The 144,179-nt window shown below is 40.9% G+C and overlaps 3 protein-coding genes across 6 annotated transcripts in view; all 3 read right to left on the bottom strand.

Annotated features, from left to right (window-relative positions):
* septin15 (septin 15) overlaps positions 1-47,296 on the bottom strand; it is a 54,830-nt gene extending 7,534 nt beyond the window's left edge. Inside the window, exons 1-10 of one of the 4 annotated variants that reach the window (XM_071489340.1) lie at positions 47,001-47,296; positions 41,747-41,846; positions 19,559-19,665; positions 12,688-12,788; positions 12,432-12,566; positions 9,169-9,286; positions 8,465-8,557; positions 7,536-7,632; positions 374-425; positions 1-52 (exon numbers count right to left, since the gene is read on the bottom strand). The exon at positions 1-52 is cut by the window's left edge and continues 74 nt beyond it. In XM_071489340.1, coding sequence (XP_071345441.1) covers positions 1-52; positions 374-425; positions 7,536-7,632; positions 8,465-8,557; positions 9,169-9,286; positions 12,432-12,566; positions 12,688-12,788; positions 19,559-19,665; positions 41,747-41,846; positions 47,001-47,039 — 894 coding nt within the window. In that variant the 5' untranslated portion in view covers positions 47,040-47,296. Of the gene's footprint in view, positions 53-373; positions 426-7,535; positions 7,633-8,464; positions 8,558-9,168; positions 9,287-12,431; positions 12,567-12,687; positions 12,789-19,558; positions 19,666-41,746; positions 41,847-42,471; positions 42,757-47,000 lie in introns of those variants that run through there. The other 3 variants (XM_071489348.1, XM_071489322.1, XM_071489332.1) reach the window with 3 other exon arrangements.
* A 9,448-nt stretch (positions 47,297-56,744) lies between these two features.
* LOC139628013 (monocyte chemotactic protein 1B-like) lies at positions 56,745-58,807 on the bottom strand. The gene is made up of 3 exons (XM_071489315.1): positions 58,463-58,807; positions 57,736-57,853; positions 56,745-57,646 (listed from the first exon to the last, which is right to left on the bottom strand). The coding sequence occupies exons 1-3, from the start codon at positions 58,527-58,529 to the stop codon at positions 57,538-57,540; spliced, it is 294 nt and encodes a 97-aa protein (XP_071345416.1). The 5' UTR covers positions 58,530-58,807; the 3' UTR covers positions 56,745-57,537.
* Positions 58,808-68,266: 9,459 nt separating this feature from the next.
* smpd3 (sphingomyelin phosphodiesterase 3) lies at positions 68,267-143,306 on the bottom strand. Its single transcript, XM_071489300.1, has 10 exons — positions 143,152-143,306; positions 104,867-105,567; positions 101,639-101,890; positions 100,538-101,495; positions 86,285-86,360; positions 78,362-78,523; positions 77,436-77,525; positions 73,599-73,662; positions 71,651-71,819; positions 68,267-69,176 (listed from the first exon to the last, which is right to left on the bottom strand). The coding sequence occupies exons 2-10, from the start codon at positions 105,166-105,168 to the stop codon at positions 69,075-69,077; spliced, it is 2,175 nt and encodes a 724-aa protein (XP_071345401.1). The 5' UTR covers positions 105,169-105,567; positions 143,152-143,306; the 3' UTR covers positions 68,267-69,074.
* Positions 143,307-144,179: the final 873 nt, after the last annotated feature.

Genomic DNA, 144,179 nt, shown 5'->3' with positions numbered 1-144,179 from the left:
ATTCTCGTAGTGGACATTGTTGGTGACATCCTTCAGATCCTGCATGTGGGTCCTATGGAAGGGATGGAAAAGAAGAAACGAATCAGGGATATTAAACCAGAAGGAGGCTCATCTATAACCAAACAAGCTTAACCTTCTACTGAATTAACCAAGATCAAACTGTGACTAGTGCTACAATAGCACCAGAGATGGTATATTTAATTTAATGTAAACTAATGAGGCCGATAGAAGAAACTTATTAACCCCAAGTGGAATCTCAGGGTTAGGTCTGACAGGAACTAATAAAACTGTTTCGGTCATCAAAGGATTACAAATCAAAATGCATCTATGAGTTTAAGTTTGTAAAATCAAGGCAAGAGAAACACTGTCTCACCTGATCAACATGTTGCGGAGCACAGTGAAGTCACAGTGTTCCCCATTCTCCACTGAAACACACAGGGAGGGAGAAGAAAACAGAGAGGGGGGAGGAGAGACACACAGATTTCAAATTATTACAATCAACACTTTTCATTGAAATCATAATCCTAACAATCATCACCTGGTCTCAAGGGTAACTGAGGTAGAAATGAATTGCAAGCATTAATACCTAAGCTTCTACAGGTACATAACTGCACAGGTGATAATTAACTGAAATGCACTCTGGGTAAATGGCTATCAATTGCTGTGGCTTATCTCTGGCTATCTGTTCATATACAAAAAGCTGTCCCAGCAAAGACACGCTACTGTGTTTGTGGTGAGTAAAATCAATACATCGGTAGTATGTGTTATTTACATGGTGGAATGTACAATGGTCAAACTGACAAAAAAAACAAAACATGAGCAAGACACCAAAACACCACCAAGTTAAAAATAATGTTACTAATCTCAGTGGAGGCCTCATGGTTCAAACACACACACAAATCATTGTATGTTAAGTTCATTCAGTCATCAGTTGTAAAAGGAGGGGGATGCAGAGAGCAAGGTGTTTTCAGGTGTAGCCAGGGTTTAAAGTGACAATACAGAAGGCACATTGTCAGTTGTAGTAGCACATTAACAGAAACAAGCAGCGCAGGGAAAAGAGACGTCAGGCCATGATCACATAGGAAACCCCAAATTTACCCTGACTTGTTTAACATATCAACTTAATTTCTCCAAAACATCAGGTGTAAAGTTTCAGTGCTCATAGTAAAACCACCCTATCCCTTCAACAACAAACTGCACTGCCAACTTCTGTTGATATTTGTTAACTGAACATGTTTGTGAGCTGTAGTCAAACTTCCTGAACAGGCTGCGACGCCACTGAACTCATAAGTAATAAAACACACCGTTGCTCACTTCCGTACACTCTGGGAGTTTTCTGCTACAGGTTTGACCAGTAGCTTGTGGCTATTACCTGTGTTAGTCAACAGATATTGTTGTGTAATTATGGAAGTAATCGGCTGACTGTAGTTTGTGCTAAAACCATTTCAACGTTAATCTAAAATGTTGATTTTAAATGTTCCGTAGCACAAGTAAAAACAATTAAAATGCCACCAATCTAACACTATAATGTGAGTCACACAACATTTAGCTAACATTTGCTAATTTTAACCATTTGATACCACACCGAGTAAAGCTTTAGCAGTAAAACCAGAATGTACTGAAACAGGCAGGGAATGTTTTATTGCTTAGGAACTCAAAATTTAGTTTGTAAGAGGAAGACTATTCTCAGAAGTTCAGCAGTCGCACTTAAAATCTGCTTGAACATGCATCAGCTCAGAAAGCATCAGTGGTGAACATCTGCAGAGGAGAGGGCACATGCTGTAGTGCAGGGGTCTGCAAGTAAGTTTGGCTTCGGGGCTTTTTTTAACTAACATATGTGGGGCCAGAACATAATCAAAGGCTAATTTTAAGAAACTGATTGAAATTTACTTTATTTTGTGGCCACAGTCACATATATATGTTTGACTGACCATTGAACTGGCATTATTTTTTCATATCACATCATATCTCTGCTATTTCAGAGGTCTATCAAGTATGTAACAGAACCTTTGGAACTTCCTGTCAGAATTTTTCATAGTAAAAGCTAAAAACTGAACATTTTTGGTGCGCGGGCTGCCAGTTGCTGACCTCTGCTCTAGTGCATGAAGTCTATTTAAGCTGTGATAGGCTGAGAGTATATATGTGACATGTTTGCAAACTGTTGCCTGTTTCCATATTACAACATTAACAATAAATGAAGTTGTATCTCAATTCACACGATGAATCCAACATTAACTTTCCTTTTAGTTCTGTTTTGCTTTCCATTACTTGTGGAGAAAACTTTCGATGCTTCACTGTGTTTACCAGCTAACTTTATCTGTCAGCTACTATTGAAAACAATATTAATCAGACTGAACTGTAAAGTTGTGGACATAAAACCAAAACAATGACCTGAAAGAGGTAAAAATGCCTCATAGAGCTGAGAGGAACAAGCCATGTTCGGTGATAATTCTCTGGGGGTTAATTCCAAGAATTACACAGACACATTTGACCCACTTTCAAATGAAAAACACAGATTTCATAAGAACAAAAAACAGCTGTTGAGCAGCACTATAGAGTCTTGTGGAAAGAAAGACTTCACTTTACTTCAGTGGTTGATTTGCTGTAGCCAACAGGACCTACATTTTAGTTCACCTTTACAAGTGAGAATATTTACCCACGCTGCTTCCCACCTTACAGCTATGAGAGCAATACGCAGTGAGAATGATGTTCGGATCACTCTTTCTCTGACCTCCTGTCCTGTGTTACTGATGAGGCTCACAGCTGAGTTTGTGTGTTTGAGCAGAAGAAAAATGGCCTCCTATCTGATCACAGCCCGTAACTGTTGGACCCACAGACGGCACATAGTCAGAACACACAGGAGTTCTTGGTCAGACAACAGTAAACAGAAGCAGTCTTCTTTCAACATAGTACAGTTAGATGATTGTGAGTCTTCATCTCAAAAACAAAGACATGATTAGATGATCAAATGGGATTCTGGAAAAGGACTGCAAAACTCCTGTTAAGGGTGTGTGTGGTGGTTCTGCAGCCTCGTCTTCATCAAATACGCAGCTCCTTATTGGTTAGCCTTCCCCCGTCAATCATCATCAGGGGAGCGTATAAGGAGGACACCTTACCATTGATGAAACTTAAGCAGTCCCGCCCCTTGGCATCCCAAGCCAGCCATTGACCTCCTGTCTCTTCTAGAGGAGGGAGCTCTGACGGAGGGGAGGGGTATGGTTTTTCAGTTACTGTCTGTGCCCAGTGGGGGCTAAATCTGGGTCTGGGGCAGCTGGGTATATTATGGCTCAGATTTGGCCCACTTTGGACCCAGAACCAGCCCATGTTTGGCCCAGATTCAGCCCAGATTTGGCCCAGATCAACACCATAGCCTGCATGTGTCCAGCTAACTGGCTAAAGAGGCTTGTAGAGGGATGTGGTTATTAGAAGGGGGAGTTATGTGAGGATCTATGCATGACCAGCCGTGGACAGTCGCAATAAGGGAACAAGTACAGGACCTAAGTGGGGTCAAGGGTCATAGGAAAAAAAATGGGTTGTAGCTAATAGTAAACAGATCATATTTATTGATGAATGGCTGAAAATACCTGATGCATACTTCAGTTTGTTTGTTTAATCCACGTCACTTCAGTTTGTGTGTGTCAATCAGTGCGACATGGACATTTGGAAAGTGATCTCCATCCATCAGGTGTTTTGAGCCTAAGCGCCTTATCTACCAGCAGAGTTTATTCAGGCCATGATGATGAACTGCACTGGTTTGATGAGTCGAGCACACTGTTGTTTATTTGAAACATGCTCATGGTGTGTATGTGTATGCAGGATTTATTTTTGCAAACAACATGTTTCTACATTAAAAGTCTTACACTGAAGTTCCAAGTACGCCAATGAGTGAGAATTCATGACCATGTTATCTTGATGAGACTTAAATAAGCTGCTACATGCCCTTCTGCAAAACACTAACTCACCATTAACTGCTCATGGACCTATAAGCAATGTGTTAGAATGGTGGCTCCCAGTCCTTGGTCCAGCGATACATTGAGGCTTGCACCTTTCTCACCCTGCACCAACACAACTGATTCAACTCAAACAAAAGATGGTGAGCTGAATCGTGTGGTAAAGCACAGCTGAGGTCAAATGACACGGCTACATGTCATACCACAGGAGCAAAGAAGGGAACCACAGCATTAGAGTGATGTTTCTGTCGCAGCTGGAGCTTCAGCACCAAACAGCCTCTAGTTTTCTCCATGACTATTCACAGCATCAGACCTGGGACAAAACAACCAAGCGTTGGAAAGCTTTACCCTCCTGAGAACACCAGACTGATAGGAAATTTTGAGATGCATGTCCGATAAAAGTCATCAAATGCACCTTGCAGGAGAACTCAAATTTATTACAATTTATTTTTGCAATTTTAGTCATTCTACTTATTAGTAATAATAACATCATAGTCTCAGTTTTAATTGCTGAGATCTGGGAAGACAGCAACATTATGAAAATGTCTGATGGAGCAAGAAACACGAGCAGTCAGACGACCGTACAGGTCTGAAGCAAACCTCCTGGTTAGCAATACGGTTTTTCCCACTCTGCTTGCCGTAGTTGTGTACACACAGCTTACCTGTTTAGCAAGGGATTATTAGCAACATTTCAGGTGTGCTCCCTTTCAGTTTACTTCCAGAGAGTGTAGATGTCTGTCAAGGCCAATCTCAAACAACATACAGCAAAAACTAACTAACTCACTCACAGTAAATGATCCAGATGTGCCCGTAATTTAACGGGTTCTTCCCTGGCCCATGCTCCATCCCTCCACCACGCTTGGTGCAAATAGGTTCAGTACTTGACATGTGAAAACATGCTAAAAATGGTTTCAATAATCTTAGTAAACTGTTGGTTTGTTTACAACCTGTTTGATGACCTCACTGCTCATGTTTCTTACCCTGTCAAACTTCATGGTGACGAGTGAAGAGAACAAAGACAATAATCATTCATGTGTCCCCCTGCTAGATCACGTGACACACACTGTGATGACTGACAATAAGGAGAACAGAGGCTGTAAATATTGTTTTAATATTCTTATTTCAAAAATCACTTATGAAGTGAGATGGCAATGCAAGTTGGATTTTGCTCTGGTGTAGCTTTTTCATCTTTTCCTTGGGTGTATGTGGATTTTTTATGTTATGTTTTTATTTTTATTGTCTTGCAACCAACAGTATCTCAAAAGAAGAACTATTAGAATAACTACAACTGAAGAATTATTGCAAATCTGCCAATATTTACTTTTTAACAATGAACAAAATTTTGTGTTTAGAACTGAATGGATTTGTCATTAAAATAAATCTAGGCCACTGGAACACATGTGGTGTGTACACCCAGGTACTAACCCACTCAAGAGTAAACTCCACAGCATATTTCATCTGTAAAATATAAGAATCTAAATGATGCACGATATTAGTGACTGCAAGAAGGTGAGGTCTTCTTACTTTGGACAATGCTACATATCTTTAGAGGCTCATTCAGCATTGGCAAAAGTCCTAAGTGTTAGCAAAAAGCATGTAGGCCTACATTCAGTTGGGAACACATAAATGATTTTGGTCTATGTTCTTTGGGATTTCAAAATATAACTTGCTCACATTTTAATATATCCATGTTCTTCTATGTTTTCAAATGTTTCCAGAATATGGTGAATTCTCATGTTCGGGAAAGTTTCACTAAGTTTTCAGTCCAAGTCTGATTAGAGCATTGGTTTGACCATCAGCCTAATCATAAGAAAGCACAGCAACAGAAAAGTGGAGGGAAAGGAGGGATGGAGAGTTTAGGGGACACTCTGAGAGGGAGGAGTGGGGGGGGGAAATTAGGTTGAAATAAATTGAAAGATGGTTCTGTTTACCAAAAATGCCCTCTGTCAGTCATGGAAAAGAATAGACAAAGAAATAAGGAAAAAAAAGAGAGAAAAGAAAGAATGAAAAGTGAAAGACTGATAAACGGTCAACCACAGAGAAACAAAGGTATATTACTTTATATAAAGATAGATACAGCATATCATCTTTCAGGGGACTTCAACAAAAAATGAAAACACCAGCAGGAGCAACAACAGTTCATTGTGGCTAATGGTGAAAATGTGACAGTCTGATGTCAGCTGGGTCAGTCAGTGCTTGCTGCAATACTGATACAACATATCCCATAATACAACATATCTGCCCTTCTTTTTCAGGATCCCCATCAGGGTCAAAACCAACACTGTCAAACAGACAGTGTGTGTGTGTGTGTGTGTGTGTGTGTGTGTGTGTTTGTGTGTGTGTGTTTGTGTTGAGGGGAAGAAGGCTGGGTGTTATCAGGTAACAATGTAATAACTGCCAGATAATGTCATACTTGTCAAACTGTAGTGATACAATGGGCAAGGGACCATTGTCCCTCGCCCTCGTATCCTGTCTCTCTACTATCTCTATCTTACAAAGCCAAGCGATGAAAACCACATAAAATGTCCCAAAATATCATTAAAAAAAATTAACATCCAAATTAACATCCATTTTGTCTGTCTGACCGTCCTTGGCCTGTGTAGGGTTTAGACAGCCAGGCACTTCCTCCAGCGAACTTCATCCCGATACTGTAATGTGCGGGGAGTTTGCATCCTGACCCCTCTATCAACCAGCAGGTGTCGCTCATGATTCTTTCTCACCAGCTTCCCAGCTCTGAGTGCTGCTACTTGTGTTTGACGGGGAAAAGCTGGAAGCACAGTGGTGTGAACCCGGTCCATGAGGAGGTGGTGGTGGTGGTGATGATGCCCCCCCCCCGCAGTAAATCAAGAAAGACGCATCTTGACGATGGTTGGATGACACAGACTGAAATAACACTGACTGGCACAGAAAATGATATCGAACAGACAAAACAACCTGCAGCATAAAGAGCTGCTGTGGGTGGATAAACCAGCAACAAGACATTGGTGGTGTGGAGATAATGGAGCTCGACCCCCGTCAGATGAAGACAGTCCCAGGGTTTGAATAACATTAAGTCTAACACCCTGTCTGATAGATGAGGTCACTGCAAACTCTGCCAAAACCAGTGCCAACAAAAACAAAAATACCACAAACTAATTTTATAGCCTGAGGCATCGCCATCTAATAGAGCATACAGACTCAAACTCCAGCAATTAGACCCAACCCTTTCAATCATCAGTAAGATTTAAATCTTATTATTATTATAATAAAATTATTTCCTAGTTTACATTTTGACAAGTCATTGTATTACCTGGTAGTTACGGGGGGGAGAACATGCACTGTGTCCCACACTCTCAGGAATATCATGCTTCATCCATTCCAACAAAGAAAGAACTGTGACAGCTGGACATTCGCAAAAATGTCAAACTCGCCAACACGCCTCGGCCTCTCACATACAGCATGTCGTATCAAAATAAGATAAACCTGAACGTTTTGCCTCATGAACCTTCAAAGTGTTCACATTTCTTTGATGCGTTCATCATCTGGGCTTTAGCAGCTTGGCCACAAACTGGAAGTCATGTTCTTCCTTTCTGGCATTGAGCCTACCTTCTGCCACGCCCCATGGGTACTGACGACCTCTGACCTTCTTGCCGTTCACCTCGATAACGACGTTGCTGCCGACTACTGCCAGGGGCATCTTCTCCTGTAGTAGGAAGACACACAACTTTCTTTTACCTCTGGACGGGTCACTGTTCACTGTTGGATGACTGCTCAGCTTCAGTTGATTGGTTGACTGTTACATTTGACTTAATTGTGTGAATGTTTGGGTTGGGATACTCATATAATGCATCAGTGTTTTTACATTAAAACTCCTGTCTTTAGTTGTTGTGTTAGCTAACACAGCTAACACACTATGCTAGCACTAGTTAGTCACAATTAGTATTTTGCTCTTAGGACTGTGCATTATTCCATCAAGAGTTACTAGGTAGCTAGCTTGTTAACTTACAGCAAGCTAGCTAGCTAGTAAAAAGACATAGCAGTTATAAAAATGAATGGTGAAATGTAGCCAATAAGCTACAATGGCTTCCTCCATTTTGGCATCATCTAGTTTACACAAACACACAAAAAAAATACTTTGGCTTTGCAAGTTAATCCACCGATACACTAATTCTACTGAATGAATTTGTTTAGCTGCAAATGTTTGCAGAAGTGCTGGTGTGACCGGGCTTTAATCCTGCACACACAGTCACTGATGACCCACATCATGAGAAGAAGAATGTATCAGCATGAGTGGTAGATACCGTACTTGACTCTTTCCAGAAGCAACAGTTACTGTGGCAGAGAGTTACATGGACAACAATCACCAGTGAAGGTCATTCAGTGCTAACGATCAGTTGGACTGTCAGGCAGGGGGGAAAAGGGGCAGAGGCAGCTCCAGGGGTTGGATGCTGACCAGGGGACAGCCTGACCTTTGCCTGCTGAGATCAATCAGAAGCACTTCAACCGAGTTTTAAATTACTACCGAGGTCCATTACCTTTATCTTTCGGATGAGCTTGTTGTCCTCATCGTCCTCTGTGTCTGGGAATTCATAAATTTTGATTTTGTGCTCCTGTATCTCTTTCATTATCTGAGGAAGGGAGAAAACGATCCGATTAAAGGTTACATGCACATACAGTGTATACCTGCAAACACATGTAGCTTGAAAAATGATTTTAATTTATCTATTGGTTTATAATAATAAACATGTAAAAAAAATTGTTAAACATTTTATGCTATACTTTTTTTCTCAGATTAGCATGGCATGGCAAGGATGGAGGGCGGATGAAACAGCCAACTTTGCTCTGTCCAAAGTGCAAGAATCAAACACCTGTAAAGCTCATTAATTGACACACTGTGTCTAGTTTATTTAATCCATTAATCCATACACAAACATAATGACAGAGCTGGGCTACCTTTTTTAAACTGCATCCAGTATTTATGCTAAGCTAGGCTAAATTGCTTCATAGTTCTAGCTCCTTTCTTGACAAACCCACATGAGAGTACTACTGATCTTCATCTGACTCATGGAAAGAAAGCTAGTAAACATATTTCCAAACATGACTGTTATTGTTTGTAGTAAGTTAAATATGACTGACCACATATGCTACGCACTGTTTTAACTGTACACGCACTGTTTGGACTGTAACAACAGCCATGCCCATCCCATAATGTGATACATACAAACACAAATACAAATACCTGTTTTTTAAAAAGCTGGCACTCCTCAGGGGTGAGAGTGTCAGCTTTTGCAATGAGAGGGATGACATTGACTTTGTCATGGAGTCTCTTCATGAACTCAATGTCCAGCGGCTTCAGACTGATGGGGAGACAGAAAGAACTGTAAGAACTACAAGCGACTTATGCTCAAAACAATCAGCAACTCAATGGAAGTCCAATCATTTGCCATACAGTTGATACAGTTAATTCACAAGAATCATTCTAAAGAAAATGCCACACTCTACTTCCTCCATGCCTGGCTTTTACAAAATAAATGTAGCTCAGTGGGTCACCAGCAGAGGGCCAACCACAACCGTACATTAACATGTAGCCTAAAGCAAAGATACAATAAAGCCAACAGAGCATGACTGACTTCTTGTCCTATTTGCTCTTCTTCTGTGGGGACAACTCATGGTTATGTCATATTGAGTTTAGGAGGGATTATCTTTATAAAACATCCACAGGGCCTCCATCTCTGTCTGAATGACAAGAGGGACTCATCTTCAGTTGTGAGGCCAGAGACACACAGCTCTGACTGCTGGTGTGGGCAGTGAGTAGGAATATGAGTACGAGCTGCACAATGGGAGAATTATGTAAATATACAATAGTACATGGTTGAATTCTGGCCCAGTGTGACTATATGAATGCTATTATTTTATTACAGAAAGAGTGTGTGAAAGAACCACTTGGTAAAAACAGGGTCAGGTCAGTGTGTAATGCAGTGTAAGGAGCGCTGCAGTGATTGTGACCCCGTATAAAACAGAAGTCAGAGCGTCTGGTCTGAGGAGGGGGGGACATGAAGTCTGACTGTCCAGGCACTTCTATGATCTTAAAATGTTATTTCTTCCAGATAAATCGTCTCTACACACTGACAGAGATTTATCCAACCAGCAGTGAGAGAAAGCTGGACTCACTTTTCTGTCTTCTCCCTAGCCGAGCTTTGAAACATAAGGATGAAGTTTACTTCTAATGCAGTGGTTCAAATTTTACAGTCACATGTCAGAGACTTTTGGAGGCAGCAGTGACAAACTGTTATTCTGCAGCTCCGTCGAGTGAAGTAAACTTACTGTATTGTCCAAACATGAAGAACTGCACCTGTGCAATTTTATTAAACGGACATCATGGTTTGTTTGATTTGCATTCAGTTTTAAACCACTCTCAGACATGCACCTCTTTAGGCAAACGTGATGGCAGCTTTACACGTTCCCGTCTTTTCATGCGCCCCTTGACTTATATGTAAAAGACAGGACAGCAGTCAGGGTCGGAGCTCTAACGCCTCCTTCAAACTTCCAATAAGGAACAAGTCTGTCTGCACTTGCATTTATCTAAATACAAATATCAGCAGGCTAGCATGATCACTATGACGATGCTAACATGTAACTGTTGAGCAGGTTTAATGTTTCCATTCACTATCTCAATTTAGCATGCTAAGATGTGCTAATGGGCACTAATGCGTACAGTACAGCTGAGGCTGACGGTGATGTCATTAAAGAATTTTAACTTTTGACCTGATAATGGCAACAGATCACCTGAGTTATTATGCTTATCCTGAGGGGGGAACACAGCTCCACATTTTAACTCTTGGGCTGGTTCTGCAGCTACACTGAGAAACAGGGAAAAACCTCTAGTGATGCCAAGTAAACACACACACACACACACACACACACACACACACACACTATCTATCAGAGGACAGAGTGTGTTTGTCTGAGATGAGAGGTCTGCCTCTGTGAGCCTACGCTCTGACTGGGTGAATCTGTGATGGAGAGCAGAACTCTACTGAGCATGAGCAGAATAGGGTTATATAACCTTTGTGGGTCACAAACACTGGCTGGCAGCCTCCACGTCTATGGCACAGACACACACTCACTATACCCTTCTGCTCGGCAAAGGAGAAGGAGCTGGGTGGCACCGTGGACTTTTCCTTGGAGTAAACCAAACCAAAGATTCACAAAAAGCATATTCAGGCTAAAAGTAGCTCCTAACCTGTCGATTTAGGAGAAACTCCTAAAAAAGAAAGGGGCGTGTCAGTCCTAACTTTAGAACACCACTTAGCGCTAAAAGTAGCACCTAGGTTAGACGTAGTGGAGAGGACTCCTGACTCACTAAGACCGAATCACAAAGAATCATAAAAGGGCTTCAGTCACCTCACAGCGTGGCGCTATTTGACAAGAGGGAAAATGCAACTGTGCAATGCTGACAACTTGGGGATTTCCCAGCTGTGTGTAAGCCAATCTATTCACAAAAACAATAATTGTGCTCTGTGGACCTCACATCATAGGGCAATTCAGACAATTCCCTTTAGATGTTCGCCAAATACAGAGAAATAAAGCAGGTTCACGGCAACTGCGGGCCTACCCAGTGTGATCGCTGCCATGTGGAACACATGTCAAAAGTGATTTAAACCTGTGCAGAATAATGTTAGTTAACAGCATCCATGACCACAAACAGACAAAGGTGCTGCTCATCCTGACAAACAATGAATTATCACCTGACTCTCAGCTAATTGCTTTGGTTTTACAGCCTGTATCTTCATTATTTTCATTTACTGCCATTTGTTTGCCATCTGTACACTACCCTCCCAGCACCACATGGCAGACAGACATAGTTAAGAGGTGAACATAGTGGAGCATTTAGCAGCTTAAGAGACAGATATGATTTTCTTGGTACAGACCAAAACCAAGCTAAAGGGAGACATATTGGATTTATGTTTATGACCAGAAACATGCTATCGTTGCCCTGTGTCTGCTGGACATGTATATAAGTAACTGCTTGCTGACACAATCGTCATGACAATTTTATAAGGTGATAAAATTTAAAGCTGGTGCCACAGCGATGAGGCAAAGATGTCCATTGTTCTATCAACTTAAAGTGTGTCTCTCTCCTGACTAATAGCCCATTGGTTTGTACTTGAGATTTAACCCTCAACTGTTCTAACAGAAAATACATTATGAAAAGCACTGACACAATTCATGAACTGTATCATCACCTATTGAATTAATATTATAAATAAATATATTTTACTGCCAGTGTTTTGACATGTCATCATATCTGTGTTTGAGGCAGATGTGCATATCCCAGGTATTTCTAAGCTATTACAAGGAGTCAATGTTACTGTGACGAACACTGACAGCATTAATGCTATGCTTAGATCATTTTATCTGACTATTGTCTTATTTTGTCTCAGCTTAGTTCATGTTACATCTGCCTCATTTCATCACAGCTTCATCCCGTGCAGCACCTACCCGTGTCCAGAGGGCGCGATGAAGTACAGGCAGCAGTGGACTCTGTTGTCTGGCATGGATCTGCGGTTTACCCTCGACTCTGCATTCAGGAAGTCCTCACACTTACTGTCAATGTAGTTGATGACTGGCTGCCAACTGGGGAGGTGGAGGAAAGATATCAGGCAGAGAAAGATCAAGAAAACAGATCATTCTGCAAAATCTAATCACATATTTTTCTGGACAAAAAAAAAAAACTAATCCTGAGAGCACTCCTCACCAGTTGCTGTTGTCCACTGCATCTCCAAATCCTGGTGTATCAACAATGGTGAGTGTCAGCTGGACACCTCCCTCCTTGATCAGCACTTTAGACTGCTCCACCTGCAACACGCCAACATTCACACATTTTAGCGGAATGCTGATAAAACCTTTCCTGTTGATCACATGTGTTCATGTCTTAGCCTCGAACTTCTGAAATCTGAATGGAAACACGTGTCATACATGAATCCTGGTTGTTGCACCATTCTGGTAATCACTCTCAATCTGTGAGGATCAACACAAATACACTTCAGAGTACATTCTGGCAGCAAGAGTGGGCCCACACACGTTGGCCTACACTGCCCTCTCCCACTCAGGGCAGCAATGATACATCAACACACTGTAAGTGCGTATCTGTCAGTCGTGTGTGTGAGCGCTCAGACTCAGACTCTTTCCTTCCACTAAGCAGCAAATATTTAGAGCAGTGATATGTAAATAGCAGAGTGATGGATGAATAAACGAATAAACTCTAACTCCTGAATGAATTCATTCTGAGGCTGATATGAAGTGGCCAAGTTGAACGTCTTTAAGAATGACTGCACACTTCATTTTTTAAATTAGACAGGGCGGTAGAGAGAGACAGGAATGGGGCAGAGAGAGGGGGACTGACACGCGGGAAAGAGTCGGGCCGGTGACTCGCCTGCAGAGCATCTGCGGTACGTGCCCAAACCACTTGGCTATCGGGTCGCCCCCCAGCTGCACACTGAACTGTGTATGGAGGGAAAGCACTGCTGCAGCGACATCTAAGTTGAAAGCTGAAACTTTTTAGTCTGTTGCATTTTGCACGACATACGGCTCGATACCCAAAGCTGGTTTGGCTTTCTTGTTGATGGAGAGGGTCATAAAAATTACGTTATAATCTATTATAAAATATAAATGATTGTGCCTCCACAGAGAGCTGCATGATGCCTGATAAAGTAATGTCACTTCAGTCAGCATCAGTTGGGTTTAAAGACATTAAGTTCTTTTTCTTTTTTCTAAAAAGTGAGTGTAAGTTGCCTAAAATGTGCAACAACCTCTGTGTAGTCATGGAGGACTGCTACCGATGTATAACAGGCAGGTCAAACTGGCGCCTCGGGACATCACAAGAGCCAATACTTCGGTCGATGCCAATATTCTGAAAATTCTGCTGCTACTTATTTTTCTACAGAACCGAAGGAACCGAGGATGTTGTAGGCACTGGAGATGTGACTCTTCCGGGACCGATGAGGACATGTCCCTACGAGCAGGACATGAAACACTGAGAGAAGAAGAGGGGCTGACACGGTCAACTATAACAACAACAGCAGAACATTTTACATTTGATACAGATCATCAGCAGCTGTAGAATTTAACCCTGATTTTTTGAATGAATATTTTCACACCATGCATCTGTCACCTTGTTAGTTGAAACTACTGCTTGTGTACTGATGACATGGAGGTGTGCGCATGGTGCTAAAGTAATCCAGAATCCAACATACTGTTGTTAAAATAAACAGGCAAACAAAATCAGTCTCAGTCTCCAGTCACATTTATTCACGTTGAGTCCTACGCAGCTATCGTTTCCTACAGTTCGCCTGCTGTTCCTCAGCTTTGCTGCATAGTTTCACAAGGCCATCTAGTTATTTTAGGATCAGCCCTTTAACACAAACTACAGCCCTCTCGCTAACACAAACATTCTTCAGCTTCCACAAACCTTCAGATAATCTGTCTGACTTTACAGCTGAGGATATATATCATGCACCGCAGGCATCTGACATATCTCAGCTTGACTGTGCGTCCAAGCATGTGTGTGTGTGTGTGTTTGGACTGTAAGTGTGTAAGCGTGCATGACATCTCAGCCATCTCAAAAACCAAATCTGTTATTTCCACCGTTTCTGTGAAGAAAAACAGATCTGGGAGAAAGCCTCAAATATGCCGTCAGTCTCAGCACCATCATTTAAAAAGAAATCTGATCTGGGGGAATGTGAGCGAGCGACAAAACATGAGATTGTTCTGGAATAAAAATACTCTGACCCCGTCTCTCTTCCTCAGCCTCAGACCACAGCACCCATGGCAAATACGCTTACACACGCCATCTGTGACTTGCAGGAGGGCAGTTACGCCCACGTTGTGCTGGTGGGGTTCACATGAGGTTTGATGTGAGCGACGGACTGAAAAGGAGCTTAGAGCAGAAGAATCTCAATGTTTTCAGTCCTGCCAAAACAGAGTAAATTTAGCACTGTTGCAAAGACTGGAGCACAACAGAGCTGCAGTCATGTGCAGATGCAAAAGGTTTCCATTTTTGCCCATCGGACTACACTCAGTGATCTATAACACAGCGAAACCATGTTTTTAGACATTTTTAGTAAACTATTAACTGAAAAACTGAAATCACTCACTAACAACAGTATTTAGACCCTCCACACCTGGATTTGGGCAGTTTCTCCCTTTCTTCCTGGCAGCTCATCTCAAGCTCAGTCAGATTGGATGGGAAGTGTCTGAACTATCATCGTCAGGTCTCTCTACAGATGTTCTATAGGGTTTCCAGGAAAGTCAGAGACTTGTATGACAGCATATTAGGGCAATTATAGTAAAAAAATTTAGCAAGGGGGAGGTGGGTTATATTCTGAGAAAAAAAACTCAGAAATGTTGACATTACAGTCATAAATTCATTAGGAAAAAAATAGATTTAAGTCACAAATATCTGAGAAACAAACTTAGAAAAATAACTTTACTTTGTAAGGGTGGATCAACCTCATCACAGCAAGGCACCGCTGGTTGCTGTGTATTAGATCTGCAGTGGATGAACTAATCAAATCATACTTTGCAATTAGATTTAGTGAAAAGCAAATACTCGTGACACCACATTATCATGAGCATCTGGACTTTGAGGAGACAGTGAACTGGGCCTATTCAGAAGAAAGCAACTCATTACTAGTTAGGTTTGTGTGTGTGTCTGTGTGTGTGCGTGTGTCTGTAGGTTTTTCTCAGAATATGACCCCCTCCCCCAGCTCCATAATGAATATTTTTTTAACCTACAATGGCCTAATAGACTTGTCCCTGAGCCACCCCAGTGGTGTCTTGGCTGTATGCTGCTGGACACCGTGCTTAAAGGTGAACCGTCACCTCAGCCCCGTGCATGTGCACTCTGGAGCAGGTTCTCCTCTCTGTGTTTGGCTGCGTTCATCCTTCCCTCAGGTCTGACCAATCCCCCTCATACCACGATGCTGCCACCACCATGCTCCAGCGTTTGGAGCATGGTGGTGGCAGCAGTTTGGTCAGACAGTCAACTGCAGGAAGAGTCCTGGTGGCTCCAGGGGCCACTGTGATCCTGGGAACACTAACAGCTTTAGAAGTGGTTTTATACCAGCGCACTGATCTATGTTTCACCACAATTTTAGTGCAGAGGTTCCTTGGATTTCATGGTTTGTTTGTTTGTGGTCCAGTAGTGGGAATTGTTAGACCTTCTAAACACACAAGTGTCTGCCTTTCTAAACTATGTCCAATCAATTCAATGGTCTCTAATCAACTCCAATTAATTCTGATTAAATGAAACAAGGGGAATGTGACCACAATTTAGAGCTATGGCAGTTTTTGCTAAAATTTGCAATCAGTTCTGTTGAGTGTAAATTGATGGACAAAAATGACAATTCTATCCAAGTCTACAACACAAGTCTACAACACAATGAAGCATACAAAGCAAAGTCAAGCAAGTGTGGTTCATATGCAGACCCCTATCATAGTCAAGCCATGGTCCTACAGTCATGTTTCCTTTGGTACCAAAGAGGTGTTAAGGTTCAAATCTCAGCCCTAGTTCATGGAGGATGTTCAGGCCTGTGGCTGAGCTCTCTGCTCATATAAACATACCTAATGACGTCTCAGTATCTCACAGGGTGGAGATACAAAGTAACTGATGTGACAGAATGGCTAAACTGTCACAACTCCACATGCGACTGTGTTTGAGTCCATTCTAATCTGTTGTTTGCAGTATGATCATATCAAGTTGTCTGCATCCACAGCTTCCCAGCCAATCGTTGCTGACGTCCAGGAGAGCTGGGTGTTCAGCTTCAATACCAGTTTTTCTAAAAGCTTTTGATTTACATCAGAATTTTGAAAATTTCAGGCCCAATTTTCTTCAGGAAAACTTTCAGTACAGCTGCTTGTGTTTAGACACAGTCAGAGGATTCTCATCAACAAGCAAAAGTCATGGTCCCAGTCAGTGTCACTCACTAAGAAGGTGTTGTGTGTGTCCTTGAGAAGCATGTCGAGAAACACTCATACAACATCTGCAAAATGTTTACTAGCTCCATGTTTTCTATGTTTGTTTTGTATGTTTTATATATATTATATTATATTATATATAAACACAAGCAGCTGCACATAAAGTTTGCCTAAAGAAAATGGGTATTAAAATTTGATTTGTGTTTGATTTGTGTGTGTGGGGATGAGTAGTGGGTGTTGTGTTTCATGGGAACATTCTTGCCCTGATACTGACCCTCTCAGGCCCTGGGGGAACTACGGAGGCTCTCACCCAATTCCCTGTTTTTCTTTGTCTCTCCCCTGTCACCTCTCACTACCCCATCTCTCACTCAGTACAGACACACACACACACACACACACACGCACACACACGCACACACACAGACACACAGACACACACACACACACACACACACACAAACACACAAACACACACACACACGTCCCTCTTCTGTTACCTTTTCTCCCATCACATCACAGTAACGCTCTCCATCTTCTACTCTGCTCTGTTTTTCTCCTTCTCCCTTTTCCCAAACTGCCTCTCCACCCTCCTCCTGTCCTCTGCTCCAGAAGCATCTGGAGGATCTCTCCTCCTCCTCCTCACTTTGTCATGACCATAAAAGGACAAACCAGGCCCTGTGGCCTTGCTGTTTCCCTCTTTGTTCCTCCATTCCTCTCTCTCTCTCTCTCTCTCTCTCTCTCTCTCTCTCTCTCTCTCTTTTTCCATGATACTCCATCCATCTCTCTTCCTCCTGCTGTCTTCTCCTGTATTACACTAATCAGTGACAGTGTGACAACTAGGACTGGTTCAGGCCCTGTGGCTCTGAAGCTGGAAAATATTTTTGTGTTCAAGACAGGAATCAGAAATTAAATGTTCTAAAATATAACATGACACAAAATTTCATTACACACAAAAAAATTTTGTCTTACATCAAGCAAAGCAAAAAACTGACAAGTAGTTGGATTTCGGTGCTGGCTCTTTCACTTCAAGATCTACACAACACAGGTCCTGTCGAAACTGCTCCAACCTTACAAAAGCAAAACAACCCTGAGAGAGATGATTTTTACCTTCAGGCAGTGTTACTCTCCTCTTGTGCACTGCTGCTCTTATCTCATCTCAGCTCACGTTTAATATTGGATTCATTAGCGTCTGCACAACAAATGTGTGACTTAGAAATGCTGATGCATTCTTTAGACTTTGATCCCCATCTCGCCCTCAGTGTGTGTTACATCAGAATACATGACGTACAGCAGAATCAAACATGTAACATCAGTCAAGGCTCAACCAGGGTCTCCGCAGGCTTCAAGAGAAATGAAAGATTTTACACAACCTTTTCAATTCTGTATGCAATTTAATACCCGTTTCACCACCAGCTCATCAGTGAAAACCAATAAGGATGATAAGGCCTAACAAGCAGTATACAACTGATACAGCTATTGCATTTTTGTAATGTGTATTGATGTGATGTGATTGCTGGCTGTCATTTTTGTACGTATGGATTGTTTTTTCACACTGGCAAAAGACTCGTCTCACCGTTTGTGTGTATCTCACCCACTGAGGCCAGTTATCAGCTGAGCAGCATCACATGATCAGTGCCGCAGAGACTAGAAAAGCTGCAACGCTTCCAACAGAAACATTCTGTCAAGATGTACTAATTCTCAATAATTTATAGGTTATAGGTCCAGGTCCAGATCGGACAGCATCTGTGGTCCACCTATCGGTGACCTCGGCCAAGGGCTAGTGTTGCGCTGGTTACCAGAAATCAATTCTTCTTCACTGCTCTGTAACAGTAGTTCCAAGTGGCTGTACAGTGCAACTTCCTATGTTGGTCACTGTTTTAGAGCAGCAAAGAAGAACTGATGTTCAGGAAAACTGTAATTTTATCTGAAGTGAAACTATGAAGTCATCGGTTCCTGATCCGGTATTTCAGGCAGTACTGAAGTATCATCTCTAGTTATTGAGCCCCTCAGTTCAGCCTGTAACTCAAACAGGCTCCGGCATCCTTTAAAGCCCACTTTCTTCAACATAATTATTTGGAAGCAGCAACTTCTCAAAACCACAAGTTTGCACTTGACTCCGATCCAGAATATGAGTGGACAGCACAAACATCCACAGCAACAAAGATTAGGACGTCTCTGTGCTGCCTTTTTTTGCCTACATTCTAGCTAGGCAACCACTGAATCACCTCTCTTTAGCTTAACCATGATTTTGTTGTGAAGTTAACTCGCTGATCTGCCTTTCCTGTAGGCCTGTTGTTTCCTGTTCAAGTCATGGTTGGTAAAATCATATAATCCAGGTATCCAGCAACAGCCACCACTAGTTTCTCCTCCATGACGTTATTTCCACGGGAAGGCCCGCCTCTCAATTCACCGTACTGGACAATGGGGAAAAACCACCAATGATGTTGGGCGTTTTTCTGCTTTACTTTTTTCTATCTGGGGCACTTCTGTGTAAGCCTGAGGTGCTCCGAGCACCTACAAAAACGAGCCGTCCACAACACTTTCTGCAGACAGAAAACAAGTGGAAAAGATGCCTTTCACTGCAAAAACCGCATCCTGTCTGTTCAGGGTCTCGTGAAGCTACAACTGGGCTAAAGATGGAATAAGCTCACCTGCACAGTCTTCTTGATGCGCTGGGAGGGCCCAGGGTAATCCTTTGAGTACAGGTCAGTTAGGAACAGAGAGTTGATGAGTGTCGATTTCCCAAGACCAGATTCACCTGAGGACACAGACACGTTGAACAACATTAAACAGGTGTATGTACAGTGTGTGTGTGTGTGTTTGTGTGTGTTTTATATTTGTAAAAAGTGAAAAAAAAAAATCTGCATTAAGTATTTTATTTTGACAGAAAAACAGAAAGTAGATGGCAGCCTGCTGGTTATGCATCCATGCTTTCAGTGAGCTACATGCACATACAAGCACTAAAACCATACACTATATAGCATGTGCACACAGGGCCTGGAGGGACGGGGCTGATGGAGAGAAAATAAAGATGATTCATTGTCTGAGGGGGAAAAGGTCAGGAGCTCGTCTGCCGGCAAGAAAAGCTTTTAGATAGAGGGAATAAAACATTTCCTCTGCACCTCCTGCTCACTTTCTCCCTGACCAGCCCCATTCATTCATTCACTCCTCCTCCATCCCTCCCTCACATATAAATCTTCCCATTTCTCTCTTTACTGTTCCAACTTTCCAGTCCCTGCTCCCACACTGATGTTACGGCCACTTCAGCCACGCAAACACACAGTTAACATTTACTTGACAAAGAACACAGCCACTCCAAACATACACATTGCCTACGTGCTCTCTCTCTCTCTCACACACATACACACTCCAACACACTCACACACACACACACACACACTTGTACTTCTCTCTTTGTGAGGACACTCATTGACATAATGCATTCCCTAGCCCCTTACCCTAACCTTAACCATCACAACTGAGTGCCTAACCCTAACCCTGACCCTAACCTTAACCTAAACCTAATTCTAACCATAACTCTAAAACCAAGTCTTAACCCTCAACATGTGATTTGAAGGTGTCTCAAAAAGGGAGGACCGGCCAAAATGTCCTCACTCTGTTAGTAAAATACTTTTTTTGGTCCTTACTAAGTAGCAAGTACAAGTACAAGTACACACACACACACACACACTCACACTCACACACACACACACACACACACACAGCTATAATTAATGGCTGAGCATGTAGCTCGTTGGAGTAGTGTTTGGTTGGAGTGAAGGAGGGCTGCTTGTCCTAGCAAGACCTCTACACCACTCTGAGCCATGACCCTAACAATCTGTGACACAACACTAACCTAGGGAGGATACACAGTAGCCTGAGGGGGTTATAGTGCATTTTTTGAAGTTACCAAACATTTATAAGACAAATGTTAAAGTGGAAGTCCCATCAGATCGATCAGAAAAGAGGAAATCAGAGCTGAAAGTGCCTCTAGTGTTAGAGCACTGTTGCTTAGAAACATTCTGGTTTTTCAGTAAGTTGCAGTGACAACGGGGACAAAGATACACCAGTCTTGAGCACTGCTGTTATGTTCCAGGAATGATCCAAAACCCCAGCAGTCACTCTGACAAACAGCGGACAGACCTGCAGGGCTGCAGAGAGCCATAGAACTGTAGAACCTGGAGACATAGTGCGTCTTGACTGAGTGGAAGGTTAATCAGAAACTACTGAGTTATCATATAATCAATGTTTCAGTGGCTTCATTATAACAGCTAATGAGCTTTTTTTTTCAAAATAAAAGACAAAATTATTATTTTCTGGGTTTCTTTTGTTTCTCTTACAGTATTGAAAAATGTTGAACTCCCAAAATGCATCATGCATGCACCAAACTATTACACCTCTACAGACTGATCGGCTGATTCTCTTTGTTATTACTTATTAGTCTGTAAAGGCTAAAAATCAAATGTTATCTTCAGATTGTCCAACCCACAGTCCAAAGAGATTCACACTGTAGGATGTTGTAAATGGTAAATGAACTGCTTATATAGCTCTTCTCTAGTTTTATTGACCACTCAAATCTCTTCACAATGTGAGCCACATTCACCCATTCACACACAGCCATCAGAGGCAGTGCCTTGCCCAAGGACACTTCAACATGTGGGCTGGAGGAGCTGGGGATCGAACCACTGACCTTGTGATAAGTGGATGACCTGCTCTACCTCCTGAGCCACAGCCACCATATTTGTCTATATGACAGGCTACATATAGCTGTACATGACTTTCCTGACAATCAACAAACCTCTTCGGCACTAACCTGCTGGGACGGGGAACACACATCTCTTCTGTCAGTTGTTGACTCTGTTTACTCTTTGTTACAGTTAAGATATTTAATACTATTGTTTTGCTATGACACCTATGTCTTTAATGTAGAAATAACAGGAGAAAAGAAACTAACTTCACCTTGAAGTGTCAGTTCATATATGAAAGTATAACAAGTATATTTGTTGACTTGAATATCTGTGTCGCAAACAAGCAAAGACGTTGCTGCTACTCAAATAAATCAAGCTTCTCTCTAAAACTAAGAAAAGTTAAGTCCAATGTTGCTGAGCTGTGTTGCTCTCTCCATAACAGCATCTGTGTGCAGCCTGAAAGCTTAAAGCTGGAAGTTTTCCATTTCAGTCATTCTGAGCTCAACATCATCAGATGGTCCTCCACTTTCAAAATCTACAGAATAATTTAGCAGATGTCAGAAGAACAAAAAAACACTTAGACAAAGGTGGAGTCAGTTTTGCTGTAAGATGCTTTTCCTTGAAGCCTTTTTTTCCACAGCATTTGTTTCATGGATAGAAAAATCGATCCACTTTCTCTTCCCTTCAAAACAGCTGGTAGATTTCTGAGGTAGATTTCATTCATTCTTTTCACAAGACATGTGGACCGTGAGTTCCATCAGTCCATGGTGACGTGGTGTGATAGCCCAGTGGACTCCAGTCTCTCCTCCTGATGTGAAAAATGTAATATACCGTATTTTCCGGACTATAAGGCGCACTTAAAAGCCTTTAATTTTCTCAAAAAACGACAGTGCGCCTTATAATCCGGAGCGCCTTATATATGGATTAATTCTGGTTGTGCTTACTGACCTCGAAGTGATTTTGTGTGGTACACGGCGCTCACGGCGCTCTGTCAAAATGTTTTAGTTCGACTTTGGTAAACTACAAAGCCGCACCGCTTGCAGCATTACGGCTACCGTAGTCAGGAGCGTCGCGGAGTAATACATACTGTGCTTCACCATAATATTACAGTGTGTGTGTATAAGGACCTATAAGGAGTTATTGTGAATACGCTAACGTTTGATTTAGCGGTATCAGACTGTGTTTTTTTTACGTGTTACAACTGAACAAGGTTGAGAGTTATTGTGAACGCGTTTAATAAAGTGTGACTGAATTATCTGACTGTTTTGTTTCGCTTAATGCGCCTTATAGTCCGCTGCGCCTTATATATGAAAAAAGTTCGAAAATAGACCATTCATTGACAGTGCGCTTTATAATCCAGTGCGCCCTATAGTGCGGAAAATACGGCAATCCGGCCCACAAAATATTTTTTATACTTAATTACTTTTTCTAGTGGTTTCATACAAATTTAAATCCCTTCATATACAATTCAAAACAAAATTCTATTAAAAAAATTTTTTGCAAAATGTATTTTGTGTGGTGCCAAATAATGGCAAAGGGCAAAGGGCATGACCAGGTGGTTTTTGACCAGAAGAGAGTGGGTTTCAGGGATTTATTTGCTGTCTCACTGCAAACAACAACGATGTCTCTTTCCAAACTGAAAAGGAAAGTGGATGATGAACACAGACAGCTGTGCCTGACATTGCAAGGAAAAAGTTGCCATTCTAAAGGAATATAATCTGAAGCGTCATCACTCAACTAAACATGGAGAATGGTATGAGAAGTGCTTTTTTTGTATGATGACAATGTCTTAATAGTGCATATAAAGTAAGATTTCAGAAATATTTTTGCTTTCTTTCTCATACTTGAACTTTGAAGTGGCCCTTCTATGATCAGAATCAGAATCAGAATCAGAATCAGTTTTATTGCCAAGTATGTTTCCACATACAAGGAATTTGTTCTGGTGATTGGTGCAGTTGGAGGTTCTTGGAGGTTCTTGTAAACAACAGGTTCACACAGTTTTAGTTTCTGCCTGTATGTGGGAATCAGGTGGACCATGACACGGTCAGAGTGGCCCAGTGCAGCCCGGGGGACGGCGTGATAAGCACCACTGATTGTGGTGTAACAGTGGTCCAGAGTGTTCCCCTCTCTGGTCGGGCAGTTAACGAACTGTCTGTATTTGGGCAGTTCGTGGCTGAGGTTCCCTTTGTTAAAGTCACCAAGGACAATAACTACGGAGTCCGGGTTGGTCCGCTCCACACACAGTATCTGCTGTGGCCTGTGGTGGGATGTAAACACCGACCACAGATGTGACAATATCAGCAGTGGCCCCCAGCCAATGTGAGTTTGAGACCCCTGCTCTAGACAAAGTCTTGGGAAGGAGGGACGGTTATCTAAATGTGGGGGTGGGGGCTAAGTGTTGGGGTTTGTGTCTCTATCTAACTCCTGCTGGCTTTGTTATTTGGTGGGTAAGTGTTACTACTGATGCTAACTTGACAAAACAAACAGCAGGAAATGAAGTGAAACTAACCCAACGATGACCTCGCTCACACGTTGGCTGCAGCTTTACCTCCCACCTTCCACCTTCCGCCAGTCATAAAGCAATTAAACAGGTGTGATGGATTACTAGGAACAACCTTTGAACTGTTCCACATTTCAGCTGTGGCTATAGCTGAAATATCTGCAGTTATGCATAGAAGTGATTGCATTTAAAAAGAAACACTGCATTCTCTGTTTCAGCTAGTTCCAGGGTCCTGGGCACAAAGTCATGGCTTCCTGGAAAAACCATAGAACTCAGCCTTTGTTAATGAAATTTCTCACCTGTGCTTTCTCTGCAGTTACAGTGTACAAATGCATGCAAAAGGTCCATTGGTTCCTTTGTTGAGTGAGCATGTGAGCAGGCTAACTGTTTGTTCCAGAATCTGAGTTGATCTTAAAGAAAAAAAAAAGTGTAAAACCAACGTATTAACACCTTATAAAGTTGATATGACAACCCTGTTAGCAAATAGTTGCTTATTTATATATGAGGCGACATAGAGCCACATTAGTATTCATTGTGCTGTTATCAATATCCAATATCAAGCCAAAAGTGTTGTTGCATTGATGCACAGTTGAGGCTCTGCTGCGGTGAAAACATGTGCATGCATAGTAGAAGTTTAACTGGTGGAAAAAAGACATCTTTAACTTATTTTGTGGCAAAGTCATCAAACTTTATATTTTTTTAAAATCTGATTTGGCCTGAGATTGTATTATTGCAATCTTTATATCCTGCTGAACACTGACAGTTTAGTTATGGATCTGTCCCCATTCATTTCTGGACTTGTTAGCCTGAAATAGCAGCCGAGGGTGTTGCCAAGATGGCTGTCAAGTGGCGAGACTTGCTTGTAAGGACTTTGGCTATACACACTCAGTTTATTATGTAAACTTAGCTAAAACGAAAGCATTCCCTTAGTCTTCCCTGGTTGATATAGAACAGGAAGTATAATATAGAAAAAAAAATATTAGAAACATTTAACAGAACCTCAAACAGTGATTCATTAAATCGAATCAGTACATATCTAAAAACAGTGCCGCGCCAACAAAAACTGAATTTTCTAACACTAATGAGGCAGGATTCACTGCAGGACTGGTGCTGCTGAAACAGGCCAAAAATTACAATCAACTGCTCCTTCTAAAAATATATATATGTATAAAAAAAAAAAACAGGTTTGAACCATTCAGATCTCTATTTTTCACCCCACAAGAGGGCAAACCAATACATAGGTGTAAAAGGTGCTCATTTGGGTGCATATTTTTGAGATGTGCCCTCAGGTGTCTAGTGCTGCCAGACTATCGTGAAGTTCCACAGTTCTGCTGTCTACTGGCCAAAATCTGAAATATTTCCAAACGGGGCTTTACAGATTGCTTGCAATGCAAATCCCTCTGAACTCTCTGCCATCGTTACCACGCGGTGGTTAAATTATTTGCTCATTTCAGTTTAACGTACCTTTCCTTCAGTCAGTCAAAGTGATGCTGTTTGACTCCTGACCATCATGCAGTGCTTTTTGTTGTGTTGCTGCTGCTTTTTTTTCTCCAAACCAAATATTATTTTTCATGATTCACTTTTTTTCTTTTTCAATTTGATTATATAATGAAATTTACTATATTGACTGACAGCCCTAACTACAGTGCAGTAGTTTTAGCTTGATTGAGCTAATAAACTAGCGTGAGTGTATATTTATGGTAACATCTCGTTTTATTCCACACCATCTGTTTTAAACAAGGTACAGGTGGTCCACCTGGACAGTGCCGAATATCTCCTGACATTTCAATGAATGTTCTGTGTGAACCTCACGAGGTTACTTAACCTGTGTGAAAGTTGGGTCCCGCTGTGTTTTCAGGAAAGAAAGTCACGGGTCACAGGTTTCAGTTTCTGTTCCTGACAGACCCTGTCTGCGGTCTTGCTGAACCAGGCTTGCCCAGGCCTGTGTGTGGTGCAGATGTGACACTGAGATACATCCGTTTCTACTCACGTCTGAAACAGCCACGGGACCTTGGTACTGATCAAACATTGGACAGAGCATCCCTCTGACCAAACACCTCAGTGGACTCTCTCTGGCTTTTCTTACTAAACTAAACAGGTTTCACAAACACTGTAACCTCTGGCACAAACACAGCAGAGAGGAGCTGTAAGCTGATCTCTCTGTACTCCACCCCCCATATGACCCTTTAATGGTATTGGCTTTTAAGGCTAATTCCAATATGTTTCGATCACAGTTACCAATAGCTGATATCAATGGCACTTAAATTTGTTTGGAGAGAATGTCACACCTGTCTCCATTCCAAACGGTGGAAATTTATCATAGGTTATTAGTTGTTGTACAGCTGAAGTGGGGGAATTTAAGCTAAAATAACAGGTTAGAGGCCCACAGTGTGACGGATGTTTCAGTCAGTCACAGCAGTGGTTCTAAACCCCCCTGAGGACAGGTCCGTCCCAATTAGACTCCCTCGTTCAGCTTTAATGAAATATTGGTTCCACATGACGAGGGGAAGCGCAGGGCCAGCTCTCTGTAAATAGACTAATGACCTAAACATCAGTGATGGACGGCTGACCCTTCCAGCTCATCCCTGCTGTTGCTCTTCCTCTCACGCTCAGTGAGCCGTCACTCCATCTCTCTGTTGCTCCGTCTGTGTCAGTCAGCCTCCAACCACAATCCAGTTTGTCCTTTTTCTCTCTACTCTGCTTTTCCTGGTGTCACTTTTGTGGGTCAGCTCTTCATTGTTTAAGGACCAGTGTGTAGGGTTTAGAGGGATTTATTGGCAGAAATGGAATATAAGATTCATAATTATATTAGTGTAGAATAATCTAAAAGCTGAAACTAAGAATCCTTGTGTTTCTGTTTGCTCAGACTGAGCTTGATGAGATGAACAAAACTCAACACTCTCTCTTTTTCTGAAACATGGCCACAGTAGGATGACAAAAACATTTTATGGCAATGTTAAAACTGAAAATCTGATTGGTTTGTTGATGCCAGCTCATTGTTGTGAAGTAGCATATTATTGGATTAAAGAACATGTCAAAAGCCATGCATATTAAATATGAATATGCTGAAAGAGTTACAGCAAGCTGGACTGTGAGAGACAGAAAAACAAACACACAAACGGTCAAAGTGGGTTTCCCATAGGATTCCTCACATTCCTCACATTCCTCCCTCCCTCTCTCTCCTTCTCCTCTCTCTCTGCCCTGAGGCAGCAGCTGGCCCCCTCACATCCTGTCAGGCCTACTTACTAGCACCCAATACAAACAAACACACACACACACACACACACACACACACACACACACCTAACAGACATATGAGGCCTGAACCAGAAAGTGTGAAATGAGACATCTGGGGAACATACAGGAATAAATGAGAGAACAGCAGAGACTCACACACAGATGGTGGATGTGAGGGAAGTTGTGTTTACTGAACAAGAGACTGTTGGAAAAGACAATTCTCCATTGTCGGGGCTAAATAAAAACTGGCTTAAACAGGGGGCAAAGGTCAGTGTTTTGGGAAAGATAAGGATCTGCAAGTCCAGCAGAATCTATGGGAGAGTCAGAATCCAAGCTAAACTGTGTCAGCGCCCAGTTGATCCAGGGTGGACCACTTGGGCCGGTGACAGGAGCCTCGGAGGCACACAACCCACTTTCCTCTGGTTTTTTAAATTAGAGAGTGAGTGTTCTGCTGAGATCCAGCACGCCGGAGATTATATCTGACAGAATCAGCACGTGCTGGGTCACAGCAGACATGCATGTCTCAAAATAGAGTTGCAAAGAACGGGAGCAAAGCACAGAGGAAGACTGACGAAGGAGAGCGAAAGACTTGCCTGTAGTGGCTTGGCTGATCATGCACGAACATGTACGTGTGCACGACTCCATTTGTGCACACACATACACTCTGACAGAGAGGACACCAGCAAGTGGGGATTCTGGGTAGCATATGTGGAGCCACATGACTTTTCTCAGCACATGCTTCTGTTCTCTATGATGACAATCAAATGACTGAAATACAAGTGATAAAGATCCAAGAGGCTAATGGCCAAACAAGAATATATCCAGGGATAATAACAGCAGGAATGTTGCATCTTGTTCAATCTGAAATTATGTCACAACACCAACTGTTCAAGTCTGGGAATTTTGTTGCACTCAAGATGAAATCATTCTGCAAAAGACACAAGCACCAACTTGTCATTCTTGGATGTGACACTCCACAGCTGAGAAACTGTGTACAGCCTGTAAAGGGCAACCAGCCAGTGAAGTTTTTATGGCCATGAAGCACAGCTGTGTGCAGCCCAGTATGTATTATACAGGGTGTGGACACAATAAATGCAACACCTGTGCAATGTAGCCCGTCCATCCACTTTCCGGGTAGTTAGCCCACACATCAGTTTGTCCTCGGTTCACCTCCACACTGGACGTCCCAGAACACCTCTGAAGGGAAGGCCCCTGAAGGCTGAAACACGTCACCCAGCTCCTCTTGACCCGGAGAAGCAGTGGTTCTACTCTGAGCTCTGTTGTGATGTCTGCTGTCCTCACCTGCTCCTTTTCAGAGGAGTTAGTGTAGAAATGCTCAGAAATAAGAAAGAGGCAGATCCTGATGAGCCGGTCGCCGTCGGACACCGTAGGCCCAGCACTTTCTTTACCAAATCACGATGCCCCACATCACACAAATGTGTTCTTTGTTTAGATTATCAAGCAGACAATGAATCATAGTTGTTTCTGGCTGCGATAGCAACATGACTACTGATATCAGCCTGGCTATTGTCCAAAGCAAGAAACAACCCGACTGGAAGCCCTGATCTCAGAGCCACGATGAAGGCAAGATAAAATATTTGGTTTTGTTCTTTACTGATGTAGCAGAAATCCCAGGACAACTGGGCAAATTTATTTGAAGCGCACTCCATAGTCGCACTAGTCATTGGGATTACTGGGACAAATCCTGGTGGGCCAGTGGATCATAAATATCCATAGTTTTTAACCACCCTGTCAGTCTCTTTACCGGCCTCCCTTCCCTGTGGATGGTAGGGCTGCAGTATGGATTATTTTAGTAACAGATTATTCCATCAATTAATCAAGTTATCAGATAAGACCTACTTTTGTCTTATTAAAGAATAAGACATAAGAAAACAACAGAATATATAAAACATATAGAATATAGAAAATATAAAGAGAAACGAACACAGGTCTCTTAAAATGAACAACTAATTGTTTACCTTTAAGAAAAATCTTTTTTTTTTTATTAAATTGCTTCAATATTATCTGTTAAAATTAAACTTGAAAAATTGTGTGTCTGTGGTCATGTGATGACATCGCTCCGAATGGGAAGGTAAATTCGTCTGACAGCGTAAGAGGAGACAATCACCTTTTCTGGGGGGTTTACTAGTGTTTAAAAAAGCCACATTTACCCTCTAACTTTGGTGTGAAAAGGTATTAGGGGGCTGAAAAATTCCACAGGAGCTCTGTCACTGCCTTCCTCCATGTTTTCACTGACACGAAACATCAATGTTTGCTCCGCATACGTCTGGGAGACTGTTGCCGGTTGATGGTAATAAACTGTTATGCTGATAATTTAAATTTCAATGGTAACACTGTCTGAAAACAGGAACCGTCTCATCTCTGGCAGTGACCACTGAGCCATCATCCAGATTAAACAAAGCTCCGACGCAAAGAATTTGACTCAATTACTTTTATTAATCAAGTTAATCAAGTTTCTGGAGGAATCATTTCAGCCCTAAAATCTAGAGCTGAATTTCTGTCCCAGGCTGACCATGGCTCTCTCCATTGAGTAAATGTCTGTACCTGGTTCACTCCTTTTTTTTTTCCTTTTTATCCCGGTTTCTATCACTCTCCATCTTCACCTTCTTTTGCTCCTTTGACACCAGGGCTCCTTTTCTTTTACTCTTTCCACAGTTGCTACGGTTGTTCCACCCTCCACCATTTCAGACTTCTGGACCCCACTGAATATAATTAGTGGTCGACCATTATGGCTTTTTCAGTGGCTGATGCTACCAAATTGGTACCAAAACCTGGTATTAAACGGGCCCAGGGACCGTAGCATTGATAAGCTCCAACATGTCACTAAGGCTGCCTTCAGAGTGGCTTTTGGTTCTGCAGCCTCAATCATACAGCCTCATGCTCCTTGCTCCTGGTTCCTCCAGGGAATGTCGTCTGCACACGAGGTAGTCTCAGTCCAAACTGTTCTGGTCAGTGGTTCCCTGATGGTGGAACAAGCAACTGAATTCTACCAGAGCAGGGGCGTCCCACTCTATCTTCAAGAATCTCTTGAAAAGTCATCTCTTCTGAGAGCACCTCCTTCCATAAAACCTTCACGTCTAACTAGCACTTACTGTGGACTTCCTGTTACAGTCTCCTTGCTCTTATTAATGGATGTAGTGCTTAATACTGTCACCACAGTCTCCTGCTGCACTGAAGCTTTACTGATGTCCTTCACTTCTAAGTCGCTTTGAATTAAGTCTTCTGCATGTGAGGGCAGAAGCACCAGCGAGCTCTTCAAACATCTAGTAAAAGTCCATCACATACAGACACAGTGAAGCTCATAGTTCATCCGTCACTGTGCCAGGTGTGTTTTGTATGCTAGCAGCCTGCAGCCCACACACAGCTAAGTAAATTATATGAACAAGGGTTAGTCGTGAAAAGCACCCACTGGCCAACTGACTGTTCTGTGTTCTTAAACTCAAACTGAAATGGACGTTAAAATCTAAACGATACCCATCCCCGGTCTGTGCTGGTATTTAGAGAGCAAGTTGGCTGATACATCATGCTGATATGTTGTTGGTTTAATCTACACATTATAACATTACAAAATGTATAAGACACACTAGCCAGTGATGGTTTGAAATGAGATTTGCTGTCATTTAGGATTGGAGAAACGTGTTAACAGTCAGAAAAGATAATGGTGACTGAGGAAATTGAGGCAAACATTTTAGCAGAGTGCATGAGAATTACACTGGAAACTCACTGCTTCACCACCTTGCCAAAACTGTCCTGAAGCACATTTTTGTATGTGTAGACTCACTTGCAGCCAATCTAAATGATCATAAAAAAAGAATAGCTTTGTTCACTTGCATTGCATAGCCTGCTCACATCATCCACCAGGTGACTAGACAAAATGGTAATGAGATAGATTCAGTTCCACGAATCCACTACCAGGGACTGTAAGCAGTGAGGGCTGAAGTTCACTTGGCTGTGACGTGACATGTATGACGTAGATTCTATCGCGACACTTCTTACCGCTGCAGCTGAAGCGTCTACAACAGCAAACCAGTCGTTCTCTTTGCCCACTTAACTAGCTTATCCCCTTCTCCTGATGAGCCACGATCATGAATCAGAATCAGATTTCTCATTTAGAGAAAGTATGCTACATAACAGAAGCGTATTTCCTTCATTAGCGGTGCTCGTACACACCAACATGTCCATGCCAACAGAGTAGTTTTCGTTTAGTTAAGAAATATTCCAGACACTTGATCAGATTTCAGGAGGCTCCTGCGCAGGCGACACTGTGACTTGTCAAAGCAGGATAAGCACAGGTGTTAGTGATAACATTAATGATGGCTCTGTTCCGTGGAGGTATCCCAGTAAACCCAACACTGAGCCAGCAGGTCTGATACTACGGCTCTGGACATGATGCACTGGAATGGTATGCAGAAGCAGTGTTATTAATTGCACCTGTGTCTTTCCTGCAATGACGCACCAACACTCTTTACCTCACAGAGAGTCCGTCTGGTCTTGAAATGTTGTTCTTGTACAAATATATTCAAGAAGAAACTATTGATGTGGCAGATGAAATCCCTTCAGGGATCCGCTGGTATTAAAGACAAATTCTTTTTCCCAAAATGACATATTTCTGCAGGCACCTGCAAACCACATTCCTTGACGTTTAACCATCAGATGTCAAGTGTCAAGTGTCAAGTACAGCTCTGACCAGCAATATGCGGAGAGACACAAATGGGCATGTGTAGTTTCAGAGAACTGAAATTCTAAATGAGGAATTACAGTCAATCACCAAATTGCCTCATGCCAGTTAAGCTCTGACTGTGGTTGGTGTGTTTGGGAGCTTTATCAGCTTCTCTGTCATGTTTGTTCTCTGCTTTGTTACAGATCACTCTGAATAGTGGAACAGTGACAGTAGCTGGGTGAAGCAGAGATTCTTCATCCTGAGCCTTTGTGATAAGACTGTGAGATGAGAATAAGAGTGACTCAGTGGAAGGAAGGAAAAAAAGAGAGTGAGACAGTTTTCACACACGCATCTGGTTAAGTCAGTAGATTAGACCAAAGCCTTCCTTCACTCACTCCTTTCTGCAAGGTCAGTAGGCAAGGCGGTCAATCCTAAGCCTGTCAGAGCGTCTTATCTGGACACACACACACACGCACGCGCGCGCGCGCACACACACACATCAGAAGCTTAGAGGTGTGCAACAACTACAAGATAGAAAGCAGGACAGACGGTCTAACGATTACACACAGATCAGTGAGGCAGATAAACAGATAGTGACTTAGGAGGCAGACTACTACTGGAGAGTAAAAGAGATTCGAGCTCATCCAGCACATTACTGGCTGCTTCATTCAGCCTAACCCTAACCCTTACTTGTGAATGAAGGCCCTGTCATGCTTACTGACCCCGTAAACACCAACTTTAATAAAAAATAAAAAATGAACATGCATCAGAAAATAGACGTTTGCATACAATCTGTTGTACCCTGCTCTGTATGATTTGACATTATGAGCATGTTACATCATCGATGATGCCACAAATCAGTGACAACAAAGCATGTATTTATAATGGAGCTATGTGCATGTGACAAGAGCAACATGTCAAAGGCTTTTATAGGGAAGACTTTAGTCTGGTGGGAAATGATTTGTCAAATAACTAATAAGTTAGTGGAGCAACAGCATTTAAAAGATAGGTTCACAATTTTTCAAGTCTGCCTTAAAACAACAGTCAGGTGCTCATGAACACTGAAACAGGTTTTGCTTGCTGTGATCATCCTTACTGTTCATACTGGCCTTTAAAAACTCCATCCCTAATGGGTTTTCAATGTAAATAATGGAGGACAAGTGTTTTCCTGCTGAGCTGCTGATAACCAAGAAGACTTCTAGAATTTGGACGCCTTTGTAATTAGCATGGTGTTACGCAGCAGGTGAATGAACACTAGTAGCCTGTGTTTTAAATGGTTTCATTTTCTTACTCAGGTTGGACAAATGAGGCCACATTGGAAACATTCATTCTGAGGAGGTCAAGCTAAGCTAACAGGCTAGACTACGAAATTGTAGCTGAGCTAGCTTTTATTTCCAGCAGCTCTGTGGAAGCAGCACAAGTGAATGATAATTTTCATCTTGTCACTGTGGAGCTTGGAGGCCACCGCCAGCCACCGGCAACTTTTAAGGTGGAACGTTTTCCTGACTGTTACTTAATACATGTTTGAGAGAGACAAGGCCAAGAGTCTACAGCTGCTCTAGCTTCTCTGCGACTGTACTGTACAGAGGTGCTTTGAGCTAAATGCTAACGCACACAGACATGCTGTTGTTTAGGTTTACAACATTTAACATATTAGTTTAGCATATTAGAATATCAACATGTGCAAATAAGCACTGAACACAAAGTGCAGTTGAGGCTGATTTTGCAAAAAAAAAAAAAAAATCCAAGTTCAAGCATTGGAAAAATGTAGTTGTTGCCATGATGTCGATGAGTTATTAGAATTCATCCTGAGGGGAACATGAATGTGAGCACCAAACTACGTGTCAATCTATAAATATTGACAAATAGTCAATAGTTATAGTAGTTGACATGTCCCTAAAAAGCAAAAATGTCAACCTTGTGTTGGTGCGAGATGGAAAGTCAGTGGACTCCTCAAAGTCTCAAGGATTCGTCTGCACAAATGTCTATAGTTGCTGAGATATTTCAGGCTGGACTAAAGCCACCAGCCATTTAGCCACACTGCTGGCAGTGGCTAAAAATACCACACACTTGTTTGCTCCAGCTTCTCAGATGTGGGTGTGCTGTTGTTCTGTCTTTAATATCACTGAGCTATACTGTATGAACTGTCAACTGATTGGGCTAAACCCACTTACTGAAAGCCAAAGTCATTTTTAGCTGTAGGTGTAGTGGTAGTAAAGTTTGGTTTTTTTGATGTATGTTCATATGATACCTGTATCTTCTTACCGAAATTATACCTTTAAAGTAAACGGTGAGAAATATTGTTTCTCCAAAATACTTTTCAAAATTTAACCTGAGCAGCCAGAGAAGAAAAAAAACTTAAAATTAGTCAAATTTTGATCTAAATAAAGAACCTTCTGATCAAAGTAGAGACACATTGATCGCGATCAGCCATGACCTGCCGAGTCTCACATATATCCCATTCCACACTGTATTGCAATTTGCAATACCTGTAAGGCCAAAGTAAGCTGACAAAACAAAAAAAAAAACAAACTTGCAAACACATGTCCACACCATCAGCATTGTTGCTGTACCTTGGACAGTGGCATCAATAATAGTAACAGTTGTCCATCGTTGATGAGCAGTCTGAAATGTGCAGAGTTTTACAACTTGTCACAAGATTTGTGTGTAAGGATAAACATCCCTGATGGGCAGCAGATAATCAGATGATTGGTGGATCAATCAACAGGATTCTTAAAAGCAGGGATGCCCTGATCCGGTCATTTAGTGTGAGTGAGATTGGCTGATCCACAGCTGATACCGATCATTATTAGTGATTTGTTACAGCAGCTGGTTTAGGGGTGCTGCATGAGTGCTAAAAAAACTTCCACGGAGCAAACCCTTCACCTGACAAGAGAACCTGAAGATTACACTGTTGCACACTTCAAACAACACACGCACATTTTAAATCGCACATCCGCCATCTGAAGCTTTACCCTACTTGCTTTCCTTCATGCAAAGTCATCAAATCTGCCCAGCAACTGCATGTTTAATACTGATACTATACAGAGATGTCCCCTGCTCCAGTGGGGAGACCTGTGGCCAAACCACCCCCCGCATGAATTGGCGGCCGATCAATCCCTACCTAAAAGGTGAAACTTTGGAAGAACTTATCAGTTTAGCTTTAATGAAGTGTCCTACGTGCAACTCACAGCTCTGCCTGCAAGGTCTCCTGACGTGCTCTTCTATGGAGTTGCTTTAGGAGAACAGAGACAGCAGAGTTGTTAAGCTCTGGCCTTGCACCACATCAGAAGCAGCATGAAGCAGGCACTGCTTCCCCTCTCCTCCCAGCTCTTCAGCTCTGATCTGACTCTCAGCTCTGTTCAGGCCTCTGCACTGGCGCTGGATCTTGCTAATCTTTCCAGGAGTTTCTATTCAGTCTGCCAGCTGGACAAAGGGACAGGAAACAGCTTTTTCCCCAACAGAGAGAGGCGGACAAAAGGGAAAAGACAGAGTTGGACAGAGGGGAGGAGGAAAGACAGGGAGTTAGGAAGAAAAATAAAAACCCAGAGGAGCAGTTTCTGGTGCCGCTCTTTCTGAGCGAGTGTTGGACTGTCAGCAGAACAAGCAGAACTGCCTCCAGAGCTCCACATGGGCATGACAAGCACCTACAGCGCATTCAGAAAGTCTTCAGACACCTTCACTTTTTTTTACAATTTGTTGCCGCCTTTTGTTAAAATCTTTGAAATTAATTTTTCCCCCTCACCAATCTACATTAAATACCCCAAAATGACGAAGTGAAAACAGAAGTTTGCATGTTGATTTTTTTGCAAATTTATTAAAAAGGAAAAAGGAGGGAAGAGCTGCTGCAGAGCTTAGAGACAGGACTGTGTCGACGTACAGATCCAGGGGAGGATACAAAATCATTGCTGCTTGCATTCAAGGTTCCCAAGAGAACAGTGAGCTCCATCATTCTTACATGGATGAAGTTTGGAACAACCAGGACTCTACCAAGAGCTGGTCCCCCGGACAAACTGAGCATTCAGGTGAGAGGGGCCTTGGTAAGAGAGGTGACCAAGAACTTGATGATCACATTCTCACCATTCTGAGAAAACTAAAAGTCTGTTTCCAGGAGAACGTCACACCAACAATCAGGCCACGGTCAAAGCCACTGAGATCCCAGTTACCCCCAGTTTCTGCGGTTTGATCTGAACATTAACTGAAGCTTGTTGTATGTGCTGCACTGTGGCTACCTGATTGGACAATTGCATGAACAAGCAGGTGCACAGGTGACCGACTCTCCTCTGTAAATCTCGTATCATTTCCAAACACTAGCGCTCACTCAGTTGTCTGAGTTTAGCTTGAGAAGAAATGCTGTGACCAAGGATGATGTATTAATATCTCCTCAGCATTCCTGAGCATCCAGAGGAAGATTTAGACGGTGGACTGTAGACATTAATCCTGGAACTATCCCTTTGATAGCAACTCAAAAGACAGCACTTGATCAAGTTTTATTATTTTTGGATTTTATTATTTTTATCATTTATATGTCAGACATAGACAGAACATTACTGTGGTGCAACAGGTCAAATGGATAAATCGACCTGTAAAGATGAGACGGTGATGGAGAAAGACATATTCTGGCAGTGTTTAGCTCAGTTGGTAGAGCACCTGCCCGAATATCAATTCCCCCTCTCTCTGCCTCCCCATTTCCTGTCTCTCTCATCTGCCCTATCCAATAAAGGTATGAAAAAGCCAAAAAAAAAAAAAAAAAAAAAAAAAAAAAAAAAGACAGACATATTCTGGACTTGGGTGACAGTGGCTTCCTCTCCACAACAAACAGACCAGGTGATTAAAACCAGTACGACAGTGAAAAAAACCCTTTCACATTAAAAGTCAGTGATTTACTGACCCTATACAGTGAACATGAGACGTCAGGGAAGGGCCAGGAGCTGAGACTGTTGCTAAACTTTGTTTCCATTGTTTCTTTGATAACTTATGAACCAGATATTCTGATGCTGGATGTTGGTACCAGCAGCAGAATTATACACAGAGGTCTCTTCGTCTCTATAACAATATTTGCTCAGCTTTTTTCTCTCATAATTCAAGATCCAGATGTCCGAGGACTAAAATCCTTCATCTGGTCAAAATATGTAGCTGAAAACCACATATCTTAAAAATGTAGTTTAAAACTGGATAAAGGTCCATTTTGAGCTTCTGGCAGACAACCACAACACTGATGCAGGTACTCAGAGGATATGACATCATTGAAAGGCAACCAATGAAATAGAACTTTACCATGATTAAAATCAGAGTTCTCTGGTTTGAGAATTGCTGGAAACAAAATGTAAGCTGAATGTAGCTGTTCGACTGATAAAAGCACTGCTGACTATTCTGTTAACAGAATAAAGCACCTTAGTGCAAAAATCAGATGTATAAAATCAAATAAACAAAAGATGTCATGTTGTTGATCTCGCTCCAGCTCTGTGGCGCCCGGCTCCAAACTCTACAGCCACCTTGACCATCAGACAGAGATGTAACCTCCATGCACACTGCAGTGATCGCCGCCCAGCAACCCTCTGCAGGCCTGGCTCTGAGGCCCCAGTGCAGCTCGCTGCAGTCCAAAACACTATTACAGCTGGACACCATTACAATCTGTTCATCTGAAATGTTCTGCTATGAGACATCTCCCTCTCTCTCTGTCTCTCTTATTTTAACTTTTACTTTATTATCACAGGCCTTTGTTGCACCATTGCGCATAGGACAAGGATGCTGTTGGAGTACATCAATCCTGATGTGTTTCACAACATCACGGTTGTCTGCAACGACTCTTTCCAGGTAAGACACAGTACAGGATATGACAATAACAACACTTGCTCAACAATGTCTACTAGTTGACTGGTCACTCAAATTGAGGCCTTGACAAAAAGGGGGATGGTTCTTGCAACAGGTCTAAAAGTAGTCAAATCACACTATGATAGCAGTGCTGAAGTTAGCCTTCATTCTGCTGCACACTGTAGATCCAGGAGGAAAACAAACATTTCTTCATTTCAAATTAAAAGCCCTCTAGTGTTTCAGTAGACAGAAAGTCTTCATTTCTTGACGGGTCTTTTATTGTGGCACACCATATGCAACAACAGCTGGAAAGGATTAAATGACAACAAAGCGGAGTGGACCAGAATGAATGAATATAAATACTTGAGATGGGTCCTCCAGAACAATGAAGTGTTGAAGGTAGCCTCCACACCGAACTCTCCATCCACAGGAAACACCGACATGTTTTCAGTTTTTTTCAAATATTTTTCTTTTATCGAAAGTCGAGCTTTCAGAAAAACATCCAGAGTTGGGATGAACAATCTCCAGCTGAGAACCTTTCCTCTGATCCACATCTATAAACATACCCTGTGTTGGTATGCCCCTCACACTTGTTATGTGTGAAATTTGGATCAGCTGGGGTATGTGGGGCTGAGAGCCAAGAAAGCTGGGGGGACAGACAGAGGGGCTGGTTTGTGAGAAGGCTTGAAACAGGATCTGGTTCACTGTGGTTCTCTCTAGTGCTTTCCGAAGCCATCGCTCTGTCTTTGTCTCCCTCCTGCTACTCTTCTACAGTGGCTGTTTACTAAACAGGAAGCTAAAATCCCAGGCTGAGATAATAAATGCTGGATGCCTCTTTGTGTTATGTCTCCTCTCACTGAAGAGATTGGGGTCTCCACAAGATACACAGTTAGCTTTATGACCTTTTAAAGCAGTTTAAATGGAGTGGCTGGAACTGGGTTTAAGACCAGCAAAAAAAAAAACAAAAAAAAAAACAGTAGAGAACCTGCCAAACCCAGACCATTTCTGAAGGAGCAGACACAAAGACCAGTCCAACTATCCAACACTGAAAGGATGGTTTTTTTATTTTATGATGCCATTAATTTTCAAGCAAAGTTTTCATGTCACCTTAACTTTAGCCTCTTGAGATGATCCCACCTTGGACTTACGAGTATGCAATTACTGTAACAGACTAAGAGTTGCCCCAAGGCAGAAGTTGCGGTCAACTCCAGCTTGTGGCACATGTGTGAGGAAAAATAAAGAAGCTGTTGTTGCTGTTTGTCTCCAAGTGCCATTTATTGTTGTATTACTAAATACGCTCAGTTAGACAAAGCCAAGACGCTCAGTTATATTATTATCTAATAACCACAGGGACTAGCCATGTAAATCATGTCTGTTTGTGACTGACTGACAAACCTGCCACCAACCGACCAATCAGAACTTGGTCGACTAAGACTCTTCTCATCGAGTTCTGTTTGCTTGACTATTAAGATGAAGCCTTAGGTTTTAGTTTGACATTCCCCGGACAGTCTTCCCCTGCTGAGCTATGGTGGACAGATATCCACATAACACTGAAACTGATGTGGAAACAAATCTCTTAATGGCCAGTATGAATATGAATAAGTTTCTTAAGTCATATTCATATGACTAATGACTAATGTTGCAAAACCAGCTGCGATGTTCACATGGGCATCATAAAACCTGTGAACCTATCCTTTCAGGTCTGAATGTCTCTGCAGGGAACAGAAAAAGAAAACACTGCATAGAGAGCTTTTAACTGCCCAGTGCTGCCAGCAGCAGGGAGGTGTATGTGGCAGATGTGGCGCTCACACCCAGAGCCAACATCTGATTGAAATGGAAAATATGGTGCAATGTGAACATGTCACAATCAAATTTTAGAGTCCCAATCTAACATTTGAGTTTTTGTATCTAGTACAACTGAACAGTGCACTGCCAACATTTAATGTATACAGGAAGTGGAAAGAAGCCAATATCAATAATATAAGATATGTGTAACAGTTGAACAGCCACACAGGACTTTGCACAATCCATATCTGTTCATTACAGGCTCCAGAGCATGGTGCATTGCAACACTGATCTAATGTCTAAGAGTGTGTGTGTGTGTGTGTGTATGTATGTGTGGTGTGTGTACTTGTAGTTGCTACATAGTTAGGACCAAAAAAAGTATTTTACTAACAGAGTGAGGACATTTTGGGAAAGTGAGGACATTTTGGCCGGTCCTCACTTTTTGAGACACCTTCAAATCACATGTTGAGGGTTAAGACTTGGTTTTAGAGTTATGGTTAGAATTAGGTTTAGGTTAAAGTTAGGGTCAGGGTTAGGGTTAGGCACTCAGTTGTGATGGTTAAGGTTAGGGTAAGGGGCTAGGGAATGCATTATGTCAATGAGTGTCCTCACAAAGACAGAAGTACAAGTATGTGTGTGTGTGTGTGTGTGTCTATTGTATTGTGTATTTATTTATTTTCCAGAAAGGAAAGCCCCAAGAACCACCGTCAGCAGCTGCAGTCCAACACAGTGGACAAAGACAAACAGAGGAGGGAAAGCCGGAGCAAACAAACACTCCATATGAACAAAAAAAAAAAGTGTGATTGGTTGTGACACAATCTGTAAACAGAAGACAGCAGAGTAGCACATGTAAGAAACGCCAGAGAGAAAGTTAGAAGCTCTGTGTCAGCTGCTGTATGGACTGAGCGCAGAAAGAGGTGCGTCTCACGGGGCTCTACTGAGACTCTCTTTTAAGGAAAAGTTAGGGTTTGATCCAAAAGTCACTGCAAAAAATATAACAAAATAAAAATAAATAAATAAATAAAACTCCACTAAAAAGGTCTGGAAGGTCGCCAACTCTAGTGTCAAAGTTGTTAAGTTGACAACACTGGAAAGGCAAAGCTCCTATGAGCCCGTACAGGCAGCAGGAGCAGATCAATCCAATCGCTATCCAACCCAATCTGACTTTAGCCTGAGGCAGAACGTCACCTAATTAACATACAGACACTGAAATACATAAATAAATAAATGCTGAAATAAATACAAAAATGCACAAATAAATAAATGAATAACTATATAAAATAAATACATGTAGAAATACATAAATAAATATAAAAATACAGAAAAAACATTTTTTTCATGACCAATATTTTTATTTATTTATTTTGGATTTATTTATGTATTTAATTATTAGAGCTGTCAAAATAACGCCTTAATTTTGATTAATTATTCACAAAAAAAAAAACTGGTTAAAAAAATTAATGCAGATTAATCGCGTTCCAAAGAAGAAGAAGAAGAAGAAGAAAAAGAAGAAGAAGAAGAAGGTGATGATGATGATGATGATGATGGAGGCGAACGAGATGACCCTGCTTGGCCCCATTAACTGAACTTTTACATTTCAAAAACGGCCAAATAGTTCTGTTGATAGGAAAACCCTTCTCTGCAGTTACTGCTCGAAGGAATTTTCATCTCATCGGAGCACGTCAAGCCTGAAATATCACCTAAACGCAAAGCACTTAGCAGCAAACCCACAGGTCGGAGCTAGCCTCACCAAGCTACACTCCACCAAGCGTTCAGATGCAAACTGAGTGAGTGTGCCTGTGACTAACTAACTCCCTTGCTAAATGAATTGCAATGGACTGCAGGCCAGTTTCGGTGGTAGAGGACCAGGGGTTAGCAGAAGTTTTGCTTTCTGAGTTGTCAGGTCAGCACTGGGTGCCTCACATGCTTCACTGCCTTTCAAGCTGCGCTGATGACCCTCACACACACACACAAGAATGGAAACACACACTGAGGAGCGGGCAGAGACAGATGTACGGGTGTGCATACACAGGTTTGGCTTAGGAGCAAACCTGTGTACATTTGCACAAGAACAGAAGCAAATACACACACTCACGTCCTCAATCATGGGTCTGATGTACATCTTCCAACTTACCTACAACCATTAACGTAAACTCAAAACCTCTTTTGACCGACTTCCGATACACCTGGTTGGGGAGATTGGCGAAGCCCACATAGCCCTCCAGGTTCCGCTGCTGAATGAAAACACACACACACACACACACACACACACACACACACAGAGAGAGAGAGAGAGTTTTTCTTAATGCAGGAACAACAAAGCATGAACATACACTTAAAAAAAATGTAAACCTTTCACACAGAATATAGGCCTGTAACTGCTTAAACAGCCTTTTGGCAAAAGAGCCTTATCAACACACAGGTGCATGTAAACACACACAGAAACTCATATTTCTGTGAGTATTTTACATGTGTGTAAACAGTTACACAGCAGAAAAAATGTGGCTGCACACAGAAAGACACAGTCATGAAGTGACAAAAATCTTGTTTTTTGTGAACCTGCAATTAGCATTTCTGTGTCCTGCAGCGACAAAGCCCCTTTAAAGCAAAGTACAGCTGGGTTAAGTACAAGAGGGGAGAAGGGCTGTTGTAAGGGGAGGAAAGGTGGGGGCAGATTCACAGAGAGAAATAACAGGCTTTCCCTGAGGAGCATGGGAATAGGAAGTGGAGTCAATACTGCCAAAGTCCATTTAAACAAGTAAATGTAATGTAAGTCAGTGAATGAACCAGATCTAATCCTCAAAACAGAAATGCAGAAACATAAGTGGATGAAGACACAGACAAATCCAGTCTCCCTACATGTTGAATCATATCCATCGTGTCCCTCATGCAGGACAGGTCAGGCTGAAGGTAGTGAATCTCAGTCCAAATCACAGCCAGGCTTTCCTCCAGCTGCTCTTTACCACCAAGGTATCGCTCTCTCTCTTCCTCCCTTCCCCATCTCCTCCCTCTGCCTCTCTCGATCTCCCAGCCTGCTGTCAGATAACAACCACCCCCAGTCACAGCGCATTGTCCTGCACACTGCGTGACACAAACGTAATTGATTGCTGGCCTCTCAGGCTCTGTCATGCATGGCACCAATGGAGAGCTGCAACACTGTGATGAGAGGTCTGCTGATAGGACGAGTAGAAAACTACCTCCAGCTGAAATCAAGACCAATTCTAAATCCTGCATGAGGACAAGGAGTGAGCTTCTCTGTGAGCGAACATGGCCACAGAAGGTTGTGAAAAGATTCAAATGGAATTTAGAAAAGTCTAGTGCTGAAACTATTACCACATAGTTGCTCCACAGGATAAAAACAAAACAAAAAAAAAACCTTTGAAATTATTTAAATGATCTGTCGCAGTTTCTTTTCACATGTGAGGATTTGCTGCTTTTCTTTGTAATACAGTATTTATCTTTATACTATTTAATGGTGAAAAAAACTTTCATTCCAAACTCTGCTAACCAATAAATGAAGTGAGTGTAAATCTTCAGTCTGCTTTTACTTTCTCCCAAAAAACAGTTTTCTTGTGTATGTGTTGTCTTCACTGACAGTAACCGCTTCAGACTGGGGACCCCTGTGTATAGACAAGAATGTGAAGTCACCAGATGAGAGGAAGTTATCCACTGTGAGTTAATTGTGAACAACAACAAGTGGGACTGTTGAATGTTACGGACCTTTAAGGACACCAGTCTCACTGAGGGAGACCACATTCATACACAGATGCACAGGAAACAGGCCATTCAGCCAGTTTCAGTCCAAATCCATAATTTGGATTTGGACTGAAACTGGACGTGGGACTAATGTGCACTGCAACATCACGTCATGTCATGTCATTTAACAATTCAATTCTTCAGATGTTGAATCTTTTCAAGATGTGGAAAAACACAGAGCTTGTGATGACACGAAAACTTCACATTTTAAATGAATATTAACTTCACTGAGCTCGTGCACATTTTCTTGATTTCATTGAAATAATCTGCCTTGTTCCATGGACTCACTGAGGTCAAGTGCACAAAGATGTCAGGAGAAAGTACACTAAAGTATGTGGACACTGACATACTTCAGTGAGCTTTGGGACTTTTGGTCTGTTCTTTTTGGTTCTGGCCCCTTATTTCCAACAACAGCATCTATTAATGCTGCTGCATACAATAACACTTCAGACAGTCAAAGTGAAAATGCACTCCAGGATCTGGTGAGAAGCTTTCCCAGAGGAGTGGAGGCGATTAAATCTCTGATTAATGTCCATGGTTTTGGAATGTGATGTCCAACAGCCCCATATGGCTAATGTAATGTTTCCATGTCCACATACTTTTGGCCATGCTGTATGTCTTTTGCAAGTGTATGTGTCAGCACTGAGTCATCTTTCATAACAAAGGTTAGACTTATGTCTTTCACAATTACAAACACAGATCAAATATGGAAGCTGTTTCCTAGCGACACAAACTAATGTTGATTTTGGAGGTTGCTGAAGTGACCGGTTTTCTGTGTCTTCCAGGGTCACCTACAGGACCAGGACTGTTTCAGGATGTCAGGGCTGTGTCTCTGTAGCTGTAACTGATGAGCAACTTCTGTCACACCAGAAGTGGAAGACAGTAACTGCCAATATTGATATTTAGTAAATGTCAACTATGAGCCTAACACTACATTCTACTGTATGTTCCTCATTTCCCACTGTTGAGTGTGACATTCAGGAAGCAGTAGGTTACACAACAACCTCACCAGTGGATGTTATGGACACACAGCACCTCATCAATACTCTCTGATGCATGAAGCTTGACAGCAGGCGTAACTTCTCCAAACAAGCCTGAAGCACTTTCCACCATTTCCATGTTTGATCCACCCACACACAAGTTGTGTGTGTGTGTGTGTGTGTGTGTGTGTGTGTGTGTGTGTGTGTGTATGAGCGTGTTACATAAGGTTCCACCTCTGATGGTCTGTCTATTTCCTTTAAACTGCACTGTAGGCAGCACAGGGAACTGTAACACACTGGGTTGGTGATTTAGCTACGGGGAAAAAAATTATTAATGCAGGGTGTCTTGGCTCTCTAAGTGTGTGTGGGTTTGTGTGTGTGTGTGTGTAGATGTGTAGGTGTGCAAGTGTGTGAATGCATCAATATACAGTATGCATGTTCGTGAGAGTATGGATGAAGAAACACATTTATTTACTGGAATCTTGTGCCTGCTGTATTCTTGGGTCCATATTGAGTAATGTCACCATATTTGGCCTGGACTGAACCGAGATATTAAATTTCAGATATCGCCCAGGCCTCATCTGCAGCACACAACAGGGCAAACAATAAGCTTCAAAGGTCACATTTCCATTTGAGTACTTGTGTCCCTGTAATGTATGCTACGCTGCAACAGCACTTGCCTCTTTCGAAATGTATTTTAATGAACATGTTTTTTTCCACAAGAAGGTGACTAATGGAGAAACACAGGCAGGGGATTTAAAAGGGGAAGTAACGGAGGATGAGAGAAAGGAAGGCGAGCTAGTCCATACATTCATGTTAACCCCTCCCCCCGTCCACCCAGTGGTGATAGTAGCTGCCTTGTTCACTGACATCATCTATATTGCTAAGTCCACCACCCCCATGTATTCAGCAACTGATACTGGGGCCAAGTCAGTGCTTCACCAGCTGTTTTTAAAGTTTTATTTATTACATATTTTATATTAGTTCTGTAACAAATGTTGCATCACTTAAAGCTGCAGAGGGAGGACATAAATTGTTTGAAAACAGTGCTTGTGTAATTTTTCCTTGTGTTATTTTTAGCGGTGAGCACACTGTGCCCGCTGTGTCTTCACTATCTCTCCGTCTGAGCATAGTGTGTATGTCCAGCCCTTAGTGCAGGGGTCTGCAAGGCCATTTTTTAACTAACATATTACATGTGGGGCCAGAACATAATCAAAGCCTAATTTTAAGAAAGATAAAAATGTAACTTAAATTTACTTTATTTTGTGGCCACAGTCACATATATACGTTTGACTGACTCATTGAACTGATGTTATTTTTTTCATATCACATCATCTCTGCTATTTCAGAGGTCTATCAAGCAAGCGACAGAACCTTTGGAACTTCCTGTCAGAAATTTCCATAGTAAAAGCTAAAAACAAAAACGAACATTCCTGCGCTTTTATTTTGTAGACAAAATCGCTAAATAGGAAGTGATTGTGTGACAGGTCTATTGTAGAACCAGCTGTGCGCTGCTCCTGATGTGACAGGTTGTGCCTGTCACTCACTCTCAAGGTGGATAAAATTATAATGAGCGTCTTGAGGAGGAAGGAGATTCTCTATTTCGACATTAGCTACAGATTAATGTGAAACTGTCAGTTCCATATTATAAAATTTAAAAAGTCTGATTATCAAAATAATCTGGCGGGCCAGATATTATTGCTGGCGGGCCAGTTTTGGCCCGCGAGCCGCCAGTTGCCGACCAGTGCCTTAATGTAGTGTCAAGAAATCACCTCAGATTGGATCAGTAACAGATACAGTACAAACATGATCTCAGTTGTGTTGTGTGATTGGTGATCACTCATTGCTAACTGTGGTTCAGCCATTACTGTCACGTTTCAAATGCAGTGCAGCAAGCAGTGTTCCACTGTTTTCGTTATTAGTGTTGCTGGTGGTCTGAATTGCCAGGTTTTGTATGGAAACTTGGCACAGGAGATCTCATCTGGGCCCCAATACTCAAAGCATGAAGTCAGACGACCATAGCGGGCCGGGACCATTACCCGACTTCTGCTCGTTTATGTTCTTTCCCGGTAACACTGTTGGTGTGAAAACGCGCCCATCCCAACTGCAAAGAGCCGCAACTGAGTAATGCTGCTCTGTGTAACGTTCAGGGAACCCTCAATCCGGCCAGACATTTTCAAGACATTATAGTGACTCATCGTAAATTACGTCAATTAAGCGAACTCGCTCTCCGCCACACACAGTCTATTGCAACAGAATGTAAATGATGCTAAAATACGCTTGTGGCTGGCGAGGCTGTATCAGAATAAGGCTCCAGAGATGGAGGCGTCATACATGCTTGAACCGATGCTATCTACTGTGGGCTATTTCAGTCAGTGAAATACAGAACATTATGCAGAGATTATCAGTAGACTACATCAGTTTGTCAGACGGTGTGAGTGATGTTTCACCCAAGAATATTTCTTTGTGGACAAACAAAATATTCTAAAGCTAGCAGATTGTTAAAGGAGCTTAGTATGCAGTTCTCCCCATACATGAAGGGGGCTGAAACACACGGGTGAGGGTAAAGTGGATTTTCAGTGAATATCCCACTGAAAACAGCACTGATGTCAACGTTTGCACGCAGTCTGTCTGGGATGAAAGAGGACTTACAGCGACGCTGGGAACCGCAGTCTCTGGTCGCTCGATCATCGCGCCGTGCCGTCACCACCCAGCCTGCCACGGACAGCCACCACGGCACAACCCGAGAAGCGTCCAGGAGAATGGCGGCGCAGAGAGACGCGGAGCTCCTCGCCGTGAGAGAAAGCGCTCTGCTGTGCAGGGAAACGAGCGAAATGCGCCTGAAAAGGAATGAATGAGGTTAAATTACATATGGCCGCTGAGGGTACGACTACCAGATGCAGCACAGTGACGAAAACGCTCCGACTGTTTTCCTTTGGAGGCAAACAAAAACAATTTATACAATATTACATCCGGTTGAAAATTTCAGAATAAGACGAAATGTATCGCAACAATTTAGGGTATCTCTAATTTTTTACTGCAAAGTTATAATGGAATGAAAAGTGTACAATTCTGCTCTATTCTGAATAACATGTTAATATCTTCTTAATTCATAGGAGTCTTGAGGTGATAAGTTTAAAGACAATGTTACAAGAAAATAAATGTATAAAACTGTAGGTGGTGAGCTGTCTCCTGTGAGCAATTTCCAGATCTCACCAGAGATTCTGTGGCTCTCCTTTTGTTGATTTGGGCAACACAACTCTAGAGTTTCATGACAGAGTCACAGCAATGCTCAATCTCATTTTTAAATTCATGGTGTATCAGAAAACTTATTTGTGTATTATTTTTCATTCAGCTACTGAACCCATGGCAAGATCTTTCACTATTAAATCAGAGCGCTGGCAGTCTGCAGCTCACCCCACTGTGTGTCTGTGACATCAGAGCACACCTGACAGCCTGCAATTTATCTGTGCATTTTCACCTCACAAATGAGCAAACACTTAACCACTGAAATTGAAATATGATATCTACTCATGCGAAGTTTGTCCAGTGAAGACATTTCCATTCTTTGACATCTGAAACCTTTAAACTATAAGTAATCAGCATTTCAAAATCACCACCTCTCATAACCAACTCCACTACTACTACTGCTGGGCACAGATGTAGTTTGTTAAGGTTAAGTTAAGGTCTGCCAGATCGTACTCAGGTATCACCCTGGTTGGAAATGAAAATCGTGTTGACTTTCATTTCACTGGAGTTTGGTTACAATACAACTTAAAACCAAAACAATATGACCGTCAGCTGTCATCAGTATTGTACAGCCAATTGATGTTGGCATTACATGTTGTCCTGACATTGAATTTTGGTCACCCAACATCACAAACCACATTCAACCAAATATTAATGTCTAACGGTGTTGATGGTCAGCTGCCTGCCTACTGGGATCAGTCCAGAGCAATCAAAGAAATTAATTTATGGCAAAGCACTATGAAGCTTTTATATTGAAAGTAAATACACATAACTTCCGGTCTGCTACAGGCTGTATTTGGCCAGCTTGATGTACTTCTAGGGACCCTGGACCTGCCCTCCTATTGGTCAAACAGGAATGTGACCGGTATAGAGTCGGGGGTGAGAGGCTTTTGTGTGCTGGGGGCGAAAATTTGCTGCCTTCAAAGACTGTTATGAATAACGTTACTGAGCAGATATCAACAACTGACAATGTGGAAATTGCGACATACCATTGATTTAGCCACCTCCAGGAGTATCTAGTGAGGCAATGTGATGTAATTGCTTTAACAGCCACATAATAAAGAGAATAAACTTTGCTGTAGGACCTCGTTATAAATATAGGCTAATCAAAACTATATGGGGAGTATTTAGCACCAGCATTGGCTGAGAGGTGATAACTTTATGAAATAAAGAATTTATTGCATTTCCATAATAATGCCACAATAATATCATCCTTCTGGATAACCCATTATTTGTTGCTAGAACATTATCCGTACTGTTGCTTTGGTGGCAAATGTTATAAGATGCAAAAGTAATACTAATATTAAATAATAAAGCAAAGATAAAGTCAGACAATAATTAAGTAATAACATGTGAAATAAACTGATATTTATGATTTAATTTGCTTTTGCAAACTTTTGCAAACTTATTTGTCTATTTTATTTTTACATTGCTTTATGCATGTCTGTTTTGTTATGCAAATGAGGGGCTGTCATTCAAAGTTTGTCCTGGGATCCTGTTCACCTATTGATTGATCGACAACAGAGTGCAGTCTTAAAGTGCTTCTGCTTTTTAGTTATAATTGTATAAAATACATCCATGTCATTAGATAGATGGAATGAAAAGCAGTCTGTCTGTAACAGGTGACAAGCTATGATGTTTCTTAAATCAAAGGAAACCTGAATTTCTCTGGTAGCCCATGATTTTTTTTTTTTTCGAGACTTTTATGTCTTCATTATACCTGCAGTGAGAGAGAGAGAGACAAGAAAACTGGGGAGAGAAAGAAGGGATGACATGCAGCAAAGGGCCAAGGGTCAGATTCAAACCCCAGGCCACTGCGGTTATGACTCAGTCCCAATGGTATAAGCTCGAACAGATGAGCCACTGAGACACCCCAGCCCATGAATTCACTGCCACGTCTCTCTTTGGGTGTACCAACATGTCCTCACTGGAAATAGCATTAATGATACCATGTGTCTTATCAGTGGTATTTCTAAAGGGAACTGTTCTTGTCTAATTCGTATGCACCTATGATCAGGTCTTGGTTTGGATTTGACAATGAATGGTCCAGTTGCACACTCTAGTGGCAAAGAAAGCAACAGACATTCCGGCAAATTTCCCAAATTCCCAAGAAACCAAAGGAATGCAGACTTGCTCTGAAGTACAGTTACATCTACACTGCTCCTGTGCTGTAGTCCAAATGTGACTGTAGGTGACTTTGGAGAACGCTTTTCTTGCGGACAGTAACTATTTTGAAAGAAATTACACAATTTCATGTATTTAAAAACTGACTAAATTATATATATTAACATATATTTACCACATATTTTAAAACAGACTATATGTAATAATAAACATAAACATATATGTGTATATTTTTAATGTTAATTCCAAATATTCGAATAAACAACAGTTTGGGGTGATATATGCAGTATGTACAATATCAACAAGATGGGACCATAGCAAAACTATTGGGTCCTATGGTCTGTATTTGGTCATCCCACAAACCAATATTTTTGTGGCAATAACCAATATTTTTTTTAAAGTGAACTTCAAAGTGAGACTATGTAACCTTTGCTGTAAAAACAGCTACAGGTGGCAAGTTACAGAATAATATTAAGAGCTTAACTGTAGTGGAACAGTGGCACAAACAGAGAAGAGTCATAACATAATTTGTACGTCATTGTGTTCCAGGAAATTGTAAAAATATTTCCAAATATTCCAAAACCTATCAAGTTTGTTTTTAAGTGAAATATTTTATCTTTTCAAGTGAAAACTCATTCAGTTCAGCCTTCCAAAAACCAAATATTGTTCCAAAATCATCTGGGAAAATATCCAGAAGCCACAGTTTAGGATTGAGAAGCACGTCTTTACCAATAATCTGACTAATCAGATCCAGCACCTTTTTACAAAAGCTAATTATCTGTGGACACTCCCACATACAAAGGAACAGCGACACCCTCTGGTGGTTACATTTAATGCATGTGTCAGGAATATTAGGATTAAAATGATGCAACCTCTGTGAAATGACATATTACCTGCTGAGGCATTTATACTGGGGAATTAAATACTGACCAAAGTGGGTAATGTAATGTTTGATAATACTGCCTTATGAAGGACTTTTATTTTGAAATTCCCAGCAACTGAAACAAAGAGGCCTGTGTGCAGGTTATTAGCCTATAGCTATTAGAGAGTTTGGTGTGCTGTGTTTGGAGGCAGACAATAAAGTGGCAAAAGCCTATAACTTCTGCACAACAATGTGGACCCAGATTTATTAAATAGACTGACAGACACAACAGGTAACACACTACCAAAACATTTTGTGGAGAGATGCATTCACTGTGAGATGCAGGCCATCTTGGACAATACCAATCACCCTCTCAAAAACATTCTGGCATGCCAGAGAAGCAGCTCAGTCTCATCTTGCTACAGTTCAGGAAATCTTTTGTTGTAGTAACTTTCACAAAAGATGTATTAAGCATTATAATATGTAACCCAGCATCATCAAAATACACCCTGTAATGTGTTAGGTGATCCAACATTAATAAGATGTACTCTGTACTAAAAAATATATCAAATGTTGAAGTTATGCACTTAGTACATCAACTATGTTCATGATTGAAGAAAGAATTGCATGTTTAGAAGTTTTTGTTAACATGTAACCTGGTTTGAATAAAGTTTAAAAAAGGGTCTGAGGACTCCTGGAGATAAGGGTGTCAAGCAAGAAGGGAAAGTCTGGTACTCTTCCACTACCATTAGAACTGGTTTGACAGCAGTGGTGAGGGCCTATTCGCCATTTGGCAGCCTTTGGAGGCTTTCCTTGACACCCGTATTTCCAAGTCAATGATGTAGAAAAATGGGTGGCTCTTCCACCCAGAGGACTGGTATAAAAGGAGAGGCTTGGACATTATGTTTTCAGTTTGGCTTCATAGCCAGCTTGGGTTTATCTCTTATTTTAAGAATAAACTCTATTGCATTGAACTGTGACTGCCTCCAGTGGATTCTTTTGAACTTTTTGGGACTCCAGTAGATGTGCACTTGTGTCGGAAGTTAAGTGTTGGAGAAGAGGTGCAGACTTAGACTCTGGCCCACATCTGGACTTCTGCTAACCAACACATTTCTTCCCACTGCCATTAGACTGTTTAACACCTCAGCCAAAGGCAGTGGCTCATGGCATTAAATCTAAACTGCATACATTAGTGAGCTGCTGGACTACTGTCTGAATTTCCCCAAGGGATCAATACATTTTTTTTTATCTATCTATCTATCTATCTATCTATCAATCAATCTAACTATAGGAGAAGCCTCTGATAATTCCCATTTTTGATTACAAAAGGAGAGGCCAAAAACAAACAACACAAATATACAACATAAGGACAGTATGCCAGAGGTTACAGACAAAGAGCAAAAATATATAAATATAATATACTCGTTTACAACAAACACTGCACTCAGTAGACCACTGACAACTCACCATGCGCAATAATTAATACACAAACTGTGAAATATCCCTTATCAACTACTATTTTTGTTAACTGTTGTAAGAATCGCCACCTTAATGTGGTGAAGGGCTTTGTGTGTCCCAGTGACCCTAGGAACTGTCTTGTTCTGGCAAACCGTTCGCCAACTCAGGAGGGGAAGCAGGGCTTAACTCAGACTGTCAGGGAGGAGAACTGCTGACCCGGACTGGAGAAGTCATTGGGCAGTGGAAAGAATATTTTGAGGAACTCCTGAACCCGACTAACACGTCCTCCGTGGAGGCGGCAGAATCCACAGACTCGTGCCAAGTGTGGATGAGATATGCCTTGACATGCTGAAGACTTTTGACATTGTTGAGCTGTCATGGCTGATACGCCTCTTCAGTGTCGTGTGGAGGTTGGGGACAGTACCTGTGGAGTGGAATACTGGGATGGTGGTTCCCTTTTTCAAAAAAGGGAACCACCACTTTGGAGCACTTTACCCTTGCAAGAGTGCTGGGTGGGTCATGGGAATTTGACCCACCAGTCTACATGTGTTTTGTGGACTTGGAGAGGGTGTCACGGTGCTGCTATAAACGTAGTTCTCCTGTTCTCCCTGTATGTTCTCCCTTATGTCTCCTCCCCCTTCCCTGTGCATGTGTGTGTGTGTGTATGTGTGTGTGTGTGTGTGTGTGTGTGTGTGTGTATGTGTGTGTGTGTGTGTGTGTGTGTGAACTCTCTCTCCCACCAGAGGTGTGGCACAGCATTGATTACCTGGCAATCCTGCAACTCATTCATCATCAGCCTCAGTATTAGAATCCGGTCTTCCACTCACTCCTTGCCAGATTGTTCTGTCATACACCATGGGAACACTTCAGGTTAACTAAACCACTAGTGTTTTGAGTTACAATCACTTGCTTTTTTTCTCTGCTTGGATCGAAATTTCTCCTGTGTCTCCCCCCCAGTGTGCCAACTCCAGTGCTGCCACCTCTTCCTGTTGGGAAGCTCACCTGCCAACAATTCAGCCAATTCAATGCCAGTTCACCAGCAGCCAACCACCCCTCTCCGCCATAACCTACCACGCCACTCACTTGTGGACTCCACTTAGGTCACCTGCTGGCTTCCAGCCCTCCTGCATTCCCCAGAAACACTTGTGCACCTTTTTCCCTAAAGTCTCTGTCACCAATAAATTTTACCAACCTGCTGTGTCTGGCAATAACAAGTTTGTTATTAAAGAAAATTTCATTCAAACCACAGCTGTGTGTCTTGTGTCCGTCTTTGCTCTGGGGTCCAAAACAGAAATTAAACACTTTCTCTCTCTCTTTATCTCTCTCTCTTTCCCTTGTTGACCTTCTCATTAGTTCCCCGTCACATTCTGCCTGTTCCATTTACAACTAGAAAAAGCAAGCAGGCAAAATAAGTGATGTGTTCTGTCTATTTTTCTATCGATCTCCCTCAGCAGGGCATCTAACATGCAATGAATATTGCTTTCCATGGTTTCAAAAAACAGCAAAGCGATTGTCAATGGGAAATAAGAGAATGACAGTAAAGATAATACATATCCTTTGGAAGCTGCTGTGTACAATTTGGTGCAGGGGGGTTGTCGCCAAGCAATGGAGATTTGCAGAGGGAGTTTGGATTCCCAAAGAGGAGAATTCCACAGGCATTGAGCAGTTTAGATCCATCTTGCTGATCAGTGTCGAAGGCAAGATCTTCTTCAGCATCTTGTCCCACCGCATGACTGACTTCCTGCTCAAGAATAAATATATTGACACCTCAGTGCAGAAGGGAGGAACTCCAGGGATGCCAGGCTGCCTCAAACACACAGGTGTAGTCACCCAGCTCATTAGGGAGGCTCGTGAGGGGAAAGGATATATCTGGTTGTATTGTTGCTGGACTTGACCAGTGCATATGGATCAATATCACACAAGCTGGTAGAAACTGCACTAAATCAGCACCATATTCCCAGCAAGATCAAGGTCTTCATCCTGGACTATTATAACAACTTCAGATTGAGAGTCACTTCTGGGTCAATTACATCAACTTGGCACTAACTAGAGAAGGGCATCATCACTGGGTGCACAATATCTGTCATCCTCTTTGCCCTTACCATGAAAATGGTAGTAAAAGCTGCAGAGGTGGAGTGCAGAGGCCCATCAACCAAGTCTGGTGTGTGACAACCTCCCATCAGAGCCTACATGGACAATCTCACAGTCACCACATCCTCTGTACCAGGGAGCAGATGGATACTCCAAGGGCTGGAGAGGCTCATTAAATGGGCAAGGATGAGTTTCAAGCCTGCCAAATTCAGGTCACTTGTGTTGAAGAAAGGCAGAGTCTCAGACAAGTTCCACTTTTTCCTGGATTCCATCCATCAATGAGAAGCCTGTCAAGAGTTTGGGAAAACTTTTTGACCACAGCCTCAGAGATGGAGCAGCCATCAAAACATCAATCAAGGAGTGGGAGTCTTGGCTCAACAGAGTGGACGAGTCTGGTCTACCCAGGAAATTCAAGTCCTGGATATACCAACATGGCACCCTACCTCAGATCCTCTGACCACTGCTGGTCTGTGATGCGCCCATCAAGTCAGCGGAGATGATGGAGAGGAGGATCAGTGGATACCTCTGGAGATGGCTGGGCTTACCACGCAGCTTGAGCAGTGCAGCTCTGTATGGGAAGAGCAACATTCTGCAACTTCCATTTAACAGCATCACGGAAGAGTTCAAGGTTGCTCGTACTAGAGAAGCACTGCAGTACAGAGACTCCAGTGATCCCAAAGTTTCAGCAGCTGGCATTGAGATCAGGAAGTGGAGTGTCTAGGGAGCTGGAGATGGCAGAAGTCAGACTGAGGCACAAGGCTGTTGTGGGAGCAGTGGCAACGGGAAGATCAGGCTTGGGCTGCTTTCCAATGCCTCAATAAATCAAGGCCCAGGGCAAGGAGAGGCGACTGCTTGTCCAGGATGAGGTGAGGGTAGCAGTAGATGAGGAGAGAAGAAGCAGGATGTCAGGCATGAGGCAGCAGGGAGCTTGGATGAGATGGGAAGGTGCGATGGAACGAAGGCTGACATGGACTGACATCTGGCAAGTAGAGCCTGAACGCATAAAGTTACTCATCCAAGTGGTATATGACACCTTACCGAGCCCTTCAAACCTCCAGCTGTGGGGCAAGTCTGACTCACTGTCCTGTCCACTCTTCTCTGGGAGAAAGAAACTTGAACATATCCTCAGCAGCTGTCCAAAGGCACTAGGGGATGGCCGCTACTGCTGGCACCGTGACCAGATGGAAGGCAGTTGCTAAGAGTGTCTCCTCAGCCATAACAGCAAGCAAGCTCCACTGACCCCCCAGGAAGCAGACTGCCTTCATCAAGGCAGGAGAGAAGCTGAAACAACAACCTAGAGCTGCTACAATCCTACTCTCCACTGCACAGGACTGGCAGCTGATGGTAGATCTGGGCAAGCAACACAAGTTTCCGGCACACATTGCAACAACATTTCTGCAACCAGAGATCGTCATTCTGTCAAAGGCTTCTAAACAGCTTGCCCTGATAGAACTGACGGTTCCCTGGGAAGACTGCATAGAGGAGGCATTTGAGAGGAAGTTGGTCAAGTACCAGGGTCTTTTGGAGGAGTGTTGGAGACAGGGTTGGCGAGCACAGTGCTACTCTGCAGAAGTAGGCCGCTGAGGCTTCACCGGCCGCTCTCTGTACAGAGCCTACACGCTGCTAGGCATAAGTGGGCCTCTCAGAACAGCCATCGGGACTGCAACAGAGGCAGCAGAGAAAGCTTCCAGGTGGCTGTGGATAAAAAAGGGGTTAACTGTTATTTCTGTGGCTATAACATATGTATTAAAGATCCTCTCTCTTCACATCCATGCCAACATAGGTCTGACATATTTGGATTCATTTTAATCAGCTCCTCAGGAACTATATAAATATTATAATTGTATAAATTCAATATAATTCCTCATCTGTATAAGTTTATATCTAACACACTTTGATAATTAATTAGTATGTTTCTTTACATTGCTCTAGATGTTTTCCCAAATCATGTTCCTAGATTTAACTTTGTCTGATTTAACTTTATCCATGCCACTACAGGAGGAGATAGATATAAGTCTGTAAAGTTTGATGCTGTATCTCTATTTGTTACAACCTCTTTTAATTAATGAACCATATCTTTACTTGAGGCCAGTATAGTACCTTGAGATATACATCAATTTTAAAATTGGCCCAAATGTCTAACATTATGGCTTTTGTACTCCTTTTTAATAAGAACCTGCCTTCCAGCAGTGAACAATGAGTTCTCCAAAATTGGACATGAAAGCGACACTAATCCATTAATTGGACATTTCTTTTGGATTATCTTTGATAAAACTAATAATTCGGTTCTTAATGTTTGTTTGAACCTTTGTTTTTTTGCTCTCTCATATCCAATTGCCAACCTCACACTTTAGGTCTCCTGACATGCCCCTTTATGCAGACCGGAACCCTCCCCCTTTTGCTCCCATACACATGACTTGCCATGAAGTACCTTGTTCTGCCACGTAAAATCTTTGTAGGAAGTGTCTGTGGCAGCTTAACAACAAGTAAGGGTGCATCAAAGGGTCAAAATAGTAGCAGCAAAAGATTCTAGAACCTAGAGCTCTAGAATCTTACCAGCAAATGTGGAAAATAGATGCCTGGCAAGAAGAAAGAGAATGACATAGTCAAAGTTTAAGTTTGTTTTGCTTTAATCCAACAGAATCAAACTTGTAGCATAAGCATACAGAAATAAATTACTTTTTGTCAAATGGGTTACTTCTTTGTAGAAGTAACTTGAGTTTAAAATAGAAAAAAAAAAACAACAAAAACGAACCAACAAACCAGCAAATAGATCACAATGGTTCAGTATACAAATAGTGGTATAGGCCATAGCTTATAATCTATTGATGACACTATGTGGAGCTAGGAGGCACTGGTCTTTTACAGTCAATGTAGTTTCTGTAACTAAGTTCACATAGCAACGCATCAGAAGTTCACAGTGCTTATGGTCAGACTTTGAGTGCAGTATGAAGCAAAAAACCTTTTGTTCCATATAAAAAAAATACAAGTTTCTTAACCAGAACTGTAAAAAATATAAATATATGCTATAAATGTCAATATTAAAAGAACATGCAGCCATGTTATACATTCAGTGGATTTTTTATGTATAGCTGCTCTTTTAACATAGCATATATGTAAATGCATCTCATCCCACAAGATTTATTCTATGTATATAAAATATTTCAAAATATTAGAATATTTTGTTCAAATTTTGTAAATAGTTTGTGTATAGAAAGGCAGAGAGCTGCAGTTTAGCTTATGATTGTCTCCCTGCAGATGTCATGGTGGGATACTAACATACTGTATTTGTGTAAAATACCTCTTAATTTCAGTTACATTGTGAAAAGGTGCAGCATCAAAGCACATTAACTGGCCAGATTGTATTCATGGAAGACCAATATGGTGGCTGTGGTGTTGCCACGGTTACAGGTTGGACACCTCTCCTGGTTTGGCATCCAGGTAGCTGATGAGGTCCTTCACCCAGGAGGCTGAAGGTTTGGCACACAGCTGACGACCTGCCACTGTCTTCAACCTGAACACACACACAAACAAGACAGTCAGGTTCAGTGCTGCCATGTGCAGGTGCAATAATGTTAGTGATATATTTTTCGTTCTACTTACAGGACGGCAGGTTGTGGGCACCGCTGGCTGGTCTTGATGTAGCTGAGCACTCTTTCTTTTTGCACCGGGCTCTCATGGAAACGAAAGCAGCATTTCTTTGGGCCAGTACCACGCAAACCTATAAACAAACAGCCGTGAACAAACAACTCAGCAGCCTACACCAGACTGAAAGATGTCGCCTGCTTGTGCCTTTCTTTGTTCCCTTTTTAATTTCCCGTTGGCCCGCATGACGTGATATCTGATGTTGATATCTGATGTTTTTTTTGGTTGAAGAGATTGTGTTGCTGCTCACTTGTTCCAATATGTTATGAAACTATTGACGTGTGTTACTCTGCTGTTGAGATCAAATACGGACTGTTTCAATCTAAGGAAGTAAATGGTTTAATATTCTAAAATTAACATTTTAATAACATGTCAAAGTGCTGTTAAGTCAGTGGCTTTGTCACTACCAGAGACCTCTTTCACAATACGTAGAGTAATTTGAGGCATTGTTTATAATAAATGTCAAAAGGAGAAATTCCTTTGTTTTTAAGCAGCTCTGGTAAGTTAACTTTTTCTACACATTGATCAATTCCACAAAATATAAATCAGACTGAATCATATCCATTATATCAAATGTATGACTAATTATAACATTTATAACACAATTATAACACAGATGAGATTACATTTTGTCACCTGTCTCACACACACTGACTGAAAGTGTTATTTTCATATTCCTTCTTACCTTCACTCAGAGTGATGAAAGCCAGCATCAGCACAAACACAGACAGAGTGAGACGAGGTGCAGCCATCCTGAAATGTGTGTGTGTTCTTTGCGTGGTGGAGCAACAGGTAACAGTCTCAGTTCAGCTGTATCAGTCTGCTCTCTCAGCTGTGTGGCCTCTGTGCTCCGACTGCTTCCATATTTATGTAGTTAAGCGGTATCTGTGGAAAAATCCCAGAACTCACGAAATATCGAAATGTGTCATCTTTGAAACTCCCACCACCCACACCACTGGGGTGTACCCCAGTGGTGTGGGTGGTGGTGTGGGTGTGTGCGCCTTTTCTCTGCATTTGTTTGTGCTTCTCTAAATGCTTACCCATGACATGACATGAGAAAGAAATTAGGGAACTACTTTTCAAATGTGCTTTCCCTTTCCCCTCTTACACATCACAGCACTGTCACATGTGATATTTTTAATTCTGACGTAACTGACCTTTTAAAGTGTTCTGCATAAGCAAATTACAGTGTAGATGACTCAGTAAACAATAGTGTGTCTGTGAAGACAGACTGAGTGGAATAGAATAAAATAAATCTTTGAGAGCAGGTGTCTCTGACCTGTACCCCTTTGAGGAAACCTTACTAAATACCGAAGCAACTGGTTTGACTTTATATGTTCCAGCGGTAAATACCAATGTTAGTAAAACGTCCTTTGGATATCAGCCCCAAACTGAAACTTGACAGGCTGATGGGGGTGTGACTGTTTTACGTGCCCGTTCAATGTAAAGATACATCTTACTTAAAATACTGTAAAACATTTTTTAGTTCCCAGATTAAGTCTTATAACACTTTTTTTCTAAACTGTATTGTTATGCACTGTACAGGTACCAATCAAAAAGTAAGTTGTAAATTTGGCTTAATTTGGCCTAATTATGCTGTAAGTTGTGAGCTATATGAGGCGTTACCAAATTCTCTTTTTAAGAGTAGTATAAGGTATAAAATAGGTGCTTTTAAAGAGAAGACACGCAGCAGCTGGATTCATCTTCAGTGTTCATAATTAAGGTTCTTAGTCATAATTGTCTTGCCATTTTTGAAACGGTCGTATGTGAAGACACCTTGCAGCAGGACGAGAAGCTGGATGTGACAGAAGAATGAACTTATCTACTCAGTACGATGAAATTAAATTATCTCATAAAATTTGTTTGGTTGTCTTTAGGGTTTTTGACCCAGCACCAAAACAAATGATAAGAGGGATGAATAAGTGTCAGCTTCCTAAAAGGTTGTGTAAGCTGTTGTCTTTCCCACTTGATGTCACAGTGGATTGCCAGCATCTCAGACCAAAACAAACGCTTTATCAACCACTCCTCTTTATTTGTTTGAGCTCCTTTTGGATGAAAGTGTGATTTCTTCAGTGGAGGAAATTCTGGAAGTTCGCTTTCACCTAAATGCTGATGCTAGCTGTTGGCTGCCCACAGAGAAGCCTTTAGTCCACACTGTGTTACTGCGGCGCAGCAACAGACAGGTGTGAGAGGTGTGAGGTGTGTAAAATGTATTTAGTTGGAAAAGAGTGAAATACGTTTTTTCCGGTCCCATCCCAGTCAAGTGATGTGAAATTGACCCCCATCCAGCGAGAATCCCACAGGAATCCCATGAACCACACCAGGCCCAAAAAAACTGTCAGCCTCTACTTGCACTGTGCCATCTCACTCACATCCACTAACATGCACACGTACAGGCACTAACATGCATGCCGTCCCGAACATAAAAACCAAGAACAGAGAAGTTCAGATTACAACATATAAATAGGGAGTGTAACTTAAAGTATGCCACTAAAGCTTTAGATTGCGAACAGTCGTTTGCTGTTATATTATTGGGTAAGTTCTTGTTTACCAATGGTTTACTTATCTCACTATATCAAGAGATTTGTTTCATTGTTGTTGGGATTTAAGATTTGGCGCTGAAGTAATTGAAGAGACAGATGAATGTTTTCATCAGTTTTCTTAAACATGGTAGAAAAAGGTAGTGAAGGAAATCACCATTAATTCACCAAATGTCTTGATTTTTTTTATTTGAATCTTTACACTTTATAACAACATTATTTGACTTGTCACATATGGGCAGTGGCTCAAGCTGCAAACACGTCACTGATCTATCGTATTATGTCAAACATGTTCAGAAACAGTTTCCACAGCAGTCGTGGATCATCATTATAGTTTGACGTTGTGGTCCTGTCCACTGCTGGTTTCATTAGCAGCCAAATGCTCCGTGACGTTCACCAGTCCCTTTGTTTTCCTTCAGTGGAGGAAGTGTTAAGTGGCTTTTAAAAGCTTTTTCAAACAGCCTGCTGCTGAAAATGAGGATGATGAGAGTGGTGAGACTCTGAACCAAATCAATAAAACAAAACCAGACACACAAAAGACGTTGCTGAGGTGGCCTGCAAAGCTCTCTGGATTTGTCACCATGAGTTCGAAATGGTAATAAAAGAACCAAGGGAATTCTGAAATACCTCAAAACTTGTTTCTTTAGCTATACTGGGTTTTTTTGGGGGAAATTATCAAAGCCCTTTGACATGTTTCTTGGTCTACTGATCATGTCTTTGGCTGATCTGACTTTAGTTTCAGTGTAAGGGTTTTTTCTGCTGTTGGCGCAGTACAGTATGTAAATTTTCAGTGCTAGACTTCTCCCCTTGTTCATGAAAAGCAGAAGGACACATCTTTCACTTCTTCATTTGCTCTTCTTTGGCCTTTAAGAGACACCAAAATTTTTTGACTGAGGGCCAGTGCTGTATCTACATAGTGGTCTCACTGAAGAACCTGGACCCAGAGACATTCTGACATATTTGATATTTTAGAAAAAGGAAATAAACTGATACACGACACACTCGATAATGCCTTTCCACTTGAGTGAAACTTGAGGTCTGCCAGTGCTTCCACTCACCACAGCCATTTGTATTTGTATTTGTATTAAAGTCACTGAGAAAGTCACTGTCTTTTTCCCCCTGTGTAACAACCCTACGTCCTTTCTGTCCATGACAGATGCTACAATCCTAATTCTTGCCTTTGTTTTATCAAGACTTGATTATTGTAATGTTTGGTCTAGCCACTCACTAGAATTCAAAGTCTTCAAATGGTTCAGATGGTGCAGCTAGAATTTTAACTAACTTAACCATATTACACCAATGTTAGCTTCCCTTCATTGGCTCTCTCTTGGTGCTTTTAATGAGGTACAAAGTTCTAAAAGGACTTACTCCTGCATACCTGTCTTATTTCCTTAAACCTTATTTTCCATGTCTTGCTCTCCATTCCTAATATTCCGGGCTCCTGTCTGTGTCCAGAGTTAAAAAGATGTCTGCTGGCTGCAGAGCCTTTTCCTATTGTGCCTGTTACCACCCTACCACTGGCAGGTCGACCGCAGTCTTAATGAATGAATTATTATTGTGAATTATTATAGAGATTATTATAAACTTTCTGAAAAACCGCTGCATCGTTCTGTTTGTTTATTCCCTCAACATATGAATGCCCAGGCTGTGTGCCCCTCCCTCCTCCTGCTCTCTGCAGATCTTTCTACCTCCAGAGCTGTGGAGTCTGGATCTGTGACTGAAAACCACCTTGAATTGCTGCTACAACTATGATCATTATCATTATCATTATCATTATTATTATCATTATTATTATCATTATTGCATTGTGGTCCTTTCCTTTTCCCACAATGAGTCTGGTTCTGTTTGAGGTTTCTGCCTCTTAAAAGGAAGTCCTTCCTCGCCACTGTCGCCAAGTGCTTGCTCATGGTGGTAATTTATGAGTCTCTGTAATCAATATTATAAAGAGTACTGGCCAGACCTGCCCTATATGAAAATTGCCTTGAGATAGATTTGGTGCTGTGAATATGGTCATTGTCCTTTGCAGACTGCCATGGCAACTTCATCTTCTTCAGTTCTTTCAACAATAACTCATTTCTTGAGTTCTGGCTAAGGGGCCTTTGGGTGATCTTGTTTTTTGCCCCCTGTGCTGTGCCTTCTGTCTGACTGACTGAAGTCACTGCTCCTAACTTAAACCCCTGGACACAAAAAGTGAGTCAGCTCTGGCCTTGAACCTTCTGGAAGCCCTAGTGCAATGATTTTTAGCACCACTCGCTAGAAATCAAAATGTGATTTCTTAATTCTGCCAGCTAATCTTTTCATGGTTTCATTTCTGAAGCAAACTTCAGTGAAAATGAGGCTAAAATTAGAATAACACAGAATAATAATTATTTAAAGAGATTAAAGATAACATTAAATGCTGATATTTTTGGCCGTCTCTGAAGGCCTAGAAGGCCCTGAAGTTCCCCCTCTGATTATTTCCACACAAGCTTGGACTGCAGTCGACTGAACGACCACTGAATGCCAAGAGTTCAAATAACCACACAGACACAGATAGAGGGAAAACTCATTTGTTTTTTAAAAAAGCAGAAGAAAATAAGCAGTTTGTTGAAGATGCTTAGAAAGAGAAAAGCTATTGATCCCCTACTCACGTTACAGAGACCAAGCTAAACGAGCCCATCAAGAAATACCCCCCCATCCATAGACAAAAATCAACTACAAAAACATGAAGAGACAAATCATAGAAAATCAAAACAGAAAAGGATAGCAAAGTGAGGCATCACTTCTAATCAGACTACAAGCATGAAGCATTATCACAGTACATGCAGCTACAAAAACTTCCAGCTCAACTGGGACCTGCTGTGCCCTGAACAACTGTGGAATAATTCTGTCCTGAACCTGATGGTGTTTGTTGAGCAGAAAACTTACAGAATACTACAAACATTTCAGGAAATAAAGCAGTTTTTCAGCAACAGGTCCCATTTGTTAGCTTACCTCAGAATTTAGACACCAAAATAATGCATGTGTCCCGTCTGATTATCATTTGAAATATATTGTAATCTTTCTTATTTGTAATAATTCCAGTGGAGTGAGATTTTCATGTAAACAGGTGTGACTGCTCTTGTTTGAGATACAGTATCTTTTCCCATGTTGGTCTCTATAATCTCTTTAATCCTCTTTATCAATCAGCACATTATTCCCTGGGGATACATAGATTATTTTGGTGTCTATGTTCTCGCATAATAACAAATCAGATGACCATCAGGACAATTTTGTTCTGTATGCCTTCTTCTTTGACAATAATTTGAGGGAAGGAGCCCTCTGTGGGGTGTTGTGTTCACTCCTGCTTGACTCAGCTCACACTGTGCTGTGTATGCCCATGGTGTTTACAGTGCAGAGTAAGTATGGTGAGTGTGTAGCTCCACAGAGGTAGATTAGATTTAATGCCTCGCCACTGGTTTCAGATTACCTCTCATCATGTTTTGTGTGGTCACCGTGACCTTGACCTTTGACCTTTCACCACCAAATTCTAATCAGTTCATCCTTGAGTCCTAGTGAATGTTTGTGCCAAATTTGAGGAAGTTCTTATTGAGGTATCATGTCCATGAGAACGGGACAGACAGATCGATATGCCTCCAGCCCTGGCTGGCATAGAAAATGACCCCCTCGTCTGTGAAAGAAGCTTATTATGACCCACAGTTTCATTTTCTTATGAGGCGACCTCTACAGCTGTAGTTTTTGTTATGGGAGCAAAGGAGAAGGTCAGGTGACGTAGTACAAAGAGCAACAAAACCTGCATCAGGAGGTGGAGGTTGGAGTGGACGGGTCGACAAAACTAATGACTTTGACACAGGAGACTGGTGTTTGTTTCCTGTGTGAACCCGATAATCAGTGTTGTTTCTTTTAAACATGATGTTTTTTAATGTAACCACGATGATGATAGTCCTCTAACCTTAAATAGTTATTTTAACCCAAACTATGACCTTTTCCACAACCTAACCAAATAGTCTAAAGGTAACGGTGACGGTTCCATGAGTTTAATTACATGCTTATTCCTATGGGTCCTATCAGATGGTTGTTCAAAAACCTGGATGATTCAAAGGCTATGAATGCTCAATTCTGGTTGCTTGATTGTCATTAGCAACAGTGTCATGAGACAGGGGAGATTTTGTGAGTTCTGTGAACTTTGCCATCTGTTATAATATGTACCACGGCCCTAAATGGCTCCATGACATTTCAGTCACTCTGGTTCACATAGAATTTGTTATGGGGGTTGGCAGTCTTCTCAGGACCTGCTAAAGTGGAAAATAAAGACACCAGGTGAGTGTAGAGTAACAAAAAAAAAAAAAAAGATTCATAAGGAATAAAGAATTATTTGACTCTGCAGTTCCCCTCGGCTCTACAGAGCATTTTAACATCTTTCATTGAATTGTTGTGGTTACGTCTGACTGCTATCATTGACTTTGTTTCAAGTATGCTACCTGCCCAGCACCAAACAGCTGACAGATAGATAGTCAGCTACTAGCCAGCAAACATAGTGGAGCATTTAGCAGCTAATGATTTTTTGTAAGACTATTTAGACCAAAACAGAGCTGCTCCCAAGTGGCAAAAAAAGTTAGTCAATGTAGCTTTAATGGAACAATCTCAATCGTGTTTATTCACTCTACACTCACCTTGAATATTTTTTTTTCATCCAAGAAATCACCAAGAAAATCCCCACCCCCCAAATACCCTGGACTGAACATTCAACACTCACACAAACCAGACCTTTGCCTTTACACCGCCACCTTTGACCTTTAAATCAACCAATCACTTCCTTTGCCATCACTTTCTTCAGTTTTTTTGTTTTTAAAAGTCAGCAAAAAAATATGCAGAAAATTTAGCAAAACAAAACAGACTGAAAAATTTTAAATGAATTACTTCAACATTCCAACTTTTAAGAATAACACAACAGTGTATTTGCATCATGAGGATGTTTCACTACACAATGCCTACTGTTTGAATGCTTGCTCTCCCAACAAGTCTGTCCATACTTAATGAAATGTTCAGCTGTATTCAGGTGTCGTGCAGAACACGACAGTTGAAAATGTTATTAAATAAACTTGTACATTTCCTACCACTGTACTTTCTCCAAACTATTACTTATTTAAGCTAAGACAACAATCTTAGATAAACCGTGGCACTGTCTGTAACTCAATGTTGACCTATAGTGTATTTACATGACTATTTACCAAGTAAACAACATATTCATGTCATGTTCATCCTAACCTGAAGAGTGATTCGCAAAGGAGTCTGACACAGACTCATCCTAAAAAAAAAAAGAATACACGGTGAAGCTTGCATTTAAAAAAAGGACAGATACAAACCGTAGTAATAAGAAGAATATATTAGTCATAATAATCGTAATAATGTGAGTCATAAAGAGACAGAGAGTGTGTCAGAGCAGCCAGGTGACCTGTGGACTCACACGCACTCACACAGGTGCACTGTATGATTCATACTCTATGTTATACTGTGTTACATTTCAGCACAGTGTGTTCAGAAAAACACCAGTTAGCACATTTGTATTGAAAAATGTAACATGATGAGCTGCCCAAACATTCACACACGTCTAATGCTTCTCTCTAGGTCTAGGAAACAGAAACTGTTCTAGATCAGGGCAACCGGATACCCGAGTGCTTGGAGCGCATATCACGTGCACAATTGCTCTGAGCAGCGAGTTCCACCAGTGACCAACCAGCTGGATGGTCTCTTTCTTGCATGTCGTTCCCCCTGCTCTCTTTCCCATTTCCTATCAGTCTATGCATCAAAAAAAAAAAAAAAAAAACTTACAAATGCCCCAAAAAATAACTTAAAACAAAAAAAAACTGTAAATGTTGTTCACCATGCAGACCATGGAGATCAAACTGTATCTGAAACCATAAACTGTCCATGTTTTGTTCAAGAAACAGGCTTCTATTGAGTTTTTACACACATCTTTAAAAGAAATATACAGCATGATTTTGGCAGTTGTCTCATGTTGACTGACCAGTGTGATCCCTGTGTTCCCTGGATCACTGATCTGGAGTTTCTTCGTGACACATTAGCATAAAACCAACGCATCTCTCAAAGCTACAATACTTACATATTCAAGAAACCTTTCTTTTACAAACTAAAAGCTGAATTCTGTAAAGTAATAAAACACACACTTACTTGTTTTAATTTACTCAAGGGGTTTAGCTGGTCTGGTATGACCAGTAGATTGTGGAGGCTAATTTTGCTTTTGCTTCATAGAGAACTTTACTGTGTGAGTCTGATGACTTGGTAATCTTCTTTCTAAACAGAACTCTGATCTGGCTGCATCTCACTTAGGCTCTTACTAATTATTTCAGTTTAGACCTGCATCCACATTCTTAGCCAACAAGTCTACAGGGGACACAAGAAAAGTTTTACAGTCATCACATCTCTTAACGATGAGACTAGTTGGATATCCATTACAGTTTTGCACAAAATAGAAGCGACTTTTTAGAAAAGCCTATGACACACAGTTGTGATTGGTCTATGTTTCCACTGAGTGATGTTGGTCAGAGTTCCATTTCAAATCTGCAAAATATTGCTTTGTTGAAAACTACCTCATGCAAGCATATACATTTTTTTGAGACATTTGAGAGTTTTATGGAAATTCATGTGTTCCCATTGCTCCTTTGCAAGTTTGCAATATCAATTTGAACTTGAAGCATAATCTCTGCGTTGGTGAGCATCCCTCTGTACAGTTTATTGTTGTCCAACCAGCAGCAGAGGCAGTGTGTCCGGTGAGAGGGGCATTATACTAAAGTGTGTGTAGACTCAACATGAGGTAAAATTTCACCTCAATGGGCAGTTTGTGTCAGACACAAACAGCCAATAGTTGTTGTTCAGTAGCAATGGATATACAACTTTTCTCAAGACTTCAACCCCAACTGTTTCTGTTATCTTCCCACAACCCTTCTCCTTCTCCCTCCTACCTCTGTTTGTTCATGGAGTCATGAAACTTGCAAACTTTTCACTTAAGTTGAAACATTTCTAACTCGGGCAGATGCATCTTGCCTCGTTTTCCTCAACCCAGAGTGAAACAACATTAACCCACATCTTTGCAAGTCATTAATGTGCACTAGCAATGTCGGTAAAGTTTTTCTTGCTTTCGGTCTGAACACACTTTAAGTTGTTTTGCATTGTTATTACACTGTTTCGTGTGTTTGTGTACTTGGCATGTGGATATTGTTCAGGGTGTGTGCAGCCTGTGGGTCTTCAGCATGTTTCTGTATTACGAGGTTTTGCAGTTGATGTCACTATATGGTGATCCAATGGATATCTGGCTGTACTCACACCAAAAACAACACAGTAATGGCTCACTAACCAGATGACGACACTGGTTTGTTAAGTAACAAGCTGATAACAGCTTCTCTCCTAGAGACAAGTTGTCATTTCTGGAGCCAACATACAGCCAACAGAGGGAATGTTACATCACCTGAAAGCTCTGTACATGATGTGTGTAGTTGTGTTTCTGCTTAAAGTAAATCCTCAGTATGTTTCTGTGCACGTCTTTGTATGTGTTAGGTTTCATTAGCAGAGTGGAGTCTCACATGCACACATGCCACACTGGCCTACAGCTACAGTGTGTTTCAGGGCAAAATGCTTCTTGAATCCTCAGGCATCCAGACTCAAGCAAACGGGTGTATGGAGTCGCTATATTAAAGTGGTAAACTGATACCAGTTCCATCATGCATCAGCAAAGCCTTGGTCCCACTATTCTACCATAAATGTCCTTTAGTCTTCATGGCTGAAAAACATGCTATACGCAGTTTCATCCCTTTATCAATAGCCTACCTCATTTTAGAAACATACAATATAGTATTAAACAGGCATTAAACTTCCTATAAAAAGTAAGGTGGTGACAATAGAAATTGTATCATATTATTTTTTTCCTTTTAGAAAGACGAGTTAGAATGTTCTTTTCTTTCTTTCTTTCTTTTTTCTTTTTTCTTCTCTTTCTTTTTTTTCTTTTTTCTTTTTTTTTTTTTTTAGAAAAAAAGACACTTGTTAAGGTTCCTGGGGCTGATGTGGGAGTAATAAGGTGACTGACTGACAGCTGAACTGACCAATAGCCTTTCAGAAAGGTGCACAACACAAGGACACAGACAGTCAGTGTAAAGGCTCGTCAGCAGCTGTACACTTCACTCTCATCACTTAATTCATTTGTTTTCCATTTGGACACAGTCGCTAAAGGATGAGCATCCAACTGTCCCTGAAGGTAGAGTCATAAAAAAAAAAAATCATACTTACACTACAGATTAAACAGATCAAATAAATGGAGTGTGTGGAAATTGGCTACATGAAACAATTCGCTGTAAATGAAAATCTCCAAACTGGGTTCAGGGAGTGTTGCAGGACAGGAGCAGAGAGGCCAGTCAAAAATGTTGATCACTTGTGTTTGTGTGTGTATGTATGTGGTTTACCCAGGAAGATGAATATCTCTCTGGCTTTCTGTACTGAATTCCCTGCTTATCTCTCCCCTCCACAGTCTCTCTCTGTCATATCACACTGCTGCTGCTCTCATCTACCTGTTTTATATCCATTCATCCACTGAGCACTCCTCCACTGGATTCATGCATCCATTTCTCTGTCCCTCAGTCCTCTATCAGACCTGCAGTGTCTCTGAAGCAGCTCCATGTCTGTAAACTCTTCATCTCTTCTCCCCCTGGTTGTCTGTCATTCCTCCATGGCAGTATTTTTTAGAAAAAGCTCAGGTGGTCAATCAACCTAAGGCTCCTCTTCCCCGGTGGACACAGCCAATCGCATGGCCACCGACAGGTGGTCGGTGAGGCTGGCCAACTGGGTGACGAAGCTGAACTCTTCGATTTCCTGTCGCGGGCAGAAATAAGAACCGTTATTCTCTAATCATCATGACCTCACTGGTCTCAGCTTTTATTCTGTAGAGCTGCAAACCACTTGGGGCAGCTGAACAAAACATGGCATTGACATATTATCACCTTGAAAAGTTCCTAACTTGGTAGTAGCAGTTACATGCTTACATATCGGGCAGACAATGAGCAACATTAGCATTCATTTGAAGTTGTGTTTCTGGGAATTTTTTGTCTTTATTTTGATAGCCTCAGTGAGGGAGAGTCAGGAAATTCACAGAGAGAGAGAGAGAGGATGACACAGGTCACAGAGGGTCACAGGTTGGAGTCAAACCCAGCCTTCAACGACTGGAATATTTCACATTACACATCATAAATCTCAAATATGGCAACACTTTACTTCAATGCCCCCTATTTGGCATTGTCAGTGTAACATTCAATAAATTATTTTTAAAAAACACAATAATGTTGCTGCAGAATGTTGACATATACATTAATAAGAATTAATTAATGTATTTGTCAGCAACTACAGTGTAACTCCAAGCAAGTAATAAAACTACATCGCAGTGTGTTTACATCATTTATTAAATAGAATGTGCCATCTCTTAAATGCTTAAGGGGAGGGGGGTTAAAGTAAAGTTCCCGACCTGGGAAAACCATTTCTGATGGGACTGACTTTGTGCTGGGGGATGCTGTCATGCTGAAACCAGACAGGACTTTCCCCCAGCAAGTACAAAAGTCACTGTGTGCTGCAGAGGTAACATTCCCCTTCACTGGAAGTAGGGGGACTTTTCCAAACCTTGATAATAGGTACTACGACAAACTTTTATTACTGCAACAACTGTTACTCTTGTTGTTTCCATAAATACCGCTAAATCACTACCACTTATTACTAGTGTTAGCATTATAATTAAAATACTTCAACAAAATCTTTCATCATTACCAGTTAGTGTATGCAGACATGTATTGGTCTATTCATTATAATTAAAAGATATATATAAAAGGTGTAGTATAGAGCAACTGAATAAACAGAAACAACATTATGCGGAAGCAAAACAACAATGTGATCTGTTTCACTTGGCAGTTAATACATTCTGGCACAAGGTGGCATCAAGTGAGTGTGGTCTGAGACACAGAGAGAGTCAGGCAGAGAGAGAAAGAGAGAGAGAGAGAGAGAGAGAGAGAGAGAGATGTTCTATGTAAATGTTGTGATTTGGTTTTCCAATCCTCTCCAATCCCTCCCACAGACACACAGCCATGACAGCACTGCCCTCATTCCTTTCCTTCCCGGTTTGTGTTGTTGTGTTTCATTGTTCCTCTCTCAAGCTTTTATGTCTTCATTTTTTAAAATCCTTTTCACAAGTTAAACATTCTCCTGTGGCTTCCTGTTATGTTTCACATGGCTCAGGAAAACAAGTGTTGACAGTGTCTTGTAGCTAGGAAACTATTGATGGCAGAATAAGGCAGATCACCTGCCTGCTGACAAGAAAACGTCACACAGTTTATCAGAGTTCTTTCACTTTCAAGTTTCTGTTAATGGAAACACAATAATCTCACTCTACAAGCACTGTTGCTCTGGGCTAGTTGCTGTGTTGATTTTATGTTCTAATATATTTATTTCTTTTATATTTATTCCCGCCCTTCATGACTGACAGCTGGCTGCTGCACAGAACTTCATGTGGGATTAGTATTAATAGTTGACATGTCTTCATGTCTCTGTATGTCCACATACTGTATGGACTGGAAGGTTTTGACTGATTGGAGTAGGCCTGCTGGAACATTTGTCATTTATCGTCAGTGGAAATGCAGTTTTCAGTCACAAAACAAGACTAACTGAATTAAACCTGTTATTGGTAGCAGGAAAACAATGAAATAAGTTAAATGTTAATGTTAAATGTAAAAAAAAACATATTTATTCTTGTGATAAACTGAATGATTTCACTTCTTTAAGAAAAAGCACTCTTTGCTAGAACTGATCATGACTAGACACTTTTATTTTAACAAGGCAAAAGCCAGAAAGGTTGTTTAGAACACATACGTCAGTTTCCAAAATGCTGTTCATTCTTTTATTCAGAGCAACATTTTCTGTTTTTATATGACTTTTCAACTCTGATTCAACTGAAATTGCCAAATTTAAACAATGTTTTTATACAGCTCCTTACCTTCACATCTGCTTCACAAAAAACCTTTGACATAGAGAAATTGTATTTTTCACATAACTTAAAGGATATGGCTGGTGTATCTATATATATTTGTTGTAGCACACGGTGCCTATGTTCATTGCAGCAGTGTGGCTCACTGACAGCTAACAGGAGCACAGAACAAGAAGATGTAACAGGCTTTGGATACACAGATCATTTTTGTTTGTGTCATTTCATTGTTGATTTCATTTCTTCTTTTGGCAATAAGAGAAGAACTGAATATTGACAGATTCATCCTTTGACACTTTTCCTGTTATCTTATACTGAACCATACCAGTTTCCAGTCCTGCTGCTGGCCCTCGTCGCTGTAGAGGATGTAGTCAATCCGGCGTCCATTGCCCTTCAGTGGGATCTTCCTCCCCTTCTGACTGCTGGCAGGACATTGGCTCTTACTGGGAGGAAACACCAGGTACTCCTTCCTCCCCTCCTCGTTTTCCATCACTCTGACAGATACACAGTGTAGGGACAGGATCAGAGGACTGAAATTTGTGCCAAGACACAGACAGAGGATGTAGCCCTGAACATATTTTACCATGGTCCAAATACAGGAAAAGTAAAGGGGAAAAACTAACAAGATAACAAGTAACAACAAGTAAAATCACAAGAGTGAGTGCACAGACTCACAAATCATGCAGTGCAGTGCTTAGGTCAAAGGTCAAAGGAATTACAAGATACTATAAATTAATGCTTTAACAAGTGCTGTTACCAATTTCATCTAAGCTGGTCAGAAAGCTGCTACTGACTGTGCTACTGCCTGTTTCTCCATTAGAGTGCACTGTTACATTCTAGTGGCTTCGACCATCATTCAGTTGTTCAGTTGCTGTTCAGTTCACTATTGCAATGCCTGTGTCATACACAGTTGAACGGACAAAAGCTCCTTCTGACTGACAAATAACGTAACGATAATAACGTTATATAAATATCTAATTAATGAATAACTTAATTAATCTAATTAAGTTAGAGATATTAAAGTAAAATAATAAAATGATTGAACAAAGACAAATAAGATTAAAACAAGCTGTTGTATCATTGTGAGGAGCACAGTTAGTTTTAGAAATTGAATGAAAACATTTCTGCAAAGTGAAGTTTGGGTAAGGCTGGGCCAGACCTGCAGCCAGGATACGGCACGTTTAATGAGCCTGTGCTCACAAGTATAGTATGAAAAATGTATTTGTGTCAATACTCACACTGTGGTGACTAATCTCGAATCAAAGAGTTACATTTGGGGGAAAAGCCCCTGTCCTGAGGTAAAGCACTTCATTTTAGGTCTAAGACTTATATTACTATACATTACATTTACTTATTGAGTGAACGCTTTTATCCAAAGCGACTTACAAGCGAGGGATTCCACAAAAGCTTCAGTGCAGTAGGAGACTGTACTACATCTATTCAATAAGTTTAATAAGTAAAGAAGTCAAGAAGTGCACTGAAAGTACATAATAAGTGCTAGTTAGGGTACGGGTTGGCTTTTAGCTTGTTGTGGTTGTAGTAAAGATTTGGTTAAATCTCTTGGGAATTAAAGTTAATGCAGTGTCCCCATATGTGACAAGAGAAGAGAAGAGAAGAAAACATGAACTGCATGTTTATGTAGTTTTATCCCAATTCCTTCGTTGCTGTCCTAGACTGCAAAGGCAGAACCAAAATGAGACAGCCTCGTCTATGGAAGATTTTCAGTTTGTGTCACCAGCTGTTCCCGCCCTTACCTTACCGGCTCCTGTCACCTAGCAACCTTTTTATTTCTTTCACAAAAACCTGGGGTTTTATGGCCCTTGCTTTTTTCAGTTTCTCAGTCAGTGCAGTTCAACAACTGAGGTGAAACCCAATACTTACATTTCAAATTGTAATCCTCAGGCCCTCTTTTGGTGTCGTTTGCTGCCATATTATTTTCATTACTGACATGCAATGAAGGATCCAACAGGTGGATCCTTCATGGTCCAGGAAAAGAAGACTGCATTTGAAGGAGCCTTTGAAAAGGGACAGCCTAATCCTGCTGCTGTGATGCAATTGGTTTTCAAATGCAGGCTTATCCGGCACCTGAATTGGGACACAGCTTGTTTGTGTGTGTGTGTCTATGAGTGTGTGTGTGTGTGTGTGTGAATGTGTGTGTGTGTGTGTGTGTGTGTGTGTGTGTGTGTGTGTGTCTGTGTGTGTGTGTGTGTGTGTGTGTGTGTGTGTCTGTGTGTGTGTGTGTGTGTGTGTGTGTGTGTGTGTGTGAGACTTACTTTTGTAAACTTTCAGGTGTGCTGACCTCGTCCTCATAAAGGCCACTGGGATCCAGGAGAGTACCTGTTGAATGACACATTAAAAAGCATCAGTGGGCAGACAGTCACACACAGTCACACACGTTTCTAATCATTCTGACTGACTAATCTGCTCTCCTCTTCATTACCGTCTCCTTAAAAACTCCCATAAGACAAGAATCACTCTTATGCATTCTAACATTTTTCTAATAACTTGTGGCTGAAGTACAAGATATATTCAACTATCCTGCAGTCTGGTGAGAACTTTCTTGAGTCCAATGGAGGGTCCACAAAGAAATAAATTGCAGTCTAAAAAATTAGGTCACATAAACTAATCTGCATTATCTGTATAGGATATTGTTGAAAAGCACTCTTGAATGTCATCTGAACAGTCCAGTACTGCAAAGCTTTCACCATGTGACTGGTGGCACACCTTTCTTTCTCTCAGTGCAATACTAAAGCTATCCATGATTTATCAGATCTATATGATGACAAAGGATGTTCAATGAAATCACGCAAAAGCGCTGGTTCCCAAACTATTCTCTTATCAAATTATTCTTTTTTTTTTCAAATCAACTTGTGGACTAATATAGCAGTCTTGGTTACCAATACAAATATTGATGGGAAAACTGTTTCGATTAACCTAAACAATACTTCTGGCTTCTGCTGTATCTGAATTGATGTTTCAAACCCATACATAGATTTTATTTCAATCCCAAAAAATGCTTTTTTATGAAACTTATTCCTCCTCACACTACAATTTTGTGTGAACGACCACATTAATATTTTTTCACATATGCACTGGGAGAGGCAGCATGGTGTTGCAGTGGTTAGCACTGTCGCTAAGTCCAAATTATGCTTTTTACAAACACAGTTAACCTAGCTGCATCTTCACTTTGAACTTCTGAAAAACACACACAACTTTTCACTGCAGAGTAATACTTGTGCCAATAGTTTGGAATTATTTAGCATACAAATATTAATCAGCTCGGATATAAAATTAGCTTTTACCACTCCACTGGCTACACACACCCCTCCTCTCTCTCACGCACTCCTCGTCACCTTCATATCTCTTGTTTCGAGTCTCTTCACCTGATTTGTCTGTAGTACATCTACTCCCAACAGAACATTCTCGTTCTACCACCATACTCTCATCTATCATAGCTGGTAGATCTTCTGAAGCTACCATGCTTGCTACAACCTCTGGCACTGCTGTAACACCGGTATGTATGTGGGATTCTATAGACTTTACATCTTCTTCTGGCTGTTCACAGATTTCCTCTGAATTTTCTGTAATCATGTCATCCAGGTAATTTCTGTTCTCTGACTCCAGGTCGGAAGAGTGCTGCTCTCCTTAGCTCTAATGAACCTGCACACTCTTATTCCTAGGAGGAATAGGCCTGATGTTGACCTCACTGCTCAATTGGACTGTTTGTCCAGGGTAAAAGATGTTTGTGGTGCATGATATAAGTGAGTCCTGAACCATTTGCAGGCTTAAGCCGATAGACTGAAAGATCAGACATTTGACTCTCAACCACATAAGGGGTTTTTATTTAGCCTTATTTTGTAGGTCCCTACACATATCGTCAGCCTCACTTTGAGTGAACATGGATTAGGTTTAGTTGTATGGGGCGGGGCCATGTGACTGGACACGAGGTAGTATTTTTTAATAGGACAGTTCTTTGGGGAAAGTATTAACCAAATTAACTGACATGAGCAAGATTAAGTGAGTGAGAGGTTCTAGATGCTACGTGAGTTATTGCGAAAAAGGTGTAGGGGTTTAGCAGATGTTCAGTTGAGGCATGAGACATTTGGAAGATTAACAGTTTAGTTGTATAGAGGTGTAATTTCTAGGAGGCAGAGTTGACTGTCAGCATATTGAATTCTGTAGTTGATGAGGTGAAATTACTTCTACAAAATGATTGAAATGCTTAAGTCAAAATAGGGGACAAAGTGTTAGGTGAGAGGACACACAGTATGTATGTGGATGTACTATACTGTCTTGCTGCACCATTGTGTAAGTTTAAAGGACGTAGTTAAAGCAATAAAAAAGTGCAATTTATTATTGATATTGTGAAAGTGGTGGGTTGGGGTCTGTGTCGCCAGCATTCACATACTTTCTGCAGCACCTGTTCAGGTGAGAAAAAATCTTCATCTCCAACTTTCTCATTTGCAGTAACAGATCTGAAAATGTTATTTTCTGTACCCTATTTACTGATCTAGTGTATGCTTTACAATCCTCACCCTCACCATGATGAAAAGCTTCATGCTTCACATATAGCTGCTCTTAAAGAACAACTTGGCCTTTTTAGATGTGGCAAAGGAAGCGTCGGCAGACTTTACACAGAGTATATCCCTGCCTTCATGGTCCTCAGACCACAATCCACTGTTTTAAACCAGTGAAATTTCATTATTGACAACCAGAGAGAGACGAGCACTCACAGACTCTTCTGACAATTAGGATGTGAAGCCAATGATAAAGCACTATGTGGAAAGAGCTGCACCTCAAAGTTACTCAAGTCAATTCACTCGTGTTGGGAGCCCTTATGAAAAGCAGGCATCTGATGTGCAGCCAGCACTTTTCACAAGTCTAAAAGCAGGTTTCAGAAAACAAAGATGGTGAAGTGTCAGGCAGGGACTTTCAGCTGCTGCTTGTCAGTTGTGCTGCCTCCAGCTCCTTCAGATATAGATACACATGAGATTCCCCCTTTTAAGTCCCTTTTTTCTCTGACATGACCAACTAGCTGTGATGTATGTGTGGGGAACTAAATAAATGTGCATTCACACCAATTTTGACCACAAGGCCTAAAATACATGGAGAGCCTCAGTTACTAAACTCTTTGGGGTTTCAGTTTGTGGTTGACATGTTTAATCTGCCAGCACATACGAACTTAAAAGACATATATTAAGCTTGGAGATGATGATCAATGGCATGAGGTTTGTTACCGAGTAATTTGAAAAGCTTCACTTCCATGTAACTGCTTTTTAACTATCAAACGGTCCCAGGCTTGCCATAATTCCCTGTGGTTTAAATGCAGCGCAGACTCTGTAGGTTGTCAGTGCATCTGTTTGGCAGGGTGGTGTCACTAGAAGATTCCTGGCGCTCTCAGGATTCAGCATATTTCATGAAATCTGTAAACACACTTGGTGCGTCTGAATAGCTGGCAGCCTGGCTCTCTGCCTGCTTGCTATTGTATTCATTTAGGCCTAATCTCCTTTGGATAAGATTTATGAAATGGGATAATCTTCCTTTCTTTTATTGACTCATTGATTTATTCTCCTCCTCTCGCCTCCCTCTTCCCCTCCTCTAATAGCGAGCAAACAGGATGTGCTCCCCTGGCTTGCCATGCAAAATGTCCCTGTACAAATAAATAAGCCCTTCTCTAAACAAGCCCTTTCACTCTGTCCTGCCCACACTGTCCCTAAAATACCACTGGCCTAAATAACACTTCATATCCAGACCAAAACCCTCCAGTCTTTACGTCACTAATGCCCATGTATCAGCACGCTGTACTGGGTGTATTTTAATTCACACTGTGGGTGCATCCTGATTTAGCCAGACAGAGCCAGATTATAGTCTGCTCTGCTGTGCATGCACTGTATAGATCACCAGATTTGCTGACATTATGTGTGTAGAGTAACATCTGTGTATCATAACACAGGATGGCATAGTTTTCTGAGGATCCGTTTGTGGTTGTTGATGTTTATTTCCTGAAAGTTTTCATCTGTCAGTGCTTGTATTTTATGTGCACTAAGGAACAACTGTGTATGTGGTGAGTCCCTAGAGGAATATGTGAATGTGCCTGTGTGTGTTTTTACCCAGAGCCCATGGTTTGTCCTCCCCTGGCCCCAGGCGACATGGGTCCTTGTATTGAGTAAAAAGTGCATGCTGCTGCTCCAGCTTGTCCTCTGGAAAAACACAAGAGCCCACACGCAGGCATGCACGCACACACGCACACATATACACACATACATACAAGGGTTACACAAACAGTAACAGTTTTAGTTTAGTCAAAAGAGTAACACATTACTGACATTTTTTTTAAAGATGATGACTTGTTTACTATGTCTGCTTCTTCAGTGTGATGTCTCATGTTATATGTAGTATATGATTGCAGAGTTTGTTTTGTTGTCTGGCTAAATGTGTTTTGTGTCTGTACATGGCACAATGTCTGTCTGTGATCCAAGACCAGTTTCAGTGAAATGAAATCAAACTTACAACTTCCTGGGAACACACAATAATTAGTAAGTGTAAATGACTAGGAAATCAAATAATTAGGAATCATCAGGATACGGGTGTGTCATATTTTTTTCAGTAAATTAACATCAATCACATTTTGATGAGGCAGAAAGAAAGATAATTGCTTATTATTTAGTAACTATGACATTAATTCTGATACAGAAATGTGCATCTAAGCAATAATCTTCCTATAATTTATTATGGATGAGTCACATGTTTCTATATTACACTTTACCTTTAAGCTTTTACCAGCAATGGTAAATATATCAATATTTTATTAGCTTCCACTGTAAAAACCCTGGCACCATGCAACTATCCTGTGGTAGAACTATAGGAGGTCTTACATATACTTTTATGAATTATACATTACAGATACACATTTATTGCTTCTTGGGGAGGAATTGTTGAAAGATGAAGCCTCCATCAGGTTGGTATGTGAACTGATTTTGCATAAAATAATATGTTTGGTTTAGAATATATTGATTTAGCCCTGACAACTGTATACCTGAAGAGCAGTTGTCAAAGTTGAGGTCTCCCAAGATGACATCAAAGGCCACCAGGTCTTCAAGCACCTTCTCTCCTTCAGGCGGTTGGGAGGAGGAATGACGAAACTCGGCCCCCCACCGAAGCAACAGGTCCAGCTGCTCACATCGCACTGAAGCATCACCTGATGGACAGTGCAGTGTGTAAAGAGGGAGAAAGAAAGAGAAGAAGCAGATTAATGCAAAGTGCTTGCCATAAAGTCATTGTTTTGATTCTGTGGCCTGCAACTTTACTTTCATGGTTTGCTCTCATCACTCTCAATAATCTTGTGTCCAGCAGCAGTAGACAGCTTTTTTAATGAAAAAGCCAATGAACCTCCCCAGAACCAAACAGCAGACAGACAAAGTAAGCAGTGACTGAACATGGTGTTAGATTCAACAACGAAACAAGCTGGAGTAAAGAGTGGGCTCCATTCACCAGGGGGCCAGAAACACAACTCAAAATGAACGCTAATGTTATTTCACCTTTCACAATATTCTGTTTCTCATCTTTTCACTGCAAACAGCTAATTACGGTATAGTCATGTGTTACAAGTACACACTGCACAGAACAGGTAGTGTCCCTGATTACTGACAGTGTTTCCTTTCCTTACTTAATAACATCTGTTTACTTAGTTATTAGATGTATTTGTTATGTTGCTGATTTTAGTGACATAATATTAAGTCACTTTTGGTGCTATTTTCCTTTGGCAACACTTTCCTCTGTCCACTCCTGCCAGTAAATCAGAGAATAGGAGTTCGAGAGAGAAGGGAGGAGGTGACTAGAGGGAGGTGGTGGGTGAGAGTGTGTAAGAGAGAAATAACAGCTGAATAGTGCAGAGTGTGAGAAACAAAGAGGTGTCAAGATACTGGGGGATGTGTAGGTGGCTTTGGCTTTGATTACTCTCAGCCCAAGCTCAAGTACATGTGAAATGCAATGTTTTCTTTTTCATTTTTGTGTTACTGGATCACTTGGAGATAGATAAAGCTGGAGGTTGTGGGGGTGTATTTGCGGTACAGTTACCTATGAATACACAAATATTGTGTGTGTCTGTGTGTGTGCACATTTGCTTGTTTCAGATTGGCTTTCTGTGTGTAAAACCTTGCGTGGAAGACTTGGATGATATCAATTAACATATCTGTAACTCAACAAAATCCTTATTCTAATAGCATGCCAAAGTAACAAGTATAATACAGTCCAACACCCCACAATCTTGATAAATATGGCAGAAAAACCATGTTCAAGGTTCCTACAAATACATCTGGGTGATGCAGCCTTCTCATGTCCAACTTGGGTGGATGGAACTTGTGTATCTTTTGCTCTGAGAATTTGAAAACTTCCAAAATGATGTGTTAAATCAGTATTTTCGAATTCCAGATTCTAAGTTGGGACTTTCCAAACTTACAACCAGTTGTTCTTGAGTGGTCAGCAAAGTGGAAAATACCAGTAGGAAATTTGCCCAATTTCAAATGCACTCTATTGTAGTCCATAGAAATTGTGATGCTTCACTTGAATGCAGGATGGGAAAGTTGCAACCAGTGTTTCAGGTCAGTGGTAAATAAGCCCATATAAATTCCCACTTCAGACTGCTTAAGTTCATACAACATGGCTTCCATCCACTGTACTCCTTTTGAGTCACATCATACAGACATGGGGTCTTTGTTTAATTTGTCACCATCTGACTATTTTGGTCTGTGACAGGTAAAGGATGAAATCTTGCAACGACACAGTGTTTAATCCTGTCTCATTTCAGAGACAAGGTACAGTTTCAATAGACCCACATCTCCCTTTGCAGACATTTAAGTTATCTTGATACTCTTTGGGTTTGGGGTAAAACACAGAAAATACACATTCTGAATAAATAAATTCGGTATTTCAAGTCTAAAAAACATAAAAACAGGAGTCAGTGTCATTGCTAAACCGAACTAATGACCCAGAACTTCCATAACTTTGACCAAGAATGGTCTCAGTAATATGCATTCCCATACACAATGCAGGAGAATTCCCATTTCCATTCTGCTACACTAATGATTCTTCAGCAGTTTTATTCTGTGTCCAGTCTTAATGGAGAATGATAACATTTATGTAATATCTTATATTGTGCACTTCCCCTTTACTTCCCTTGTTTATCAAATTGTGACAAGATATTCAACAATTTCCCCAAACCACAACTCTGACATTTTCAGCTTTTTAAGAGGGTCTGGAGCTGATACCTTGTGGAGACACATGAGGAAATAAATAAGACTTTCAAAGACCTTCATTCTGACTTATAATCATCTATGCATAAACCAAGCCAAGGAGATATTGACACGTTCCTAAGCAATATTTATTGACTGCATCTCACTTATGCAAATACACTTGAGAAACAGGATTTCACAAAGCACTTGAACTAATGCCTAACAATAAATCAGGGCCTGATAAGTAAGTTCTTTTGGAATATTCTACCCCTGTTTTCAAAGGATTAACAGCTGAGATAAAACAAAATCCAAACGTCCCACAGATATGAACACTTACACAATGAAATTAAATTAGACATTCAAGTGCAATGTCTTCTAATACATAGTCTAATACATATCTCACATAAACTCACCAAAACCCATAGTCTGTTTAGATGCAGAAAAGCTCTTTGATAAAGTGGGGATTTTTATTTTCTACACAAATTTTGGTTTTGGTGTATCATGTTGTACACATCACCAAAGGCCATGATCACCACCAAAGGACTAATATCACAATGCTTCAGTTTGCACTGGGGTACAAGGCCAGGATGCCCACTCTCCCCATTTTTATTCATCATTATCACTGACCTACTTGCATCACCCATCTGTAAAAATATAAAAATAACAGGAATCCAAACAGAAAATACACACCATAAAATCAGCCTTTATGCAGATAACATTCTATTTTTTCTGCAAAATCCTACTTCATTGCATTAAAACATCTGCCCTGTTAACTCCTCCAAAATCTCAAACTACATGATCAACTGGTCCAAATCCACATTTCTCCCACTCAGTGCTAGTAGGGATGTGGCAGCACCACCGCCTCTCCCTCTGTGCACTGTAACAATAAATACAGTTAGGCCCAGAAATATTTGGACAGTGACACAAGTTTTGTTATTTTAGCTGTTTACGAAAACATATTCAGGATACAATTATATAATCAATATGGTCTTAAAGTGCAGACTCTCAGCTGTAATTTGAGAGTGTTCACATCCAAATTGGAGCAAAGGTTTAGGAATTACAGCTCTTTAATACGTAGCCGCCTCTTTTTCAAGGGACCAAAAGTAATTGGACAATTGACTCAGAAGGCTGCAAAAAAAATATATATAACAAGGCTGCATGGGCTCTTCCCTGGTTAACCTGTCATCAATTAACCAGTTAAAAGGTCTGGAGTTGATTCCAGGTGTGGCGTTTGCATTTGGAAGCTGTTGCTGTGAACACACAACACGCAGTCAAAGGAGCTCTCAATGGAGGTGAAACAGACCATCCTGAGGCTGAAAAAAAGAAGAAATCCATCAGAGAGATAGCAGAAATGTTAGGAGTGGCCAAATCAACAGTTTGGTACATTCTGAGAAAAAAAGAGAGCACTGGTGAGCTTGGGAACTCAAAAAGGCCTGGACGTCCACGGAAGACAACAGTGGTGGATGACTGCAGAATCCTTTCCATGGTGAAGAAAAACCCCTTCACAACATCCACTCAAGTGAAGAACACTTTCCAGGAAGTAGGTGTATCAGTATCTAAGTCTACCATAAAGAGAAGACTTCATGAGAGTAAATGCAAAGGATTCACCACAAGGTGCAAACCATTAATCAGCCTCAAAAATAGAAAGGCCAGAATTGACTTTGCCAAAAAACACCTGAAGAAGCCAGCCCAGTTCTGGAACAGCATTCTTTGGACAGATGAGACGAAGATCAACCTCCACCAGAATGATGGGAAGAAGAAAGTTTGGAGAAGAATTGGAACAGCTCATGATCCAAAGCACACCACATCTTCTGTAAAACATGGTGGAGGCAGTGTGATGGCATGGGCATGCATGGCTTCCAATGGCACTGGGTCACTTGTGTTTATTGATGATATGACAAAAGACAGAAGCAGCCGGATGAATTCTGAAGTGTATAGGGATATACTTTCTGCTCAGATTCAGCCAAATGCAGCAAAGTTGATTGGACAGCGCTTCACAGTACAGATGGACAATGATCCAAAACATACTGCAAAAGCAACCCAGGAGTTTTTTAAAGCAAAGAAGTGGAATATTCTGCAATGGCCGAGTCAATCACCAGATCTCAAGCCAATCGAACATGCATTTCACTTGCTCAAGACAAAACTTAAGGCAGAAAGACCCACAAACAAGCAACAACTGAAGACAGCTGCAGTAAAGGCCTGGCAAAGCATCACAAAGGAGGAAACCCAGCGTTTGGTGATGTCCATGGGTTCCAGACTTCAGGCAGTGATTGCCTGCAAAGGATTCTCAACAAAATATTGAAAAGTAACATTTTACTTAGGGTTATGTTTATTTGTCCAAGTACTTCTGAGCCCCTGAAATGAGGAGTGTTTGTATAAAAATAGCTACAATTCCTACATGTTTAATCATATATTTTTGTTCAACCCCTTTAATCAAACCTTAAAGTCTGCACTTCAATTCCGTTGTAGTTGTTTCATTTCAAATCCAATGTGGTGGCATGCTGAGCCCAAATCATGAAGATTGTGCCACTGTCCAAATATTTCTGGGCCTAACTGTATTATGTATCTAGGAGCTAATATTTCCCCATGGCTGTCAGAGCTGGTCAATCTGAAGGTCAACCCACTTCTCAAAACAGTAGAGGGCAACCTTCAACAATGGATTTGGATCCCTGGACTCCATCATCTATGAATTTTACTTGAAAATCAGGGTATCTCAAATCAAACTAGCTACTAGTGCCCAAGGAGGTCTCGCAGCTTGGACAGACACAGAACAAACATTATGTAAAAAAAAATCCTTATTTCAGACTTTCATTCATGACAAGTTCACAGGGTGTGTGGAGGCTGCAGTTGTAATGTAAGATCTACTTCTTACTTTCTTAATTCACAGATATTCCTGTGTAATGTGTCTTTGCTCATATTTGGAAAATACATTAACTGTGCGTCATTCATGGAAGTTGTTTTTGCTGGTTTTTGTGAGTTTCGGGCAGCAGGGGAGTGTGTGAACAAGCTCATGCCCCCAACCAATCCTTTTGTGCTGCTAATTCAGAGGGCGTACTCAGGTACCCAGATGCTTTCAGTCAAACCTGATGTGTAAACAGCTGTGTTCAATCAACATCATACTATTTGAGTAACAAACTGTTGCTGAAGCATCAGCGGAAGCGTCAGCCCTCGTGTGAAGACGTCCTTGGGTAAAGTCTAGCAAGTCTACCTGCACAAGTCCACCAAGCAAGGCCACAAGCTGATCTGTCTTACACTCTTTGAGGTCTCTACTACTTAGCACCCCATCTATGTGTCTCACCCACATTCCTGTGGTCTCCGGTTTACGTAAAAAGCATCATTAGGTAAGATGGCAAAGGAATCTGGCTAATCTCTGACCACTTCAACAAACTTCTCATACATGTGTCTCCTTTTCTGTTGGCCTGTGGAACTGCCAGTCTGCAGTCAACAAAACAGATTTCATTTCTGGCTATGCTAATCAGCTATCCCTTGAGCTTCTTGTGCTCACCGAGACCTGGATCAAACCTGAAAACACTGCTACCCCAGCTGCAATTTCTAATAACTACACATTTTCCCATACCTTTCGGCTGTCCGGCCAAGGAAGCGGGAGTGGTCTCCTCATTTCCAACAAGTGGGGCTCAGCTGCTCCAAACAAGTACTCCTCATTTGAGTACCATGCTTTTATGGTGACTTTGCCGGTGAAAGTCTCTGTGGTTGTCATCTACTATCCACCAGGACAACTAGGTGATTTTGCGGATGAGCTAAACACACTGTTGTCCCTGTACTGTTAGTCTTGTGTTCCATAACAATACTCTGATCTCATTCTAACATTTGATTCAGAAGGGTAGCATTGGGGAGAAACTTATCTCCAGATTAAAAACTCTATTCAAACCAAAACCAACATTAATCATCTAATAGCTCTTCCACCACGATGACCACAACTGTTCAACATCACTAACAAGAAGAAACTCCACAGTTGACTTAACAATGTCTATCCATTCAAAACAATGGGAACAAAACTCACAGTTCAAAAAGTATAGTCCTAATCTACCAACACAATCATCCAACTCATGCTCATATGCCGTCTTTTGGGCTTGGGCACAGATCAAAGCAAAATCTCCCTCAAACTTAAAACTAGAATTAAAAGAAACTAGAATTACTGCCTTGAGGTTGTATACCTCCTCCAACAAGCCAAGTTGCAGGAAATATGGTCACAATCTCCCTTGCTAGACTTACAGCACTGAAAAATAACTTAAGTGTTTTTGTAGAACATTATGATGTCACAGCAAAGTTGACTATTTGTCGATCTGGATATAAAAAAGTCATCAATTCATTTTTCCTGATAGACATGTTGTGTGGCCAAAAATATGTTTTGTGAGGTCACAGTGACCTTGTCCTTTGACCACTACCACTACTCAGTTCATCTTTGAGTCAAAATGAATGTTAGTTCCAAATTTGAAGAAGTTTCCTTAAGGCGATACTGAAATGTTGCGGTCATGAGAATGGGATGGATGGACAACCTCAAAACATAATGCCTCCGGCCCTGGATGTCACTGGCACAGATCCGTAAAAAAGAAATATATATGTATACAGCCGACAGTATATATATGTATTATGGGAATTTCCAGAAGGACAACCAATTCTAAGCATCATGTCTAATTTTCTCCAGACTGTTTTGTATTGTTTCTCACAGTGTAAGAATCCTTTAGGTGCTTTTTTTCAAACATTCACTGAGGAGAGGCTTCAGTCTGACCACTCTGCCACAAAAACCCAGATCAGTGGAGTGCACCTGTCCTTCTGGAAGTGCCTCCCATCTCCACACAGCTGGAGTCACCATCATGTTCATGGTCTTCTGTCTTACCAAGGCCTGTCTCCTTTTGATACATTTAGCCAGGTGGCCAAAGAGTCCTGGTTGTGCCAATGTGCTCTAAGGAACCCTCAATACAGCAGAATTTTCCCTAGACCTGAGCCTCGACACAATCCTGTCTCTGAGCTCTGCGGGCAGCTCCCTCCTCCTCATGTTTTTTCCCTGATATGCATTATCTGCTGTGAGACCTGTAGAAAAGCCTGTGATGATGTTTTAGCATACTGCTGTAACATAACAAAATGTGAAAAATTGAATGGAATTGCACTTTATGTTACTTTTTACATCAATTAGGTTGTGTATTTTAAAAAGCATAGGCACAACCCCCACATCCCCGCCCAGAGCTTTATCTTTGATGTATTTTTAGAGGCAGCCCTGGCACTGCTATATTTAGGCCTGTGAGAAGCGTAGGAGGAGCTCAGAATAGCAGGTGAAGGGGGGAGACGTGTCTTCTGTAAAAAATGAGGGAGGCATCGACCAGAGGCTTTAAATAGGGCTGTGACGCCTTAAACAGCTTGAGCTAGTCGCCATAGGAACAGCAGGAGGAGGCATGCAGGGTTTTGATGCGCCCATTTATCTAGCGATCTGGACATGCATACACACACACATACAGAGCTGTGTGTGGAGCTAGATGGTCGGCGCTATCTGGCTGCTATAGCGAGGGACAATTACAAAAACACACACTCATAGAGCAAAGATGTTCTCCACTCTTAGTACAAAACAGCCTGAAAAAGTGAAAGGCAATGTCATGAAAATCCCATTGCATTACATCCATCTGTGTATGTGCATTTACATGAGTGTATGTGGGTGTTTGAGAGACAGTAGGAAAGTGAGTTTGGACAGACAAATTCAGAGCATGTTACTATACCTTCTATGGCGTGGAGGTGTGTACACGTGAGATATCCCACAACCCTTTGCTCCTGATGTGAAGTGCCCACGTGAACCTGCAGGGGACCAGAAAGAAAATTAATCAAAAATATGTACCACAGGAAAACATATGGAGGCACATTGCATTCACCTATGAAAAAATAAAATGAGAAATAACTATGTCATACAATTATGATGTCTGTATATTTATATTGTTAGAATTTCAAAGTATTGTGTTACCTTATAATTAAGATGACATAAGGATATTGTATTGTATTGATTTGCTTAATTACAAGTTGTTTTTTTTAAATCCTTAAAAATTGAGCAATAACTATATGTTATGATAAGAATTTTGGGATTCTGAGAGCCATATCCCATAATAACATATCTTATAAATGCTTTCAGATCATTTTCTTGTAATTATGAGATCTCTTTAAAACTGATTGTGTTCTGTTAGCTGATCTGATTGCAGACTGTTACAGCTGAAGGTTTAGCAGGTATTTCACCACAGTGCACTGATGTTGCTACAAAAAAAAGGCAAATGTGACAAACACTGCTAGAAACCTAATGTCTGATATGATCTGTGTTCCTTCCACTGATCAGTATCCAACATCCAGATACATGATTATGCCTCCACTTTAAGTCATCGATACTGTATTTTTTTCTGTCCTGTCCTTTAAAAAGATTACCTGTCAATCAATGAGAGTATCCAGTATGGGCATTTAATTCGGATTTCCCGTTGACTACAATGTTGTCCCACACTGAAAATACTAATTCCCCACTTCTTTTCCTGTGGATGAACTATAAAACACATCACTTTCTATTCATATTAGGGCCATTGCTCCAGGGGTGGCAATGTTGGTCTGTTGGTCAGTCCACCATGGGTGATGATAGGCTATCATTTAAAATGAATGATCACATAATCTCAATAAAATGGATTTTAATTAAATTTTACACAGACAGTCATAGCTCCCAGAGAGTGAGTCTTGCAGACTTTGTTGATCCTCACTTATCCTTTACTGTCATCATAAGGTTGATATTTTTGGTTTTGAGTAAAATATCCCAATAACTACAGTATTGGGTAGATTACAATGAAATTCAGTACACAAATTCAGCTTATCCTCAGGGTGAATTGTAATATTTTGTAGCTGACAGGATGAGATTACAGGTGTCACAGGAATGTGTAGGGGTAGACACACCCACTTCCGGTTGTAAATTGACCATGACAACTTATATACTAGGTGAACGTGCAGTTCTCTCCCTCCCTCTCTGCTTCCTGACGTGTGCCAGTGTGTAGTAAAAATAAAAACTGTAATCTTGGGGAAATACTCTTTTCTCAGCCCATTTATTTATAGTCACTGGTACCATTAGAAGAGGTTTGATGTTTTCCTTACTGGTTCGGCGTAAAGTATTTTAAAGAAAACAGCAAGCCTTCTTCACGGCTCGGTCACAATTTGTAAACAGTGCTAATTATCAAATGTTTACCATGCTAATATGCTAAACTAAGATAGTGAACAATCAAGATTTGTGTGTTAGCAATGTGACCATGATAGCATCCTGATGTTAGCATTTAGCTCAAATGTAGAGCCTCACAGAGCTGCTAGCATGGCTAGTTCTGATTCTCAGTTATGTTGCACAACACAGGAGTGAAACCAGTAAAGAGTAGAGACTTTGCATAGTGTTATTTCAAATGTCCAATAATGGAATTCAAATGGGTTAGTGCACTGTACAAGAAGTAGACTGACTCAACTGGTGTGAGCTAAACATGTCTGAAGATATTATTTTTTGTCCTAATACACATACATTTTTCAATACTCAGCATCAGACTGTGAGCAAAGCTGCAAAAAAAAAAAAAAAAAATTGAACCTTATTCACAGTTTAATCTCTAGGTCATCAGACACCTTTAGGACCAGTGTTGAGAAGCAACACAGAATAAGACATGTAGCGAGGCAGAGACAAGCAGCTCTGAGGTGCTGGTGAGGGCAGACTGATGATGAGGAGTAAGAATAAATGGCTGCAGCTGGTTTGTGTGAAGTGGGGAGCTGTAGAGTTAGCAATCAATGAACAACTTATGTAATAATTCTTACTGCATCATTTTTATATATACATACATTCAACAGACCATTGCAGTTGCAATGCAACAGGGATTTCACATGCTGTTTATTCAATTAATGAAAGCTTTTACATTTGCTGTTCTAAAAGCTTGCTCTCTGGCAAGGTTTTTACTAGGAATAATCCTCTGACAAACAGGAAAACAGTGCTTCACCTTTCTGTCTTTTTATTTTTTTATTTAACAGAAGAACATCTGGCCTTTTTGGGTGGAGTTTGCTTGTTCTTCCTCTGCCTGCACGGGAGCTCCATTTTTCTGCATTTAGTACTTTTATTTTCTAAACTTTTTTTTAAACTGTTACCTTACTGTACTGTCATGGTAGCGGATTGCAGCACAGGGCTATCTAATTTAGAATTTGTCATCTTGACAAGATGCAACACAGTGCAACTCTCATCTGTTTTAACAGTTCATCGCTGGACAATAGCTGAAATGGAGCTGTTAGTACAGAAAAACTACAAAGTGGGGCTTGTTGGATGCAACTGGCAATGTGGTATGATGTAAGGTATCAAGTATTTACAGGTCAAAAGGCTCAAGTCCAAGTGACGTCCCAAGTCATTCGTGATTTTGTCAAGTCCAGTCTAAATTCATCAAGTATGACTAAAGTCTGACTCCACCCCACTGCTAGGACATTAAGTTTAAGGCTTGTACATGATATAGGAACTGGAAAGAGTTAATTCAATAGCCTACATTTACCACTGTCAGGTTATCAGCAAAAACAGACAGAGAAAAGACCTGTCGACAGTCCTTTTGACATCATACAGCCAACATTACACAAAACTGACATTTTCCACTGTAGTTTCTTTGCCTAGGCTGAACCTGAACATCTCATAGACATGAAAAAATATAAATGTATTTTTTAACCATTTTAGCAGCTGTATGTGGAGACAGTGGAGTTTTAGAGGCATTTTCTGTCAAAAATGAATCCGAAATTAATTACAAAAGAGGAGAAAATCCAACATTCAAGTATCCTGCAAACTCTGTAAACAGATAGAGCTGCAATAGCATCAACGGAACAGATGTGGGGGAAGGAATGAGGAAAGGAGAACTACAGAAGAAGAAGATGATGAAATGAATGTGAGGGATGAAGACAAGAATAAAAGAGAATTGGACAGAGGGACAGGGACCTGGAGCCAGATGATTCTGCTGCAGTTCCACCTGGATCTCATGGTATGTTTTTGCTCTCTGTTTACTTAAATTCTAGTGAATCTTGTAACATACAGTTTCACTCATTAAAATAAGAATGTTTTTATCTGTGATATAAAACGTGAGGGGGAGATACATAAATATAAGATTGAACCACATGTGTCAAACTAAAGGTAAAATTAATATATGAATGGTATGATTGGAAAAATTGTGAAGAATGCCATAATAAGAGACTGTAGAGGCAAGAGGATTATAGGAGCCATTTCTTATGTTTGTGTGTGTGTGGTTAGCACTGTCGCCTCACAGCAAGAAGGTTCTGGGTGTTGAGCTTGCATGTTCTCCCTGTGTCTGTGTGGGTCCCCTCCCACAGTCCAAAGACATGCACATTAGGTTAATTAGTGACTCGCCCGTAGGTGTGAATGTGAGTGTGTGGTTGTTTGTCTTGTGTCTTGTGTGTGGTTGTGTTATATATGTCAGCCCTGTGATAGACTGGCAACCTATCCAATGTCAGCTGCGACTGGCTCCAGCCCCCTTGCATGGATGAGATAAACGGTATAGAAAATGGATGGAGAGTCCATGGTAAGCTTGATCACAGGTGGTAGTGTCGAGTAATCAGAGGTGGAGTTTACATGTGGCACAGGTGCAACAGACCTGCTAATGATGCATGGGTGACAGGGAGGTTTTTACTGCTGGGCACAAAACCTAATCCAGCCATCATTCTGTTGTCTGCAACATGAGTTTTTTTCCCCCGTGAACTTAAACTTGAGAAAAATTGGTTGAACTTCACCTGACAGCAAACAATACCTGGACATTGATTTGTATTGAAGCATGTCAAAAACAGGACCTTGGCAGAGTGACAAATTGCTATTTATTATTGATAGTCGCCAGAAGGACCCTGCATTCAAATTCACTTAAACTTTATAGGGCTCCTTGCAGTGTTTGGAAAGGTGTTCCATGAAGCCAAATTTTTATCTGACATGCTCCAGTGATTTTATATTGACCTCACCAAAGCAGCTGAGCTCACGGAAACCCTCAGACAGACCTCTGAATATTGCAGCGAGAAGAGCTTCAGTGAGCCGAGGAGTCCGGTGATAGAAACATGTCACACATTTCATCATCGTCAAACCAAAATGAACCAAACACACATCGAGCAGAGTACATGAAAATTCACACATCTACACTGGGAAACAAAATTCAAACACCTGTTAACAGCAAGGATTCTGTAGCAAAAAGCATATTATAATTCCCGTCGTAGACTCAGTGATCAGTGAGATGACAACTTGAAACAAACCAGTGGTAAAGTGACCGACTCCAACCTGAGTGAGTTTGTCAAGTTCTTGGCTCCTTGTAAGGACTCAGTGCAACACTGCAATTGTTTTTCCAGTGAGAAGTGCAGGATGTGAATGCAGCCTCTCAACCTTCACCATCACCTCCTCTCATCCACGGTAGATGACCATATGAGGAATATAGCTGTTCTCAGCACTGAGAGCCAACATGCAAAAACACAGTTTTTTTTTAGATGTTTATGAAATGTTTTAATGAACAGCATAATATCTGTCATCTTACACTGTGTCAAACATGACCTGATGGGGTATTGTAGAGCCAGTAAGAGCTGTACAGTTTTTGTATGAATACTGAAAGTCTGGGTAATGTGTATCAACATAATGTCAGAATGAATATTGGAGAAATATGTGGGTCTTGTGTTTATCTATAAAGGTAGGATTGTATTATTATATGGGGACCCACACAAAAACCTGTGCCATTTCTTGTCACCCCATGAAAAACCTTCCACTGGTTTAACCTATCTGATCACAGTCAAATGAATGTGTACACTTAAAGATCAATCCATGTCTACTATAATGAAGAAAGAAATTAGCATGACCCTCTCTGGTGAGTTAACCCCAGTGTTAAAACACCACACTGAAACTGATTGCCAATAATGGGATGGCTGTTTTGGCTTGGTATCTGTGCAGAGCCCCTAATGAAAAATCCTAAAAGCCACAATAAAGCATTAGCTTAATTAGTCTGATTTCAATGCCAAACACAAAGCTCAGATTGTAGATTGAAGTACTGTAAATACACCTCACAGCATTTCCTTCCGAAGATTTGAGGCACTAATTCAATTATTCCTAATGGAATGAGTGTTTTGTGAGAATGGGTGGGCAGAAAAGACTCACCCAGTTTTGTTCAATGGACTATCACATGGTAAATTCACTTTCTAATAGTGCTGCATAAGATATGAGTCTGTGTGACATTGTGTTGGTTTGCTGCTTCCTATAAATTATGTTTACACTTGCAGAGCACTTAGTTTCTTGCATGGATTAAATAAACCAGGTGATAATTGGTGAGCTTTAGAGATGCTGGTAGACTCATTCTCTTCACCGCTGGAGAGAGCCGGGTTTATGCAAAGCTAAACCATCCATCTCCCGGCAATAGTTTCATATTTAGCGTACAGACATGAGAGTTGTATTGATCTTCTTATGTAACTCTTGGCAAAAACTCTTTTCCAAGGCTTTGAACAATTCTATCAAGTATGAATGTGCCAACTGTAATTCATTCATTCATTCATTAACTATACTGCTGATCTTCTTTTTAGGTTTGTGGAGGGGCTGGAGCCAGGTGACAGTGGGTTGGGTACACCCTGACAGGTCACCAGTCACATCACAGGGCTGAAATATATTAGACAAATAACAACTATTCAAGCTCACATTCTCACCTACAGGAAATTTAGAGTTGTCAGTTGTGGGAGGAAGCTGGAGGAAACCATACAGGCACAAGAACATGCAAAGTCTGCACAGCTGGATGTGGTCCCCCGATCCACTGTGCTCCACTAAAGCCCATATTTGTGTCATATACATCACTTTTATTCCATTGTTTTTTTTCCTTTTTATTTGATTATTGTATTTATGCTTTTCTCACATTAGAACAAGTACATGCACAGTAAACACAATAGGCAAGGCACCCAGTACTATTACACAAGTTGAGTGTTTTTAATTTCTCAGTTTGAGTTACTCTCAACACAGGGGCCTTTAAAATTTCATGTAATCATCTCATCTTTTCTTTTCTCCCATCCTTCTGACTCTGTTCTTTCTGTTGTTCCTTCCCTCTCCCTCCTCCTCCCCCTCTGCTCTTCTCTCTATCTGCACACCGTGCTCTGTATTAATATTTCATTGGTCATCTACGCTTCAGTAGGCGTGTGCGCACTCTGTAACTGACAAGAATCCTGAGGGGGTTCTTCTGTGTTTGTGTATGTGTGTGTATGCACACATGCATACAGAAAATAATGGACTTCCATCATCTTCATAGTGTCTGTGGTCTATGCAGAAGATGAAGCTCAGATAATCCTAGCTCTAACCAGAGTTCAGAGAAAACCTTGACTAGAGGCGATTTGTGCTGAAATGAGCTGAAACTGTCTTTTTCCCTTCTACTTTGGATATGTTAAAAAAAAAAAAACATGAAATGAAACTGACGTCATTTATCACAGGATATGAGATGTTAAAACTTCCTAATACTTCCTCTCCTCACGGGACACTGAGACAGAACTGAGCAGAACTGAAATGAGCTGTGGGAGGCGATTTCCAACTGGAAGCCAACCAAACTGAGCTGTTATAAAAGCCTGACTGTGAAACCTCCACAATCAGTGCTGTTACTAATTACCTTCACTTTACCATCAGATGAGGGGTGAGCCTAGATTTCACCATACATTACTTGCATGAGTTTGATTGCTCCAAGCAGCTAAACTGATATGATGACATTTCACTTTAAGCAGTAGAAGCATTTCTCTTTAGGGAATGTAATGTAGTCAATGGTGTTCTGCAGCTGTAAATCCTATGTGATATTAAGAATCCTACCTTGCTTAACTTGAAGAAGGTTCAAGGTTCAATAATTGTCCCATCCATTTCACTGGATTTCCTGTTCATATATCAGAGAGTTGTGAGCCATTTGGCCCAGCTCAAGTAAATTCTGAGACAAGTTCAAGTCCAGTCTCAAGTCGACTGAGAAAATGAGTCAAATCTCGACTTACATGACACAAGTTTGTATCAGTTTTCGGTTCGAACCAAGTCAAAAGTCCAATTCAAGTCTCAATTCAACTGAGACAGTTTCAAGTAAACTTGTAGTCAACTGTGTCAATCATGACAAATTGAATTAAAGACTCAACTCAATCTTAATTAATCAAGACATGATAGTTTGTTAATACAAAGTCTGCCATTTCCAGTGATTTAGGTCTCAAGTCCGTAGTTGTGGTATCTCATATACTATAGTCAGTATGACAGAAATGAGCAGCAATGGGCCCTTTAACTTGGAACTCCACCCCCAAAAAACAGTATGAACACATTTTATGATTAAGAAGACTGAAGCATTTTGGTGTAAATATAAAAAAGTAGATGGGTTATCTGGGCATCTAACAGAGATGACAGAGATAAACCATCCTGCTGGGCGACCTGTGTTGTGTTGTGCAGTAATGGATTTGAACTGTGTGTTTACACACACACACACACACACACACACATACGCACACAACTCTTCAACCATGCACTTAGTAGTTTAAAATAATTATAAGAGGGGATAAATGTTGAGACTGAAAAGCTTTAATTATGGAGCCAGTGCTCTCTTTAGGGAAATGTTTTTTTAATTAATATTCTATCTCTGCCTCCCTCCCCCTTTCTCCCTCTCTCTCCGTCTCTCTCTCTAGTGCATCACTTCTCCACAAGAGACACAATTTAAATTTATGTTTCTGACCTGCTACTGCTTTCCAGGTAAATACATCCATGGGGAAATTATTAAAACCTGTGTGTACCTTGAGTTAGCAGTACATCTAAATCATGTGCTAATTATATTAACGCAAAAGTAAAGGAATAAAGAAAAAATATGTTTTGATGATTAAGGTTATGAAAAGGTACCAAAATCCTTAAATAAAAAGACAATAAGGCATTAGCTGTAGGTCTGTGATGGAAAGCAAACTATGGTGTGCAGCAGGAAAGTCAGATGTGTGACAAGCACATCCACTCGTGTGAGCATGTTCATATCTGACCCGAGCCCGACACAGTTCATATAAGCTGAAGCACTGAGTTTGTGTTACCCTGTCACACAGCTGTTACCATGGTCACAGCTTGCCTGTCTACCCTGACTACACATGTATGGGCACCTTGTAAATGATCAAAAAGCAGATGTGATAGAACCTGACATAAATACAAATATCATTTCAAATATCAAGTTTTTTTCCAAACCCAGTTAACCCCTCAGACTTGGGTCAGGTTTGCACCTTCTATCATCCACCACCCTGACTTTTCACACCATTAGCTTTTGCCCTGGGAGTGGATGTAAACCTGGTGCGTAACCATCCGACATGGACATGGAGAAAGTAGGCTGATATTTGAACCAGTAAATGATAATTTGATGGCTGATGCCCTGGGTTAAAATAATTTCCCTTTCCCACACAAACTGTATGACAAGCATTACATTCCAGTTACGTTCCCATACATGTTTTCATAATTTAAACAATTTACTTGGAATCCATGGATTTTTTTTTTTTTTTAAACAGAAGTCCATTTTGATTCACAAGGGTCATGAAATGGTTATGGCAAAAACTTGGTCCAGGTCAAGACTAAAACACAATGTATAGAAAGGCAGAAATATACATTTGGACTCTTCAGATTTATAGAGCTGTGTGTGTTACTAGTAGCTGGCAACTATAAGTTGCCAATATGTCTGTCACAGGGCATGTGTCAGTTGGGATTGGCTCCAGCCCTCCCACGACCCTCAAGGTAGGTACTATAGCTAATGGATGGATTATGCTAGGGAAATTAAGTGCAAAATAGAAAAAGGAGGGATTTGAAGAATTACCACTTTAACAATGACTTCTGACTGAGCATCCCAGTTGAAATAACAAGCACAGTATCTGGTAGCTGCATAGATAAACGCAGCGTGAACATGAGGTACAGCAAATGAACTGTATCTAATGAGATGCATCCCAGCTGGCGGCAAAGTGAGGCGGGTGTTGAGTAGTAATGAGTGAGAATGACCAAAGCTTCATGAGGGGGAAGTGAGGGTTCACAACAAGACGCCTTTGGAAAGCTGCCAAGACGTCTGGAGTACAGTGAGCAGTGAGGAAAGAACAGCAGGCACATCAAAGCCCCCAGCTGGCTGGGAGACAGGCAGGTTATAGCAAAACCAATGCTGAACACCTTTCCACTGATAGGAAGTCAGAAAATTCTGTAGTGGCAAACAAACTCAAAACTCTAAAGGCTCTAAGAGCTCCTTCAATATTGATGCAAGATACACCAAGTGGCTCAAATGTGCGTTTGAAGTCTGCCATGTTTGATTAGCTTGCTTGGGTGTTTGGTAGCAGTACAAGTCAAACTCAGAAAAACCTGATCCATGGAGATCCAGTCAGGGCTGTCCTATAATTCTATATATAATTCTTATAATGAATAATAATAAACACAATTTATGGAATTACTGATAGTAAGAATCTATTGCCAACATTCAGTCACTGTGACTATACACCCAACTAATCTTAGTAATCTTACACATGGTCTGAATGTCATACTGTTGAAATAACAATAGCTACAGCATCTAAGCAGAACTTCAACTGACCAATTAACCCAGTGTCTGCAGAGCTTAAGGCTCTTTAACAGCTCATCATATAATTATCTAGTTAAATAGGTCAGTTTATTAGGATGTAGGATTTATGTCATATTGAATTGTGCAACTATTCATAGTGCAACTATATTCAATGTGGAGACTTTGAAAATGTCATCATGTTGGAAAAGGAGAGGGAAATCATCGTACCTGAGGAGCTAATTTTATTGTGTATCAGTGTCATCCTAAATTGTCCAGTGACCATTTCAGAAACAACTCATATGAGCATTGCAACAGTTGTAGGAAATACTGCATCAGTAAAACTGACTCTGGAGAAAGACTCTGGACAAGAGACTGAATGAACACAACAAATAGACAACTGCTAACTGAACCACTCCCATGACAACTCAACAAACTTCATGCACTAATGAAGACTGTGAGATCTGGAAAATGTTAGTATGTGGATCAAGAATATTGTCTGGTTTCTTTTTGTGTCAGTTGGGAGCATAAGCATGAGCAGCTTGCACTGAGAAATGTGCATGCAAGTCGGCCGACAGCCAGCATGTCAAAGGGACCTGGAGTGACCTCATATACAAGGAGGCGGTGAAAAAGGGATGTGAGGCAGTGACAGCCAGCAGCAGCAGGACTGACAGGATGAGACTGTCAGCAGGCAGGTTGTGATGAAATGGGTCTTTACTAGAATATAAAGGCATGTATGGACAAACAAATAGATGCTCACACACATACAGGTACCCATCATTGGCATCAGGTCACATAAATGGGATCTGTTCCAGCAGAAGCTGGATCCGTGCCAGACTCACATCCTGATAGTCGCAGTACATGGCTGATTAATGAACTCACAGACTGTCAGCATTCATCACAGCGGCATACACACATGCAGGTACTCACATAAACACACAAGTGCCTCCACCCCCACGCATTAAGATTGCACACCATGCCATGTCATATCTACATAAGACATAACCCACTCTAAAGCTTAGTGCTTAAGTCTGTAGCTTCTGACTGCAATAGGAAACTTGACAGGATATCTCTCAGCTACAACCAGAACAACTCTCAGGCATCCATAAATAATGACTTTGTTTGCAAGATTTTTCACTGCCTCCACGCAAGTTACTGGTGAAATAACTAAATAAATAAATAAAAAAACGCAATGAAATGTCCCACTACCATACAGACCTTACATCATGGTCCTGTCCTGGGAGCAGAATAAGGATTCCTGATCAGTTCATGGTGAACTACATCCATCAATTACAGTGACTCCAAATAACTAAATAACCCCATGCTAAGCTAAGCCAATATATATGAATATGTTATAGTAATAGATTTTATATAGAAATACAGACATTTTATTTTAGGATGTAAAGTGGTTTATCAGATTCTTTATGGCTGGATTACAACAGCGGGGCCAGCTCTATAATCTGAAATCTGAAGTCTGATTGACTGATCATATTTCCACCACTGGTCAGTTGAATGCCATGTCACGAGTTTTAAGGTGCAAGGAGGGTGTTTACAGCCTGCAGTGTTACCAATTTAACAACTAAATGGCTATATTTAGAGACTTTTTTTCAAACAGACTGGGTATAAACCTGGTTCATGGCCGGACTGTGTATGGGGGCCAACCAGGACCTTAGGGCTACACTTTACAGGCAGTCTACTGAGCTACTCTGGTTTCCCAGCTGCTCTGGAACTGCAGGGAAGCAGACGAGGACTTCCAATACACTGAGCCTTGCCTCCATTATGGCAAATAATCTACTTTCATCACATGTATCATTATTACTAAAGGAGGCAGAGGAAAAACTTAATATCTGACACACCGAGCAGAGAGAGCAGGAGAGAGGGAGAGAGAGGTCATTGGTAACTGCAAAAGAAACTAGCAGATCTGAATAGCATGTACACAGCGGTAACACCAGCAACTGGAAACGAGACGATGCACATACTGCAGCACAGCAATAAAAGTCCTATCAAGACATAAAGGGTTTCTACCCACTGAAACACCAGAGGGCTTTTAATTTGAAACTGTTACAGGAAGTGTTGAGTTTGTATTAACACGTATTGCAGTAACAGGGCAAATGGGAATGACTGAAAATGCAGATTCATACTAAAATACGGCTATGACCAATTATCAAACAGAAGGAGTTAGAAATAAAGCCTGGATCTCATTAAAGTCTGTTATGGTCTGGAGTTGAGCACAGTTTTTGTCTTTTTGTCTTTAAATTATGTGTTTGGTGAACGTTGTGGTTATAAAATCAGGATTTGACCATAGGTGGTCCAGACATATACTAGGTTTTGACCTGGTCTTGTTTATTTAGGGGGCATCCTACTGGGGAAAAATAACACGTCACTGTCAATCGTTACAAATTTAACAACGTCTTCAATGCAGTTGCAATATTAATTAATCATTTTGGTCATTTTGGTCATTTGTCAACCAAAAATGGCAAACGTGTGTTGTTTCATACTGCTTGCTTGTAAACTAAATATCTTTGGTTGGATGAAAACAGAGCAATATGAAATTGACATTTTATCAACTGAATTATTAATCAACTCATAACTCAACTCAAAGAATAATCAAGAGATTCATCAACATTAAAAATGATCATGAAACAGAATCACAGTATACTTGCTTACACATAATATGTTGTTCTCTGACTGACTGATTTTGGGAGACCCCTCCCCTGTAGGTGCACAAACTGTGTGAAAAGGAGCCTGTAAATAGACTCACATAAAGTCACATCCATCAGTGTTTTGATTTCTATGTTGCATCCTAATTGTTAGACCTAAAAACAACATTTATTTCATGTGAATAAATTTAATTGTGAATAATCATGTATGTCACAGTATTGTGCTCATAATTATATTTTCAATACAATAAAATATAATTCAAAACGTTAATTTCTAACGTTTGAAATTGTACTAGTTTCTTAACCATCATGTAATGCCTCAAAAAAAATATTACAACATGTATTTTTTTTTTGCTTTGTCCACACCACAGTGTGAGTGGTGGAAAGGTTTGGAGTGTTCTGTAATTACTGTGGTGTGTGCACTCAAAATGACAGATGTGCATTATGTGAATGGATGTGGGTGTAAGTAAATGTATTTACCAAGTACTGTCTGCACTCTGTGGATTCTCCATCATATCAACATTGTGGCAATAGTAGACAGATGGAGAGACAGTTTTTTACAGTAGGAGGAGCATCAGCATGTGGATGCTCTTTTCCCACATGATACGTTATCATATTACAAAGATTTATGATAATTAATGCAAACAGCTAGCAGGTCATTTTAACTCTGGCTCTCAGTCTCTCTTTCACACTCACACACTCATTCACAAATATATACCAAGTTAATTTAGTAAAAATAGACAATGGGCAGATTCAACTACCACGTTGCCAAAGTTACAGATAGCACCATCAGAGATGACGTTCAGAGCACAGACACATATCTGCTGCAGGAAAAGCATAAAATTAGACCCACAGTGACATTTAGTTCTAATTGAGCTCAGTTTGAAATGAAATGAAATGAGATGAGGAAAAGATATCTTTTCTTCCGTTACCCTGTTATCCCTGTTACATCTGGAATTGGATGTCAAAGGCAAAACTTTTTTCAGGAAAAGGGTGAGGAGTCAAATTTGTCTCAGTCTACTAAAAATCATTGACTTGAAGTCTAGTAAAAGCCTCAAAAAGTAGCTCTGTCTGGGGCGGCCCGGTAGTTGAGTGGTTAGGGCTTAGCAGGCAGTCACCGGTTCAACTCCTGACTGGTCCAACTCTTTCCTGCATGTCATTCCCCTCTCTCTACCCCCTTTCCTGTCAGTCTCCACTAAGCTATAATAAAGGCATAAAAAGTCCAAAAAAAGTAGCTCTGTCTGAATATACCATAGGATATTATGACTTTTCTTAACTGGTCTCTACACTGACCATTCAGCTATTAAACTAATTTGTGAAACCCTGACAAATGGGCAGGAAGGTTGTCTGTCTAAAAAGTTAATAATGAAGTTGTTGGAATGCTAATCACATTATTTCATGTAGGTTAAATATGATTGAAAATATTAGACAGTTTCAGAACGTTTTTGCGAACTTTGGTCGAAAAAATATTACTTTCCTGATTGTGTGGTGGTCATTCTGTAATTGTTTGAGGTTTTGGGAAATGCATTCTCCATATAAAATGAGGCTGGATACAGGAGATGGTTAGCTTAGCTTAACATGCATACTGGAGACAATGGGAAACAGGTAGACTATCTCTGTCCAAAGGAGATCCACCTACTAGCACCTCTACAGGTCCCTCCTCCACACATTATATCTGGTTTGCTTAATTTTTTGGACAATTTCTTGGCTGGGAAAAGATTTGTTGTCAATTACAGGACACAGCCATGGTAGTAAAGTAAAAGTAAAGTAAACCTCTGACCTTTGCAAAGAGCACCCCCTTGGCTGCCAGTGTGTCTTCCCCTCTCCCATTGGGGTAGCACTCATACCGGGCATCCAGAATTGGGTAGCGGCTGGCCAGCATCAGCCCACTGTTCAGGAATTTGAACCGGGAGCAACAGCCTTTCCAGCCGTATCGGCCGACATCACTCAGCACATAGGGAAAGTAGCGATGCAATTGCTGCCGCAGTCTAGTTGTAGATCCATGGTCAAACACTTCCTGTAGAGCCAGGAAATCCAAGTTGGCAGGGAAAAAGGCAGAGATCTCGTGGTCGAATGTCTCATCTCCATGGCGGCGTTTTCGTCCCGGGCGCTTAAAGACTGACGTGCGAGGGACATGAGAGAGAGTGTTGTTGGAGGATATCCCTACTCCACTGTCACCTACATGGTAACGAGCAAGGGACTCCCTGGAGGCAGTCATGCTGCCTGTGTCTCCTCCTGCCTGATCCCCTGGGCGATGGTTCCCTGTTTCAGCCTCCTCCTCCTGAGGGTCCGGTTCTGGGGCACTGATGCTGATTTGAACCCCTGAGGTGTGAAGTGGGCAGTCTGTTGAGGATTTTGGCTGGGTCCCTTCACCATGCATGGGACAGTCATGATGGCCAGGGACACTCTGAGGCCCTGCAGAATGCATGGGGCAGTCTGGTGCCTCCCCTGAGGTGTGAACGGGACAGTCTGAGCTGTTGTTAGCCCCTGCTGGGTGGCGTTGGCAGTCTGCTATGGTCTGTGTTCCGTCTGGGTGAAGGGGGCATCCAGAGGAGCCCTGGTCTCCTGCAGCAGGGTGTAAAGGGCAGTCGGTAGCACCTGAGGGGTGAATTGGGCACTCAGTGAGGGGTTCAGTTTCAGTGTCGGCTGGGCCATTGGTGGTGTGTGTTTGGTCTGGACGATGGTCGAGAGAGGAGGTACGACGGAAACCTGTGGCAAGGCTGCTGAAGGATGCCGCACTAATGAATGGAAGAGAAAGAAGGAAGAAGGAAAAGAGAAGAATTCAAAATGTATTTGTTTGATTGGCGTTTATAACAGGACTGATTGTTTTCACTACTGCTAACACATAAGCAGTAGGAGCCGAGGACAGAGCTCTCCTTACCTGATGGAAGTGTTGGTAGGTGAGTCAATGTAGATTTTTATTTGAGGCCGACTGGCACCATTGCAGATCCTCTTCCCCACCTCGCGGGCTCTCCTGTGGGTGTCTGACAGGTTGTTGAACCTGGCCAGGGAGTCGGGCAGCAGGCATACGTTGGCACTGCAGAAACAGAAGCTTCTGCCCTGTGGCCTCCATTCGCCAATACTTGTGCCCCCTGTCCCTGCCTGACCCTGCTCGGCCTGGTGTTTGTCTGGTCTGCACAAGGTAAGAAAGAAATACCATATTAAGTCAAACAGAAGCTCTCCACATACCCACCCCACTCAATTTAGATGAGAGGATGAATGTCACACTCACATCTGTGTACTCAATATGATGGTCAAAGCATAAAGACCGGATACCGGGGGAAAACAGCTAGGCTGCCAAAGCACCTCTACAGCTCACTAATTAACTCATTATCTCATTTGTTCAATGTATACAAAAAACAAAGCGTTAAAACAGTTTCTGGTGTCACAGGGAGAAAGTGACTTCCTGGAGTCTCAGCTAGTTGTCTGATGACCTCACAAAATAGTTCCTCAAGAAATAGTTCGAGAGTAAGGCTAACAGTTCCTCCCTGCTTCCACTCTTCCACTCTACACTCAAACCTAAGCTAAACTAAGCTAATCAGCTGATGGATACACTATTATTGCAATACTGTATAAGCTCAGTCCACCCTTCTGCTTAAGCTACAGTAGCGTGTACATGACATAAATATGACAATATGATGGACTGGACTAAAGTTAGTTCATGTTACTAGTTCCTGATAAAAGTTGAGAAGTCTCTACATGTTATAGACATATTCTGACAAATTTTAACTTTGCTGTGCAAAAGAAAATAAGTCTATTTCTATTCTATTTAAAAGTGTTATGTGTGTTTAAGCCAGGTAGTATAGTGGGACATTGTCTGCACCAACTTACGATAATGATGGTAGAGGTTGTAATCTTGTGCTACACATAACCTTAATTTTATTTTTCATTTCATGATGTTTTCTACACACTTCATTCTCCTTCTGCTTTTGCCAGTGCACTCCATAAGGATCACTGCTCCTTGATCTCGTTTGTTAAAAGAGGTGCTACCCATAAAATTTAACAAACCACTGGTACATTATGTTGCAACAGCAGTAGACTATAATCAGTGGAAACAAAAAACAAATGACAGATAACAAAGGGAACATCTATCACATTTTACACTGTGTTTTAGTGGTGAATGTGCTTAGTTGCTGGAAGAGATGTGCTGCTCTTCCACAACAAACAGAGCTAAAAACAGTATTCCCAGTTCCTGGGAATGGTGGGTGGTGGTTTAGATAACCAAACACCCACTGAAAACTGATTGAGCCTGGCAGCTGGAAGCCAGACAAATGCACAAACTATTTACAGTAGGTAAAGACTCTATTTTCTGCTTCCTCAAATCTCCAAACCATGTGCACAACTGGCTCTCTTGATATCAAATGAGGCATGACCCTGCAACTACATGGCCTATTTCTCATCCCAAATTGATTCAGAAACCGATTTTGATGCATTGTTCTGGAGAAACTTGACAATAAATCAGGCTGTTTCCAGAAAACCACGTTTGAAAATCAGAATCTAGGACCAGTGAGGGCTGAGTGAATGGTGTGTTTATTTAGTCAGGTATAGGACGAGTTCATATTGACAGAGTAAACTGCCAATCATCTGTTACAGCCCTCTTAAAATGATGTCTATCCCCATCTGAACAAAATTTTGAGTGTTTTTTTACAAACTGTTCTATATTCCAATTCCTATATGAAAGTTTTCTTTTACTAATATCCTCAGTGTTACTCAACATAATACAGTTGTTTCATTGATAATTAAACAATATTATACCTTTATGTTATTACCATCAGTTTTATTTAGTTAAGCTTTTCTGAGAAATCAGGGTTTTCCCCACCGGTTTGGTAAATCATATCACACAACAGGCCTGTTGCAGGGTTCTTGCACTGCAATCATCAATTCTGGGTTCATCAATTCTCATCTTTTGTACTGATCAACTTCCAAGGCTTGAATAACCATGAAAGGCACCTGACATTGGTCAAATTTCCATCTGAATGCATCTGAATTTCCAGAGTCACCACTGTGCACCACGGTGGAAGAAGACAGCTCAACATGATGTAATAATTCAAGGAGCCCCACTCAAATCTTCAAATGTGGAATTCATTTTAGGAAGTTTACAGAACACAATATACTAATATCTGGTGTTTTTTTCTGTCATAATTTGGTTATGACAATTAATTACAGTGATGAGTGATGTTTACATCACATGCTCTGTGTGTGTCATGACTTATTTGCTACGTCCATGTTCATTGCACTTTGTCGCATTTTGTTTTTGTCAAACCTTTTTGACAAAAAAAGAATTTTTAAGCACAATAAACTCTTAAAAATAGTACTACTGTAACTGCCACAGCAAATATGATTTGAGGGCAATGTTTTACCACAGGATAATGCTTTTTTATCAACATAGTGATGACAATATTTTAATGAACATATCTGCAAGGTTGCATAGTATTCTTACTGAACATATCTGCAAAACATTCAGAAAAAAATGTCCTACTTCTCTTGCAATAAAATATCCCTTGGTGGTAGGTAAAGCACTGATTAACATTTAGTGAGTGTTGTTTAGGTACTCAAAGCAGTGGTCCAAGTGGTCTTGGTTAAATATGGTCTTTGTTATGTTCAAAAAGCCGACAGTGACTTGAAGCACCAGACATGACACACATTAATAACATTTTACTAAAACCATAATCTTTCCCAAACCTTAAACAGAATGTTTTGTTGCCTAAATCTATCCAGACAGGAGAGTCAGGATGCCCCAGTGTCTCGTCCCACACTTTGTACTATGCATTTTAGAACATGGTCACTCAATGTAATCCTGGGAGCAAATATTTTACACATAAAACATATATTTTAAAACGCATTCATGGTATACACATGTAAATACTATTAAAAAAAAAAAAACTTGTGATGTTCCAAATCTATCAATGAAACAAAAGAATCCAGGGAGAAGAATCAGACACAGGATTTATCATCTGGACATTATAGGGTTTATCTGCCATGTGGTCTCAATTTTGAAAACACCACAGTTTTGACGTAGACATTACTAATTGTCTAATTTGTTATTTAACTTGTCAGCAAGAAATAGTCTCAGTAGTAATAAGTCAAATTCACCGTGGTCAACACTAACCTGCGGTAGGTGTACAAGTAGGGCTGGCGGACAGCCTGCAGGGGAGCCCAGATGATGAAGCCCAGAAGGGCAAAAGGCAGGGAGGCGAGGAGGAGGAGCAGGTAAAGGGGTGCAGAGATCAGAACACACAGGGTGAGGAAGGAGCAGGGGTCCTGCGAGCGCTGGCGCTTCTCCAGCGAGGTGGCCACACATGAGGCCAGGAGCCGGTCCAGGAGCCAGTAGCAGGGGAACACTAAGCTCCATGATAAACCATCCAGGAAGTGCAAACAGGCACTGGAGTAAGGGGTGGTGTGGAGGACCATCTCTTTCCTTCTTTCTCTCTCTTTCTTCCTCTCTGTCGCTTTCTCCTCACCTCGCACTCTCTGTCCACACCCACATAAACTTTTTAAACAAGTACAAATCTGTTCCAGAGGTAAATAAAAATAATTAAGAAATAAATCAGACTCAAATGTAGACCCTCCCCCCTCCTTGGAGAAAGCTACACTACATGATTTGGGTGATTGTCTTCACAGCCAAGCTTTTCTAAGTCTCACTAACCCTCCCTCAGCAATAATAGCCTCTACAGGAGGGGTCAAGGAGTGCAGACTGGAGGTAGGAGGTTGTCATGATGAGAGATTGTCCCTTGATGACAATCTATGATTGTGAGGACTCCAACGACCTCAGGAGGAGACTGCCATTAAATATCACCATTTCCTCAAGACCTGGAGAAAGTGAGCAGATCAAAAGAAGAATAGAGGAAGAAAACAGGGAGGGGGAGAGAGATGGGCGGAAGAAAAATAAATAGATGAGATTGATTAACTTGCTCTGATGTAAGCATGCTGGGAACAAAATGGATGTCATAAATTTCATGTTTGTAAATGCATGCTGATGTTTGTGTGTCCACAGGGAAAAATTAAGTGTTTTTTTTATTTAAGGAGGCATCCAAATGGAATGAAATCTTATCCAAATTAAGAGAGGTGAATAATATTACAATGGATCTGAGAAAAATCAAGACAACAGTGGGCACGGCACCTGGTGCTAAAATAAATATCTGTCAGGTCAGCAAGTTAGCCACAGAATCACTTCCTCATTAGTGATTTTGCCTACAAAATAGAAGCGAGAGAAAGTTTGTTTCTTTTTTTTCAGAAATGTTGTATGTCGAGCTACTATGAGCTTTTATTCTGAAAATTTCTGATAGGACGTTCTAAAGTTTCTGTTGCTAGCTTGACAAATCTGCCTCAGAGAGGACAACCTGTGACAGGATGAGCTGTGGCTACTTAGTTAGCAGCGACTGATTTTTCTAATTAAAACACTTGGGGCCTAACATAGAACCTCAAAAATAAAAATAAGATAGTTGTCCAAACTAATACTCCATCTGAACTAAGGAAAAACTGTGATTGGTTGTGACATAATGTGTAAACAGAAGAAAGCCGGGTGGGTGAAGAAAGTTGCGAGCAGACAACCATCTGAAAAAAGTGGCAGAAAGATACGAATCACAGGACTTTCATAATAAAATCACAGTGAAAACAATATAGATCATGATAACAGTTTTTCAATTGTTAAAGCACATTTCTTGAAACCTTCCAAGTTTTTGTCAACATTGTAAATGCAAAACCCATTTGTCCAACTACATTTACAAAACCTATTACTCTTAATCAAACACCTCAAAACAGTTTTATCTGTGTTCAAAATCCAACACTGTTTTCATATCATACACAAAGCCAATGAAAATAAAAACTGCACGTTCATTACACACTACATAAAAAATGGACAATACAGTGCTGCACATTAAACCCAACTTCATCCATAAAAATATTTTCATGGGGTCTTTCCATGGATTCCAATTCAAACATTCTCTATATAAATAACTTTTCAGTGCTACAGAAAGACAGACCTATACTGTAGAGAGTGTGAACTCCGGATTTACATATATTTCTGCAATACAGCTTAAAAGCAACATGTTTTATTGTAAACAATCAGGACTGAATGTGTCTGAATGTACACTTTCTTGCACATTGTGAAATTGTTGATTTTTTCAGCTTTTCTTAGTTGCTGCAGGTTACAGTGATGAACTTTTCCCCTTTGTTACTGTATGTATTTACAGTTCCAGTTTTGTCATGGTTCGTCACTGTCATTGGTTCACTGCAGTTCCAATGTGAGTTTATTTTGCTCATGATATGCCTTGTATTGTTTAAAAAACATCATATGGACATGTTAACATTTTCAACAGAGGGGGTCTTTAATGCAGTTCTCAGAACAGTTCATTTCCCCTCACACCATAGAATTTCTCATTGTGTTTTTAAAAACTTCTCCTGTGTGCGAAAGACACTTTCTCATTGTGTTGATGCATTTCTCATCTGACTCTGACAACTCATGAAAAAAGTTTGTATGTTTGTCAGATAGAATGACAGGCCTCACATTCACCTTATACTGTCCTGCATTGCATCAGTGTCTTTAAACTTTCTTCAGATATCTATGAAGTATAGATATGATGTTAATGCTGAAGTTGCTGATTTGTTAAAGCACAAATAAAAGTAAAAGCTATCCTATTACAGTAACACCAGAAATTAAGCATTCAACACATTTTAATAATTAAGGTCCTTTTCTACATAGGAAATGGGCTGTGGAAACAGTTCCTAGAAGTACATGTAATAAGGCAACAAAGAGAATCAATGTGACATTAACTAGGACTGTTTAAATGATAACATCTGAAGCCAGAGTGGGAAGAGAATTAACTCCGTCAGCATGAATAAATAATGGATAGATTAATTCATTCATGTCAACTGCCAGGGTGTAGAAAGACACAAAGGAGAGCGCTGACCTCAGCGTAACCTCATATACCCCATGGACCAGAGCAATGGTACGACTACTTCAAGCTTTAGGGTAGCACAGTGTATTTATCTACAACACAACAAAATGACATCACAGTCCATCAGACCACACAGCCCAAACTCACCATATGTTGTGCACACATTGTGGTCATACATGTTACCTGCACATATCACATTAAAACAGGCAGTAGCAGAGTCTCCAATTATACTACACTGTCTGTCCAACTGTTTGTACAACTGTACAAATGGAAGTACTATCAAATAATATAATAGCATAAAATATAGTTTTCATCCAGTTAACTAAAAATATAAAAAGCCTCTAAAATTAAAAGAAAAAGATAATGTTGTTGTATTTGTTGATCTATTTTCGGTAATTGGTTGGCAATCTACTCTTTCACCCTCAATTTTGACTGTACACATTGACCACACTTAGACTACAAATTGTCCCAATTAAAAAGAAAAGAACAAGACCATGACACATGATCTGTCTTATATTAATTCTGTATCCAGGGTCTGTTCTTTTCAACAGGACAGCACTGTGTGAGCCATTTGTCATAACACTGCTATTTTCTTTTTTCCTTCAAAATTAGAATCTTTTGTTTGACAGGCTCATCCTCTGAATAGCTCATCTGGGTCAGAATAGCCATAATCTGTGCCTCCTCCATCCCAGTAATCTTCCTCTGTACAGTGAAAACCTTTGTGTACAGTAATGATTCCTGTTATGACAGAATGGCTGCCTGTTAGTAAGATGACTGACTTGCCACCTGCTACTAATTGACTTCTTGGTGTGCTAGTTGACCGGGTGAGAGATGAAAAGATGACCTGCTGACTGACCACTAAGCCTGACTGGTATGATTGCTGTGCCTGCAGTTGACTGAGTGACTGACTGAATGACTGACTGTCTGAACGACTTTCTGACTTGATGTGTCTGGCAGATTAGCAGGTCGACACACAGTACTCTTAATTGGGTAAATACAAAACCCTGTGACATTATAATTAGGACTGACATTGTGACCTGTAGTTACTATTATTCAATTCATCATTCAAGACAGTGAATATGACTGTGATAGTAGCTGATTAAAGCCTTGTTTATCTCACTGATTGATGAAATTCTGGTGTCCATTTGGCACAAACAGAGGAATGAGCAGGCAGAGAGAATGTCAGTGAATTAATGAAAGGAAACAAACAGAAGGCTTACCTCCCTACATAAACTCTAATCTGGACAAATACCCTCATTCCCTGTTGCCTGGCATTAAAAACAGTTATTTATGGCTCTTCATGAAAACACACATGGATAATTCAAAAGAAACCACTGTCATTGTCATTTGTCCAGTTCCTGATCTTCAAAAAACTTTTTTTCCTGCTGGCAAAAGACACTGATCACCACAGTTTATAGTAAACAAGGTTATCTAATAGTGTGTACAGCTACTTTAACAGAAAAATGAAGAGAAAATTTAAAGGAAAGTACCAAAGAGTTATTTAATAAACTGCAGAGTACTCTCTCAAAGCAATCAACCAATAAAATGAAAGGTGAAAAAAAAATCATGGTTTTCATTTATTTGAAGTCAATATACATATATGTATATATATATATATATATATATATATATATATATATATACATATATGTATATATATATATATATATATATATATATATATATATATATATATATATATATATATATATATATATATATATATATATATATATATATATATATATATGTATTTATATATATAAAGAATAAAGGTGGAGGAGTGGTTCTAGATGGTGCAACCCCGGTCATATCAGAGTGAAGGAGAACTGTTGGCAGACGGTCTTAGACTTGGATTGACAGAGTTCTCTCACATCGTAGCCATTATTGTTTACATTCAACCAACTGTGACGTCATTCATGAGACTGTTAGGAGAGTACAGAGCCAGCACGATGGTGCATTCATCAAATATCAGGGGATTTTAATCATGTCACCCTCCCCTCTCACCTGTCTGGCTTTGCTCAGTATGTTGACTGTCTCACAAGAGAAAACAAGACACTAGATCTGTTATATGGAAATGTCAAGGAGGCTTATACAGCCTCAGCTTTACCACCGCTCGGCATATCAGACCATAATCTGGTTTTTCTTCAGCCTTGCTACAATTTCAATTCAATTCAATTCAATTTTATTTGTACAGCACCAAATCATACTATACATTATCTCAAGGCACTTTACAGGGTAAGGTCGAGAAAAACCCAACAGTTCCCACAAAGAGCAAGCGCTTGGTGACAGGGGGGAGGAAAAACTCCCTTTTAACAGGAAGAAACCTCCAACAGAACCGGGCTCAGGGTGGGCAGCCGTCTGCCTCGACTGGTTGGGTTTAGGAGGAGATAAAAAAGGGGGGAGAGGGGAGGAGAGAGGATAAAAGAGAGAGAGAAAGACCAGGAACAGCTGTGTAGGTAATGGTGTTATCAATAATAATGACAGATAACAGTGGTTAATAGTAATGATCCAGAGGCCAGAGAGTCTCTACAGGACTGTTTTAAGTGCACAGATTGGAATGTACTCTTGGAGTCACAGGAAAATGATCACAGCAAGGACACTGATCTTGATAAATGGTTGACTGCACCACAGATTACATTAATTTCTGTATGGACACTGTAATAACAACAGGAACTATATGCTGCTTCCCAAACAGCAAACCCTGCATCACCAGTAACATCAAGACCCTCCTCAACCAGAAACAGGAGGCCCTCAGGGTTGGAGACAGGGAGAAGCGTAGGTGTTCGCAATATGAGCTGAAGAGGATATTAAAGCAGGAGAAGGAGGACGACAAAAGGAGAGTAGAGAGGAAGCTGCAACACTGCAACACCAGAGAGGTGTGGAAGAGGATGAGGACCCTCACTGGCTATAAAGAGAAGAACAGAAGGCAATTCTTCACATTCTGGATTGTGGATTACCTCACAAGACGACCACAGTACATCAGGCTGGGTAAATATATCTCAGGGACAGTGGTGAGCAGCACTGGGGCTCCACAGGTGACTGTTCTGGCTCTGGTCCTGTTCACCCTGTATATGGTGGACTTTAAATACAACTCTGATGCTTGCCACATCCACAAATACTTGGCTGACACAGCTTTTGTGGTGTGTATTGGGAATGGGCAGGAAGGAGAGACCAGGGATCTGATGATGACCTTCAGTGAAGGATTAACAAGAACTGCCCCCTGCTGAACACCTCCACAACCAACGAGATGGTCAGTAACTTTTGCAGGTCTAGACTGTCTAGACCTACACTTCAGCCAGTTAATGTTCAAGGAAGGACATTGAGGTGGTGCACACTTATACACCTAAATACCCAGGTGTGCACCTGGACAGTAAACTGGACTGGTCTATGCCATCTACAGGATGAGGCAGAGCTGGCTTTTTTTCCTCAGGAAGCTCAGGTCCTTTGATGTGTGCAGTGAAATGCTGCACATGTTTGATCAATCAGTGTTGGAGAGTGTTCTTTTTTATCCTGCAGTCTGCTGGGGCAGCAGCAGGTCACATAAAAACTCAAAGAGACTGGACAAGCTGGTTAAAAAGGCTGGGTCTGTGCCTTGAAGGAGTCTGGACTCACTCAGGACTGTTGTGGAGAGACTCTGTAAGATGCAGCCATCCTGGACAACACCAACCATCCTCTCCACAACATCCTTCAGGCCAGAGAAGCAGCTACAGCAGCAGCTAACGTCTCATCTCTCTGCTGCAGGACTGAGAGGTAACAAAATCCTTTGTTCCCTCTGCCATCAGACTGTTTAACAACTCAGACAAAGGCAGCGGATCATGACACAGACTCAAATTAAATACATGAATAAGCTACTGGATAATTATGAATTCCCCTATAGGGATAAATAAAGTATTTATTATCTTTATCATTATCTTTATTATTTACTGGGCAGGCATGAGAGGTATTGATCTTTTCATCAAACATCTTACAAGAAAGAGAAATAGTGTGTTTCCCAAAATGTGGAGCTTTACCTTAAAATCTTTTTAAGAACATCCTATTTCCAAAAGATTTTATTTCCATGCTGATGATATGTTCTCTAAGACATGACTCTCTGAAGACATGGCCTGGAGTGAGCAGGTTCCCGTTTTGAAAGTAAAGCTCTGGGAAACTGTGTGACAGTGGAAAGAACAACAAAGAAGAAAAGCAGGATAAACACGGAAACCATTTATTCAACTAAAACACCAGTGCTGCTTTGATTGTTGCAGATTGGCTCCTTGGATGCCGTTTGAAGGCAGACAGCACACCGAGATGATTGACGAGTGGTGGAGGGTGGGAGATGCTCAACTCTTAATTGCAATACCACCTTCCACTTTTCAATGAGACTGTTTTCCTCAGATCGTCTGAAGATTTCTCATTTTGGATATGCACACACGATCAACAAGGAAACTAGGAAAAACACACAGCAATCACAGAAGATATACATTATCAACAAGCACAAACTGCCACATCTGACTTCATCAGGAGAAACATGACAGTGCATGATTTATACCCAAATACATCAAATCTACAACGACAGCACAAGATCCAAGAATGCTGACAGACAGCCTGTTGGCAAGAACAGACACAGACATTCACACAGACACGTCAGACAAAAAACAGTCCAGAGACATATGCACTGAGACTCAGATATATTCATGTTTACACTGAGTCACTTCTGCGCCAGAGAAAAATCCTTCATTATACTGTGTTATTCTGAGGAGCTGAAGGCTGCTAATTAGAGCTTCTTCTGACGCCCTGCTGCCAGCAAGGTTTCACCAGAGGAACAATGTCAACTCATGGAAACAAACAATGTGTCTGTATCTGTGTCTCCTGCTGAGACAGTCTCCTCTGTGTTTACTGACAGTTCTCTAACATTGCTTAAAGAATATCTTGAAAACCAACTTCTTGTTCTGTAACAGAAAACGGGACTTACTCACACAACTGAGTCATTTTTATTGAACAAAAACAATGACGCTTCAAAATCACCTTTCCCTTATTTACATACTTAATGAAAAAGATGAATAGAATTGTAAAAAAAAAAAAAGATATATGACACGTGTGGGACAGAAGCTGCAGGTACATGTAACAATGTAGAAGTCAAATCAACTTCTTCCCTTTGTCCTTTTTCATAAATGCTATAGGTGAAAATCCCCTATTTTGGCTTGTGTTTCATGAAGCTTAATATACTGTAAAAGCCTACATGGAAATAAACTGTGTAGCGATGTACAGCTGGCTAACTAACAATAACACTTTCACATCTCACACACGCACACATACACACACATCCACTAACAGGATGCACACCGCACTGTCCTGGGAAGCATTAGGATGCACAGATCGATAACTAGGAAGTGGGTGATAAATGACTGTGGTAGTTTGGAAACTGTAGTTTGTTAAAGTTTTCCCAGAGTTCTGTTTCAGGCAATTTCTCCTTCAATTTCACTCAATACTGTCTGTGGGGATAAAGAGCGGAGAGAAAGTGTGTGAGAACGCTCACAGCTCCAGAGTGTGTGTCTGTGTGTGTGTGCATGTGTGTGTGTGTGTGTGTGTGTGTGTACATGTATGTAGCATGTGTGTTTACTCTGTAAGCATATTTCTATATGTGTATGTATACTGTACACTGTGAGGCATAAATATGTGTGTGAATGCATGTGAGTGTGTTAGTACATTGTAGCTCAGTTGCTGCATGAACAACAGTAATCAATGACCTCCTTTTGTTTCATAGGAGAGAGAATGGAGCACTGAGACACACACACACACACACACACACACACACACACACACAGCACAAACACAACTCATAAATCTATGATGAGGGAAACGATAGGACAAATAAGACCATCTGGCAGAAACTAAAATAGTGCTGGAGTGCACATCAGAGTATTTACAACCTCTCTGCATCAAATGCATCTTTTAAATTTCCTCTGTCAGTCTTTTGTCTCCTCTCGCCTCTGTGTCTTCTTCTCTTACTCTCTCTCCCTTCCTTTCTTCTTCATCTCTTTTAATTTCCTGTCTGTTTCACACACAGTGTACTCCTGCAGATTCTGCAGGAACAGCAGTTAATCCAGCAAATGTCACATATACTGCACACACATGAACACACACACACACACACACACACACACACACACACACACATGAACACACACACGCAAACGCCAGTGATGTTGCTGTGCTCTCAGCATGCTCCAGGGAGTTCTGTTGTCATGGTGACCCAGTCACATGCACTTAGTAACTGTTCTAGTGTAGGTGCTCGTCAGTGTACAGAGAAGATACACAGGCACAATCAGGACACATCTCCCACATATATACTGATGTGTTCGCAGGTTATCTGTGTCATATGGTGACAAACGCACACACACACACACACACACACACACACATACACACACACAAGCAGTGCATGCATGCTGCTACAATGAAGCATGTCAGGTCTTTCATTTAGGGGCTGTACTTGAAACAAGTTATACCTGAGTCACATGTTTTTCCCTGGAAAGTTATATTTTCTATCAATTAAGAATTGAATTCTGCCAATGGCTGCATGCATTTCCATCAACAACAAAACAATCTGGGCTGAAATCAGAACAGTGGGAGAGAACAAAAACTCCCATGATTCAGTAAGTTTGTACACAAATGTAGTAACAGTGTCATTTCTTTAAGGCACAGCACACTCTTGCTCTGATGATGCAGATTTTTTAATAACTTCCTGGTTCCACAGGAAGCGGTCTGCACTGAGGAAGGGGAAGTGGCACAGCTGAGATTATGTTTATGCTGATCAGGTTGAGGGCTTGTTTTGCCACAGGATTGTGCATGTGTTTCAGCCTGCTCATGCCCTGTGTGTACAGTACTAGTCAAAGGTTTGGACACACTTCTTTGGTTGGCAGAGGTGCACCCACACAATGGTAAAAACCTGCCCAGTTAAGCCCCATTAACCCTCTATTCATTTATAAAGATGTAAGTTTTATGTTACCACAAAATACAAATTTTAATGTGATGAACAGTAATTCTGTTGTGGAGTTGTTAGTGGAGCAGGTCCCATAAGCTAGATGGCCAATGTTGCGCATATGTAACATACACAGTTGCACTAGCAGCTCTGAGGCTGTACTTCAGCACAGTGGCACTTTGGGATAACTGCTAACACACCTATCAGATCTGAACCACAAATGTCAAGCTGTTGGTGGCACGAGAGAAAAGCAAGGGATCATCAGTTTATTTGGTTTCATCCTCTGGTCACCATGAACATCTGCACAAAGTTTGGTGACTGTCCACAAGGTAGTTATTGAGAATTTTTTCTTTTTGGAATGATTTCATTTACTGACTTGTCTCAAGCAAATGAAGCCACATTGGAAACATCCATTCAGAGGAGAAGCTGCAGTGCAGGCAGAGGTCAAGCTAAGCTAACAGGCTAGACTCTGAAAATGTAGTCCAGCTAGCTTTCATTTCCAGCAGCTCTGTGGGAGAAGTGTAACAAGCTGACTTTGTCAAACATCAGAAGAGTGAAGGATGAATGAAAGGATATTTTCTGTCTTTTCATCTTTACTAGTTAACGATTTAATTAATTGTGCAGCACAGCTGCTACCAGCAACTTTAAAGGTGGAATATTTTCTGCATGTTACTCGTTAAATGTAATTGACATTTTAAAATCAGCCAGTACACCTTAAATGTCAAAATCACAACTTTGACAATTCATTTGTTTTATTAGCTCTCCTGTATGACACACTGTAATGATGATCAGATCTTCAAGCACTTAAAAATGTATATACATTTCAAGCAGATAATGTGGATATTTCATTTCATCACTTGGAGAAAACAGTTGGTGGAGAGTTGTTTGGGTGCACTCTGGCAGCTCTATACCTATGCTAATATAAAAATCTCTGTCACACTCACGAGTGCTTGTGCCACAAGTTGGTGCTAACAAGTCTATTTACATCCATTTTCAAGAAATGAGAGGCTGAGGCCTGAATGGCTGTCTTAAAGATTCTATATTCCCACTCTCTTTGTTGTTATTACATTAATTTACAGTATCTCCTACACTTAAAATATCTGTGAATGTCTTGAGCTATGAAGTGATCAATCTACACTGTCAAATCTATTAAAGTGTAACTGTATCATAGCTTTGAGAAAATAAAGGCTGACATGATGTTCACTGTGATGGATTATGATGAAAATAATTCCAAAAATCTGAACTATGGTTTAGCAAACAGTCTGAAGTGACATAAAATATTATGTACAGTTTTGAGTAAATTGGTCAGAATGGTCCTTTAACTGAGTGACATTATAACTTTGGTTCTAAAAGTTGACCTTTGTTTCATGTTGTCCTCTCCTTTATGTCTCTGTCTGGCCCGTTCTCTCTCTATCCTACATTTACTGTCTCTCTTTCCTGTACATGATCTAATTGTAATCACTCTGGGTAGCAGCACAGCATCACCTCTGGGCTTTGACATACCACAAAGGCTGCTATTAGAGCCTGTCTACCATTAATCTGCCTTTGATTTAGGAGCAACTATATCATCAGCTGTGTATGACAGCCACCATGGGCTAGTTAGTACAATAGAGTATCTTTACTTTACGCAGTGAAGTCAGCAATATTTCTGTGCACTCCAGTAGTAGGTTAGTGGTGGTCTTGAATGGACATGTGGTATGTCTGACATTCATGCAGTTGCTTTCAGTCACAGACCTGCTATTAATGTTCACCTTTTTATTAACCACAGCCTGTACAAGTCTTTTAGTCTTTATACAACCTTCAACATTTCCTAAGCGTAGCCAAGATTTTAAGTGCATAAATCTACCCACACCTTAAATTCACAACAGCTGTTTTCAGGTAGGCAGCAGAAACAGGCTGCACACAAGACCTCATAAGGTTGATAAGACTAATCCAACATTCCACTACTATTCATTTTGAGTCATTTCTGTGTGAATGTAAATCTAGTATTCACTCTTTATTCACTCATTAGAAGAACTACAGACAAGAAACCAGAGAACCAGAGAATGATGTCATCCTCCACCTGCAATGGTTTTTTCCTTTTTCTCCAAAACCCCCTGTTTACACTACAATAAACCAACAAAAAAAATACCATAAGGGGCTTGGTTTTTACAAAGACACAAGATCTTGTGAGGAAGAGGGGATAACTCAGAGAAAGTAAAGCCAGATCAACAGTTATCTCACCTTCTTTGTGCTTTGATCCCTCTGCTCTCTATACCTATTAACAGATCAACACAATTAAAGAGGAAGGGCTTAAAAAGTAACCCTCAGCGCTCAAAGTACAGTAAAGTACACAATGAAGCTACTCGAGTACAGGAACAAGAGTTACCAACAGCTTCCTCTCTGTCTACATCATTATCTCTCCTCAGTCACCACTTGACCACATCCATTCAGACCTGCCCACTGCAAAGCACAGTCTTACTTTCTATGTTCACATTTGTGACTCACAATTACCCATCAGCCTGTAGGGCAGCCATCCACACAGGGCTCAGAACAGGCACTACTGGAGCTCAGATGAACAATGTGTGTGTCCGTGTGTGTGTGTTCTTGTGTGCATACCCTCTGCCTGTGAGTACATTTGCATGAATATGTGAATGTGTGCAGAGCTGCTCCTGTTTGTTCAGTGTAAACCAGAACAAACCCGCATACTGAGGGGCGTCAGTGTAGCACCAGCCTGCACAATATTACACAGCAGGACACAACGCACTCCTATGGCTTATTCTCTAATGTCTCTAATGTATATAGTTACAAATCATCATTCATGTTTGCAGCCACATGCTAAATAGAGAAGTAGCTGATTTGCAACTTTCTGTGTATTTATCTAGTTACCACAGCAAAACAGGACCCAAAACAAACAAGTGTGCTGCACCATGCCCTGTGCACTGGAGCACCTGGATAGGCACACCTGGCACACCTGCAGCGCACTCGGCAGCAGGGTGGGATCAGAAAAAATACATTAGCATGTTTCACAGGTGGACGTGTTAGAGGCTGACACAATCATGTCCTATCATATTCATTACTTCCAAAATAACTGCTGACAATCTGGTTAAGAAATACTTGCCTACCTCATCTTCGTACTGCAACATAAACGTGGTCTTCATATGACCCACAAATAATTTAGCATTTTTAAAATAACAGTTTTGCTTTTGGAAATAATCAACAAAAACTCAAACAGTTGCTATCGCATCATCTTTTCTAATTTCAGCGTCATGCACTGTTACCATAATTTAAAATGCAGAGCTTCCAGTTTTACTACCCAGGGGAGGGGAAAGAAATGCAGTGTCCTGTGGGATTTATTAGTGGAGGGAGAAGTTTTAATTGATCTACAATATTTCATGAATCGCTGTAACCTGATTTCAGTGTGTCAGTATCCAACACACCTGATGATCTGTGGCCACAGCACCACAATCTTGTGCAGGTGTCTCTCTGACTGGCTCAGTTGCTATATACTGTATCTACGGTTGTGATTTCCCTGTCAGATGGTGCCAGAGATATACATCATAAAAAGCAAAGCCTGTATACCAGCTGTATGCACAAGCAAATAATGGGTAGAGATATATATAGACAAGAATGCTATAGTCAAAGATGAACATGTATGTGGAGAAACAACCACACATGCACCTCTACTCACATCATACTCTCTTTTTCTGTTTCCCCCCATTTTTTTGTTTTACCCTTCCTCCCTCTTCATTCTCCCTCTCTTCTCCTTTTCTCCTTCCATTTTTATTCTCTGCATCTCTGTCCTATTGAACTCTGACCTTTGCCTGGTCCCCCATGTCAACCTAACAGCCTGTATACACATACGGACGACCAATAACAGGCAACAGACATGAAGGCAGACAAACATGAGTTTTCACTCTCAGTACATTAACTCATCAATACTTGACTGGGGCATTATGATGCACATTGTACACATTACACACACACACACAATTAGAAACACACAATGCCAGCCCCAGAACACACACTCATACATACATCAATCACACTCCCACACTGTGCTCTGCTCCGTGGCCTGGCTGCAGACAGGACAGTATAGATTGTTCAGCATTGATTTGCTCTACATTTGTTACAGCTAACAGCTGCGCGCTGATCCACTGTCAAAACACAATCACACAAGAACATTTTCACTGCCAGTCAAACCATGGTATTGTATATCCACTTGTCACATGGGCTCCCACACTCTGACATTCGCAGGCCTTTTCACTGTTTTACTAACATGCTTGACGTTTGTGATTAACAGTGACTTAAATTATGTTTATATTCCGGGCCAATGAGCCATAAAAACAGAGAAACCTACCATCATGTGGCCTACATTAGAAAAACAAACTGCCTGTGGTCATTCCCCAACACACTCCCAGTAGCAAGGTCATATTTTTTTTTTTATGTCAGATGAAAATCCTGTACTTCAACTGAGCCACAGTTAAAAAACATGGTGGGAAATTTGCACTGGTGAGCAGGTGGTTTTTCGTTGTGAATGCCGTTTTCACTTGGTGCTGACTGCACTGTGAGGGGAAATGTGTATGTGCTGAACCAAAACCAGCAAGGAAAGTCTGTCTTCAAACTCAAATTAGAAAGACAAAACCAGAGTGTCAAGCAAATAGAAGAGAAGAACAAAGGTCTTTATATTTGCTGTATAGCAGTGCACCCTCGTGTAAGACAAAATAAAATGAGATTTACAAAATATAAGACATGAAAATAAAGTACAAAGACAGTAGACCAGAAATACAGTTATCTTATAGCTAGAGTGCAGTAATAAGTTCAAAGCTGCCTCAAAAGGCACAGCGGGATTTAGACTTGAAAGAGGCTGGATCACATTGAACATCATCAGAAAGTTGGTTCCATCTGTGTCCAGCATAGCAGGTGACTTGGTTCTGACTCAAGGTGCTACCGGAGAACTAAGAGCCCTACTGGGTTTCTATTCTTCATAAATGTACGTTGGTCCTTGTGGTATTGAGTGATTTACAGTGGCCTCAGAAAGTATTCAGACCACATCACTATTTGCACACTGTATTATTTGTAGATTTAATTGTCAATGGAACAAGACTAGGTCAAAACCTAGGACATGTCTGGACCGCTTATGGTCAAATCCTGATTTTTTCATAACCACAACATCGTCTGACTAAATCACAAACCACTTAAATTAAGACAAAGGCTGTGCTGTGATTTCAGCTAGGCCTATGTTTATTTATAATATGAGCGTTCAGAGGGAAAAGCTTTTTAAAGTTATTTTTTCAGGCCTTTTGCCTTTATTATGGTCATAGTGAGAGAGAGAGAGAGAGAGAGAGAGAGAGAGAGAGAGAGAGAGAGAGACTGAAAAATTGGGGAGAAAGAAAGAGGAGAGAGAGAAGAGAGACGTGAATCCATACCTCTGCAGCAAGGACTAACACTGCCAGGTCAGCCCCTGTGAAGGTGTCTTATTTTGTCTCTCACACAGAGCACAGCCTTCTTCTGGGATCCACAAGAGTTTAGCCTTTATTCACTTTAAACTTCAGAACGTAACAAACTTTTATCGGAGGCAGGTCTTTATCTCTAACTCCTCCTGTCTGATATGTAGAATTGGTCATAGTGGTTAGTGTAAAGCCTTGTTACCAATGACTTCTCACTCTCTCTCCCTCCCTCTGTTCTGCTCTCTCTTCTCGGTGTATCTTATGTTTAGTTATTCCTCTACCTCCTTTAGTATTATTGGTACACATACTAGTAGTTTGTTTGCTGTAATGGGGGTGGGGCACAGTGTATTGGAATTGCTCCTCCACTCCCCTGCGGTTCAATTCAATTCAATTCAATTCAATTTTATTTGTATAGCGTAATATACATTATCTCAAGGCACTTTACAGGATAAGGCTGAGACCTTACTTTGTTACAGAGAAAAACCCAACAGTTCCCACAACGAGCAAGCGCTTGGCGACAGGGGGGAGGAAAAACTCCCTTTTAACAGGAAGAAACCTCCAACAGAACCGGGCTCAGGGTGGGCGGCCGTCTGCCTCGACTGGTTCCTGAGCAGCTGGGAAATCTGAGTGGCTCTGTAGACTGCCTGTAACATGAGGTGTGGCTCTAAGCCCCTGGTCAGTATCCACACATGGTGCAGTCATGTACCGTTTGAAAAAAAGTCTCTAAATGCAGACTATTAACATACCACCAATAGAGCCATTTAGCACCAGAAACTCAGCTCAGTCATGGGGCACTGACAAGTGGTGGAAATATCATCAGTCAGTCAGTCAGTCAGTCAGGGACATTCAATGTTACAGGGCCATTCCAGCCAAAAAAACAAAAAAAAAAAAATAATTTTCAGTCGTGAACAGCACCATGTATTGGCTTACTGTAGCTAACTGATTAGCAGGCACGTTGGCTCAGGGTTCGGTCAGGCATGCTGACTGTTCCCTAACATACTATGGAAGTTGAGCAAAGGTGCAGTGTTTCTAGAGACTGTTTTTAAAAAGCAGAACCAAAACAACGTCAGAGAGCAGCTGGTGAACATAGAGGAGCATTTAGCAGCTAAAGAGGCATATTTTCTCAGGAGCTAGAAGGAAAAAGAATATTTGACTCAATAACCAGGGACACAACTCTAAATGAATGCTAATCTTGCTCCATGTCTACACCAGCTTTACAACTTTGTACAGTGAAACACATGAGAATGTTGTGTTTATAGCTTGTTGCATTGCCTCCATTATCTATTAATGCAAGCTCTAAAATGCTTTCATTCTGCTTTTTACAGTTACAAATAGATTTTAGATATAGACAGATTGTGAGCCCACAGTGTGTCATCTTGATGAGTCACAGACACAGTGCAATAGGATCACTGGTCTGGCCACGGTGAGTCCACAGTTAGCGCTGTTAAAAGTAAGAGCCTATTAGCATAAATAGAAATAAATAAATAAGATAGATAAGGTAGAGTAGGTGCATCAATCTCTTTCAGTGGGGAAGCTGCACAAATTCTTAGAGTCTGTACGGTCTCCCCTTGTTCCTGTGGGATTACCTTTCCTCATGTGTATGAAGCATGTGCCGTTGCTCTTGAACGAGGCCCTGGCCTCATATCAGGAGGACCAGCACCACACTGCTTATCTGTTGCTTGTTCCTCCTCCCTGCACTAAATGTTGCTATTATTGCCTGTGCTGATATCTCCCTGGACAACCAAAGCCTTTTCCTGTTCTCGTCTCTTAGTATCTATCATACTTGTGACAGCACTTTCTGCCCTGTACATAATGTGTGTTTCATATGTCATACATGTCAGCAAGATTCTGGGACTCAGGTTCCTTTCTTAATGAAGCTTTAGCATGTGTTAGTTCTGGAAAACCCTCCAACTATCAGCTTTAGAGAGAACTCTGGGTCCTAAATATTGCCCCATGTATTCTGGAGTTTCAGATTTAGCTTACAAATAAGCAGCCTTCATGGTGACTCTTTCTTTCTCTTCATCATCATAGAAAACCCTAACCCAGACAAATCTGAATTCACTGAAACTGAGGTATAAGGTTTTCCTCACCTCATCCGTCTCTATAGATACTCAGGGGAATGGTGATGGAAAGAACAAACAGAAAAGGAAGGAGAGAGAGAGAGAGGGACACAGTCGATGCAGAGCGAGGACAGGAGCATATGACTGCTGGCTGGATGTCGCCATCACCAAGTGTGGTGAATGTTTCCATAGAAACAGCCCAAAGTTCAGGCCGTTGGCTAAGCGTTTGAGGGAGAGACAGAGAGAGAGAGAGAGAGAGAGAGCCTGAAAATGAGATGTCTATTTACAGTACATCTCCACACAGCAGCAGTCATTTGGAAATGATTATAGCTGACATTTTGAACATTTTTAACTGCAAATAAAATACTACACAGTGAACATAAATAAGCATATACACTGTACAGGACATGCTACATTTTCTTGACTTGCTATAATCTCTGAAGAGTTTTTTTCCCATTTACTTTTAGCTACAGCATACACATATGATGTTGTTAAGTGTAATTACAATAAGAGTTTGACATTTTGAGAGTTAGTAACGTGTTAATATGATTTTTTTTTTTTTTCAGTGATGATTAGTGTCAGGGATTTCAATTTCAAAATCATTACAGTCACTAATCCCATTGACACTTCATTACTCTGTCATTAAGGGGTTGGCTGTTCTTTGTCTAACGAGCTTGATGGAAAGCTGATGTCAGTTTGGAGTGTGTGTGGTCAGTGGGCAGACCAGCCCAGAATCTGGTTGAGTTGCAGGTTTGAGGTCCCAGTGCTGCAGTGTGCTTATTTTTGTTTTGTGCACTTTTAGCTGGCAGATGTGTCAAATGTTACCCACACATTCATACTCTTGTTAGAGTTGGACAGTATGTGACTGTGTGTCTGTGCTCTGGACATCTGGAGAGCTGTGTATAGTCATCCAGGCAAAGATCAATCAGTAAATCAGTAATCTGATCAGTAAATCAGTAAAATCCCTACAAATTGTAGAGCTGATTTATGGAAGCAAATCTGTCTCACTAGATTTTGAAATTGTGAAGCCTGTGAATTTATAGCACTGTTTTTTTTTTGCATTTGTGATGAACACAAAAGATATGGTCACATTTTTACATACAAGGTATGATGATTATATGTATTTCTGTTATATGTATTTCAGTTCATGCTAATGATTTATTTCAAGTTTTGAGAGACCTTTATTCAGTGTTTGTGGCTTATTATTTTGGCCTTACCTGCCTTACTTAACCTTTCTTACCAGGTTAGTGTCATGAGAAAACATATAATGATTGTGTGACTGAATTTTGCTGTGCATTTTCAAGAGTTTGTAAGTGAGTTTATGGTTGTTTTAGCCAGTGTTTGAGTCGTTGAAATGTAACCAACGCTGTGTGTAGGTCTGGTTAATATGGTGGTTTTGTGTACACTGCTTCTTACTTATTTGGGCTGAAAACTCAAGAGCTCCCGTAATCAGAATTGCATTGAGCATGAAGTTAAGCACTTAAATACTAAATTCTCGTTAATGTGTTGGTTTGTTTTGCACATATACAGTATAACAGATAACACCTGAAAGCGTAAATGTGAAAATGTATTTTTATTGCAAATTGTTAAAAAGCATTATGTTTTTTCATGTATGGATTTGTTATTTAAAATTCTGCTAAGTGGAGCTGAACTTTGTCCTGTCTGCTCATTTAACAGGCCAAATTCAGATCTCAAAATTTGAGTTAAAAATTTCCGATCCAACATTTCTGCATCTAATCGAGCCAACATCCAGCCAATCAGATTATGCTCCATTGGTCATGTGACGCCTGCGACATGAGGTGGGCAGCTATGGCAACTAACATTCATGCAGAGACGCCGAGATCGAAATGCATGGATGTATTAGAGGGTCCTGTAATACGTTCATGTTGAAAAGTGGCTAATGGTACGCTACCTTCTGATGCTGATCCTAATTTGGACCTTTTTTAGTCAAGCCATCATTTTGCGAAAACTACTCTGAGATAACAGTTGTGATTTGACACAACAAGTAAAACTTGACTTTAATCTTACAGTATTTTTTGAAAACATTAGATTGAACAGTTGATCAGTGCTAACATAAGCCACTGGCATACTGTCTATCATGGAAGTGACCAAGCATCAGTGCAGTTTTAAAAGCTATATAGCTTTAGCACAGTGTACTATCTACTGTGTTTCACATGACAAATATAACTCACCAGATTGCTTCAGATTCAAGCCTTGTTTTAAGTTTGTGTTGATGGCTGGAGATGAAGGTTGATGGTTGGTATTACTGTAGCTCTTGGGCAGGTTCATCTAATTCTTCAGTTCTCAGTATTCAGAGTGATGAGAAGCCTGAGGATTTTTTATTTTTTTTTTAGCACTATGTGGTTTTTATGACTATTGTGCAATACAGGAAGAGACACGACTGAACTGGTCTCTGTTTAGTGTGACTGCTGCTCTTCTTCATGTAAATAACTGCTATAAAACTCATAATGAAGACGCAGAGTTGAGAATAAAAGATTATCTGTATTTTGTGTTGCATGTTGTGCTCTACTCTGCACTAGGACTATTAAAAAAAAGCACTAAAATGGTTTTACTTTTATGAACTCGCTTTATGTCTTTTACAAATTTCCCTGTGGAATCAACCGTCATCTTGAATAATGAATCTTGTGATGCTCTGTCATCTTTACTTTCTCATCTGAAATCACTGAGATGTCAAAAGCAAAGGCGGTAGCAGGGAAAGCACATAAATGTTTGCTTAGACAAGCTTAATAACCACAAACCTGTTACAGTTGATGGCACAATTTGTGAAGGAAACAGGCTCAGGCACTGATGGAAACCTTCTGATAACCAAAATAAATACAATATCAGTTAAATAGTATTATACCAGTCAAATTCAGTTCTTTTTAGCTGATGGCTTTATTTTAGGGTTCAGACATAGCCACAAAAGAAAAGGCAAATCAACCAGTACTTCACTATTCCATTAAATAACTTTGACTTCTAAAAACCCTTTTAGTATTATAAAACCCTTTAAGATGTCATAATGACAACAAGGAGACTCTGACTTTACCTGCACCTACTTTAGTGAATGCAGAAGAACTATAAACAGTAATTAAAGCCCTTGCAGCAGGCCAGGCAAAGCAGCCACACATAGCAGCGACCGTCAGACACCGTGCTCATGCATTAATATTTCTGATCGAGGCCATCAGAACTCTAAACTCCATAAATCTTCACTCGTAACATGTGGATTGCCGTCATCTGCTGACTATTCATAAAATATTTGAATTATCACCCTATTTTAATTATCACGCTATCAGGTGTAGACCACACAGTGAAAATGTCATCTAAATCAAATGATGACTGTCACTCAAGAGTTACTTGACTATATCTTCATATTAGTAGGCAGACGACTTCAATGTGTCGCTGCCATCAAACATGCGAAATCTGGGGAAGATTGGACAATATATAGTAGAGTTAAAGCCACAGAGGGTAATGCATTTTTAATTGCATTTTTAATTGTGTCCACATTATGGAGCCACAGACCATGCAATAAGTGCACACTGTGTTCCAGCATGTCAATCACAGAGCATACAATGAAAATGTCATGTGCCAGCACAGCCACACTCTTCAACAAAAACCTTTTTTCCCAGTAAAGCATTATCAAGGTGTTTAGCATCATCTGACCTCTTTTGGAGCTGACTACACAAAGTATGATGGAGTTACATCAGCTTCCTTTTGCAAATTTTGCTGCACCATTTGAGCCACACACTTAAATGAAAATTCTCTTTTTTAACAATTAAGCATCATCAAGGTCTGGAATATTTTTTTGACCACATTGGAGCCGTTTCTGATCAATCTGCTTGGAGGAGCACACCAAAATGTAAAACATGACATTTCCTGTTGCCTCTAGTTGCCACTATGAGTACAACTGAATATGAGCATGTAGATGTGTTCAGGCCGGGACTCTAATCAAACACATAAAGCTTGGAACAGTTTGGACAATGCATGATGGAGCTAGACTGAGTTCATCATTCATGGCAAAACATCGGAATTCGCTGCACCGCCATGAGCAGATCCTCCAGCGAAAACTCACACACTTCACAACTTAACATCACAAGGTCTTAAGATTCACCAAATATGATGTCGATCTGATCAGTTCTGTAGGAGGAGGTCATTAAATTCCAATGCCTGTAACCTGCAAACTGCGCCAAGAAACTCAAAATTGCGGACTTCCTGTTGGGTTTAGAGTATGGGTGCCACTGACTTTTTTGTAGGTCTCAGCATACTACATATGCCCACTGAATTTCATACACAACAACACAGGTAGAGTAGGGTGTTGATAGGTGGCGCAAATTTTCACCAGGCCTGACGCGTGTGCAAAGTTTCATGGGTATTTGAGCATGGGAAAGTCCTCAAAAAGGCAATTCATCTGGGAGAACAATAACAGCAGTGTTTCATGAGGGTCCTCACACCCCCGGTGCTTGGGCCCTATAAATGGATTAAGTTCAGTAATAGAGACATTAAACAATCAAACAATTGTGTCTCTTTCCTATCATCCCTAAAAGTTGTTCTACTCACAACCTTGTTGGATTCTGATTCAGTGATTCAAACATACAGGCCAAATAATCAATGACAAACTCATTTCTCTTTTTCTGGGTCTATGCATGTGATTCTTCTTCCTCTGTGGCTTTCTCATATGGGCCTCCTCTGATCTGACTCTGGAGGACTGTTCTCTGGCCCTCATGCCTTTAGAGGCCAATAAAGCCTCTTGAGTTTAGTAACAACATTCATTTCTCTGGCTTCTCTGACAGTCTGATTGAATCCTTTTTTTGCAAACTCTCTTTGGGAGTTTGTCCTCAATAATTTGGAAGCTACACACTATATGTCATTATTGTGGATCAATTATTATGGACAAACACATCCCAAACAAACTGACATGTCAATCACAATATCATTGATGTCATCCCTCACAATTATATGAACAATACCCATGACGTAAAATGTTGATTTAAATTGTGCAATGAATAATTCATGGACGTAAGTATAATAGGGCTGTTTGCCATCTGCCATAGGAAAGCAATAAAACCATTGGCTGACCTTTTAACAGGCTAGTCAGAACTATTAGTCTGTAATGGTGCTGTTTGGGTTTGCTTCTTAGGCTATGTTTGCTAATAAACATGCAGCTTTGAGACCAGTGCATCATGTCAATATTATCTTATATCTTCTATTATCTTATATTTTGTCACCATATTTGACCATTTGATTGCACAAGATTTGACACATGACACAATGACACAACGTCATTATCAGTTAATGGAGGCTCAGAATATGTGCTGTTTTTCGACAGTAGAAGTTTTGAAATATCAGATCAGATTTGTTTATATATATATATATATATATATATATATATATATATATATATATATGAGATTGTTGATGAATTAATTATAGTTTACATCAAATGAAATATATTTTTGTGCTTTATTTTGTGCAGTGCTCTCTATGTGCAGTGTGCCTTGAAATAGGTTTTGATTTTGGTGACTTTAGTTCAATGGTTTGGATAAAGGGCTGAGATTGAGTTTGCGTAACGTTTAATCCTGTTGGTTCTGCCTCTGATTTACTGCAAGGTGCCCTGTATTTATCTTGTTCCCACATGATCGTTTACATACGTGTGATATCAGGAGCTCGTTTCAGGTCAGAGCGAGTGAGGCAGGGAGCTGGTGCAGTGCACATCTGTAATCACTTAGCATTAGAAAACTATGGAACGGAATCTGACTGCTTATAGTCTGCAACCTGAAGAGTTGCAATGGAAGATTTAGTGTGAAGTTTTAGTCCAGAATTTGTACTTGACCCAACAAAACTATCCCAGTAGCTACATTTAAGTTTGAAACATTAGTGCAGATTAGTAAAGAGCTAATGCAGTGTACTGTAGAGCAGCAATACTCCTTATTATAGCTCATTATTGGAGTCATTATCGCCACTTGGGGGAACGCAACAGGCTGTGAACACAACATTGACATGCTATCACTCAATAAAGGTGTTTTCCATAGAACAAGTTATAAACAGTTTATTTCCATATCAAGCAGACATGGAGCAACAATACCATTCATTTAGGGTCCATCCACTGACTGTAATTGAAAATAATAACTTTATTTATATAGCACTTTTCAAAACAGATTGACTATGTGCTGTACATACAATAAAACTGAACAAGCAATAAAAGACACATGGACAAGAAACAAAGTGTCAATGAACAAGGTCAGAATAAATGACAAATAAATAAAACAAGTTACATTTACTTTTGCTACTGTAAAAAAGTTGTTTTTTATGTAATTGTAGTTTTACAAATCTATAATTTCAGTCTTAAGTATTTCACTTTGCTACATAAAAGGTCTGTCTCACTGTAAAATAGAACCAGTCCTGAGTGGACTGGTGGATCCTTCGTGGCCCAAAATATCCCAAGGTACATTGTGTGCGGTAATCAAAATAATGTGGCAGCAAACAACACAGACAGAGAGCCCAAGGATTACAAGTTAAAATGTCAGTATTTGGTTTCAGTTCAGTTCAACAGCTAATGGTACAACTGTCAAAACCAAGGGCCTTAAAACCTCCTGATTTTTGTGAAAAAAAAAAAGTTGTGTTTTGTCAAGGTTGCTTGACGCCAGGAGCCGCACTTTGCGACACAGCTGGTGACACAAAGCAGAAATCCTCCGTAGGCCGGGCTGTCTCATTTCGGTTGAGTGACATTCAGACAGGTGTGTGCAACAAATGACAGATTGTTGTGCAGATACACTGTACAGAGGAGAACATCAACAGCTACTGTGTTGGGTAGCAATATAGTAGGGGAGACCGGGGCTTGTTGTCACACTTTTTACACTCTTATATATTTCTTGGAATCAATACATCATATATTAAAAAAATGTGTACCAGATGAAAGGCCAAAGTCTCAGGTATATATTTTGTATTCATGTCATATTCATATCTTGTGTAAGTGCAGAGTTATAAGCAATCAAATAGAGATTGTGAACATGTGACAAGTTGCCCCACCAACGGGTAAGTTGTCACATTGTATGGGGTAAGATGTCACACTGGATTTTGCACTTAATAAAACAAGGACAAAATTATTGTTGTTACTTTTTTTACTTGAAAGTGAATAAACCTTGACATAAAACATTATGCAACATTAAACAAGTCCTAAACTAGTCCTAAACTAATCAGTCCTGGAACATCCAGTCATAAAATCTCAAACAAAACCTGACCTCACTAGTCAGACTCCTCATCTAGGTCGCAGTTCTGACATACGTACATTGATTTGCCTGGGGTGCATTCTTCGTGGGCCCATCCTTTGCATATTATGCACTGCACCCAGGTTTCTCCTGGGAGGCTGTTTCCAAATGGCTCTACACAGACCAGTCACAGGTTCTCATCTTCTTCCGATGAGGAGTCATCTGGAGTTTTTCTTTTTTTACCTGCCCTCTGCTTCTTCCCTGTGCTTTGCTTCTTTGGTATTTTGGATTTGGTTGCCTTGCCTTTCTTTTTGAATAGTCTTTTTTTCCCTTGTGCCTGCCTTTCAGCTTCAAGTGCCTCCTTCACAGGTGTGTTGGTGAGAATAGCAGTTTTTCTATTTTTTCTCTGCTGGTTAACTTGTTTTCTTGGACCAGCTTTTGGGTAAGGCCTAATATCCTCTGGAGTTAATGTGTTGGTGGAGGTGGCTGGCTTGCTAGGGCCTGGAGCAGCTTGGTCAGTGCTGGGTCCTGAAATGGTTGGGTTGGTGCTGGGTGGGTTGGTACTGGGGCCTGGAAAAGATGGCTCAGTTTCGGAGCCTGGAATGGCTGGGTTAGTGCTTGGGCTTGGTAGAGGGCGATGTGAGACATAAGAAGGAGCAAATTCTGTCTCCAAGAACACATCCTTGTTGTAAGGCTGAATCCCTGTCGCCCGAAAGCTGGCCTGGATATTAAGAGGGGTTGCAGCCAGAGGATAAGCAGTGGCTATAATCCCAGGGATGTCATAGATGTGTTTTACCTGGGTTGTTCCTCATCCAGGAATCAGAGACAGAGTTCACATGTTTTTTAAGCAGCCCATAAACACTTCTGTCCAAAGGCTGCAGCCTGTGCGTGCAGTGGGGTGGGAAGGACAACATGATGATGCCATTTTCTTTGGCAAAATTCAGCCCATCAATAGAAAGATGTGAGCAGTGGTTGTCCAGAAGGAGTAAGCAGGGCTTCTCCTTTGAGCACTTGGCATGTTCATGTAAATTGTCACATGTGACATCTGGGGGTAAGTTGTCACATGTGACAACTTACCCCCAGATGACTGAGACAAGTTGCCCCAAAATACCATGTTTACTAATGCTAGCTCTATCTTAAAGTTAGCTTAACACAGAACGATGACTGAGGTAAGACAGGATGCCTTAATCTCTTCTCTAACAAGTCCACATGTATCACTGCTAGGATATTTATCTGAAAGAAGCTTAATTTTAAATATATAAAGTTAACATTTTTTACTTTGGGTTGTGGAAAATGGTTAATTGGTGCTCATCTCAACTTACAACGTGTTGTTCTCTTCTCACACAGGACATGAGACCTGACCATGTAGAGGAAGAAAACTAGTATTCCACTTTTTAGTTGCCCCCTCTGATGAAGAAGACAATTGCAATGTGACAACTTACCCGTGTGACAACAAGCCCCAGTCTCCCCTACTTTGTCTGTGTTTGTCAGCTGCAGCTGCTGTGGAGTTTCTGTGGTTTGGCCTTTTTTTGCTGCTTTATTCTGCTGTTAATTCTATGAGAAGTTGCAGTGATTAGATTTAAGTAGCTTAATATTGAAGTGGTGTTGTAATTATCAGCTCTATGCACAGGCAGCAAAGAGCCTGACCTGGGAATGGTGTATTTGCCTGCATGTAATCAAGACTATCACCAACATTTTTTACCCATCCCCTTCCCCCTTCTAAACACAGTAACACAGTAACATTTATTCAGTACATTTCAAGTGACTTACCTTATATTTTTCTCTGATGACATTTTTAATACGTTTTACTTGAGTACATTTTTTTTTAGCTAACAATACTTGTACTTTAGTACAATTCTGCAGTGAGGATAAAAGAAATGAGTCAGAAGTTAAAAGAACCTTTACACAGCTATGCTTTGAGCTGTGATTTAAACTGGGGCAGTGGTTCAGCACACCTGATCTCTTTGGGCAGGGCCCTCCTGAATCTCAGGACTCAAACATCAAATGCACTGTCACCTTTGATTTTTAACCAAGACTTTGGGAGAGATAACAGAGTTTTGCCCGATAACCTCAGGCAGTGTTTTGGTCATGAGGGAAGAGCTGAGATATAATATCTAGATACAAGGATCTGCTTAACCAGAAAGAGCCTTGACTGCGATTAGAAGTATTTTAAAATGGATTCTAAAAGATATAGGTAGCCAATGTAGGGAGGCTAAAATGGGTGTGATATGGTCACAATGTGGTCACGCAGAGGTTTTTGCAAGAGAAATGTAGACGGGGTGCAGTAGTATCAGTGAATGACACAAATGATTTTGGTGATATTCTTCTGCTAATAAAAACATGACTGTACAGCCTCTTTTTATATTGTGATCCAACTTAAAATCAGAGTCAAACATTGCACCAAACATTTCTGGCAGCGGGCTTTGAACTGAAGGCCGGTCATTCTCAGTATGAGCCCTGACATGAGTGGATGGGTGTCATTATGCTGGAGAAGGTTGTCAGACATCCAACTTTTAATGTCTGCGGAGCAATTATGCAGTGTTTGTAAGCTGTTTTTGTCATCCGATTTCATTGGAAGATAGATTTGCATGTTTTCAGCATAGACAGGGAACTGTTATGGTTTTGTATGATGTTGCCTTGGGGGTGGGGGTGGGGGGGTGGCATGGAAAGGGAGAGAAAGGAGTGACGATTCTCTTTGCGTTAGACACAGTGAACAACCTCTTTCAAGGTACACATAGTCATATGATTGTTCACCTCTATTGTTCATATAAAGATATTTATTGGTGCAGCTTTAAAAAATATATTTAACGTTCCTGTGGCCTGACTGCCCCCTCTTAGTTTTTAAGTCGTACACACACAGGTTCACAGGGTGCATCAGAGAAGCAGCAACAAAACAGCGTCTGTAGCCCGACTGACTGAGCAACTGAGCAACTGTGGCCAAACGACAACAGGTCTGGTTCCAGTCCGTCTCCAGTCTTTCCTCCTGGTTGCAACAGAACCCAATCGATGCTACCAGCTGCTCTAGTTGTATCTGTAACTCTGAATTTTGAACCTACTAAGCCATAAAAGTACCTTGAATTAAACTGTGGGAGGCTGAGAATAGAAAGAGAATGAAGGAGGAAGTTGGAAATCACGTTAACATGCAGCACAGAGCCGCAGCCCACCCTTCCTCATTGTCATCTTTCACCTCAGCGCCTCACTAATTACCAAACAGGGCTGCCGCTCATCCTCTCTCCCCCAGCCCTCAGCCTCCAGCACACATACACATTCACTGAGGTCAGAACATGGCCTCGAGTCTACGCAGGTAATGAGAGACTGCCTGTGTAGTTTTATCCTCCTGTTTTCAGTGTGTGGTTGGTTCTCCCTGAATTTCTAAAGCCAGATGTGTGCGTCAGATGTGGTCGACACACACACGCGCGTGACTCCACCCAAAGTATCCCTTTTTGACCTCACACAAGAAGTAGATTAGGGCCTTTGGGAGACAGAGCAGGAGTGCACCTCTGGGTTAGACAGAAAGGCAGCACCACAGAAACAGAAGTGTTTTAGTTTCATAACAAATAAAAACTGCAAAGAAATGGAGCCAAGCATGATGAGACAATAGTGTGAATGATGTGGGTGTGTATGATTTAATCAGTTAACAGGGTAGATGACTGACAGCATACACACACACACACACACACACACACACACACACACACAGTTTCCAAATATAAACCTCAGACTGGAAGATTAACTCAACCAAACTCAAATCCTGCTCTCTGCGTCCTCTCGGTCGAGGTAAAGACAGCGGCCCAGCGGTGAAAACATAATCTCTCCATGTTCACACAGTCTGTTCACACTGACCTGCCAACAGCAGCAGGCAGGCAACCAACCCCCTCTCCAGCTCCCCCCACACACACACACACATCCACTGCACAGCTGTCCACCCTAAATGTAGCTTCAGTGAGACGCACATATTTCGACAAAATGAGTATAATCCAGAGTAAATATCGTTCAGCCAATCTCATTCAGATGGATTACAAAGAGGAACTGTTCCCTTTCCAAATCCTCCCCCAGAAACCCCAATTTGAATAAATTTATACTATAATCTTAGGCCTAATGTTTACATTAGTCAACAGAAAGTAGTCACTTACCAAAGCCAGTGGATAAAGATTAGAATCTGTAACGAAGGCTCTTTAAAGAAGTTCAGTTGGACTGTTAACACATTCGGGAAGGCAGTTATCAAAATAATGTAACAGTACTGGTACAACTCGTTAAAACAAGGAAATAACTAAATATTTAAGATGACACACGCTGCTTTAAACACAATCACAAAGCCATCTGTGTTCACATGAGAGGTTAAATTAGCAAATCACTAATTAGACTGACACGTAGTATTTCTCAAAAAAGCGCTCGTTGGTCTTAGCTACCTTTTTGATTGTCATAGATACTGTGATACAGAGATGTGATTGTTTTCCTTTGGATATGGCACAACACACTTGTACTACCCATGACATGCATGAAAGACAACCTCACAAGGGAAGGTTTTAGAAAATAGAAAATAATAGAATGAATAAAAAAGATCCGCCCCTGCTCTCCCCAAACCCCCCGCTCAACAATAATAAAAATATAGGTGGGATTAATGACACTGCTGTAGAGGTGTGCCTGTCAGCAAAGACAGACATTTTGGTGCAGGAGCTGATTCTGGTTTTGTGCAATCAATCACATTGATCTGTTCTGAATTATAATCCTCTCTCTGTCTCAGCAGTGCACGGCAGTCACTGCTGATTTATGACACATACACACACATCCTCTGTGAGAATGTGGCAAAACATTTGGGATGTTGTCCGAAAAGTAGTCCTGCGGTGGAGTAGCTCCATCTCTGCTCCGCAATAAATCAGACATGAGACCTGTCATGTTGGATTTAAAACTCGTTTGTCTTCACTCTTCAAAAAAGTCACAAGAATTAAATATTAAAAACTAGTTTAAGGAGTTATTCTCCCTTATTATATATTACAGAAGATGTTCAGGAAAAGAATGGCTGGGTGTTAACATGCCTGAGGAAACACACACACACACACACACATACACACACACACACAGCAGTGAACAGGACAGGAAGGACACTAGTTCAACTGATGGTCACAGTTCCACCACCGATTGGATATCAGATTAGAACAATGGAACGATTTATAACACAGCTGAAGAGAAAAGAGAGATAGTGTGTGTGTGTGTGTGTGCGTGCTATGTATGACGCATGAGATGATTTATATAATCTCCTCTGTCACAGAGCACAAGTGATGTTAATGTGTGTCTGCCACATAAGTGTATGAGTGTGTGTGTGTGTGTGTGTGTGTGTGTGTGTGTGTGTGTGCTAAGTCGTAGTCACTGCAGTAGACAGTTGACCTTCATTAGGTTGTCTGCCCCTCTATTCTTCTGAGCTCGTTACTGTGACTTAAAACTTCCACTGATGCTGTTGTCACTTTGACTCCAAAGTTGCTGTGATGATGAATTCTTTAATATAAGAAATGGGGGAAAATCTGCTTAACATCAGGAGCCCTTCACAAATTGTAAGTTCTTTGCAGACTACCGCCCACTGTAATCCTGGATGTTTGCCAACCCCTGTCATGTTTATTTTCTGATTCCAGAGGAAAAGGTTAGAGAGCTACAAATCCATGAAAACCCAGGAGAGATGGTTCAAGTGGGATGTGATTTTTATACTATTGAAATGTGATAGGCGTCACTGACAACATGCAGGGCAACAGAGATAAATCAGTAGTTATATGTATTTATGCAACACTTGATGAAATGCATGTTTGAAACCGTTTTCATTGGCAACATGCCCCTCACAGTGACCCATAGAGTCTATAGATAACACACAACATGTGTCTTTTAGGACTATATAAATAAAACTGATTTGACTTGACTACAATCACGTGTCATTGTGTATTATTTAGGAATAGGGTTAATATTATTGTTATGTGCTGTTCTGCACATTGTCTTATTATGCACAGACTTATCAGAATTTTCTACAATGCAAAATTTTAATTGTCACAGCAGACAATCACATAAATGCACAACAAATAAGGACAATATGCAACAAATATAAATAAGATGTTGAAAAGCGCAGATATTAAAATCATTAACAACTATAGCTAACGACAGTAGTAATGTGTTTTCCACAATTCTTTGTGCAACAAATAAACTACATTTACTGAACATGCCAGTATCACTAAAGGAGGCAGAGAAGCAACGAAATATGAGGCACACGGAGCAAGAGAGATCAGGAGAGTGGGAGGAGAGAGAGATGCCATCGCTAACTGCTACAAGTAACAAGCAGATACACATTACACATTACAACTTTAAATAGAGCTGTTTTCTGAAATATACAACTTCCATATGTCCAGTGATGTTGGCAAACATGACATGCGGCTTGTGTGCTCAGTGCTTATTGTTGCTCCGCGACGAAAATGTCACTAAGTGATCAGGTAACATGAATGTGAAAATGTTACAACTATTTACCGGAGTGATGAAGTGGACAGATTCCACCCAACAAACACAGCTGCCTTTTCTCAACAGATGATTGTCCTGAAACACAGTAAGCATGCCATTCTAATATTAAAATGATCTACAATTAGGAGTGGGTTTTATTCAAGAAAAACACTCTATGCATGTAGAATACACCTGCTGAGTGGAGATGTTCAAATGTTACAAACTGATTATGTTTGTGGAAACTAAAAATAATCCCCAAAGATTTTGATGATGTCAGATTAAAACACAGCAGAATAACATCTCATGAGAGCAGGTTGTCAGGCTGCATCCATCTCTCAGCATTAGACTGCTATTCTTTGGACGACATGCAACCAAAAGCAATACAGTTCAGCAGACATCCACCCATGCTGGCAGCATGGGTGGATAGACAGATGGACAGATGGAGGACACAGAGAAGACATGAGGATGGCAGGATGGCAGACGTAAAAGAATGATGGGGGATGAGAGAGATGGGATGTAAAGGATATGCACCCAGATGAAGGCACGATGAAAAGATGAAGCTCCAACAGACTGAGTAGAAATGAAAGAGGGAGGAAAGAGGGTGGAGGAGAGATTGGATGTTGATACATGGTCTGGTCTCTAATCAGCTCTACAGGGTCTAATTAGAGCTAAAGTAGTCACATGCTATAATCATACAGTCCTTCTACATGTACATATTTATATAAGTATGCCCACCGTATGCTGCCTGCTAAACACAGCCTATAGATGGTTGCTTTAGAGTAGGTGCACTCCCTGACCTCCCTGCTGTAGTGTATTAAGTCAGTTAACCTCATACTTTGTCCCAGAATTATATTTCTATAGAGACTTGTGGAAGATTTAGGTAATGAGCTGGATTCATCTTACGTCAATGCAAAACAGTTTTACTTTACATTTCCCAGATTTTTAAGATTAATCAAAAAGTGTCACCACCCTGCACTGTCTTCTAATCCACGCAACCTCATACAACTGTGACATGAGAGTATACAGTGGCAGGAAGAAGTATGATTTTGGAATGAGCTGGTTTTCTGTATTAATTGGTCATAAAATACATCTGATCTTAGTCTAAGTCACAAATGTAGGCAACCTGACCAGGTCCAATGTGGTCTAGATGCAGAAAAAAGGAATGAAATGCAGAGAGCTGATATTGATGCTGTCAGTGTCTTATTGCACAGTGACTTTACAGTCATCACACAGCAAAATGATTTTACCGAATCAGAAGCTGTGAATCGAAAGCTAACTTCAAGAATCACATCATTTGTTAAAATATTCCCTTATAATTCTACTCTCCACCTTCATTCTTTCAAACTCAGTTTGAAATTCCTTTAAAAACACTGTTGAGAGTACGCAGAAGAAACAGGAAATGACATGCAATTGTCTACAGGGACTCTGTCCAATCATAAACAAGAGGTGTTGTCCTGCCCTTTCTGTAATGTGAAATATCATTTTGTTTTGTGAAATGTTCGACAGAGAAATGGCTAAACACAACCTGCTTTTCCTGCACATCCACAAAGGCCTGACCGATAAACTGGACATGAACAAAGTGTTTCATAGCTTTAGCTTTGGGAGTGATAGGCACACTCAGTACTCTGGAAAATATGCCAATGAGATACAGTATCTCAGAGTGAAAAATATAATGATCTGTACCAACAGCAACCAGGACGCTCTGTTTGAGTCACAATACAAATGACATGTTTCTCAGTAGAGTGCTGTGCACTGAAGAAGGCCTCTGCCCTATTCTATTCTACTTTGTTCTATTCTATTCATATTTAACTGACTTTAGCCTTTACATTGTGGATTGTCCTTCCCAGGGAAGTTTTTATGCAATTGCTTTTCTTTTAAGAGAAGAAGTTTGCAGTGCAATAACAATAGCTATGTAATTCATGTGTGCAATAATTCCTTTGGGGATTTGATTTTATAGGTGTAAAGTGTTTAATATTATGTTATTCAGCAGGCTACCCTGGCACAAGAAAACCAATAATGTGAAGTGAAGTGAAGAAGAATCTTCTTTTATGTAATAAAGACTCACTAATTAGGAACAATCATAGTGGTTACTGGGGAAGAGAGATTCAATAGGTCGAGAGACATCTGTGACACGGAGACTCAACAAAAGGGTTCAACATATAAAATAAAAACTCTTTATAGCACTATACTTAACAGTACCACATTTTTAAACAAATGCACAGCTGCTGCAGCTTTATTCAGGAATTCTGTCCTAACCAAGCAGACCTGAAGAACTTGTCATTTTATAGTGGGTACACAGCAACATGCTGACCAGATATTAAGTAGGCTGTAGGATCTGGATGACAATCTGAGGGAAAAGCTCATCTGAAAGGCTTTCAGTGAGTGGCTGCCTGTTTGATCTGCTCAACCGACGCCACATAACCAGTCCACGTATGGCAGCTAGTAAACCATATGGTGGGAATCATGAGCGGTTACACCTGACTTCTGAGGCTCCTAACTCCTAACGTCTGTCTTTATGTATGAATAATACATAATATAATAATATAATACTCAATACTATTCTGTTTCGTTCAGTAGTAACAGCTCAGTTCATGCAGTCTGCAAGTAAAGGACACTGTGACAACTTCAGTGGATTCCACACATTGGTGACATATGGGAAAGTGTGTCTTGGTCATAAATCCACAAAGATTCCAGTAGTTGTAAATGTACAAATAATACTGACAGAAAAATGACCAGAAATATGGCAACAAGTGTGCAGAAGATTGATGTGGCTGTATAAGATGTTGTAAGATGACTTACAGAAGTAGGAACTCTTAATTTGATGTTTCCCTGGAAACTGCTGATACAGCTTCTGTGTCAGCTGAAAATAGCAACAGTGGGCGTGGCGAAACACATCATCAGCAAGAAATAAAATAATAAGAGCACAGTGTCAAACTGAATGAATGAAGTGGAACAAAGAGGCGAGTCAGTCCTATCAGCAGGCTAACATGAAGCTGCCAGTGTATAGAATTTCAGCTTCTGACCTCTTTTTGTGCCATTTTGTGAAATTATCATTAACACTGTATTCTTGTGCAGCACAACACACTCTTATAATGAGAAGGTTCTAAGAGAGTCAGCCACAGCAGGAAAATCTCACACCATCACACCTTCATGATTTAAAAATTGACAGCATAAGCCCACAGGTATCACACATCCTTCAAGGTTTGCAGTGGCTGATTTGAAAGACAGCAGGCAACCACTCAGCTGTTCACAACAACTCTTTCATCTCTGCTGAACTGCTGCACAGGACAACAGCATTAGGACAGGTATGGATTCTAGCTTTAAAATGACGTGAAAAAGATGTCTGAACTACCTTTCTGGTTGAGGTTTCTTGTTTGACCATGGATCTGAGCAAGAAAGCAATCATAAAAGAAGACTGTTCTGAGGGCATATTTCTTGTTAATAAAACTCAGAATAAAAGTATCAGGACTGCAAACAAATGTCTCGTTGCTTTTGGTCACAGACTTTGGAATTTTGCTTTTGAAGTTAAATTTTGCATTATTTTGCATCTCATAAGTTTGGGTTGCAAATATGTCCTCTTTGGTTGTGCGTAAAAAAAATAATACATGTATCAGTAAATTTCTGCTGGCTCAGAGTCAGAATCAGTATCTGAATAAGAAATAATTTTACTGTTATTTCAACGGCATCGCACATACCCCAACAACAGAAGAGATGGGACAAACTTATATATGCATTAACGGGGGCAGTGACAGCCTGACAGTGGCCAACCACGATCACGGTCCCGAAAAACTACATATGACACTAATGTCAACTTACCTCCATCTAGCTCAACACGCAATGAGTTCATCTCCAGTCAGTGTTTATGGTTGGAGCAAGGGAGGGAACTGTGTGCAAAACCATGCTGCCGTCCAAGCCAAATCAAAAGAAATGCTTGTCTAATTGCAGACCCCGCCCATTATATCCAGTTCCAAAAGTTCAATAAACTCTGTTCAGACTCATATGAGAGAACCTAGTGGAGGGGGGTACAGGAAATAACAGAGACGCAGCAGAGCGCGAAGGCCCAGTAGTTATATAAAAAAAATCTCACCTGTGTGGCACTGCTGAAGACAAGCATTATGAAGAAGCAGAGGAGTGGTGGGGGTTTGCTCTTCTCATGGCCTAACATGCTAAATCTATTTGCTAATCTGGAACAGAGGTTTGAAAATGTGTGGTAAGAGGGTAAGAGTCCTTGAGGAGCTACAGGAGTCCTTAAGGAGCTCAGAGGAGTTCCCCGCCAGTGGACAATTTTTTATTTATTATTACAAGTTTTATTTAAATGTAGTTTAGTACAGATAAACCTAATTACATAAATAACATATCACAATAAATAACCTAGTATGTAATAACTCTAAACTAAACTAAATTCTATCTCCGAACTTGACTGGATGCAGATTGAAATGCAGAGACAAAAAATGAGCTGTTGCAGAACTGGATGGACAAGATGAAGCTAACTTGTGGTGAGCCTGTGGAACAGTGGATGGAGCCTTATGTCCCACAGGGAATATGAAGAGTCAGTCATGAAAAGAACCTGTGCTTTTATCTAACTGGGAATCGTTTTAAAGCCACACTAGCAGTGTGACTTTAAATATGGCAATGATGTTTGATAAGTCGGTCCAGACTGAAATACCTCGTCTAATCAGTGGACTGACTTCCATTAAACCTTTGAGAGACACTGCACAGAGGATAAATCCTACTAACTTTTCCTCTAGTTTATCTATGAGGTTGACATTTGAGACTTGAAGTGAAATTGCTAGCCATCAAATTTCATATTCCCCTCAGATAAATTGTAACAGCTTTGGTGAGCTTGTGACTGTTAGCATTGTTATTGTGATCGTGCTAACATTCTTATGTTAGTATTTGGCTCAAAGCACTGCTGTGCCTAATTACAACCTCACAGACCTATGGAAATCAAATTATAAAAAAAGAATTTGCCTGCCAAAAAAAAAAAAAAAAAAAATCACAGGGCAAAGCCTCTGGCATTCCCAAGGTAAAGTATAAAGTCTTCAGCTTATAACAGTGATTTCAATAGACTGAGCGAGGCTTCAGTCAGCCAAGTGTTATCACTTGATGGGCATAGGGGTGTTGACAGCGGCAGTAAATCATCTACAAAATAAATAACATTCTGATGCGTCCTTTAAACAACACAGGAGCTTTTCTGTAGCAGCCTCTGAACTCTGATCTTTCTGTGAAGAGGCACAGGGACAAAGAGTCTTTTAGAAGTGGATACAAATACATGAACTGAATTGTCATCCCACCACAACTGGTGTCAGCACCATTTAGCACCACAAACTTTACATAAACCTCTCACACCAATGCTGGTATTAACCACAATTACTCCATCTTATCCAATTACTCCATGTTTCTCTGCCTGCACACAGGTAGAGACACCAGATCCGGTACTATCAGGTGTCACTGACCCCCAACCTGCTTGCCCTATCAACCTGCCAGCTCCACTAAACCACCTGCCTGCTCAGCCATGAACAGGAAGCCAGTAAGCTGGACAGCCAGGAGCCCTTTTGGTGCATGTGGATAGAGAGAAGGGGGGGTGGGGGAGTTGACATTGCTGCATTTTTTCCAACACCAGAGAGTCCATAGGACATGTGAGGTATCATGCAGGGTTAATATGTTCTGAGCTTGAACTAAACATTAGTCTGCTCATTCTGTCTCCTGATGGAGACACTTTTATTTGACAAATGACAGGTCTAAAACTCCCACTTAAATAAACAGACAAACATTAACAGGCACTCAGAGGTTTATGACTAACACTATTTTCATTTAGAAATATCAAAAGGTGATGATTTGAGCTTTCGAAGTGGCAAAGAAGGAGATGTCACAACTGAAAAGGTTAGTCTCAAGATCATGTTTCAAGATGTGGACATATTGTGAAGCCTTCTGCTCCTCTTGCAGGCTGGATCAAAGCCAAGAACTGGATTGAGCAATTCACAGAATCAAAAGTAAACATGGCACATTAACTAAAGGTACTCAGCCTTCATCACAAACTGGACTTGTGTGGTTTGGATTCCTATTCTGGGAACTGCAAGTCAAAAACTCAGGACATCCTGGCCTCTGCTGCTTCAATTTTGACCATTCTTTGACCAGTCCTACTGTCTAGTCTCTAATGGAAATGTGCATCTAAATGGCTGGAATACCCCTCTAATATCTGAAACACAGGAAGATGGCATTTGTACATGTTTGACAGCTGATATACAGTAGATGTGAAAAAATAGCAAATTAGATGGAATATGGTCTCTTAAACTATGACTTAATACAAAAAGAAGGTTCAAAACACTGACTTGGACTGTGTTATAGTGCCAGAGCTAAATCAAAGAGACAATAAAACTGATTGCCAGTTGCTCCCTCTAAACGTACGTAGACAGAAGACAGGAGAGGAGGGGGGAGGAGAGGAGGAAACAAAAAGGAGAAGAAGGAAAAGAGAATAGAACCGAGAAAAAAAGAGAAAAGATATAAGAAAGCAGGGTATAAAAGATGAAAAAAGACTATGAAACAAAAAAGGGAAAAGAGCAGAGAGGACAGCAGAAAACAGAAGAGGAGAGAGAAGGAGAGGAAGAGGAGGAGAGGCCAGCCAGGCCACACCTAAATGTACTCTGGATTCAAAAAAGCAACATCTCTCAGCAGATCCACCAGTTCCTGTACTCCCACAAGCTGTGAGGCTCTCAGCTGCCAAGAAAGCCAGTAGCAGCCTGGACACGAACCGACTGGTCCCAGTATGTCTCTGTGTGAACCAGTAAAACTACTACGTGTGCTAGTACTTAGTCTAGAATAGTGGTGTTTCAGTCCCTGTCAACCCGTTTGAATCTGAGGAACATGCACACACATAATGCTAATAATAACAATGTTGCTGTGCTTTATTATATATTATTATTATTATTATTATTATTATTGATAGTAGGAGTAGTAGTATAGTAGTATTTTTCTTCAGTTGCAATAACTTGCTTTTCTGATGTCAGGCATTCATGCAAAGACAACAGTGAGAGAGAGGGAGAGAGAGAGAGAGAGAGAGAGAGAGAGAGAGAGAGAGCATCTCTGACCATTGGATCATGCAAATATGAGTCAAATGTTTTACCCCGGGCAGGCACAGGGTAAGACTTAGGCGCGGCTGTAAGTCTTGCCTCTGTGGACATTCAGGGACTGTTAATTACAGACAGCAGGGATATATCTGTGCTACTACACAACCATAAGTGAGATGATCTCCCTGGGCAGGATATCACTTGTGATTTATGAACGTTTCTAGCCCAGTAGCTAACCATGTATCCATGCCTGCTGTTTTCCGACACATTAGACAGAGCGATAGAAAGAAAAGAGGCGACTTACTTGTTGGAAATCCCTCCCACATGGGCCTCAGGGGATATGTAAACGGTGCAGGTATCTTTTTTTGTTCTGTGTCCTTCTGAGGCTGAGCGAAATCCAGCGTTGGGAGAACGGCTGATGGCTGCGGACCCACCGAGCCAGCGAGCGGCCGTGTGACTGAGGAGGGGAGAGGTTTCTCTTCAGCACCACACCGCTATGAACAGCTCCCGCTGACGTCACTGCCTAGCTACGACGCCACGCCCACTTCTCCAGAGAGAGAGAGAGAGAGAGAGAGAGAGAGAGAGAGAGAGAGCAGTGTTGGGGTCCATGTGTGGAACAATAACCTCTGGATGGTTATGGCGGGATGTTGGTTCCACGTCAATGAATGATTAGTGGATGACATGTTAACATGTAGCTTATGTGTGAAACAGTAATGATCACTGCATTCATAAATCTGAACAGCACAAATAGTGACCCATTCATTAGTCTACCAACTACTGAATTATTAACTTCTCTTTTTGCTCACCCCCAAGTAAAGTGGAACATCTTGAGTTACTAAGTAGCTTCTCGTTATGGTTATGACAAGTAGACAAGTAGAGTTTTCACTGGGGTATCATCATCATATCCAGGCCACATATACATTAATATCTATGCCATATTCTGTTGCATTAGTGATGCTCAATGTAATAAACCAGTATGTACCAGTAAGTGAGCTCAAAGGTTCAATGGAGCTGTGTGGAAAAGCAATAAAAATGTCTTCATAGTGTATTTACATATTTACAAATGCTTCAATGTCTAGAGAACAATATCTCAAAAGAATTTTAAATCAAAAGCAAGTGGACTTGGTTATTTGTCTAGGAAGACGTTTCACCTCTCATCCAAGAGGCTTCATCAGTTCCTTCTCGCACCTGACCAGGCTGGGACTGGTCCAACTATCTGGTGTGGAGACCCAGGTATTTAACCTCAGGGAGGGGCTTTCACAAGGCTGATGATGTCACTGGTTCCCTTTGTGCTCCATGTGCCAACGACAGTCGTTAGAGTGACTGTCTTGG

The sequence above is a fragment of the Trachinotus anak genome, unplaced genomic scaffold (assembly GCF_046630095.1).
Source record: "Trachinotus anak isolate AG129_WGS33_773 ecotype Australia unplaced genomic scaffold, CSIRO_AGI_Tana_v1 ptg000002l, whole genome shotgun sequence".
Classification (NCBI taxonomy): Eukaryota; Metazoa; Chordata; class Actinopteri; order Carangiformes; family Carangidae; genus Trachinotus; species Trachinotus anak.
This window is presented reverse-complemented; position numbering and strand designations above follow the sequence as displayed.

Bases quoted from the DNA above. Each gene is read 5' to 3' on its own strand.
- smpd3 (XM_071489300.1), bottom strand. From the start codon at position 105,168: ATGGTCCTCCACACCACCCCTTACTCCAGTGCCTGTTTGCACTTCCTG. The intron at 86,361-100,537 runs GTCAGAGGTTTA...GGTCCCCTGCAG, and splicing joins AGGGGGTGCTCTTTGCAAAG to GTTCACGTGGGCACTTCACA. The intron at 73,663-77,435 runs GTAAAAACACAC...GTCATTCAACAG, and splicing joins GGACAAACCATGGGCTCTGG to GTACTCTCCTGGATCCCAGT.
- LOC139628013 (XM_071489315.1), bottom strand. From the start codon at position 58,529: ATGGCTGCACCTCGTCTCACTCTGTCTGTGTTTGTGCTGATGCTGGCT. The intron at 57,854-58,462 runs GTAAGAAGGAAT...GTTTGTTTATAG, and splicing joins TTTCATCACTCTGAGTGAAG to GTTTGCGTGGTACTGGCCCA. The intron at 57,647-57,735 runs GTAAGTAGAACG...GTGTGTGTTCAG, and splicing joins TGCCCACAACCTGCCGTCCT to GTTGAAGACAGTGGCAGGTC.